The following is a 144,179-nucleotide window of genomic DNA, read 5'->3' on the forward strand; positions in this document are numbered from 1 at the left end:
GTTCAGAGGCAATTACCATTTTCCATACTCTCTAGTCAGACAGAAAGGTTTAATTTAAGGAGTGTGATTATACAAAACAATGTTATTGACGGAGTGGAGGTGGGCGACAGTCACACTAAGAGCAGAAGTGATATGCCTCTACTGCCAAGGCTTGCACATTGGTTTTCATGTGTATATCATGGTATATCAGCATGTGTAGAACATGGTATATCAACAGCCATGAAGATCACTGATTTCATGGATGCAAATAACATGGCTAAGTTCTCTTAAGTTAAGTTCTCATACGTGAGATGAGAAAGGAAGAGTCGGGGGATATTATAAGTTAGGGTCTGTCTCTGTCATTTACAAACTTTGCTAAGTTATTTAAGCCTTGTATGCACTCATTCCTCTCTATAAATATCACCTCTCCACAACCACCCTATGAGCAGTAAGTTCATACTGGAAAAATATGTAAAGTAGTAGCTGATGCATTGGAAGATCTGTACAGTGCTTTATATAAGTGTGTTGAAATCAGAGACAGTGAACGCTAACGTATGTGTATGGACATGTATGCATATGTCTGTACATGTATATTGAAGTCAAAGGATGACTCCAGGTATTGTTCCTCAGGAACCATCCACCTTGTTTTTTAAAATAGGGTTCCTCACTGACCTGAAGCTCATAGAGGGAGCTCTGCTCAGTGGCCACAGGACCCTGGCCATCTTCCTCTCTCTAACAACCTGGGGTTGAGATTATAAACACAGACCACTACACCTTGATTTTTACGTGGTTCTGAGGACTGACTTTTCCTCATGCATGTACAGCAAGTACATTCTTCTATATGGAAGACATGGTGACATGAACAACAACAACAAAAATATATAAATAAATATATTATTAAACCTTCTGTTGCTATAACGAAATACCTTAGGCTGACAATTTACAAAGAAAAGTGTTTCATATTGTGAAAGCTAAAACGTATGTCACTGACTCTTGTAAAGATACTTTGGATTCATTACATCATGGCATCATGAAAGAGATCTGTGCTCGAGGGGAGATGGTAATGTGTATGTGTGTGTATATCATCTTATTTCTGTCTTTCCATAAAAGGGCCTCCATCCTGATGACTTTATCAAATCTCAATGGACTGCCAAGGATCTCACCATAACCAATTTCTCTTTATACCCTGTTAATGCCTCACAATGAGGATTAAACTTCACTGAAATTTCTGATGAGCCAAACCATATTCAAGCCCTGGCAATTGACCATTAAGCACACTGAAAGAGTGTGGTAGAAATGTGAGCACAATGTAGAACCCAGTAAGTCCTAACGCGTTCTTTTAGTATGTTCATGGAACTCAAATAGTCCGTTGACTGTAGATAAAAGTCCTTGCATTAAATTGAAATTATAAGTACAGTCAAAATATGCTAACACAATGGACTGTAATGCAAATTCCAACAATGTCACCAACTAAAATACGGTATTGCGTATTGGGATATTAAAACCTAGGGTAGACTGCCACAACTGAAAGCTCTGAGGTTCTAAACCTCCATCTGAATTCAGAGATAGAACTTTCAAAGAAGTAAGTACAAAGGAAGTCACTGAGAATCGTTAACCTGACCTCTGTCCTTAGCAGAAAAGCACTTAAGACACAGATAACATGAGCAAAGACCATGCGAGAAAGCATACTCAGGATGTTTTAGGGTATGAAGGCACACCATGACCACAGTAACTCTTATAAAAGAAAACATTTAATTGGGGCTGGGCTTGCTTATAGTTCAGAGGTTCAGTCCATTATCATCACAACAGGATGCAAGGCAGCATGCTATGCACACATGGTGCTGGAGCAGAGAGTCCTTAAAATCTTGATACAAGGCAACAGGAAATAAACTGAGACACTGGGCATGGCTTGAGCATATATGAGACCTCAAAGCCGGCCTCCACAGTGACACACTTCCTCCCATGAAGCCATATCTACTCCAACAAAGCCACACCTCCTAACAATGCCACTCCCTTTGGGGGCCATTTTCTTTCAAACCACCACAAAGGAGAAGACCACCTGCAATCCAGGGCAAGGTCTCAGAGCTATCTCACGGACCCAGGAAACTTGAACCTCCAGCACTCAAAACCATGCGAAGACGAGTGCCTGTGGTGCAAACCTCTCTCCCAGCAGGTCCAGACAATTAGTACATAGAGTAGCAGAGACAATGGGCACAGACGCTGCATTTTTGGAATAACAGCAAATGAGGTGAAGACCTTTGCCTTGTACTTGATGTCAGGCTATCAGAAAAAAGTGAATTCTACCAAATGCTATCATGAATTCTACTTCAAAACTTTCTTTTAAAAAGCCACATCCTTTGAAGTACCGGAAATATCATAGCATGATACTTATGAGTACCCCAGTGAGCTAGTAATAAATACAGACCTTTTTGTAACCAGATGTCCTACAACTGTATAAGGGAAATTTTTTATAGGCCAGAGTTCACAAGCATGATTAACATAGATGTAGGTACTTATGTATGGGAGAAACTGCAGCTGGCCTATGTCAAAATACTAGTCACGGTGGGCCAGAAGCAGAAGCTGTGTGTTCCCTACACAATGTTTGTGCAGTTGCCATACGTAAGGGAAGGCAGGGGTAGTATAGACGAAACACCAGTGTTAACAGGACATTGATTCAGGGCATCGAGCTCAGTTCTCTGAGTAAGCCTTGTTGCTTTTCCTGTCTGAGAGCGCATCTTGAAAGTAAGCCTTTCGCGTTGCAGAGCTAACAGGGAAAAAGAGGAAGAAGACGAGAGGGGAATGGAGAGAAATTGGCCCCCGATGCCCCATTATAGGCAAGAGCCTCCTGTGAAGACTAGAGATCCAGGGCAGGCTGTCTGAACGAGTGCTACAATTCAACAGATCCACAAAATGCTTGTGTTAGAAAGTGAGCGGCGACATTCCCCCTGATTCATGAAACATATTTCATTTTAAGTAGTTAGTGGACGTTGATGGATGAGCTTGCAATGCTCACCTTAAATTCTCCTCCATAAAAAAACCAATTCAGAAACTAGCTTGCTTTTACTTTTTAATATTATTCTTAGAAAGAATACAACATCCAGCATCCAGGGAAGATATGAAATTAATGACTTATTCTCAAGAGTCTGGGAAGGTTCCCATTTGTCCTGCCTGGGTCATTACCTCAGCTTGGCCCATCTAAACCTGACTTATCTGACAGCTGGGGGAAGAGAGAGAGAGAGAGAGAGAGAGAGAGAGAGAGAGAGAGAGAGAGAGAGAGAGAGAAGGGAGGGGGGGGGGGGGGGAGGGAGGGAGGGAGGGAGGGAGGGAAGGAGGAAGGGAGGGAGACAGAAAGAAAAGATAATGATTTTTTTCCTCTGACCAGACCAGAAAAAGTGAAGCACCAAAGAAATAAAAAGAGGCACTGTAGCAAAGACACATACAAAGAACATCCTATCTCCCAAGTTACCTAAACACAGTGCATTGCATCATGGAACTGTTGTCCCTGTTTTCTTTCAAGCTTGGACCCAAGTTTTTATTTACACGTATCATTTCATTGTCTTTTAAATAACCAGATAAAAGTTGAGAAGCCATTGGCTATTGATGGCAGCTGGGAGAGGGAGAGTCATTCTGTGGGCTTGTCGCCAGGGTGCCCAGGCTCCAGTAGATGGCGCCACACTCAAGTGTATCCAGGCTAAATGGACACAGTGAGGATGTGTGTGTGTGTGTGTGTGTGTGTGTGTGTGTGTGTGTGTGTGTGTGTGTGTGTGTGTGTGTGTGTGTGTGTAAGAGAGAGACAGAGACAGAGAATAAGATAGGATAAAGATGAGTTGGGTTTTCCTAAAGGAGTTGGATGGAGTAGGGGCAGTCAGGGTGGGTATGGTCACAATACACTACATCATATGAAACTCTGAAAAATAAATAAAAAAGAATATTTCCGTGCCAAGTCCATTTTCTCACTGTTAGAAGCCTTCTCCCATGCCTAGTCCTGTTCTTCTCAGTCTCCATTCCCACCGACTAAAGGTCACATCCTCCCTCTCTGTTAGGGACTTCCATGAGAATGTTGCCACGAAGGATACTTACTCTATCACTTGAACACAACCCATTTTTCTCTAAGACTATAGCGACTCCCTGGTGGTTGCTTTGGGACGAGGTTTCTCTGACTCCGAGAGCGCGAACAGAAAAATGGAAATGACTCCTGGCGCCACACTGTTCAAACCCTTGCCGCTCTGCCTGCCAGCTGTGTATTTCCAGGGCGCCAGGGCTCGGTGTCTTCCTCTGGGAAAACCAGAAAGCAGTAACTCTGTTGGGTCGCTGTGAGTTTATGCTGAGATTATACAGTTGTTTGGCACTGTTAGCGTATCATGAGCAAGTCTCTGGAACTTCCCGCCGGGCTCAGCTACGGCTGAGGTGCCTTAACCATGGAAACAGACACTCACTGGAGCAGAAACAGGAAAGAGAACGATGTCCAGCCTGGATGCATTTGATCTGCGTCACTTTCCAGACAGGAAGGCCCCGTCACTGCGGAAGTCACTGTCCTTATCAGTACATGTTTTAATGATATCACAGTGGCGACCCTTTACTATTGATGTCCCTTTCTTTCATCTGTAGCTTCATACGAAGTTCTCAAATTAGCTATCTCTTTAAAAAAAAAACTGCATTAAATTTAGTTATATTTTATTTTTTAGACCAAATTGACAATTTTCCATTATTTAGGATCACCATAGAGAAAGCAATCAAACTTCAGCATTGTTTTTTCCTTATGCCTTAACCACAAACCACACCACAAACCATCCCAGAAGGCAAAGAAACTGGTTGGTTGTCACAAAAGAAGTAGAAAATTATGACTGAAATGTATGTAGTAAGGAATGTTCTCTTAGGAGTTGTAAGTTCCACATTTGACAGCCGTAAGCCAGATCTCTCTGGAGAGTGAATGTAAAATGAGAAAAGCCACACACACTTTCTCAATTCATTTAGAAAATGTCAGGTCAGCTGTCTGTGGTACAGCAGATGGCTAAGCCTACCCCTACTTAATTCTCAATCACCAAGAAACGCTAAACACAACCTATGAAGCCCCTCGATAAGGAAACGTTCCCTTTGATGGGTGGGGACAGACAGGGAGAACACTGAAAAGGACTGCTGGAAAGGGGGGTTATTTGAGGGTCAGGTAAAAACCTCTTGCAGGGAATCTTCCAGAAACCTACTAGGAAGAGGCTAGCTTAGACACCCCCCCCCCCCCCCCCCAGCAAAAGCAAATACGTCACCTGAACTGGCCCTCTTCTGTGATCGTATTGGTGCCTAGCCCCAGTTGTCATCAGAGAGACTTCATCCAGAAACTGACGGAAACAGACGCAGACCCACAGCCAGACATCAGGCAGAGTTCAGAGAACCCTGCTTAAGAAGGAGAGAGGCTTATAGGAGCCAGAGCGGTCAAGGACACCACAAGCAAACTCACAGAATCAACAAACCTGGGCTCATAGGGGCTCCCAGAGGCTGAACTGACAACCAGGGAGCCTGCACGGGACTGACCTAGGCCCTCTGCACATATGTTAACAGTTGTGTAGCTTGGTCCTCTTGTGGAACTCCTAACGGTGGGAACAGGGACTGTCTCCGATTTTTTTTAAAGGCTTTTAGAACCTTTCTGCTCAATCCAGGTCACCTTGCCCGGCCTTAACACATGGGGAGGTACTGAATCTTATTGCAACTTGATATGCCATGTTTTGTTGACACTCATGGCAGACCTGCCCTTTCCTAAACTGAAACACAGGAAATATAAATTGGAAGGTAGGAACAGAGGGGGGATGGGAGAAGGGGAGACTGAGGCAGGATGTAAAATAAATATGTTAAAAAAAAAAAAGAAAACATCACTTGAAGATGCTCAATAAGAAAATGTGAAATCAAATACCAGGATCAAGTTATATCTCCACTGAGACGTTTTATTTCTCTCCTCTCTGGCCCACAGAGGTCCTGACTAATTAGGAAACAGTATTCTCGTGTTATGCTGAATTAGTCTAGGGACAATGCTCCTACTTCTCTGGCCCAGCTCTTTTCGTTTTTATGATCATGAGGAAGCATGTATAGATAAAGGTCACTGTTTTCATCACTGTGGTGCACACGCACGTCACCAGGCCTAGGAACATTGGTGGTGCTGTGCGACTGTGTTGCTAACAAATGCCAGAGATGACAACTGATGGGGAGAACGGCTTTATTTTAGGTACTGGCTCCGTTGCTTTTGTCCTTACAGCAGGGTAGCATAGCAAGATAGGGATGCTGAAGCAAGCTGGCACATTATGATGGCTGAGAAACAGAGGAGGCTGGGTCCCACTATCCCCTTTAAGTACCGCCCCGCCCCATGACATACAGCCTTCTCCTAGGCCCCACAGACCAGACCGGAAGCTCCTGCCAGTTCTCCATATCACCCTCAGGGGACTAAACCTCCCCTAACATTTGGCCTGGGGAGGATACACTACATCCCATCTGTAGAAGACAACCATCAATCACCATTCTCTACCCCAGACTCTTATTTTCCCAAGCTAATAGTTTAAGCAATAACTCCCTAGTAACCCCTTCCCTATTCCCCTAACAGTCCCCATCCAACGTTCCTTCTCTCATTTAACAGGTCAAGGTATTCATGAGATAGTTGTACTTTTATGACTTGCTTGTTTTATCCAACACAACTTTTAAAGCATCATTCAAAAAAGGAGGAGATAAGACTTTTTGATAATACTTGCTTGCCTGCCACTCACACGAAAATTCAAATAGCTACTTACTGTACATTTCTGCCAATCTTGGGGTGAATTTAGGCATGGTATACACTATATAACTGCAGTCTTAGCACTGTGGAGGTGAAACAGAGGGACGGATTGCCTGTGAGTTCAAGGGCAGCCTACACTTCATAACCGTGATCCTGACTCATAAACGGAACTCCAGAGAATAAATATTTGTTGGCTCATGTGAAAACGAGACAGGGTGGGACTGCATAGGAATAAAATTACACAGAACTTTGCTCTACTTAGTTATCACAATCAACTTAACAGAGCCCAAAGCTTTGGAGGAGTGGGGAGTGTCTCAGTTGGGAGGCTGCCCAGATTGAATTGACCTGTGGCCTTGTCTCCAAGGAATTGTCTTCATTTAGATATCATAGGTTCCATCCCACTATGGGCAGCGCCATCCCTGGGCAGATAATCCTGAGATGTGCTAAGTTTAACTGAGCAGTAAACAAGCAAACAAGCAAGCCCCATTCCTCTGTGGTTTTGGCTCCGGGTTCATGATTTGAGTTCCTGCCTTGGCTTCCTTTGACAATGGATCTGTAAATTTAAAGAAAGCATCTCCTCCCCAAGTTGCTTCTGGTCATGGCATCTATCAGAGCCATCGAAAGCAACCTGGAGCAAATACCTGCCTCAAAATTATTGTAATTTAATGCCCAGATCTAAGTTACAGGGCATTTGCGACATGAGATGCAAAGGTCAGAGGGGATCAGACTTTAGTGGAGAAACGGTTGTACAGCATCTCTCGGAGTATTGTATTTCAGGAAAACAGAACGAGGAAGAATCTGAGACAAGGAAAGGAGGTCAGAGCAGATGGAAGAGGAAAGAGGAGCCCTCCAAGTTGTGGGTCACCTAGCATGCCTGTCTCCTCCCCTCCCCAACCACACACTATGCCCCATCCCCTAGACACACCAATCATGCTTGCCCTGTCGACTGGAGTATCTGACCTCTGGATGTCTAACCAGAATTTGCTTCAGACACTGTCTACGTCTCTGAGAAATGGTCCTATCGCTAAGTCCTTTCACTCAGTAGCTGGGTGACAGTTTCCTGATGGTCCCTGGCCATGATGCTGGGAAGTGGCTTTTGTTTATAGTCACTTCCTGTTTTCATGACCGTCTCTAACACAATTCTCAGCATAAACTAAGGTGAATAAGTGCACAGTAAAGCAAAATGTGGGATGGCTAAGTTACCTCTGTGTGGATTTGACTTAGAGTGAATCTGGGGCTTTGCTATGCACAGAGCACCAAGCTCTTCCTTTGTTTGATCCTCTTAGCAATAAATAAATCTTCTAGAATGTATTGCTATTAGTTGTGGTGAGAGCAGAATATAATAATGACTTTCAATAGATCACACTATTCTCAAAAATATCATGGTGAGTAGAAGAATGCGTATAGATTTACACAGCCTGCTTCTATTCAAATGACATTCCGGGGGAAGTACAACAGGAAGCTGGACAAGTCCCTGAGGCAGGAAGTAGGTAGATAAAATAGCATGAGGAGATGCTGGGGAGGTGAGCAGTGGTGTGCAGGCACAGCGGACAAGAAAGGACGACTCAGCAGCACTCAGAACTGAGCAGCAGTCCCCCCAAATCTTCGTCTGTCATTTGAAAAGTAAGTATGCATTTTTCAAGCCAGAATGGTATTTTGCCCCCTCAGGAATCCAAGAGGACTTTAGAACTCTGCACCCACGTACCGCTATATACCTCCAGAGGTTAACATTTATACAGATGCTCAGACATTTCCATGTAGCCTTTAAAACAAACACTCTGAGACGGGGTTCATCTTAATTGACACTTATCAGGCATTGTAGAATTCTTAGCAACACGCCTGGCCTCGGTCTGCTCGATGGGGTAATAAACAGCCTCACCCTTCCTCCCCAACTGTAATAACCAAAAATGTTTGGGTGTTGCCCAACCTCCCCTCAGAGGGAGGGAGCAAGTGCCCTAGATTAAGAATCATGATTTTAGACTAAAATTTGGGAGTATTTTGTAGTTAGAGGTGCCAAACTGTACTGTATGCTTTAAAGGAAATTAGAGAATTTTCTAGGACAGTAGGTAGGAAGGAGAGAGGGGTAAGAGATTGATTCTGACTTTTATGCTGACTTTGGAACCCCAGGCCTTCCCAGATATAATGACTATAGAAACAATGTATGTGAACATCTGTCCTCCTATTCTGAAGCCCTTATCTCGTTAAGTAGTCACAAGACGAGAATCAAGAAGATGCTAATGCAATATGGAAGTTGGTTGGATTTAAAAGGTGAGGAAGAGGAAATACCTGTGTCTCGAATTGCTGTGATCATGAAGTATTAGTGCTGAAGTTAAATGGGGATTTTTGTTGCTCTTTACCTGGGGGTGAAGAGTGCATAAGATACTCTGCCCTTGATATTTAGTATCAAACCATTTCTTTGTTCCAGATTAAGAAAAAATAAAATTATTGCATCCTAATTGTTATAATTCATGGTGAAAGAACAAAAAATTCTTGTGGGTTTTTTTTTTTTTAAGAAATCACTGAGAAGATATATTCCTGCATGGGAAGAGAGGAACTGACAGGGAAAGCTTTGGTGGAATAGTACTAGATGCCAATTCTTCCTTAAGTATGGCTTTGCCATAATATTTAAATAGTAGCTTGATTATCAACAGTGTCTTGTTGAAGCCCCTAGGAATAGCCAAGTTAGCATCTGCTACCAACACCTATATCACAAAATACTCAGTTTAAAAACATGCCTTACCCAAAGAGAGGACTGGCTTTCATGGTTGGCTTTTTGGCAGGAAGGAGCAAGGCTCCTGGCGCCTGTCTAATAACACTATTTTTTGGGGTAGAGCCTGATCACAGTGAATTTTACAATTAGCCAACCGTACGTCAGAGTAACCATGTAGTCATCAGCCACTTGAGAAAAACAAACTACCCAGCTTATGGTGAGGCTCTGAGCTACACAGTAACAAGTCAACCTGGAGACAAAACTCAACCACATGAGGCATCGGCCCCACACTTAACGATGCCCACACAGTGAAGCCGCAGTGAGAAAACACTGCAGGCCACAGATCAAGTGACCAGTACTGGTTCACACTGTTCCACATGGATTTCTCCAGGTCCAGGTGAGTAGTAATTCTCACAGAGGCTAGTGGAGGGTGCCCAAACCCTTACAGATGCTCCCCGGTGTGCAACAAGAAACATTACAGCTTTTAGTGGAATATTCTCAATCCATGCAGCAAATTGTCAGAGCGAGTTAGACTTAAAATTGGTGGCAAGAGGAAGACGGTCTTCTACAGGCCTCCACCTTCAAGTTTTCAAACGGCAAGTCCTATAGGAACTTAGTGTTGCTCATATGAGAAACACTTGGAGATCTGGCAAACGCAGTCACATAAAATGTGATGGGAAGACCCACGCTGCTGAGAAGGGACAGATGGGAAAGAGGGGGGAGAGGCCTTTATAAGCTATTTGAGAAAGAAAGGCAGTGCCCTTGGGCTTAAAGAAAATGTAGGGCTGGGGCAGACTGAAAAAAAAAGAGAGGTACTTCTACCAATAAATGATGAACTATAGCAGCACCGTGGTGGGGAAAATGTGGCCCAAGAGAACAGTTAGGCAGCTCAAAAGAGAAGGTGGAAACAGGTGCTGTGGTTGCCTCCCCAACCGCCGTATCACACCCGTGATTAATCTCAGCCGTCAGGGTAATTCCAAACCCCTTTCTCAGTGACTCGCTTAGCAGTGGGCACGTTACCCAATTCTAGCCAATGAGATATGAAGGTGTGGGGACAGGCAAAGTGTTTGAGGAATTCAGTGCCGCCACAAAAGGATAAAAGCTGCCACAAAAGGATAAAAGCTGCCACAAAAGGATAAAAGCTGTAAGTACGAGCCAGGAGAGTAGACAACGTAAAGAGTATATGAGAAAGATCTGGTGAGAAAACATAGACTGGAATGAAGGCTAGAAAATCGGGAGGCTAGTCCAGCAGTGGTGGACACGCCTTTAATCCCAGCGTGGGGGGGGGGGGTAGAAACAGGCGGACGGACCTCTGTGAGTTCAAGGCTAGCCTGATCTACAGAGTGAGTTCTAAAACAGCCATGGCTACATAGATAAGAGAGAGAGACAGAGACAGAGACAGAAGAAAAGCTGGAGGCAGAGTACAGATAATGTCATCACTGCAGTCCAGGCAGGGAGGGGTTACAAGGCCCTGCATGTGAGCAGCAGCTGTGCACAGCTGTGAAGTCATGACAATTAGATTTCCTATGCCGATTAGAGTTCAAAACTGTACCTTAAATTCACGTGACAGTTAGCACTTGTTTTCTTAAGCCTAAAGGCAAGGACTCTTGCAGCAGTTATTTAACAAGCAGTATGCGAAATATTGTTAAGACTGGAGCGAGGACTTAAAAGGATCATTGAGAACATGGGCTCCTGTTGGCCTTTTATACTTGTTCTTGGTTTTGGTCACACAGAAAAGATAAGAAGTTTTTGTTTTTATTTGGGGATAGAAGCTAAGTTTAGTCTGCGCATTTGAATCAAAGAATACCAAGTAATCATGTTGTGTTTTTAAAGCCCTTAGTTATTGAGTGTACATTTTTCTTCCCTAAACCTCTGAGATTCTGAGTCAGGGAAACTCTCCGAGTAGCTAGAATTATCTTCCCTCTTCAAAACCGGCTTGTTTCTTCTTGTGTGTTGATGTTAAGACTATGGTAACAAATTATAAGGAGATTAATTTTCTAAGAAATCAAAGATCGTTAGTGCTACAGTTGATTATGTGTCCTCCCCAAATCTCACTCACCAGCCCATAGGGCTGCCGGAGCAGGCAATATCTTTAGAGGCCTAGAAGCCAGTCACTGGGGATGTCACCCTTGAAGGGGACCCCTGAATCCTGACCCCCTTCTGTCTCCCAGCCATTATGAAATGGACAGTCTCCTCACCACTTGTCCCCCACCATACAAACATGTACCAACAACAAAGGCCCAAGAGCTAAGACCTGCAAGACAAGGACGACAAGTCCAAGCACACTCCCCGCCCCCACCGTTTGCAAAACTGATTACCTCAGGTAGTCTGTCACCCTGGTGGGAAGGTGACCCAGTGACACTTCACTGAGTGACTCTCAGGAGGGCTGAGTTTGTTTTTAACTCACTGAGTAATACTGTTTCTCAGGAGTTTGCGGTTCCGTGTTAGGTGACTAATTTACCCCCTCCTCACAGCAGTGGCAACCTTCTAGTTTGTACCATAAAGTCACATTCGTGGGTTGGGTTTCTTTTTTTCCTCCTTATAATCACAGCCACAATACTGGTTCCTCATGTTCAACATTATATTAAGTCACCCTATAATAGGGGAGGGCAGAGGGGGAAAGAAAGGAGCTGTAAGAGGTGGGGAGGGAAGACCAGCAAGGAACAGCTTCAACCAAACAAGGCTAATGATCTGAATTCAATTCCCAGATGCCATCATGGAAGCAGAGAACCAAATCCTAAGAGTTGTCCTCTGACATCTTCACATATACCATGATATGCATGCAGAAGCATAGGTACCTGAACACACAAACACACAGAGATACAGAAACACACACAAATTTGACTTTTTTATTGAAAAAAAAAATGTTTTTCATCCAATATATTCTGATCATGCTTTTTCTCCTCCCCCAGGTCTTCCCAGATCCTGCCTACCTCCTCATTCACCCACTTCCACACTTTTTCTCTCTCTCTTGGTTTTTCAAGACAGGTTTTCTCTGTGTTGGCTGTCCTTGAACTCACTCTCTAGGCAAGGCTGACCTTGAACTCGTGAGATCAGCCTGCCTCTGCCTGCCAAATACTGGGATTAAAGATAGGGACCACCACCACTAGGCCACACCCTTTTTCAAACAAAAGACCCAAACAGATAAAGAGAAACAGCACACATACAAGCCCCCCCCCAAAAAAAACTGAAACCAAAATACAGAAACAAAAAGCCAGAAAAACAAAACATGCCTAACCAAAGCAGTCTGAGACACAAAGTGTACAAAATACAAAAGCATCACCGATTTTATTTAGAGGTCCTACTGCTGGGCATGGGGCCCACCCTGAAGTACAGTTAACATACCCAGTGAGACTCTATTGAAGAAAACTAATTAGGTATCAATGATAACCAAGTTTTTTGGTTAGAGGTCAGAGCCCATGGGCGCACATACCCCACACACACACATTAGATTCTTTAAAATGAAGTCATCCCGTAATTAATTGCACATTTCACCATGTGTCAACTGTCGGGTTTCTCACAAGTTTCTAACGACTCCACTTTCATACAACTTGTTGGGACTGCGATCTTTTTTTATATCACACTGTGCCTTACTATCACTTTGACAGCTCCTTAAATCATACACAAACCCCGACTTCAAGTTCTCTCTCGGTGAAAGGACTATACACCCAGTCGATAAAAATCAAAGTTAAAAAAGCAATCTCTCCCCAAAAGCAGTCCCAGCCCTTGAAAAATCTCTTGGGGCTGTTTGGTCTTTGGCTTTAATTTACTTGGGCTTTGTTTTGTTTTGTTTATAAGGAAGAAGTTGGTAGCATTCATAAAATATTTTCGCATGTGTGGGACATGAGATAAGCTTGCAGTATTCGTCCACTGAATGAAGGCAGAAATTAAGATACAAATGCGCTTGACTATGAGACAGAGTGAAATCCCTGGCCCAACCCTGATGGTTCCCAGCCCCAACCCTTGAGGGCTCATTGTGTTTCATTCCCCACTGAGCATTTCCCAGGGGACAGAAATGGCCTCAGGAGGACGACTCGCTATGGCAACACACTGGCAGCCTCCTTGACTCCAGAAACAAAATGAAGCTCTCCATAAAAGCAGTGCCCTCAAATCCCTTTAATATCTGTTCAAGATAAAAGCATATACCCCAAGCTTAGGTTTATTCACAACTTGTCCCCGTGAGCCTCTCTGCTGACATGTGCATAGGAAAACACTTACACATAGAAAATCCCCAACAGATATATGGGGATATATGTATTCCTGCTCTCCACGAATGAGTCCGTGCACGTCCTATATGCATACACAACCTAAATATTCTTCCATCACTCTTTCGTTGGGGTTTATGGCTCACTTACATACTGCCACGGAACTCAGAGAGTTGGCAAAACCTGAAAATATCAGCAATAGTACTCTAAACCCCACATAAAAATAACCGCCAACATTCTGTGCAGGAACAACTATGCTAAGGTTAAAAATCATCCTTGTAAAGATTTATCAATGCGAGGCTAGTCTCATCCAGGAGCTGCAGAATCCCTCTACCTGGCACCAGCTTTCAGGCGTACAGTACCCACAATGCATTGCTCTTGTCAGAGAGCTGGAAGCCTGAGCAGAGACAATGTGGAGGCTGGATACTTCTAGAAACAGACTGCTCTATTCAAATCCACTGCCTCCCCCATGTTAATTTCCATAAATCATCTATGAGTCTGGGTCTTAGATTGCTTAACTCTTAAAAGAAAATAAAAATATACAGTTAAAACTTCAAAGATGGTGGTGAAAGTGTTAAGTTGTAAAAAGTTATATAAATGTAAGAAATAATATAGTTTCTACTTATCACCTCTCTAAAAAGTAAACTAAAAGATAATTATTACAAAAGAACATATACTCTGTACAATTTAAAATGTTTTTCATGTTTCAGACTGTGCAACATGCAGGTTAATCACCTCGATTCCAAGTCCCAACTCTGCAGGGCACACCCTGGATTAATTGACACCTGTTCCTTCCTGTGGACTCTGTAGCAACTGAAATGTATTTGGGAGGAGGATGGTATGGGGTGGATAGATTATTATAGGTATCCATATTTGTATACACATATGTACACACACGCATGCACGTACACACACACACACACACACACACACACACACACACACACACACACACCCATCCCAGAGGTTGAAGTGAACTGGACAGCCCTGCTGAAGTTAGGAGGCAGGGAGTCTCCTGAGGTCACAGTATTCTCTTCTGCCCCTAGGGGGCCCCAGACAGTCCTTTGAACTCCCAGGCACAGCAGAAGGCCTGAGCAACTAGTTGCTTCAGCTGTGGTGAAGGGTGTAAGAGTTACACTCTGAAAGCTCTCGGGCCCTGCAACCCAGTCTAAACTCCTTCGTGGCCAGGAGCCACAGCTGTCCTTCATGGATTAAGTTATAGACGATGATTTACACAAATATTTTTTTAAAGCTTCAAAATTTATTGCTGTACATTTCCTCATAGCATTCACTATGGAAATAGTGCAAATATTTATTTTGAACTCTTATAGCATTTGAAAGATCACAAAGCTTTTGATATCTTTTGCAAACATTTATGAAGATCTATATTAAACTTGTATTATTTTTAAAATTTAAACATTATAACATTCAAAGAGATTATATAATGCTTTGTAAAGAAAAAAATTTTTGGAAGCCATTGGGCACTCTGTCTTGATAAAAACTTGTTTTCTACCTGCATGAGTCTTTTATTCACACACAAACTCAGTCAACAAATCCTTACTGACAAGCGCATTCCAGGCATTGTCCAAGGCCCTGGGGGGGCTTAAGATGGAAAGACACCAGCTCCGCTTTTACTTTGATTACAGATCATACTAGAGACAGACATGCATAACATTTTTTACAATACAATAAAGTGCCTCCGCGGAGGTATTTACAAAATACAGTGAGAACTCAGACAAGAAGAAGAGCATCTGCCTGGAAAAATGGGGGCAACAGCAGGACGAGGTCGCCACTGAGCTTACACTTCTCCGTGAGCAGGAACTTGCCGTGTTAGACAGGTAGGCAGGAGTAACAGGGGTACAGACACTGAGGCCCAGCAGAACTTCAAGGGAGACGCGATGTGGCTTTTCTTGAAGGGAAAGGCAGTGGGGACAGCTGCAGGGCGGGGCTGACTACGTGCAATAGGCTAAGGGCTGGGGCTGTACCAGAAAACAGCCTTGCTCTCCTCGAGCTTACATTCTACTAAAGAGACACAGAATCAACAAATCAAACTGGTTTCAGAATTCTCTACAGAGAAATGGGGTACTGAAAACAGAGCTACGAAGACAGGGTTACCGACAAACACCTCTTGAAAGTAACGGGGAGGACGGTGGGTGACAGCATTCTCCCGAGTGTGCCGCTAAGTGCCAGGCGCTGTACCAAGCACCTGGCCAACAGCATCTGGCGGAATCCTCACAACTCTATGAGGTAGGTATTGTTATTCCTGTATCACCGAGGGAAGAACTCAAGGAGACTGAGGGCCCTGACAGGCTCCCTAACTGCAAAGTTCCTGCTCTGACACCTGAACCTGCATTTAAAGGCATGAGGAACTCTAAGCAGGGAAGGGACGTGATCACCTCTGCTTCTTTGGAGACTATCTCTGGAGACAAAAGCGGGGGAATAGAGAGAAGAAGGGACAGGGAACAGCTGGAAAAGGGGAAAGCTATTCAAAAGTCCAAAGGGAGGGAAGAAGGTTCCTGTGAACTTAGTGGTTGTGGAGGGAAGGATGGGAGGGGTGTGGCTACCTCAGCACTTGTAACAGGACTAAGATGCTGCAAGCAGGGGAATGAGCAATATCCAGCATCGTCCCTGTATCTCTGTCTTGTCCAGCTGAAGTTGATTTTGAGCCAAGTTGAAGAATCCAAGATGATGGCGGGTTGTGATAAAATGATGAATTTAATTTCAGACAAGTCCTGTGGGTATACTGGAAACATCTCAGCCTCATGCGATGGTCACTAAGACACAGCTTTATAATGGCTTTTACACTTTGTGTCTACCTGAGTGAAGGACACAGGGAATAACTACTGAAGCTTTGTGGTATGGTCACTGTCAGTTTGCTTCAAAAGTCTCTTTACAGAAGTTTGCATGGTGGGTTAGATTCTGTTGTAAAAAGAATATATGATTGCCAAAACGTGATCTCAAGACGTAGCTGTATGTAAAGAGTTGGGGTTTGGGGTAGGGGAAGAACAGCTTTTGGAAAGCCATTCCAATAGTAACACTAGCTCTTTAAGAAATGTCAGTGTTAACTCCAACATTCTTAGCCTGAGTCACTCTGATGGCCGCCAGCTGGGATCCTCTGGCTACAATCCTCCCAGAGCTGGCAAGTCTGCCATTCATCTACCAGCAGGGATGTTTCCAGAAAATGGGGGCCTAAGGCTCACACATATAAATTTGGTAACCAGAAATTCCAAGAAGTATTGTTACAGTTTGGCAATAAAGTTCCAAAACCAGAGCAGCCCAAACACCCAGTTGGAAAGCTTGGGCAATCCTGCTGCTCCATTCTCCCCTGGGGTAATAAAGGGTGCAGGTGACACAGGAGCACAGGTGGTCACACCTTGACTACATTACTTCAGGTCTAATTTTATTGTTTTTTGGTGATGGTGGTTTTTTGGTGCTGGGATCTGAACGTAGGGACTCATGTATGCTTAACATGAGTGCTCGTTTAAAGTGAACATAAATACACAAATACATCAACTATCCCTATAAAGCAACATTATTGTGCCTCCATTTTTCACAATTTCCTTATAGCCACTCCCTCTTGTCTTTGGCTCAGATCAATTTAAGTATGTTTTAATTTAAAAACTCACTGAATAATTTAATGCCAGTTTTAATAAATAAATATCAAGCTATTTCAGTGGTAATAAAGTCAGGCTTCAAACAAAAGAAAATAATTAATACTTTGGTCAGATACTGATTAGTAAAGCTTCACACTCCGGCTCATTGCGCAAGGATCTCAAGTGCTCTGCAGACTCAGGAAGCTATCGGGCAGCACCCATGGGGCCTGGTATTGCTAACTTGTGTCACACGAAGAACGAGCCTTACTTTTGTAGCACTATTCAAAGTCCTAGTCACAGGCAAGAGAAGAAAAGAAGAAAACTGGATGGCAGGAGACAATGTGAAGCTTCTGGCAAGACAATCCCTACAGAGAGAAGTCTGTAGGCGCACTGCAATACACCAGCTCCATTTCCAAGCTAAGGCGAGGGTCTAAGTTGAGCATGGATCAGGAGTGCTATCCGGGGCTATTATAGTGTGTATTCTTTAACAGAAAAAGTTCCAATCAGTCTGTGAATATAATCATTTATTTGTCTTTACAGTGATGATGGAAGAATGTACAGGTATCTTCTTTCAATAAAGTATAAAAATCTGCTTATATACAGTGAAGTCATAATAATCTTTAATTGGGAACGTATCTGGTTCTCCTGATTGGTTTATATTAAAACTGTGGGGGAACAAATATCTCTCGTAAGTGCTGCATTTCCAGTAGATTGCACCTGGCATCAGAAGCTCCACTTCATTTTAAGGGTCCTGCGTGCTATTATAAAAGACTAATTTTAAGTCCTAGGACTCAAAATAAACATCATTTGGAATAATAGATATATACATCAAAAATACATCTAAAAAGGCATTGGTTAGTGCTATTAAAAAGCTCTATGTGCTCAGGTACACTGTTTTCTTACAGGCGGAACCCGGTGGAAATGTTTTCAATCCGTTTCTAGCAATTTGCTCTTGGGGACGGTCAGTTGAAAGTTACCTATGGAGACAGAAGAACAAAGATTTCTTAGGTGAAAGGTCAGTAAGACTCACTGAGAATCCCATCTGTACAGTCCTGAGACTGAGCTCCAGGAATGGATGGGGATGGCTGGAGACCGGAAGTCACCGAATCCTTTATACTCTACTATGTCATCCTGGTGACTTTATACCCAGTTCACTGCCATACATATTACTGCTTATACAATGTTTCTGGTCTACAATTAGCAAAACCAGCATAGAAAGGAAACTTACAGGGCACATAAATAAAACATCCTAGCAGATATCAGCCAAACCCAAACATATTTCTGAGAAAATTCTACCTAATAATGATTTCTTGTGCTTCCAAGTGGTTGACTTGACTTTACAGCATTTGTGGCCGTACCTGAGATGACTGTGCAGCTGCAAACTCACAGCTGCATGTTTCAGCCATGCTTGTCACTGTCTCCTTCCCACAATCGCTCCTAAAACGTCTGATAACCTGGGGACCTATCTATAAGTACACATGTAAGTAATACAGAAGATCCCGGCATGTTGCTTAACTAAATAAATAACCTAAGTAAACAAATGTGTGTCATTCTTGCATATACAGAATATTAGGGAGAGCGCCAACATGAGAAGGCTAGCATGCCCAGGAAACCAAATCTTAGAAGACTTCATCTGTTATGAGCCAAGTGAAGCTAGCCAGCCTTGCCTGTTATCTAGCTGTCTCCACAGTGTCTTCCTAGCCTCAGCGAGTAAATAAATAGTTTAAAACACGACTGAACCAGATTCTCCTTGTAAGGACATAAAACATTTAAAACTGGACTAAACTGGATCTAAACTAAGCTTCTGGTCAGGAAATGACGTGACTGATGTTTGCTGTCCTGGACATGTAAACAGCAGATATTATATTATATATTGGTTGCAGTGATCACAGTACTGGACACTATTAAAATAAGGAGAGGCACTCAAAGAAAGTACTAACAATTACACCCATCTTTTCTCAGCTCCCTATCTGTGCTCCTCTGGCGAACAGGACTTCCAGGCAGCTGCTCCAGTGGAAGCCTGATTCTCTCCACTGCTGTCTCAAGCTCACTTCCAATCAACCACCAATCAGGCTGATTCTACCACCAAATACGTATCTCAAATCTACCCTTCCCTGCTTGTGTCTCCTATCACCTTCAGAAAGCTACCACTGTTCCTCACTGGACGACCATAGCAACATCTCAACTGGTCTTCTTGCCTCCAAGTTTTCTCTACTCCAAGCCAAATAAGCAAATATGATCATACCTTCTGCAAGAAGTCCTGACTGACTCACAGGCCTTCCTGATTAGACCTGCTGCCCACACATTGCCCTCCCCCACTCTCTACATTCCAACCTCTCATCTTCTCTCTGAAGAAACAAACCTTCTCTCTGTTAACCCTCTAAGCAAGCCACTTTCCACCTATGTTCCTCAAGACTCAATTCCACTCGTCCTTTATTATCAAGGTAAAAGATCCTTCCTCAGAGTAACTTTGCCGAGCCTTGGCATCGTGTTCTGCTCTGCCATCTCTCCCTCTGAGACTTGGGTTCAGAGGGAACAAGTCATTGGCATAGGATGGCAAGAATTAAAACAGATCTTGCCAAAACACAAGTGAGGGCTGGAAAGCAAGATCAACGCCACAGAGTGTGAGCACTCAACAAAACAGAGCCTACATTTGCATCTTTAAGGAAAATTCATGTTATACTTGTCACCGTTCTGCCTGTTCTGTACCTAACGTGTGGTATGAAGGATCTACCTAACGGGGAAGATTTTGCTCATCTTATTGCTATAATTCTAAGGAGAGCATGCCATCCCTTTGTAGGCCAGTGGGGCCAGCCATTCCTCTGAACCCAAGAGTCCCTTCCTCTTTCCTCTGCTTTCTCTCAGAACATCATCGGCATTTTTTCACCACTGATCAAAACCATATGAAGTACACCAAAGATCCCTTGTAGGTAGCTATGTGGCAAGAATGTCCTCAGAGAATCAGGACAGATGTAATAACTTATGGGTCCTTAAATACAGAGGGGGACACATGAAGGACCCATGAGGGGAACAAACTACATTAGAGTGTTGAGCAAACTACGAAGGGAAACGGCCGCCGGTCTCTGCGCCTGTGTTTGCTGACCTGATCATATTCTTAAGCGTCATCTCCACTGTCCATATCGATGTCTACCTCCTCCGTGTCAGCAGCCCGGGACAGGATGTCCGCCATCAGTGCTTCTTCCAATTTCTTGCGTACTTGTTGGACTCGCTCTTCCTGTTTCCTTTTCAAAATCAGAAGGAAATGAAACTGAAAATTTGGAAAGTAATAAAATGAAACTACCCTGAGCACCCCCGAAATCACTTAGAAAAGCACAATTGCTTAGACTCCCAAATCTACCTCTACACATACAAACCAAACACTGCAAGTTTCTCCAAAAAAAAAAAAAAAAAAAAAAAAAATTAAAGAACAACTAGCTGTCCAAGGGTGGTGATCTCTTGTCTCAAGAGAGTCTGGAAGGACCAGGTGAACTTCAGTGGCCTTTTCCTCAACTCACAAATTTCAAGTGTGTGAAGATTTGTTGGAGTGATGAGTTAAAAATAAGTAGAAATAACTTGGAAGCAAAGACATGAGAAGACGATAACACAGAAAAGAAAAGGAGAACAACTTCTTAGGCGAAGCATCAACAGAGACGTGCCAGAGGCACAGCAGGCCGGGCTTGCTCTGGCACTCTATGGCTGAGTCAGGAGAGAGCAGTACTGGGAAGCCAGGTCCACACAGAAGAGTCAGGCCCACTGAAGGCTATGACTGGGGACAGAGACAATCAAGAGATGAGCCTAGTAGACCAAGACTATTATCATGACCTTCCCTAGTCTGGTGACAGCAAGGTGATCTCAAAGTGACAATACCTGCACATCATAAAGAAGGTCCTAAACCATTAGAAGAAAAACAAAACCCAGGATAAGAGGTTATTAGAATGCTCTGTGAAGTACGAGGGGCAGGGAATGATGCAGTTTACTGGGAAAGTAAGGAAACAGAAATCCAGAAGCAAGCAAGGAAGCCGGAGTGAAAAATAAGGAGGCAGAGGAAGCAGTGAGTGGGCTCGCTCCACGGACAGCAGGTCGTGCCCTCCTGTGTGAGGAGCCCAGGAATGGTCGGATGGATGCAGAGCAGGAGAAGAAGCTGCAGTAACAAGGAAAAGCAGGGACTGTACTGGGGTGGGGAACCAGTGGTTTCCTCCAATAAGGCAGACAGACGGCAGCAGTGTGCAAACCTGGTAGAGCCGACAGGGAGAGGACTCCATCAAATCTGTGAGATTAGCCAGCGGTGCAATCCCTTCAAATCTGTGAGATTAGCCAGCGGTGCAATCCCTTCGGGTCTAAGGCCCAGGACTGAATGGCAGGCACTGCACCAAGGTAAGGGGTGATAGGCACCTTCCAGCTGGGAAAATGCTCTACGTTTCTTTATGAAAACAACCAGCACAAAGGGTTCCTAAGAACAGACTTCCAGTTCCCGAGTGAAGCTTTAGATCGGGCAAGCAGGAGGAAGGCAGTACGGTCAATCTGACCTCTGTAGTTTCTTCACATCAAATGAAACTGGAGTTCAGCAAATGCTCGTGTAACGGAGCAGGCTCCAGAAGAAAAAAATTGTTCATTTCTTAACATAGTTTGTCTCCTCTCTGGCCCAGTAACTTGTAATTTATGCCAAATGACATATAAGTCACATTGGCAGTCTCATCCCTAAAGCCGGAACAGGAGAGATGCCAGAATGATGTATCAAGGAAGACGGGGTGGGGCACACTGCATCTTGTAAAGAAGGCTATCTCGAGCTCTAATGTCTGTCACTGAGTTTATTTTACTTGAACCATGACAACAAACAGGCTTGCTGTCGGGGTAGGCAGAATCCTATGACGTTCTCTAGGAATCTCCCAAATCCCATATGTACTCCTTGGGCAATTTCTCCCAGTACAGGTGGGGAATGTTTGTTGACATGGTGAGATATCACTCTATAGTTGGTTACTAATCACAGAATCATTAATTAATCATGAGAAAGCTGAATCTAGTGAACCCAACCCAATACAAAGTGTCCTGAAAGAAAACTGTGAGGGTACAGAGAAGCCACATACTGGGGAACTGCAGGCACCTTCAACAGCACAGAGCAGCCCTTTCCAGCAGTCAACAAGCAAACAGAAGTCTCAGCCCCGGAGCACACTGTGAATTTCATATCAAGTGTCTGAACTTAACAAAAGACCCCATGCTCCAGAAGGGAAGATGGTCCGGACATCCCTGATTTCAACCTAGTGGGGCTGAGCAGAGCACAGGCTGTGCAACCACAAAAGTGTAAGCTTGTAAAGTACTGAAGCTATGACTCACAAGAATGTTACTAAGTATCAGAAAACAATTATACCTACGACTGAAAATATAGTCAAGTATGCTGAAGAGGTATACTCAATGCTGAGATTCTTAACCAAGTGCTCACACAGAAAGCAGACACTACAACTAGAGTAACAGAGAGGATTAGCAGGCTCTCGTGCAAGAGTGAGCTCTTTAGTTACAACTTCGCAGAACAAATGCCTGCCAGATGCACAAACGCCCACCGGATGCAGTGAGAGGAAGAGCAGCAATTCTGCTCATGGTCTCTTCTGAAGCTGTGCCAATTCAACAAGGAAAGCTGCTTAACAAATAATTCCTGTTCCACCAGTTAGAGCAAATGATTTGTTAGACAATTAACCCAAATCCAAGCCTGATTTTAAGATTCCTCTACTATGAAAAGGTCTAATCTTGAAGCCATTCGTATTCCCAGTACCCCAGTCCAAACCCATAACAACTCGGTGAAAATCCTGATCACTATCTCTGTGTTCATACAAAAAAGGAAAAAAAAAAACTGTTTCCCAGATAATTATCTTCCTCAAAGTCACAATGATCCATAGAGCAACCTCATCTCTTGCTTTTTTATATTTTCTTTTTTAAAAATCTTCAAAAGTAAAGTTGATTGCAATTTCAGAAAACCAAAGAATATGAATACAAACTTGAATTTTTTCTTTCTTTTCAAAAAAGATTATTTTAAAGTCAAGGGATTGTTTTCCAATTATAGGCTCATACATTTAGGGACATTTCCATATCAACCTTTATACATTTACATGGAAACAAATACAAACAGAAAACTATTTCAAATTGGATGATTCCAAACTGCCATCTGCTGGTTTTGTTGAGGAATGACAGTCCAGGAAAACTGACTTCACATAGAAACAGTGAAGCACACGTACACACTGTACAATACAATATACTGAGGCATCACTATCATCACTACAAAGTGATGGTACAAAACCCCAAAGTCTCAGAAAGTAACTTCCTCATGATCTCATTATTCAGTATGTTACTTCTCTGAAATAATAGCTGGCTTATACTTCAGGGTGCTGCCAGTCCAAATCAGGTTTTCTTTTACTGATGTTGCTAAACACCTGCTTTGTGGCCCAGTCCTAAAAAGACTGACAGATATTTATAGCGGTAACTATGTCCTCTCTTCATCCTGACTCTGTTTACCTCTTTGCTGTGTCTTTATCATTTGCTTCCCATCCTGCTCTACTATATGAGTATGTATATGTATATATGCATGTGTATGTGTGGGTGCATGTGTGTGTGCTTGTGGGGGGGGAGGTGCTTGTGTGGGTGTGTGCATGGATGGGTGTATGTCTCAGGAACAATTTGAATCTTCACATGTAACAATAAAGCAGTTATAAACAAACCTCTAAACTGAGCTTGAATGAAAAAAATATACTCATGATAACTAAATTGAACTTTAAAATGCCGTAAGGCAGCAGGCTCCCACCTGCTTTAAAGAAAGGCCGGTTTGCAGACAAACCAATGCATAAAGAATCATAAAGGCATGGCGGAAAAAGTAAATGGTGTGCTTTGGGAATAGAACACCTGCCTTGAATGCTAGAGGCCTGGGTTTCAATTTCAAGCACTGTAAGAGGCAAATCAAAACTAAAAAGAACGGACATAACAGGCCTGATGATGGATGAAAGGGCTCGTTAGAGCAGAGTTCCAGAGGCAAGGCTGTCAAGCTGCTGCCTGGAGAGTGTGACTCATCTGGTGATGACACACATCCTTGTGATGGTCACTCTCATTCAAAGCCTATTTTCAAGAATATTTTTCTTACAAAGATCTTTATCACATTCCATTCATTTCCGAGAAGCTCTGTCTTGGTCAGGATTTCAACTGCTGTGATGAAACATCATGACCAAAAGCAACTTGGGGAGAAAAGAGTTTATTTATACACTTCCATACCACAGTTCATCCCTGAGGGAAGTCAGCTGATGAGGAGGCCATGGAGGGTGCTGCTTACAGGCTTGCTTCTCATGGCTTACTCAGCCTGATTTCTTATAGAACATAGGACCTCCAGGGATGGCACCGCCCACAGTGAGCTGAGCCCTCTCACATCAGTAGCTGCCCCACAGGGCTGCCCACAGCGTGGTCTTACAAAGGCATTTTCTGAACTGAGATATCCTCCTTTCAGATGACTCTAGCTTGTGTTAAGTCAGCATAAAGCTAGCCAACACACTCTGTGAAACCCAAAGCATGATATCTGATAGATTCATACCTTATTCTTTTTTCAATCTAAAAGGCTTGGTACCAAAAGAAATATCCCCCCCCTTTTTGGGGGAGGGGGATTTGCATACACAGAGAGATATCTTGGGTATGGGACCTAAGCCTGAACACAAAATTCACTTATATTTCACATGGAGTTTATACACCTCAAAAGTCTGAGATGTTGAACTTGGTTTTAAGTTTTGAATACAGGATGATCAGCTGTACCCACTGAGACACTGAGCGTAAGGCTTTGCTAAAATTTATCTGGCGGCAAAACTGAGGTATTTAAAGTTAAGTTACAGTGCCTTACCTAATGTCTTCATCTGTGACAATGAAAGCTTTGCAGAGGGGTTGGGATGTGTTAAGCCATACAGCAGGGTTCTTTTCCACAGCCGCAGAGATTTGTCCTGTGATCGGTGCAGAGCTTGTGTGCAAAGCACTGGCCACAGCAGACAGAAGGGTCTCGTCATTGCTACCCGGACCGACTCCTGCAATGCGAGGGCAACACTGCTGAAAGGAAAGCATCCCTGTGCCCGTGGGCCCGCCACTGCCTCCCAGAACCAGTATTCTTATGCTCATGGACGGTCATACAGGTAAACCTGACACCCGACAGTGCAACCAAGAACAATACTTACCCATTTAACAGCTACTATGCACCAAATGATTGACATTAAACAACGACAAAACAGTTAAGCACTTTAAACAAAACTTCAACTTTAAAACACATTTCCGAAGGCCCTAAACTTCGGAAAAGTTCTGTGCATTTTCTCAAGAAGGGTCAACTATTTAAATACCTTTAAACCCCTATAAAAGCACTATGCTATATTCAAGCATCCCTATTAACATAGCCTAGATCAATTTCTTCCTCTAGCTTTAATATCAGTTTCCAAAAGGATCTCTATTCTTATTGTTATCCTGAGACTTCAGGGAATGTCAATGCAAGCATGGCATGCCCAAACTTAATCGGTTTTTTTCAGATGACCAAAAAAAGTTCAGATTCCTAGAAATAACTGCATACCTTCATGCTTTTAGGAACCTCTCCACAGCAAAATTTAAGTAAATAATTTAAAGCAATAATTCCTACAAAATACAAGAATGAGATAATAGCACAACTATACATTTGGAAGTCTTTTGAGAAATCTACACTAAGTCAAGACTGAGGACTGAAATTCTGGTCCTTGAAAAATAATGCAACTCTTAAATGAGGCATAACCATACGAAATGACAAGTAAACTGGCCACTGAGGCCCCTACCCCAGAATCCACTAGGCAACATCAAGGACCAAAGTGTACATTCCTACTGCAACTTACAGCAGCAGTTTGTAGAGACGTAGGAGGTCTTGCAGTAGTTCTTTTAGTGTAAGAAGATAAGAAAAAGAAAGTGTTGGGGTGGAATGCTGCTACTTGGGAAGCAGGAGACTTGGGGAACCCTTTGTTCATCTGTAGTTAAGGCCAAACATTTCACACAGAAGAAAAAGAAATCCCAGCTGACATAGTAATACAGAAGCATCCCGATGACACGTTAGTCTAGCACAAGAGGAATGTCATCCAGCAAAGCACATGTCCCCCAAAGCGAAGGCCTACTGGTTCAGGCCAATTATAGATGCACACTACCTAATTACAGTGCCTGTACACAGTAGGCACCTAATAAATATCTATTCAACTAAACTTGGATGATACCTTGAAGGCCTTTGGGTAGCTCCATGGTTTTTATAATTTGTTCTGTTACATCTGATGCACTAAGTCCTTGCAGTCTCTTCTCCCAGAAAAGCTGTAAGGCAAAATTCCACCATTAGACACGGAGACATTGATGCTGCTCAACAGCACAGTGTAAGTCATTCCAGTTTTCTGATTTTTTTCCTTACAGCATGCTAACTGAAACTTCAAACAAGAACTCTTTCAGCACATTCTAACTCCTTCTGATGAAATTACTCAAAAAGAGTTGTTTTAATTATGCAAACTCAACTGTTACAATATTACAAGTTATTGTGCATTATAAGCTATACATAATTCTCATAAGGTATCTTCAAAAGAATGTCATAATTTGAATTTTTGAAAATTAATTTATCATAAAATGTCAATGTTAAAATTTACCAGAAAAAGAAAACAAATAACAATATCCAACATCTTTATGGAAACATGATTTTTCTAAAGCATTTAAATGTAGTCTTTTAATATACTTAAGGGGAAAAATACTATACTTATTGTTAATATAAAATTTCCCAATACCTCAACACCAGTCATGAATGACTTTCCCCCTGTCGCACAGGTACCTGAGTCACCAAACCACTCAGTGGTCCCAGAAGACTGTTCTGCCCTTAGTGAGCACTCCCTGCCCCAGGGAGTCCACATACTTCCCAGACACTGAATGTGTCCATCCACGTAGTCTCTGAGTTCCTATCACATACTATGCTTGTCTTAAGATGCATAATCAGCAATGGTTCTTATCCTCCTTCTTTTAAAATCTAGACCATATTTACTGCAGACAAGGAGAAACAAAGAATTCTATAGGACTCCCTTCCTTTAATCATAGATAAGAGCACATATTGCATGGTTGCTACTGAAAAACAATTTCTGTAATGAGAAACAATGGAGGCAACAGAATTAAGGTTGTGAAAGACACATGAGCCCATGTGGAAATTCCAGATCCACCTCCTGCGAGGTGGACAGCGCTGGCCATGTTTTACTTCTTCAAAAGCTTTCATTCCCTTTTACAAACGTGGAAACGATGGCTATCACACAAGATTGCTGTGGAGAGTCAGTGAAGTAATATATGTCAAGCACCTATAATACAGTAGTCATAAAACTTACTATATTTACTTTGAACAAGATTTAGCTACTTTGAGGGCCTTGGGAAACTTAATAAATAAAGTATCAGCCACCTGTCAGATAAACCAGAAGATATGGTAGTATAATTCTCCTTATGGCAGAATACTAATATGCTGTATTTATAATCAAAACTAGCAGCAAGAGTAGACTCCAACAGACAGTCCTAAAGACCTTTCATGTACACTTATATAGTCATGTATCTTACATCTTCCCACAAGTAATACTCATAGTAGAAAACTTAGCCAATTAAGCAGTCAGTCAATACTTGGGAGATGTAAGTATATTAATCAAGAATTCAGTGAAAGTATGATGATTATCATAAATGTCCCAAGAAATCCTTTCCCCATTCTATTTACACCTTGGTATGAAAATGTTTTTAATAACACAGTTTTTAATACCAGTTATTCTTTTTAATAAATAAAATAAAATCTAGTTAAATTTCTAATTAATATATGCTGAATTTAGAACTGGAAGATCATTGTCAATAAGTGTTTTTCCTATAATTATGAGGACCTGAGTTCAATCCCCAGAATCCAAGTGAAAAGTCCAAGCATGCTGGCATAGGACTGTAATCCTAGCACGGGGGAGGGAGAGAGGCAGATCCTGGGGATCGCTGCCCCATCAGTCAGCGTAGGCCAAACGAAGAGACAGGCCATTAAGAGAATATGTCTCAAAGGAGGTGGATGGCACTCATGAGGATAAGAGCTGAAGTTGCCTTCTGTGTGTGTGTGTGTGTCTCATACACACACATAAATATGTGTGTAGAACCCAAAGATACATATGTGTCTATTATGTACACACTGTTTTGCCAGTTCATATTCAATGGTCAACTCACTACAGAAAACTGCCTATGTACTAGATATGTGCAAACTCTTTCCCTTGCAATGACTCTCTAAACACTACAGTATAATAACGATCAACTCACATTCACATCATAGTAACCTAGGTATAAGCTAAGGCATAGAGGAGGCTGTGCAAGGCTAATGTGCTGGTATTATACCGTCTTACACTGTATAATACTGTCATATACACAGAAGACTTGGGCATCCTGTGGATTCAGATATTAGAAGGTGGTCCTAGGACCAATCTCCTGTGGAAGAAATGACTCTATAACGTAATTTGTAAAAATAAAACAGCAGTACCAAAAAAAAAAAAGTATAGGGACTATAGGTGGTTATGATTCCTAGTATTTTACACCTAAAATTCTAATTCCAGATATTAAAAGATAATTTTTGAATTTATCAATCTTAATTTTAAACTTCTTGTCAATCATAAAGAAAATTATACAAAAAGCTAGAAGAAAATAAAGTATTGGACTGGAACATGGGTACATGTGTCTAGTTTCTATCAGACTGTAAGAGTGAGGCAGCAGCTCAGCAAACTGCATGATCTATTTTCACCACCCTCAGTCAGTTTATAACTCTTAATCCTTGGGGAGAGTAGGGAGGGAAAGTCGTCTTCTGCCTAAATCAGTGGTTCTCAGCTTCCCTAACACTGCAACACTGTAATACAGACAGCCTCTCATGTTGTGGTGACCTCCAACCATGAAAATTTTTGTTGCTACTTCATAACTATAATTTTTCTACTTTTAGTAATCATAATGAAAATATCTGCTAAGCAGGACATCTGATATGTGACCCCAGTGAAAGGGCTGTTCAACCCCAAAAGGGGTCATGACCCACAGGTTGAGAACAGCTGGCCTAAATGTTTCTCAAGGTCTTCATGAACTTGAGATGTTTACTAGGAATAGATTATGTTCCTCTGAAGTATTCCTCAGTCAGTCCACGTCCAACAACAGTAATATTCAAACTGGAAGTCTTTCCACATCTGCGAGGTGGCCTAGTTTCCTTTCTGTGCTGTGATAAAATACCCCGACAAAAGAAATTTGAAGAGAGAGAGGGTTTATTCAGCCTACAATTTCAGGTTACCATCCTTCATTTTATAGGAAGTCAAGGCAGAAACTTGAGCCATTACTCATTCAATGAAGAACAGAGAGTTCATGCATGTGGACCTCTAGGGTTCCACTTACTTGCTTGGTTTTTGGTTTGGTCTGGTTTTGCTTTTGCTTTTCAAGACAGGGTTTCTCGTATACAGCGCTGGCTGTCCTGGAACTTGCTTGGTAGAACTCTGGCCTCAAATTCACTGAGATCTGCCTGCCTCTGCCTCCCAAGTGCTGGAATTAAAGGAGTGCGCTACCATTGCACAGCTGCCTTCTCCACTCTTACTATAGTTCAGAACCCTCAAGCCAAAGGAATGGTACTGCCCACAGTGAGCTACACACATGTCAATTATTGTCATCAGGACGATCCTCCACAAATAGCTACACAAAGATAATCTGGACAACCAGACATTAGATAACACTCTTGGAAACTCTCTTCCCCAGGGATTCTAGATTGTTTCAAGTTCACAAAACTATCACAGAGTTCCCACTTCACCATAACTGCCTAGACTCTCTCAGTACATTTTGTAAACACTAACATTGTAACTAATTCTACCATGAAAATCTGATTTTAATCTTGCTGCCTGCTCTGATACCTAATGCTCAATAAATATAATACTTAAGAGAAACACTGATTTAATAATTGGATCAAGTCCCAAAATCAATACACTATCACCTTGGGTTATTAAGAACCTTTCTAATCCTTACCAACAAAATCCCTATGTGCCTCTAAATTCTTCTTGTCACACTCCAGAACACTAGAAAAATCAGATAGCTCCCAAGTGAACATCACTTTTTATTGCCCATGGTCTCAGCAACGGTCTGTCAAGTAAACTACCTGACTGTGGGAAAAATATCAGGTGGGATTAAACATTACTTGTGTATAAGCACCAAGCACCTAAAACGTTGGCAATGGACAATGCTGGAAGAGCATCCTGGTCAGTACGAGGCTAACGCCTCACTGCTCCTTCTCTAGGGTCTTGGTTTAGTCCGTACATCAGAGCATTATCTGGCACAACTGCCGACACTTTATCTACCGTGGCCTCCCAAAGAGGCAAATAGGATGGTGTGTCACCAAAGCCATTTCTTTTATGAGACAAACCATCAAATATGTCAACTGTAAGTAAAACTAATCCCAAACATAGCATCTTTGTTTTTTAACTGCTGAGGTTTAATTTGGACTTTGGGAATATATTAATTTGTCTTTTGAAATGCATCATTATACCTGTCACCATCCTGAGAGCATTAACTCACTCTGTGAACACATCTATACTCTGAGAAAGTCAGGTGCATGGTAAGGCGCTGAGTCCTGAGTGGATGAGTGTTGCTGACATGAACAGGGCCGACATGCTAACCTCAACATTAGAGAACTGGGGAAGAAGAGGTAGCTCTAGAAAATGTACAGGAATATTCTATAAGTACACAGAAATGGAAAATAATGTCTACCAAAAGAAGTAGCTTAAGCAGTAACCAGCATTCCTTAGTTTTACACAGAGTAGCCAAAGCGGGTTATCTGAACTATATATACTGAAGCCTGACTCGCAGAAACTCTACAGGACTGTGTTTCAGCAATCAATTGTTGGTTTTGGTTTTTTTTTTTTATAGGACTGTTAGGTGATTCTGACGTAGGCATAAGAAGCCTAGTTTAAGCTGTGGCGAGAGAACTGCATTATCCACAGAGGGGTGGTATCCTGCCATCACCACAACTGCACATGTTAGCTCCAACTCTGCTTGAAGATAGAAGGTATGGATTATCCTCTATACCTCAGAGTCTAGATGACAATAGTGGTCTCCTCCCATTTTATTTCACTGTAGGAAGATATGTTAAAATTTTACTGGTTGTCTAAGGAAAGGGCTCGCCCAAAGTTCAGCTGTGCAGCACAACTATCCTCAGCCACAGGACCTCAGTGGCATAGGGGGAGCAGCTACAGCTGACAACCACCACTTAGCGACCCACAAGCCCAGCCCTATGGCAAATGCTTTATTACAGGAATTTAGTCACTCTTTGCTGTATCATTTTGGAAAATATAAATTCACATTTATAGACAAAGAAACTGAGGCTTGGAGGGACTGAACACGAAGTGAACCATGCAGCTAGAATCACCCCAGGTTCCGATAACTAAACATCCTGCTCCAGACAACAAGAGCAGGAACAGCACTCATGCTCTCCACAGGACCACACAGCAAGGCCTTGGACTACTCTATGTGACTTCAAAGATGAATGACAGGTTTATACCTGTTAGGAAAGCTACTGAGTTAGTCTGAAACCACTTAAAGTACAACATCCATTTAAGGAACCTACATGCAAACACTCTGCAAGTCGTGTCTGACGTCCACCTTCTCCTTATACAGAATAAAGAGGCACAGGTAAGTAAGGCCTTTAGCTAAAACTGGTGTAGAGTCTTGGGGAGACAGAAAACTGTTCTTTGGCTAGGTCACATGATTTTCTTAAGTATTATTTACAGTCTCTGCGAATAAGCTTTCTTATGCCCAGTTACAAATGTCAATCATCTAAGTCAACAAAATTTTCAAAGGATGGAAATTTCAAAATAAGACATTCCCTCTAAGAAAGCAGCCCCAGGAACACGGCGCTGACGAAGCATATGAATAAGTATTTCGTGAGAGAAAAAGGGTGGCTCACTACGAACATGTATCCAAGGGCTTCCATTTTATTCTGTAAGAATAATACTGTTCTAGATTACCTATACCAATGCCTATTTGTCATAACCATAGGGGAAAGAATGTATACCAAATATACCATCATTATTTACATCTACAATTTGGAAAGCATCAGTGTCTATCTGTATAGTCTTTAAAAATCCACTTGGCATAAAAACACCTTCCATATTTACTCAGGACCTCATCTTGACAGTCAGCTGGGAAGATACAAATATCTAACATCGAAGACCAACCTATATTCTAAGACTTGGTTTGTCAATTCCTTTATAAATTTGGCAACCATCCTTCTATGAGTATCAGTTTCATTCCCTATAAAATGTAACAATAAAAACAATCTCAAATGGTTATAGCTACTGAATGTGGTTTCCTAAACACCTGAGCAAATCAAGGACACAGCAACTACCAGGTCACTAGTACGCCTGCTAGAAAATGTGGATCAAAAATTAAGTTTAGTAATTTAATAAAAAGTAGAAAGTAGAAAGAAAAGAGACAAAAGAATCAATCTTGAAGGGCATTAAAAATTGAGCCTGAGCACATGCATGAGAATCTGTCCTTCTCCCCCAACTTTCCTGCTGGGGATTTCTGCTACTTCAAGTATCTTTAGATTCTTCTTCCTCTCCCTCTCATTCATGCAGACTTCTTCCCATTGGGCTCGGTGTTCTTGGGAATACTTGAGAAGCAGTACCTACTACCTAATATGCAAAGCTACTACAAATTGGAAACACAAAACCCCTTACTTTAAAAGGGTTAAGACTTCCAAGGCACAAAGAGCACAACCTCAAACCAGGCACAGGGCTCTTTCATCTAATAAGGAGCTCTTCCCAATCCAGGGCCTTCAACAGCTGCACTCGGAGCTGGTAGGTTAGTGGTATGGGGCAGCAGGGGACAGGACGGAAGAGAAAGGAGAAACCTGTGCAGGGCGGCAGTATTTGGGGACATGCTGTAACATAATTTCATCCTGTAAAATTTTCAAAAGAACAACAGAAAATCATTCTGCCTGAACTATACAGTAAAAGTTCCCCACCTCCAAGTTCCTGATGAAAATAACCCAAGGAGTTTTTCGCACTGTAGCATCATGTTGGAAGGAACAGTGCAAAGGGGCCACTGTCAAGACTCTGCACAGTGGAGCCAAGTGAGCACGAAAGGGAAAGCCTAGAACACATGTGTTGAGCAGAGACATATTTAGGTTGTTGGGAATGGGATGGTGCCATGGGTCCTGAAGGGTGTAGACCACCAAGAAGCTAAAGCTCCACGGGAACTGTCTCAGCACCCGGACTTGACAAACCCTGCTTCAGACACTGTGGCTGGTGGTAGCTTGGCTTTGCAAACTTCTTGCTACTGCAGCACAGGTGCTGGTTGTCACTGTGACCTTCTAAGACCCACCAAGCAGCCTATCAATTTTCTGAACAAAATGAAGCCTACAAGAAACTCAAAATCCTGTTCTACTTCAAGTCCAGTGGACAGCATGGGCAGCTTTTAATTAAGAGATCCCCAAACTGTAATTTCTTATTATATTTAGTCTGTCTATTTCTACACTGTGATGATGGTAAACTCTCAGAGAAACCTCAGGAGAGCTAAGCTTGTGTCCAGAACAGCAGGCAAGAGAGAAGCAAGGAGCAGACAGTTTCTGTGCTGAAGTCATCAACAAGTTTGGAAAGCGAAGCCCTCCCTAGCCACAAGGGTCTAAAGCAGAAGGGCTTCCCAGCCTGGCTTTCTGACAATTCCAGAGCATCTTTAGCAGCCTTTGGGTGTCTGACACACCATGCCATTTCTAACAATCCAAAAAATGTCAGAACCTTTCCAGGCATCCAGGTGCCAGAGAGGAAGAGAAAGAAACAAATTGGCTTAGGATGCAAAGTTCTGATCAACAGAGAGAGACAGAGAGGCTGGACATTTACCACTAGGGGACCCAGATCTCAGAACTGATAGCTAGAGCAGCTAAACCCTCGACTCTGAGGGGATCCCCGCTCCATCTCGTCCTTTCTGGGCCTGTCACACCCGCCTAACCAGCTGAGCAGGCTGCATCTTTGTGCACTGCCAAACAACTAAGCAATGACCAGGAAGCCAGCCGGCACGAGTAAGACAACACAGAATGCAAGTGACAAGCTTGATGGTATTTTGTGGACTTTTGTTTTATTTTGCTTTGACAGCTTTTCTCCTATTAGTCTTTTGTCCATTTGTTTAGATTTTGTTTTTGTTTTGTTTTTGTTTCCTGGTTTGTTTGTTTGTTTGTTTGTTTGGAGAGAGAAGGAAGAACATCATGTTAGACTGGTAGGGAGATGGTGAGGATCTGAGGGGAATTGGAGGAGGGAAAGACATGATCAAAATATAGTGCATGAAAAACATTAATAAAAATATTTTTAAAGTTGAAATTCAGTTAAATTCTAACTAAAACTACTGCTATACACAGCAATTATTAATTATTACCACTTATTAATAACTCAAACATATTGGATAAGTCATGTTCTGTGGGCTATTCTGTGGTACTAGAACCATTCCAAGATTGTTGATTTTGGAAGATGTGGAGTTCCAAATGTCTGAACCATCTACAGACATGACATACATCGGAATGTAAACACATGCACAGAATTAAGAAGAAGCATGCAGCAGTCTGACGCAGACAACAACTGGAAAGGCGAGACTCCTACCAGAGTGACTTCTGGTGCTCAAGGACAGACACAGCAACAGAGCAGAGCAGCAGAGCCACTAGTGGACACGATGCTTTACGTAAATCCTAGTGCACAGCTATCAGTAGCCTCGAGCTTGCTAAAAACCCACAGCAAAAGCATTTCCTCAAACTCAGCAATGCAGAAGAAAAAAATGTATTTTGACCCTCACAAATCATCATGGAATGCAGTTTCCCTTTTGTAATATAGTCTCCATTGGAAAAAGAATAAACAACACTCAGAAGCGTGTTGAGTTCAGGAGTGAAACTACACAGAAGCTTTTTACTACCTCGAAACTCTACCTCTTTCTGTTTATTTTCAACACCATGAGCTCCATATTTACACCTAAGCCAATGGGCCCCTGAAACTCGATCCCATGGCCGACTAGAAGCGCCAGACACTGAGCCTCTGCAAAGTCCTCACACCTCAGGTGTCCCCTCCAGAGCAAACAGTGTCCAGCTGCCTTGCTGAGCTAGCTCCACACCCAGGCTCCTGGTCTCTCCTGTCTCCTCCTTGGCTGCCTTACCCAATTCCCATATTTGCTCTCATCTCCCTTCCTCTTCTTGGGTTTCTTTCTTTAAAAGAACAGGCTCACTTGAACTCTGACCACCTAAAGCACATCCTGGTTCATGCTGCTCCTCTCTCAAAGCACCTCTTTACTCCCAGAAGAGAAGGCCGTCCTACTTCCTGACCTGCCATTCCTTCGTTTCCTTCTCTTGAGACTCTGCCCCCCTACCTGCTATCATATTAGCCTGCTTAAGAGCACACAATTTTCTAATTCCAATTTTGTCTCAAGACTCTCTGCCCAACTCCACTGTCACCTGTATCCGCTGTCAGGGGAGTCTACCTTTAGGATGGTTCTCTGTTGGCCCCAGCATGCTCTACTATGATTAAGTAGCATATTAAAACACCTAAAAGTCAGTACCAAAGGAAAAAAGGACTGTAAGTAGTCTTCCAACAAAATACTCAAATGCATAGGAAATGGTGTAACTTTTAAAGCATGCAGGAAGAAAAGTGCTAACCCTTTATCACACAAAAGAAATGAGATGCTTTAGAATCTCATTTTTTAATAACTCTAAGCTGCAGTCTTTAACTTGGTCAAGAGTAGCAAGATAGCAAAGCTGGCATACAAACACCCGTGGGTGTCCAATCAAAGCACGGTGGATGACAGAAAGAATGCTAGCTTGGCAGCTAAATGTTTAATCCTGGTCCAGCGCTAAACACATGTATTATTATCTTAGAAAGAGTCTCTCTTAGATGTATTTTCACTAGTTCACTATGAACACTAGTAATTGTGACTTGTGTCATAGGTTTTCACATTCAGTTGTAGAGTACTCTCTAGGAGTACACATGTAGTTCGGAGGTAGAATGTGAATTTGAATTTACAAAACTCTGTGTTTGACTCTGAATTCCACCTAACAAAATAAAGGAGGGAGAAAAAAAATAAAAAGGTACTGTCATATAATTATAAACTAAAGCAGAACCCAGAAAATGTGCACTTTACATCCACCAACTTTTGAAAAGTTAAACACATAAGATACTAGGTTACAATTATACAGGCAATGATGTTTCTGACTAGAAGGAATTCATTGTTCAATGTTTAAACTGATCTGTTTAAAGTCAGTTCCACTTAACATCTGAGCTGCCTGGTTATAGCCAGCAAAGGCAACTTAAATACCATGACATGTAGAAATCAAAGGACAAACATAAGCCACTCTATATTTTCTCAAGATGTGTCCTAGAAAGAAGGGACTAGATAATGATGAGAAACTTATCACACAAACAAGGTAAAGCTTGATTTATGTGGTTGCAAAAAAAAAAAAAAACATAATGTGATCTCATGTTAAGGCTAAATAAAAAATAACAATTTGGTCTAAAGAAAGATCAAGAACAAACAGAAAGGAAATTGCACGGCTGATGAAAAATGAAGGAATAGAAACTAGCTGCTATAGTGGTTTCTTTACATTTTGCTGACTACTCTCTAATCTACACATAGCACGATATATTCACCAAATGTCTGAAAGACTAAGATCATCCTAAGATGCCTATGAAATGAGACCACCATCCACCGCGCTAACATTTCAGGTGCTACTCCCACTAAGTTTAATCCACGACATGGGAGGAAAGAGAAGAAGAGCGGAAGAAAGAAAGATACGTAAAGATCATTTTGAACCAAAATAGTAAAACTCCAAAACTTGCACTGCCATATATCAAGAGGTTTGTGACGCTAGTAATTATGGTACTGCAGCCTCAGGAAGGAACAGACAAAGAAGAGAATAGAGCAGATAGCCCGAAATAGATCCATCTGTACAAACATATCAAACGAACAGAACAAAGGAATCCAAGGGCTGGGAGATGGCTCAGTCAGTAAATGCTTGCCAGGAAAGCAATGACTTGATTTAGATCCCCATGCAAAAATCCTAGGCATGATGAATAAACAAGGAAGTTCAAATGCTGCCTTTCACTTACGTGAGCATTTCATCTACAACAAAAATGACAAAGCAGAGCAATGGAAAAATATTAAAAAAAAAAAAAGTGCTGTGTCAGTTGGATGTCCTTAAAGTAAGAAGCAAATCTACCTTAAGTCAAACACAAAGTCAAGATTGGTGAACAGAGAACTAAATGTAAAGCAAGCTCTCAGAAGATAACCCACGGGGTCACGCCGATAACCTACAAGTGAACCAATAGTTAAGAAGAGAAAGAAGTGATTGAGGTTTAACAAACACACACTGTGTAACTGCTACCAGGTCAAAAGAAAGGGCATCATCAGCACCCAGGTCTCTGTGCCCTCCTAGCCTCAGCCACCTCTCAAGGTCCTTAAAGCTATGAGCACATATTTCTCAAAAGACGATATTAGAAGAGTAAAGCAGTTAGCCGGGCGGTGGTGGTGCATGCCTTTAATCCCAGCACAGAGGCAGAGGCTGGTGGATTTCTATGAGTTCAAGGCCAGTATGGTCTACAAGAGCTAGCTAGTTCTAGGATAGGCTCCAAAGCTACAGAGAAACCCTGTCTCGAAAAACCAAAAAAAAAAAAAAAAAAAAAAAAAAAAAGAAGAGTAAAGCAGTAACCTAGAAATACAAGTAAACATTAGGATTTATATCAAAACATATATAAGAACTCTTTTAACCAATGGGAAAACATAATCCATAATACTAACAAATAAAAACTTGCAAAGGTATCAATGAGACGTCTCAGTGGGTAAAGGAATGTTCTGCCAAGCTAATAGTGACCTTAGTTCAATCCCCACACTCACACAATGGAAGGAGAGCTCTGAGTCTGGCACTGCCCTTTGACCCCCACAGCAATCAGATGGCATGACCCTCACACACACAAAGAATAAAGTAATAAACAAATGAGAAGCCTTGAAGAGGTACTACATCAGAAGAGATTATATACATGATCAAACCATAAACTGGTTATTAGCCACTACTTATCAAAAAAAATGCACGCATGTAAGATCCATAAGAGACCACTGAGTACACACTGAAACATTTACAATTCCTAGAACTAACGACACTGAGTGCCAACAAAGACTTGAAGTGCAAGTTATATTTCTGATGGACATGCAGGTATGTACAACCACTGAGCAAACTGAACATATACTCTATGACCCAACAGCTCTACTCTGGGTCTAAACCCACAATTAAAAACCACAGCAGAGTATTCACTTGAAGCAGTATTAAGAAACAGCAGTTTTTATAAAAAAAGGAAAAGGAAAAGATAGAATCTAAGATGAACAAATAAAACAAGCCAATACAGAAAAAAAAAACAGCAATAATCAAATGAAAGCATCCTTATAATTAAAATGCTAAGAAAGTTAGGAGTAAAGATTTGATCCAAGGAAAAAGAAGAGCAAATGACAACAAAAAAAATCATGTAAAACAAAAAACATGATCATCAAAATATAAGCTGTGAAGGCCTAGAAATTAAAAATCAAAAGAATAGTTCACAAAATAAACAACAAAATAAAGAATATAAAAGCAAAAACACAGGCAAATTAGAGGAAAATTCTGAGAAGCCAACTTTCACATAGAAAGATAAGAACTTGGGAGATTCAAGAGAGAAGGAAATTCTGAAAGATAAGATATAAGAAATGTCCCCAACAAAAGGCAGGAATCACCTGTCTCCTAATCAGGCCCAGATTGAATGAAAAAACCTTAGAAACACACAGGGATATTTTCCTTTGTTCTACTTTTGAAGATAGAGTCTTTTCACACAGCCCAAACTGGCCTTGGAGTTTCTATATTCCTGCATTAGTCTCCTGAGTGCTGAGATTACAGGCACGCACCCCATGCTTGCCTATCTCCGTCTCTCCACCTTTTAAATAAAACACGTGTGTGTGTGTGTACATATACTTACTTTTTGAGTGAATCCCTTAAAATCCGCATATAAAAAGTTAGAAGAGCACGCAAGCTATAAAAGCAAGTGCAATCTCTCCACCAGAAATCTTGAAGTTGGGGGATTATGAGGCAAAGCCCTTAGAAAGCTGAGAAAATGATTTTTTTCCAATCTAAGCTCTCATTAGCAGAAAAAATGAGTGTATCCGAATAAAGTCATTTCTAATATGCACGTTTTCAAAGACTTCATTTCCCATCATATTTCCCTAGCAACCTTCTGTTTTGTTTTGTTTGTTTGTTTGTTTTTGAGACAAGGTTTCTCTGTAACTTTGGAGCCTGTCCTGGAACTAGCTCTTGTAGCCCAGGCTGGCCTCAAATGAACAGAAATCTGCCTGCCTCTGTCTTTGGAGTGCTGGGATTAAAGGCATGCGCCACCACCACCCGGCTTCCTTAGCAACTTTCTTAGGCTTGATTGCAAACTTGAGAAGCATCCTAAGATAAAGATAGAAATGCAGAAACAAACTTGGGCACCAAAGCTCAGCAGAAGACAGCCCAGGGCTCCAGCTGCACAGCAGATCCCAGGACTAACCCAGCTGCAGCATAACAAAGACAACTCTGAAAACCCAACAAGAAACAGAGAGTTACTGACAGGCATGTGGCAGAAGTTCTGAAGATTACCATTATGTAGAAAGACTAGCCTACTACTGTGAAGGTTACAAAACCCGAATTACATGGCTTGCCCCACCTATGAATGTTTTTGGTCCTAAGAAGGTAAACCATGACTATTCAACCAGTTCCTAGAGCTGTGATACAGTCATGTTGGGAGCACAGCAGCAGAGAGAGGGAAGGAACTGCATCATCTGCCACCAGAGGAACTCAAACAAAAGCACCAAGAATTAACTGTAAAAGCACCACCTGTAAGTGCTTTAATTCTAAACACAGAGGTAGCTCTAAAGGGAAGGATGGGAACTGAAAACACAGGCTCTGTCTAGAATGTTTTCCCAACATTCCTCTACTTTAATTTTTGTAATTGAATGTGCATGGGTATATGCCTACATGCATGTTTATGCACCACTTCTATGCCTAGTGCCCTCTGAGTACCGAAGAGAGCACTGGATCCCCTGGGACTAGTTACTGGTGGTTACGAGCTGCTGAGTGGGTACTGAGAATAGAATGCTGTTCCTCTGAAGGGGCAGCAAGTGCTCCTAAGCACTAACCCATCTCTCCAGCCTTACTTTTAAAGACCATGCACTCTCTCGCTCCTGTTGCTCATCCCATTTACTCACAACATGGTAAACTATGTAAGTATTCATCTACCTAACTCTGTCACACCAGATAGTCAGCCTCAGGACAGCAGGGACCTGTCTTGTCCACTGCAATATCCTTGTTGTTTAGAAAAATGCCTAGCACAAGTTAATGTCTAAAAAAATGAACAAGCTAGGGGCATTTGGGAAGCGGGACTCTCTATTGAGAAAGTGCCTCCATAAGATTGGGCTATGAGCAAGTCTGTCAAGCATTTTCTTGTTTAATGATTAATGTAGGAAGGTGCAGCTCCCTGTGAGTGGTGCCATCCCTGGGCACGTGATCTTGAGTTATACAAGAAAGCAGCCTGAGCAAGCCATGAGGAAAAACCATGAGAAACAAGCCAATAAGCAGCGTCCTCCATGGCCTCTGCATCAGCTCCTGCCTCCTGCCTTGATTTCCTGCCCTGACTTCCTTCATGATCAACTGTGATGTGGAAGTACAAGCTGAAATATACAAACCCTTTCCTCCCCAAATTACTTTTGGTCATTAAGGTCATGGTGTTTTATCACAGGAAAAAAAAACCTAACTAAGATAAGTATGAGGAATAAACTGAAAGAATAAGACGGAAAGCAGAGGCGAGATAAACAGTAACTATGTAGTATAGGAATAAAGAAGGGATCATTTCCTGTTGGTTTACCATCACCGCAGAACCACAGCACACAGCAAGTAATGGCCTGTGACATTCCTACTCCATGTCTCAATAACCGTTGGTCTCTGTTCTCCATGACACCTTGGTGTTTGGGTTTGTTTGCTGGTTTCTTTTAAGTGGGACAATGAAAGTGGACAGATGTACTTTAGTACTAAAAAGTTCTCCTTTTGTTTGCTGCTGTTTTGTGGCTCTAGTTTTAGTTCTTTGAGACTATGTAGTCCTGGCTGTCCTGGAACTCACATGTAGACCAGGCTGGCTTTAAACTCAGAGATCCCCCTGCCTCTGCCTTGAAGGAGTGTGTCACCAAGCTTAGCCAAGAGGTTCTTTTTCCAAATCCCTAAATTCCTGATTTCCATCTCAGCCGTTCAAACTTCCATTTTCTTGCTGAGAAGCAGAAGACGCTGTCTTCCAGCGGGAAAGTGGGCCGTGCCTTCAGCTGTGCTGTGAAGGTCTACTGAAATGTCTCTGCAAACACAATTGGTGTGTTCAGTTTTGTTGTAAACTGACTCACCAAGCAATGAACTACTGAAGCTTCCTGGTGTGTGCCGATAAGAGTGATAAAATAAAACTTACAAAGAATTTTTTTAAAGGGGAGTGTTAGGGTGAGGCCAGCGAGGCTAACTGGATGGTTGGGGGGATCTAAGAGTAAGTAGCAGGACACACACAGGCCTCTGGCGTCCCAGGACAAGATGAACAGTGGTGTTTTAATGAAATCCTGCACAAACAGGAACTAGCTGGTTTGACAGGACAGAGTTAAACAAGTTGACTCAGAGGGGCTTATGACACTTCGATATGGACAGAGCCAAACAATTGAAGCTCTGGGAAAAGACAGATCTGGAAATCCTTAGCACGGGAGGTGGGAACTGTGGGGAAATCGATGGTGGTTACTCACACGGGAGGACGCCCCAAATGCCTAGGAGTTCAACAGTCAAAACAGGAGAAAGGAGGGGAGGAAATGAAACAGACAAATACCAACGCATGCACACACAGGGTAACGGGGGAGAAGGCAAAGACAGAAACAGTAACAGCCTAATACTAGAGCAGAACAGGAAGCAATTTAAAGAGAATATTTTATCCTTTTAACAAACAACTTCAGTAAGCATAGTAAGAGCAGTTTTAGTGGCAGAGCAAGAATAAAAGCTTTGTTTTAGAGTTGCAAAAACTAAGTAGGTATAATGCAAATATACAGACAACACACAGAAATTTGGCCAAAGAAAAGGAGAATAAATAATAAAAGTGCATACGCGGTAAAGTGAACGTTTTTCCTGAACAACTTGAATACATTTAAATGCTTTGGAATAGAAGCCAGTTTATATGGTAGAAAAGACAGGAGTCTGAAACGGAACACATTTGTAAGTAGCATGTCACAGAAGACAAAATGAAACTGAGCTCCTTAACTTACTAATGAATAGTCTTTTAACTTGTTACAACTGAGTGAAGATCAATTTGATGGCAGGTACCAAAATCATAAACTCATGCTAATTACATTTCTGAGAACTTAGCCCAGGAAATCATTGTAACATATAGAAGAGACTTAATATGTAACCAAAAATTCTCCATGGGCTGGAGAGATGGCTCAGCGATTAAGAGCATTGCCTGCTCTTCCAAAGGTCCTGAGTTCAATTCCCAGCAACCACATGGTGGCTCACAACCATCTGTAATGAGGTCTGGTGCCCTCTTCTGGCCTGCAGGCATACATGTAGACAGAATATTGTATACAAAATAAATAAATATTTAAAAAAAATTCTTCAGACACTATCTTACACTGATGAGTAGCTAGGGAAGCCATAGGCAAGTGTGACTTACAATTGTTAGCACAACGTACAGTCTAGTTAACAAATGACAGGAACATATCAAATGAAACAATTATGAGTGTAGGGTTACATGGAACTCTTTAAAGCGCAAAGACATCTATCACCATTATGCTTTTCAAAAGGCACTAAAATACTAAAAGAAAGTATTTTAAATGTTTAAAAATGTTTTGACTAGGAAAAAGAAATTATGAGTAATTTTTTCTTTGTCTATTCCAAATTTCTTTTTCTTATAGAAAACAAGCAACAATGTAGTTTAAACTTCTAAAGGTCGGCATTTAAGGAATCCTCAGCAACATGAACTGCTTTCAGTTTCTATTATTCCCAATTAAAACCCTCATTTCTAACTTTTCGACTTGGTCTTTGCCTATTTCCCAAAGCAGTTTTACAAAAGCTGCTCTCCCCAGTGCAGCATCCCCTTGCTCTGCTGGCTGTCCTTCTAAATCTTCAGCCCTCTAGCATTTCCAAAGCTCACCCCAAATTTCCCAGCCACAGTAGCCCTGCTCTTCCTGACACCCACAGCACCAGTCTACTTATTTATCTAGCACTCTGAGACATCTTCCCAGAATTCCTTAGAGGAACACTTGAAACTCATATTCTCTGCCCAAGCAGCCAACTTTCCTATCTGGAGGAGACAAAAGGAATATAATATATTTAAAGGGCTCAGTCATAAAGCCATTCTAGAAGGAACTGTTGACGCTACAGAGGAGAAGACGGCTTGAATGCCCGCAATGAAGGGTCATATCTGGATTATAACAACTAAACACACACTGGATCGCCTCATAAACCTTTCATATGCAATTGTACATGTACTTGGTTTTAAATTTCTTTCATCTGGGAGTTTTGTCTAATATAATTTAACCCCTTATTCTAACAGAAGAGGCAGGCAGACTCCCAGGAGTGAGGAAGGGAAAGCTACATAACATTTCAAAGAAGGACTAGAAGAACAAAAGACAAAAGAGACTGAGTAGGATACTCAAGTGTACATCTTCACTTGCTTCAAATATTAACTCCTAAAGAAAACCATGATTACTCTTTAAGAAAAACAATGTTCAGAGACAGTCAATAACACTAAAGGTGGGTCAGCCCTGATAATTTCACAATTATTTCAAAAGGAAATAAAAACTCAAAAAAGAAACTTCAATTTCTTTTTTGTTCAAAGAAACACATGAGACCAGAAAGCATCAAAGGTAAGAGTATTAAAGAAAAAAAGACTCAAAACAGTGAGTTGCCCACATATTAAAGAAGTAAACAGAAAAGACAACCTTAATAAAATTACAATTCAATTAAATTTTTTAAAAGAACATGAATGTGTCTTATATATCTAGATGTCTGAGAGAACCCTTCTGTCCATCTTCTCCACCTATGATATGATAAATGTGCAGCTACTACATACAAAAATGACTGCCACTTACCCCATTATAACCAGGGTCAATACCTCCCATTTCTACTTTACAATCTTAATTTATGCACAAATAACTACTTTGTTTTCTATTAAATTCTGTTTTAATGCATTCTTTAAATACACTAGCTTGCATATTTAAAGACAAAGCATTTAAAGAGTCAATGCATATAAATTCATAGTTTATATGGACAATTATATAATGACCTCAGCATAAAATACTTCTGCTGATTTTTCTTCTTCTCACCTATTACTCCACACCTACTGAGATTAAAGCCAAAAATTAACATACACAAACCTTATTATTCTAGGCCTAAAATTCAGTGCTCATACCACTAACTTAAATACCTTAAAAGGGAATGATATATTTAAAGAAAAAAATATATGTTCCCTATGGGAACTTAAGAAACACAAATCTCATTCATTCACTGTCTAATAAAAATAGCTTTGCCAAGTTGAGTAATGGGTAATTTATATTGCTGACCTATTTTACTGGATCCAAATGAGTAGCAAAATTAGAATTATTTTTGTCTTCATACATTTTTGTCAACTATCTACCCAACAATGGTGAAGTAGTCATACAGATACCAAAATATAATTAAAACCAGCATTGTTTTATTAACAAACCTGTTTCTAAACTAGACTTTTAAGATGACACAACTTTAAAATTCCCTCTTTACTATCTTCACATTGGTGACACCACACTCAAATGTCACTTCAACTACTACGTTGAAGAAATGAAGAAGAAAAGATAACTGTCTTGGTGTAACCAAAAAATCCTAAAGATTAGGTTATTCTCAAGTTACATGAGAATACCAAGCAAAACATTCAGGTATGCAGAAGTAACCTGCTAAATTATTACAATACCACCTGCCTACACTAGCTCAAAGAAAGAACCTTCAAAAGATCTCTGTTAGAATGATGCTAAAATTCTCTGACAAGAGATGGGGGAAAGGAACACACACTTGTCATGAGAGTAATTCTATAAACCATAATAAAAGAGAGAAAACTCAACGCTATTCAACAAAGCAAAGAAGGAGAGATACCATTCTGTTCATTTCAGCTTTAAGTTTCTCCATTACTGATCTCCATAGACAGCTAACCATCCTGCACAACACAGGCACCACAACTTTTACAGTGTAAAGCTGGGCTCAGGACCAGTCAAATCACTGCTAAAATGACCAGAATTTGTCAATCAACTGATCTTTAAATAAAGCACACAGGTTTATAGTGTAAGGTCTGGCAAAGAAAAAATAAGAATAAGCCAGGCAGTGGTGGCACACACCTTTAATCCCAGCACTTGGGAGACAGAGGCAGGTGGATCTCTTTGAGTTCAATGCCAGCCTGATCTACAGGAGCTAGTGCCAGGACAGGCTCAAAAGCTACAGAGAAACTCCCGTCTTGAAAAACCAAAAAGAGAAAAGAGAGAGAGGAGAGAGAGAGAGAGAGAGAGAGAGAGAGAGAGAGAGAGAGAGAGAGAGAGAGAAAGAAAAAAAGAATAAAAATCTATTAAATAATACCTGTTCTCATAGGACAACTCAAATTTCCACTCTATCATTAAAGGTTACATTCTACCTCTGTCTTTTGGGATTTGGGAAGCATTTTGATCAGTTATAAACATCAAAACTTTCAAATAATAAAAATTTAGTAAGGAAACAATTTTAAGTTACCAAAAAGCCAAAGGACAGATATTCAAGACTGCATACCTTATCTACAAAAGAATACAACCAGAGTATAGCTTGATAAGACAGGCAGAGTTCAAGATGGCAGAATCCCTTTCTTGTTGAACTGAACTGAAAACACTAAAACCACCATCCATTTTGTTTTTATCCTGCACATGGTAGTAAAACAGAAGGGAAAGCCTCACACAGAAAGCTGAATGGCCCAAAGAAAACCTATGTGTTGACAAGAACCTAATGGCACATGCAGGTACGCATCTTTTATACTTGATGTGATACACTTACATGGCCCCTGTTGAATCTCTTGGGGACCAACAGTAAAGCAAGTTTAGAACTTCAAATCTTGAGACATCTATAGCAAGATGCTGATCCAATGTGGCTCCAAACATCTTCTGTTTTCCTGGCTCACCTGAAGAGGAAAAAACACTACAGAGGATGTGGGAACTGAATTTCTTTCTGTAGTTTTTTCTAGAGCAACTGTCTGAGATATTTGGCCCTGTCCTTGTGAAATCTGGAGATGAAACACTTGAAGGACTAGTGAAAAATAATTTCAAATGAAAAGATGGAGTGGAGAATATTTGAGCAAAAGCTACTCATTGTAGGCCAATCAGTGTTTCTAACCCACTAAGTGGGAGGAAATAGAAAAAAGAGAAAATGCAGTGTTTCTCCTCCACCTCCTCCCCCAGTTGTGACTGAAATTCATGGAGCACCTAACTTCTGACCACATGAGGGAGGCTGAGCATTTGGTTCAGTCTCATCCCTGGCTGTGCGACCTTGTTAAGCCGCAGGGAGGCCTTTTAGATAATACCCTTGTCTAAGAAAAGTTTCTGGTGGATATAAGTTGAAGAAATAATGAAAGAGAAAAATGCACTGAACTTATATAAAAATGAAAATCACAGTGATATACCCATACTGGCAAATTATATCTGATTCTGTTTTTCAAAAGATTTTGGACAGATTCCTTGAAATTAGAAACCAGAAACAAAGGGGAGAAGAAGCAATTTCCAAACAATAGAAAATGTTTTCAAGCCAAACACAACACGAGCTGCATGATTCATCTTTCTAGGAAACACTATTCCTAGAAAAATCACCTTTAAAAAGCTAAGATTAGTACAACCAAGTCTAGGAATATTATAACACAGAGAGCATTAAAACTGTTGCCAATAATATTGGTTAGATTCACTTTAATTAACTTCTAGAGTATTTTATTAAATCTTATATTATTCTGGTTATTCTCTATAGACAAAAAGCTTTTTCAAATGTATTCTAATATAATCAGAATTTATTTGAATTATGCTTGATAAAAATACCAGAATTTTCTGGAAAATATGATTAGCGGACAAATTAGCCCCTTACCTGACGTGGTTGTTCATTCATCCGTTGTGGGTCTGACTTCACTTTATTGTTGGGGTGGTTTGTGACTTTGGTGACTGGTTGCTTGAAAATTGATGCAGTTTGTCTAATTGGCAATGTTGTGTTCAAGTCTGGTTTACCCTGTAAATAGAAATGTTTTCATTAATACAATATGTAAAGAAAATTGTATCAATACCTTTTTAAACTCAACATCCATAATTTTAAAAAAATATATAACAATTATTCCAACTCTTGGTCTGTGTCAGTACTTTTTTGTTTGTTTGTTTGATTAATTTTCGAGACAGGGTTTCTCTATAGCTCTGGAGCCTGTTCTGGAACTAGCTCTTGTAGACCAGGCTGGCCTTGAACTCACAGAGATCCACCTACCTCTATCTCCGGAGTGCTGGGATTAAAGGAATGCACTTTGAATATTTTAAAGGTACACTTAAAGAAAAATACTTATTTTATGATGTGGGATTCCCCTTTGTATGCTGTGAATACCACTGGTTAATAAAGATGCTGCTTTGGGCCTATTGTAGCACAGAATAGGGCAAAGTAGAATTCCAACCAGATAGAGGAGAGAGTAGGCGGAGTCAGAGAGAGGCCATGTAGCCGCTGCAGAAGACAGATGCCAGACACCGGATGGAAACTTACCTTCCACAACCTTGTGGCGATATAAAGATTAATAGAAATGGGTTAATTTAAGATATAAGAGTTAGCCAGAAATATGCCTAAGATAGTAGGCCAAGCAGTGTTTTAATTAATACAGTTTCTGTGTGGTTATTTTGGGTTTGGATGGCCAGGAAGCAAACAAGCAGCCTCCGCCAACAATTTTGTCTGTGTATGAGCCTGTGTGTATGTATGTGAACCATGTACATGCAGGAGCATGAAAAGGTCAGAAGCAATGTTAGGATGCCCTGGAATTGGAGTCACAAACAGTTATGAGCCCCTGTGTGGGTGCTGAGAACTCAACTCGGGTCCTCTGAAAGAGCAATATGGGTTCTTATCTGCTGAGTCATCCCTCCAGTTCCTCTAAAAGTTCATTTTAAGCCCTTTATTATGTATTTTTTTCATAATTAGGTATACTTTTAATTCTTTGTATAATATTAATTATCTAATTAGCAGAATACTAAGGACATTAATATATCTGAGAAAGAATAAGAACTTTAAAATAGCAATCAGGATAACAGTTATTTCTATATTCTAAGACTAGGACAAATACTAGCCTTAAATATTTAAGCATTAAAACCTAACTTGATTGACTAGCAATGAGACCAGACTTAACATAAAAAAATAACATTAAATTATTGATTCCAGTAAACAGAATTCATTCTAGAAAATGTTGATAAAATAAGACATGGCCAAATTAAAACATCAAAATTTAAGCACTGCTAATAAAAATGGAAATTTCACATGTGATCTCATACAACTGGGTGCAAACAAGCAAAGGTTCCCAGAAAGTGCATTAGCTTGCCCTCTGTACATGCAATTGGTGCATGTATATGAAAACCAACAGACTGCATTACCAACTTGGGTCTGACCACAATGTGAGACCTACCCACTTACATATGTGGAAGTCTAAAAAAAGTCTGGCGGAAGTATTCTGCATAAGGAATAACTGTCCTGTATTCCTGGTTAGTTTACTGAAACCATCTCTCACTACGTATGCCAGGCTTGAACAGAAACTCATTACAGAGCTCAGGCTGCTGTGACAAGCACGCAGCCAGCCTGACAGCCAGTCCTTAGTTCTGTTATGTGGCACACTTCTTGCTTTTGGGAAGACTTAAAATAAAAGCTTTGGAAAGCCATGTGACAGGTTATTCAAATTTGGATCATCCAGTAAATAAAATGTCAGACATGTTTTCGTAAGGTCAAACTGTAAAACAGAACTGCTCTTAACTTCATTTGCAAAACCCAATGAAATGATAACAAAAAGGACGGGACAAAAATTGTTGCTATTTTGATACTGACAAAGATGTAAAAAGTTGATGTCAAGAGTCCTCCTCTCTTTACCTTACTTTTATAGACTAGATGTCTCACTGAGCCTGACGCTTACCAATTTGACTAGACCGACTGGCCAGAAAGAGCCAGGGATCCTCCTGTCTGCCTCTCTAGCACTGGAGTTACAGGTGGGGAACAGGCTTGGTGCATTTTTGTAGGGTCTAGGGATGTGCATTTTTTAAAACTTCTGAAGTAATTCTGGGGTACATACAGGGAATCAAGCATTTCTGGCCAACAACATTTAGAACACCAAGGTCCTAAACAACAAAGTCATCCAACCTAAGGCCAATGTTCAGTCTTCAGAAATCCTAACCTAATTCTTAAGGATGACAACCTGCTGTCATTAAGATTATCAAATACATCACTAAACAATATCATGTTTGGTTAACATTTATGTTCTTTAAGAAAAAACATGCTTTGCTGGTACTAGATCAAATACAGCATGAGCAGATACAGAAGTAACTGCGACTGTTTGTATACACAAGCATATCCAAGTCGAGACTCATTCTAGAAAGGATAAAGCTGGGCCTACTCTTCACTATAACGAACTATGAATCTTAAATCCACAAAGACTGAAAGTATGGAATATTTGAAATTAGCAGTGTTAAAAATGCTAAGGTTGGCAGAATAGAGGTGGCACACACATTTAAACCGAGCACTCAAGAGGCAGGGGCAGTCAGATCTCTCTGAGTATGAGACCAGCCTGGTCTACAGAGTGAGTTCCAGGACACCGTTACAAAAAAAAAAAAAAAAAAACCCTAACAACCAAACAAAGGAAACAAACGCTAAGGTTGGTGAGTGAGTGAGTGTGTGTGTGTGTGTGTATGCTCTTGGACCAATAAAGAAAAATTAGAAGAACCTGCTAAAAAAATGTAAGATACATTGTTAGGTTCTACTGTCTAATTGAGATGGTTCACTCTGTTCTATCTTAAAGAACCCTAGCCTAATTCCTAAGGAAGACAACTGCACAGAGTAAGGCACTAAGAATGTACCTCATCATTCTTCTCTTGACTTCTCAAACATTTTTAAACACTTCTTTTGACTGACTAACATTTTTGACAATTTTGTATTTAAAACATTCTCTTGAGCAATCTGCAAAGTAGACTGACCAGCTTCCCAGAAGCTTACAGAACCAGTAAACTGCATTACCAGTCTCCCCTAAGTACTGCCAGAGTCACTTAATTCATGACCACCTGTTACCCAAGTTGTCCTAAACCACTGACACTCTGCCATAAGCTTTGACATTAAGAACAATCACCTTGGCTTGAAGCATGATTACAGCTGCTCACAAAATCAAAATCATCTCTTTAAATATAAAAAAGTAAAGTTCCTTTACATTACAAACTAAGCCAGCAAATTCACTGCAACATTGTGAACAGCCTAGCTCACAAACTTTAAAATTCTAAAAAGATGTCCCATTTCAATCTAGAAGTAATTGTGGTACTAAATAACACAACCAGCAAGCAGATTTCTTTTTTCTTTTACATTCAATGACCTTCCACAAAAGCCTGTAATGTAAGACTTAGGCAATAGCTGGGCAGTGGTGGCACACGCCTTTAATCCCAGCACTTAGGAGGCAGAGGCAGGTAGTTCTCTGTCAGTTGGAGGCCAGCCTGGTCTCCAAAGAGATTTTCAGAACAACCAGTGTTGTTACACAGAGAAACCGTCTCGAAAACAAAAACAACAAAAAGAGAAGTATGCAATAAAGGTGACTGTGGAGGGGATGGAACAATGGGGTCTCCATATCATGGAACACTTTAGTGAGCCACCCTGGTTACAGAGCGTGAGTGATGAAGAGGACTTCATAAACCAGTATCTCCTACTGTTCACAGCCTGACCCCCTTAGGACTGTAAGAATACATGCAGCTCACCGCACTGTGAAGATGACATCAGTTTGTACTTTACCTAATGTAGGTAATTACAAATGCAACTATCACAAGTTATCCTTAGTTACATTGTAACAAACTGATCGATTGCTATCAGCCCATACATGAGCCAACACGTCAGCAGCCTACATTTCATATACTCCTTTTCAATCAAATCTTCCATTTTAAAGTTATTTCCAATTTCATACTTGAACTTTACTGATATTTTATCAGTATTAGTATTAATAAACAATCAGTGTTTTATCCATATTGATACAGATATTTAGTGGGGTTTTTCCACTTCCCATTATCACATAAAGTTCTTAATTATGTTAAAAAAATAAACTCTCTGGTTTACCAAAGATGGTGTTTTATAATTTTAACATAATTACTAAACATGAATGATAACTTCAGATATGAAATACAGTTCAAAAGAAAGGGGTGGGGGATCTTCTGTTCCTCTTGCTATGGAAATAGATTCTTGCTATATTGCCTAAGATGGCCTCCCAACTCCTGCCCCACCTTCCCCAGTAACTGGATTATAGGCACACACAACCATGCCTGACCATACGTATTACAAAACAGCTTCATGTTCTTCGGTAAGTCTTACTAATTGCGAGCATCACTTCTGTTCTTATTCCCTTTTCAATAGATGAGGTGGCAGGGAAAAGTCACCTTATGTGACTCAGACCTTCCTGAAATTGCTTTTAAAAGAGTTTGTGCTATAATATCAGTGAACCAAAAAAAAAAAAAAACCCTTTAATAATCAGTAGACAGATACACAAAGTTCCCTGCATTTTATTAAAAGAACAGGATTTTATTTGTAGAAGAAGCTATCAAGACATTCACTTCTCAATATTCACTTCAAATATTCATTTCTCACCTCAATATTTTCAACTGCCCCTCTATGGAAAGTGCACCATTTAGAGCCACTGTAACACCGCAAACAAGGGAGCTGCCCTGGGTTTGACCTCCAACACCACGTCTTCAGACAGATATCATGTAAAACTTATATATCATATAGCACAGTGACTGAACTCTAAATATCACCTTCCTTGGCTAGATTTATTATTATTAAAGATTTGTTTCGTGTGTGCGAGTGTATTTGCCTGAATGTATATACATGCATCACATGGGTATAGTGTCCACAAAGGCCTGAGAGATCAGGTCTCCTTGTTGGTGCTGGGAACTGAACCCTGGTCCACTGCAAGGGCAAGAGGTTCTCTTAAACTTGGCGCCAACTCCAGCCTTGTCCGTTTTTTTAGAAAAGCTATATAAAAGACACTGCAGATTCTATAACCAAAGCATTGAGATTTTACTTTCCAATTGTTAATTTTTCACTTTTAAAAACTCACCTTATTGTAGGGTGAAAATTTTTGCTCTACTTACCCAATACACATATACAACTGACATTGCAAAGTATCATTCACGTACCATTTAAATCCTGTAGCTGTTAATACATGATCCAGAGAGATATTTATATCCCAGTTGGGAAACAAAGATTCAGTACCACTAAGGTCAATTTCCTTATCGGTTAATGAGGATAATTACTACAGAAAATTCATATACAGATCAAATAGAACGGTATGTGATGGCACCAATGCAGTTTCTAACACCGTCAGCGTCCACCAGGACCTCCGCACAGCACTCTGCACCATTCCTGGGCCGGCATAAAGCCCCAGTAGACTCGTCTGGTTCTCCACCCTCAGCTGGGTACCTCTCCACTCACTCAACTCCAGCATCTTGACCTTCTTTCTGCCCTTACATACTGGGGCATCTTTTCTTAACAATTTAGCACTGGCTCTTTCCTTTGTACAGAATATTTTCCTCTCAACTTCTGAAGAATGGCCACTTGTCACCCAGAGCTCAGTCTGAAAATTACCAGCAGAGAAACCTGTTCTCATCATTCAACCTAAAATATCACCCAGTCACCTTTGCATTACTTAGCTCACTGCATAGAGTTAGTATTTTACGAGTGACTTACCATCTCACTCAAATATAACCAACTGAGACTTCCTCTACAGTATTTCCAAACTGAGACTCATGCTTGCCCAGACTTTGAAAATTGCATACAATAAGCTAATTAGAGGCAAAATGCCACCACACGTTTGGTCCTACTGTACAGCTCCAGTCTAAGTAGTCGTTTTCTGTCGTGAACCTGAAAGTACTAAAGGAAAATGATAATTAAATGTAACCTATAAGATCTGCTGCAAAATTGTTATGAAAAGGAGCATTGTCTGTTCCAATTTAAAATATAAAAGAAATAATCCCTAGACTCATTCTATCACTGAGCTACATGTTAACCTCTTGTTAATTTTTTAAATCATTTGCATTATTATTGTGAGGGGGTGCTTGTGCCATGGCACATGAGTGGAGGTCAGAAAAGAACCAGTTCTCTCCTTTCATGCTTATATAAGTTACAGAGATCTAACTCAGGTCACTGGGCTTACAGAGATAGCAAGTACTCACCCTCTGAGCCATCTCAGGCCCTCCCGGGCCCCTCCAAACAGTGTGTTAAGGACCAGGAAGCAGGTTTCTGCTCTCCCTACTTTCTCTTGCCCCACCTTACTAACTAGTAATCTTTTTCGCAACCCATTTTTGCTGATTCCATCAACCTTAGCCAAACTCCACAGCTTCTCAGGGCTGGATCCCTGCCTGTGTCTGGGACTCACCAGTCTCATTACTGGGAATATTACGTGTGCCAGTGACTTTCCAGCTTACCTTTGTTCTAGCAGTGTGCCCACTACACACGGCATCTGCATCTAAGTATTCCAGGAACCTCAAACTGACATTATCAGTTCACTTCTATCCAGCCTTATTCATTCTTCCCCTAGGGTGCTTTCAGTACCCACTCCACCTAAAATGCAAGGGTTCACCTCAAGTCTTCTGTTGGTCTCTACATCCAATCTGCTAGCAAATCCCATTAATAATTCCATTGTGTTCAGCACCACACGGCTCCCAAGTCTTGGCCATTCCTCACTAGACAAAACTATTTCCTCACTTCCACTTTTCTCCATTTCATATCAAATGAACAGCGCTCAATATTCAATATGGACCCACACTTAATATAAACACTAGTAACTCCTAGCAAAGACTTCCCTGTCTTACTAATCTATCACCTGTGGAGTATTCATTCAGTCTCTATACTCCTACAGGCACGAAGACACTCAAACCAGCAAGAAATATAGAGCACAAGGGTCTTTGGAAGAGACTTCAGTCACTTTCTCTATAGGTCAGTGTTGGGGACTGTGGACCACCGGACCCTTAATTTTCTGTAAACAACTTGTTTTCCTCTGCTCTGAACAGCCTGTAGCTGCTCTGAGCGCGAGACCCTGATGGCAGTGGAGTGGGTTCTGATGGGTCTGCAGCAAAAGATCCAGAGAGCTGGGGCGTGGCCAGAGCCCTGTATAAGCTGGCCCTGAGTACAATAAAGTGGGCATTCTTATATCAAGGATGACCCGTGTCCCCATCTGTCTGTGTATGTTTTTAAATTTTCAGCCTAGTTCCCATAGCGTGTAACGAGTAGAGCACGGAAGAGAACTGGTGGAGTTTTACAGGTCAGGAGACATTCTCTTTGTATTCAACTAGAGTGGAAATCCTAGGAATATTGAAGCTAAAGGGTAGTTCTTACCACAATATTTGTATGGTGATACTAAGTATGGTTATGATGATGAATTGACCATAGAACTCTCAGACATTTACTCAATAACTGTGAAGTTCATAATCAAGCAAATGGTTATTCTGAACCACATCAAATGGCCTGGCCCCTCTTTTCCCCCTAACACCTTGCTCTCCTTCCTTCTTTAACACAAACAAACCAATGGATACGTTTTTCAGGTACAGATCCTTTTGAAATTCTGATGGAGATAAAATTTCTGTAGCAGAAACACTCCCCTCCCCCAAAAAAATTATGGCATTCAATCCAAAGGATCCTGGAAGTTTCTAAGGCATGCATCCTCAAGCTACAATCCTCCATCCTCGTTCTACTTCCTTCCAAGCTGTCTTTCAATATTTAGAAAAGGCCATTCTAACCATTTTATAGGGAGGTTAAAACATGCACATATAATAACATACAAACATAGTATGTTTATATTTGCATATGACCTAAAAGAACATACAAAAAGGAAGAACAACAAAAACAAACTGATGTCCTCCGGGGAGCAGGACAGAGCCAGGAGCTGAGACACATCAGCAGGAGGGCAACGCTCTGCACTGGCTAGCCTTTCACTATTTACCCACGCTATTTCAGCTAACAATAAATCCAAAGTATAAAACTTTCAAAGATCTGGCTAAAACCTGCTTTCTAACCCTTCCAGTCCCTGGAAACTGGCTCTATCAAGGTCACCAGGTCCATTCCAATCTGTAATACTACACTTTCCTGACTTTGTTCTTACCTTTGGGAAAGTTCTTGTCACTTTTCCACAGGATTTTTATTCATCTCATTTGCATTCTGCAATATGAAAACGTACCTTTCCTATTTGTCTAAACACTGGGCACAATAAACGACAAATGACAAACTAGAGAAGGAATCTTCACATGATGAATTTATGAGAGCCCAAGAAACATAGCTACTGTAACTCCATCAGCTTCATCCCAACCCACAGGTTCTCCCTTGTCACCAACCATCCCATGGATAACTTCACACACGCATGCACATAACAAAATACCCTGGGCTAAGGCAACTTAAAAGGGGTTAATTTAGCTAACAATCTTATTTACTGGAGAACCTGAAAGATGGTGCCAGCACCCTGGTGTGAGCCTCAGGCCATCACAACAGGTCAGCACCCAGGTGTGGGCCTCTGGCCATCGTAACAGGTCAGAGTAGCAGTCCACAAGCATAAGGAGTTTGTACAAACAGAAGCAAGTGGACAGGGAAGGGCTAGGCTTGGGAACAACTCACTGCAATACGAATGCCTACAAAATCTACAATGTTCCAGAACCCTGGCATTAATCCACTATAAAAGTGGAACCCTATTACTTAAACTTTCCACCCTCAGAATCACAGTACCGAAGGCCAAGTCTCCAGACAAGAACCTCTAGGAGACAAACTATGATCAGAATACAGCAGTGACCAAAGCCACAATTTTAGAAAGTGTTGATTCTCTCTCCCTGTGACCAGCAGGCACCTAAACCTACTGATTTCTTGATTCTCCTCTTTCTATACCTCAGGTCAAGGCATTAATTTAGGTCCATTAATTTTTTGGACTAAAACGGCCCAATTAGCTTGCCTACGTCCAGCTTCAGGCCTTTCCAATCGATCCTCCAGACTGCACACAAGTCTAAACTGAAGTGCAACTACCCACTAACTTATAAGCTGTTTTAAACCTTACAGCTGCTGCCCTGAGCTACACTACTGAGATATAAACTCTATGTCTGATAACTTTGTGAGGATAACTGAAGCAAGTGTCTTCTCCGTGTGTCTGGGGATCTAGGGTACGGTCATACAGTCCCAAGCCTATGCCTATAAATCACAATAACTTACTAACTACTCTTACTACCCAAGATAATTCACGAGGAATTCAAGACGGTGGATCTGACACAGAATTGACCACTCCAAAATAAATAAATAAACAGGAAGCTTCTATTTCTATTTCCTCAAAGTACCAAGTCTGAGAAAGCAGAAGAAGGCAGTGAAAGAACTGTGACCTTCCAAGGTAGTGGCATGCTGTTAAGTTAAACTTGGAAATGGGCTTGTCCCAAACAGTAATTATTGTAAAGAATATGCAAAATTTATCATAGGTCATATTAACACCGGGTTATTTGCACTTCATTTCTAAAACATTTATATTACAGCACTAAACAACGAAACAAAGAATTTAATCTAATGTAGAACTGAACAGAAGCAAGCTCCTTAAGTTCCCTAAATATGTTTTGCATTCACAATCTAATGTAGCGCATCCCAGCATAAATCCAACTAAATTTTAGAAATGATCTTGTCTTAAATTTTTAATATTTTCTCTATCTTCCCTCTCCTTGCCGCGCATGTGCACACACACACACACACACACACACACATCCTCTTCTCCCACCTCTATGTGGGTCCTGGAAATGGAACTCAGATCGTCAGACTTGGCAGCAGGGTCTACCTGCTCAGCCCTCTCACTCACCCAAAATTACCACCTTGTCACCATTGTCTCCTTAAAATGTTCAAAGCCAACTCTGAAACCCTGAGGTATCTTTGAAAGTGTGTGTGTGTGTGTGTGTGTGTGTGTGTGTGTGTGTGTGCGTGCGCGCAGACATGTAAAGCTAAGATTTCGTCTTTTCATTCTAAACTGTGTTGTCCAACAGGGTAAGCACGAAGCACATGTGTGGCTATAGCTAACAATTACACCCCAGCACACTCCACTGTGAGAACACTGCCATCATTTCACCACACGCCAGTTGGTCACTTTCACACTACTGTGAGCTAGCTACCTGCCCCCCATTAGCTCCAGAGACATCTTCAGTAATCTACTTGGTATTTCAATTATTTTATCACCTTCAGAGATGGGGGTGCCTACAGATAATTATAGCAGTGCAAGAAAAATCAATAAAGAACAAGAAACCAAGAATGCAATCAATTTGGGGGGGGGGTTGGTTAAGAAAATAATTGAGAAAAGCAGAGACAAGTACAAGAGCTGCAGTGTGTGTGAACCCAGAGTCAATGCCCATTCCATCCTACTTGCCCGCTGGAACACAATTAAACCCACTCTGCAAAGGTCCTCCAAGCAGTCTCTCCAATCACACTTGAAAATACCCATTAGCAATAAGCTCTTTAATATAGAAGACATATGTCAAGATCACAGTTTATGGTTGGTCAATCCTGTTTAAAACCTTACTTCACTGACTATATCCCCAATTTTAATTTTTTTAACTTAAAAAAATGAGTAATATACTTTAGCCAAGCTAAATCTCATATAGAGACTCCTGTTAGCTACATTTCCCAGTAGCTTTCTTTATACAACTAAAAACAACAGCATTCAGCTAACTACACCACAAATCTGTTTTCTGACTATAATGATAGTGCTACTCCCAAAGGGAGTCTGCTTTTCAAATTGTAACAACTCCCACTGTAGTTACCTAAAACTCAGATCAAGGCAAAACCAGGCACCACAAACTTCACACAGAATGTCAGAAAACAATGAAAATGAAAGGCACCTCAAACATGTGTTACACGAATTTATTAAATAACATTTATTACCACTATAAACTTCTAGAATCAGGTGGCTAGTGAATCAAACATCAAGTGTTTATTTAACAGGCTATTATGTGCAAGGTTTGGGGCTACTGTACAAACAAAACCAACCAGAGTCCCTGCTCCCAGAGAGCTCACAGTCTAGCTGAAGCACAGGCACAAATGCAAGGGCCAAGCACAGCAGTCACCAGGGAGGAAGGGACAGGATTCCCAGAGATGCAGGCAATGGAGCAGAGCCTCAGCTGAGGAGTTCGCCAGATGGAGGGGGAGGGGAAGCACATTCCAAGCAGAGGGAGCTGCACAGAAGCAAGCAGGTCCTGAAAGCGCATGCCATGCTGCGGTGATGAGCGTCCAGAGCAGCTAGAGCAGAGAGATGCACACAAACTAGAGACGAATTAGCATTTGGTTTTTAATGAACCACAACTGTCAGGAAGTAAAGCTTTAAATTGCATTAAATGAGGCTAAAATGTGACTCTGGGAACAAGAGGAAAATTTATAAGTATTCTCGTCATTTCATAAACAGTTAGGTCCTTCTGTGCTAGAGTTTAAAGGGGCGGTTTTAGAAAATCTTAATTGTCGTGTATACACACGTACACTAGTGTGTGTATATGCTTGAGAAAAGGAAAAGGGCTTGCGTCAGAAAGCTTCCTAAACTGAACACTATGCGAAGCAGGGTAGCGTGCTGCTCAGAAAGCTGGCTGCAGTTTAGGGAAGGAAAGGACAATTTAGGAGGGGGGAAAAGGAAATAGCAGAGGTCAATATTTTGCTAAATGTTTTTATGTAAACCCCCACTTCATTCTCCTATAACGCTATGGGAGTTTTATTACCCTCTCCAAAAGGTCTCAGGCCTTCAGAGGCTTCAACCTCAGAAAGTTGTTTATCTGTATCAGATATTACAATATGATAGATTGTATCAGCTAACAGAGCACAGCCAGCTCACCAAGCCCATGCCTGCCGGAGTGCAATGTCTGGTTCCTGTCTGAATGCTGCACTCCTGAGGGTCCGGCAGGGTTACATCAGTCAAATCCTATGTATGAAATGACTCTTTCAGTCTATTTTACAAGACTGTCCTGAAAAAGTGGAGATGGTGACGCACAGACACAGGCTCCTAAAATACATAGGAATGAAAACCTTTAACAACTGATAACAAAGTCATTAAAACCACTGGTTTAGGCACCGGTAGTGGTGATGTGCTCCTCAGCTCCTGACTCAGCACTAAGGGTGGTCACTACTTAGAGGAACCATGTAATGAGTTGTCTGTGGGTCATACATGGCCAGTTGTTCTTGAAAGATTAGAACCTTTTTTTTAAGACACTAAAGCTTTAATCAAATTAAATTAATATATCCAAATATGGCTTGTTTATATTGCTATATAATAATCAACCAAGCAGTTCCAGAGAATTAAGGGCTAGGGAAACAAATCTCTGAGGATGAAAACAGTAATGTCTGAGTCGACATCGCCAACATCAAAGTCAGAGTCACACTGCCCTCCTGATGTGGTAATGTTGCCTCTTTTTAAGAAACAGAAGAAATATGCTTTTTAAAAACCACGATGTATAGTACAGGCTGGTAGTCTATCGACACAATGAAACGTTGTTTTCTACTGTGTACAATCACACTTTCTCTGTTCAAGCACTTCCAAATACAGAAAAATACATCCCACTTGTAAGTTTTAAAATACTCTGTAGTGGGGAGAGAAACTCAGACAACGGAGAGCTCGATGGCACAGGAAACACGTCTGGAGAGCTTGGGAAGTGCACATCTATGCTAGAGTACAGTCACCAACCTTGTTCTGATTCAGAGGATCATTCCGTAGTCTCTGCTTGTTCTTCTGTAATTTACTAGGCATCATCTTGCCAGTTCTGAAGTCAAAACTGCTGAGGTCAACGGCATTTCCCAGATACCTTGCCAGCTGAGGTTTACTTCTGAACTTCTTACCACTCGGACTAGAAGAAAAAAAAAGTTTATTTGTACAAAAGGAAATATTAATAGCCTCTATATAGCCTTTTTAAAATACATTCCTACATAACCTTTTTTAATAGTAATTTCTGTTCCTGATTGTTACAAATTACAATTACATGTGTTGGGTTTCATTTTGGAATTACTACAAGTCTTGAAGAAACTTCTTAACTTTCTGCAGAAAGAGAAAGCGTATCATTCAATACAGCTCTCCCTGGTGCACGCTAGAGCACACTACACATGCTGCTACAGATTACACAGCTAACTGCCTGAGAGCTGAGCACAGCCCATGCAGCACACTCCCTACAAGAGTCTGCATTCCCACCAACTTCTTTCCAAACTGTCTTTTGAAAACACTGGTTTATGCACAATGTCAAGAGCTCAGAAACTGTTAAAGTCAGTAGCTAGTTTAAAACATGAATTTGGACTCCACATAATCTGGCATAAACTTATAGTATCTATAATAGAAAAAAGGAAATTATGATGTGTAAATGCTTCTACTAAAACTACAACTAAAAAGAAAAACAAGAACATCTGTGAACCTATTTATAAAATTGACATGACTTTTGTTTGACAAACTGTCTAAAATAAGCATATCAAATGAGCAGGTTATATTTAGGGATATAAATGTATATATGCATGCAATAATAACTAATGAAAAAAGAAGCCATGGATTTGAAGGAGAGCTGAGAGGAATATATGGAAGGATTTGGAAGGAGGAAAGGGGAGATATGTTGCAGTTATATTATAATCTCAAAAGTAAAACTTTAAAAAGCACAGAGATCTAAAGAGAAAAAAAAATTAAGTAAATTAGGCCTATCAAAAATAATTTCTTTTTAGCCAGGTGTGATGGCACAGGTCTGGCCTGTAATCCCAGCACTTAAGATGGAGGCAAAACGTCAGCTTCAACTACAAGGGTACTTCTAGTCTAGCCAGGGCTATGAGACCCTGCCTCAAAAAAACCAATAAATAAGTAATTTACTTCTTATAAACAAGAACTGCCAAAGATGGAAAACTGTAAAAGTGCCAGAACTGCAGAGAACAGACTCCCTAAAATGGAGTTCTGTGTCATTAATCTGTAAGAAATTGCTTTTTAGGGACAATATCCCTAAAGTCTTATCTAAAAACTTTTATAAACCAAATAGCTAGAACAAACTGTGACTGTTTCTGCAGAAGAAACCCCTTAGAACTTCAGAAAGCATCTCACAGAGGCTGGCATGCCACACCTAGAATTTAACCTTGCACTAACTAGTCAAAATAAGTAAAACATAATTCAACAAACAAAGAACTTTAAAACACTGAGGAACAAAACAATACAACATTACGCTGGACTGAACTAACTTCAGGCTCAGGTCTAAAGACAAAGCATGTCACCTGTCACATTGCATGATATTCTGTCAACACAGACTCCGGATGGCTGGAAGACCTATTAACCTTTGTTGTTCACAATCCCATGACTTAAGTACTCTTGGAACACAATTCAAAGTTTACAAAATTCAACTAACGATGAAGATTACAACCAATACCAACCAGCCCATAAGAGTAAGTAAAGTAGCTAAAACCAAAATCCAGTCTGGGAAAGAAGATATGATCACACACAGACTATCTCAAATCCAACTGCATTTTACACTGGAAAATAGGCATAGCACCACAAGCGAAGCCATCAGGGTACTTTCAACACTGCCTCAAGCTCGATCATCACTATCAACCACATGCTTCCAATCTTTGCCAGTGGCATCACTGCCCATGTAGCATCTACTCCTCCAAGCTGGATGAACACTAACAACCTTCATCTCCCATATTCCTCCGCCACCCATCCAGCACCAAATTCAAATTCTCAGATTCCCCAGTGGTGACAAAATGCCTTCCCCTCCTTTAGTACATCATCAAAAGAACTCAATCAAATTTACTGTTTACAGACTTTATCCTGTCGACGTTGGTATCCTAAATTACAACCTCAGTTACTGAAGTATGCCATGTACTTTTGATTCCAAAGGTATAATCTATCTATCTTTCCAGATGGGATGAACCTGTCAATGAGATATTATGTCCTTCAAGCCCACCTAAATCGTCATGCGCCTTGTTATTCTCCAGTCCAAACGAAAAACAATTGCAGTCCTCTGAAATTTTATTTCATTACAATTCCTGTATGTTTCCTTGATTCCAATATATTTCCAACAATCAAATATTATAAACCCCTTTTGATAAACTCTCAAAAGTCATTATACAAAGGCAACCATTGAACAAAGTAACTGAGAGCAAGAAACCTATCAATTGAGTAAGAAGGAATGTAGTTTTCTTTTGCAGGCATGCTGGGATGAATCATATACTTAAAATTAAAAATAAAAAAATCACCTTTAGTCAGTTTTACTACATAAATCTTACTAAATCACTCAAATTAATCTGAAAAATTATAATTATTGTATTTATCAGCCATTTATATGATTATGGTTTTAATTAAGCTAGAATACCCATGAAGCCCTTGTTATCAAATAGTCATCTTTAACACGTAGTGAATAAGGGAATGGGGGGGGTGGGAGAGAGAAAGAGAGAAGGAAGCTAAGCCAGTAATGCACGCTGTGATCTCAGCTACCTAGAGGCTGAAGCAAGAGAGAGTCCAAGCCCAGCCTGGTGGCTTTAAGAAGGAAAGAGGGATATAGCTCAGTAGCAGGATGCTCACCTAGCATCTACAAGGCCCTAGGTTCAGTATCTCCAGTATATAAAAAAGAACAAGAAAATATCTTTCCACAAAATAAAATGACAATCCTTAATCGAATATCCGCCTAAAGATCCTTTTAATGCAATAAAAACTTAAGCTCCAGTGTGGATCTTCTTTCAGCTGACTTATTTTCAGAACTTGAAAATATTCAGGCAGTATAACCTTTACCAAAAAGATAAGCACCACACTGCTTAGCATGTGGCTGAGACAAACAGAAAGTCATTTCGGGAAGAACCAATGAATTTCAAAGTTGAATGTGCAAGAGGTGTTTCCTTGTGTGTTAAAAGTCACGTTAAAAATATGCCAGTACCTCAGTGTCAAGGCTTCCACAGAGCAAAACTCACTAAGGAGGTTACTCTGGACACTTCTCCTCAGACTCCAGAGATCTAAATACCCATGGACAGGACTCACTATCAAGACTATTCTGGGTTGCAAACACAGTTCAGGGGTACAGAGCTGGCCCAGCAAGCACAAGGCCCAGGATGAAACTCTCACATACTTATAATCCAAGAAGGGTAAAATGCAGAAATTTACAAGATTAGCAATATCAAGTGGTGCCTCCCAAATTCTGCTTCACTCCTGTCATACAGACAGGACTCTGCAGGGCATCTGGCAGATTGTGCCATGCAGAAACTCAGGACAAGCCACTGTCCTTTCAGTAACAAGCTTCAAGAAAGTAAACCTGCCTACCCCAGGGAATTTGAACACCAGGGACCTTGCTGTAGGAGACAGGGACAGGCAATAGGAGGACAAGGCCCAAGAGAACAGGTAAGTAGGAAATGTGTTCATGAGATTCACACCAGCTGCACAGCAGCACTGAGCCTGAGTGCCCGCTGAGCACAGACAGGGACTACATTCCCATCACCCTCTAAGATGACTGCTCCCCGTCCGCATCACAGAAATACTAGGACTTGCAAAGTGACTAAGCTTTTATTCTAAGATGTCAATTACTTATTCTAGAAATATCAATTCATAACTTAAGTTTACAGTATTTTTTTAACACTAGTAGATAGATTAGTCATTTTCAGTTTGCTCTGACCAAAGTAATGAATACTATCTCAGTTTCAACCACAGAGAAAATTTCCCTGTTAACCTACCCCATTCCTGAACTAACTTGCAATCATGCACTTAATTTATGTTATCCACTATTTAATTAAAAATCAAACTATGAGTCGAATCTCAGTTCATATGAAGACATTTCATCGCTTGAACCCAGCCTCCTTTAATTTCTGTCAAACTGCTTAAAGTGACTGTTAAACATAACTCCATGCTAAAGATTCTTAAATATAACTACCCAGAAGAAACTTTATGTAAAAGAAAATCTAGAAACTGTACCTGAGATACCAGAATGCTTAGTGCCATCTGCATTTCTGTCACATTGTGAACCCACCTGGAACCGTCATCTCCTGAGCAGACAACTGTATTCTACTGTGCCACCCTGTCTCCACAGACCTGCAGTGTGCAACTGAACCCATCCTCTGAAGCCCCTCTGCTAACAGCAGGACACATGCTGATGACAAGTGAGCTACAGCGTTAGTAGCTGTTACAAAGACCGCACAACCCTATCTTCAAGGCCGTTTCTGACAGATGAGCTGTGGGCATGGAGTCACTCCAGTGGAATGACACACAGCAGACTGTAAGGGACAGGGCCTCTCCGAAGGCAGAGGGCTAGTACGCTGATGAAGAACACACTCAGAACCACAGGACTACCCACCACGATCAAGAACTTTCTAAGGAATTAAGGAAAACCCTCACACACACAAAACTTCTATATACTTGAACACTGGAAAAGATTAACCAAAACTTCAAGCTTTTAAAAGAATACTTTTATGTTTTTAAATGTATGGGCATTTTGACTGCACTGCAGAGGAGTACCACATGTCTGCAGTGCCCTTGTCGCTCCTGGAACTGTAGCTACAGACAGCTGGGTGTCACCATGTGGGAGCTGGGAAGGAAACTGGGCTCTAGAGGAGCAGCCAGAGCTCTTAACCACTGAGCATCTCTCTAACCCTTAAACTTTCTAAGTTGTTTCTTTACCCCACCCCTTTAATTTGTTCAAATTTGAGTAAACATTCAAAGCAAAAGATTTCTGTAACATTAAAAACAACTCCCCAAGGAACCAAATTTTATCTGAAGCTAAAATGTAAACCTTGAATTATCTTTTGTACTTAAGTATAAATCCTAATTGTCAGAAAATTGCCAAATAGTTTTTTTTAAAAATGCATACTCCTGCTTCCAAAAACAGTGTGCAGTGACAGGAAGACTGACTCAGCTATTCCTCACAGCTCCCCCGCACCCCTGCACACGCACTCATCCCTAAAATGAACACTCAGAAGCCCCTGCACAACATGCCCCAGTAGTTTGCTATCGACTTTCATATTATTCTCCATGTCTGATCGGTTACTAACCAACTTTGAACCCATCCTGCACATGGCTACAGTCAACATGGTCTTAACCACATGACAGACTATCTGCTAGCTTCTGCATTCTAAAGTATCCCAATGTCCATCCTAAAGCAGGACACTTGAACCATAGCTACTCTTTAAAAGCCTTCAACGTAAACTTAGTTTTTAGAATATATAAGTACATAATTTTATATTTTATGTAAGTTTAAAATAAATTGAAAATATAAAACTAATAGTGTTCAGTGGATTTTCCCCATTAGCCCTGCATCTGAGGCTCTGTAACCTGGCTCCTTCAACCTTTCAACCCTACTTTCCACTTCTCTTACCCCATGACCTTTGCTCCAACCATGTTGGTTAATTCATTTTGTCAAGATTGAGCTGAATGCTCCCATCTTTTACCTGGTCTATAATGCAACACTCCAAACTCCAAGATCTCCTCTGGAGACTCCTATTTTTAGGAACCTAACGTCCTCTGTCTGCCATGAAGACCCCACAGCCCTCACAGTGAATGTGTTTCCCTCCTCTGAACCCATGGAGAGAGCACCACTGTGGCAGGAGTAACCGTGATGTGACTGCTGACTTTTCTTCTCGTTTTGCAATACTGAACTATGTGTGGTTATAAAATTTCCATGTTTCAGTCTTACGGCCACAAGCAACTTACTGAAGTTCTTTATGAATGAAATTATATTGTATTAAATTTGCTTCAAATATTGAAGGTTGGGTCAGGGGTAATAACCTGGAATAGGGCCTTCCCAGCCACAGTGAACTGTAGCCTCTGGAACTGTGAGCAAAAAGAAACGTAATGGTCTCTCCTTACCGAATGTGTTGCCTATTTGGTTACCTGAGCAAGAACAGTATTAATCCTTGTGTCAAATATTCTGAGGTTCGTGTGACAAGCAGACCCACTGATAAGTGGACAAACAAGAGCATGGGGGAACACTGTGGCTTGTTCCCAGTGCACCACTGTTGGGTCCAGGAGGTGGAGAACCATGCCCAGATCTAATCTTACACCCAGCTGCCTCCTCTGGAGACTCCTACTTCTATTCAGATCGTTTGTGATTTTTATGGACCTCAGCAACACCTGAGTTCAAGAAAGTGAAGCCAGCCAAGAAGGATAGTGTGTGCCTGCAATTCTAGCATTTGGGGGGCACGGAGATAGGACTGCCACAACTTCAAAGACAGCATGGGATTATATGCCTAGTACCAGGACCAACGAGTGCTGCACAGAGGGGGAGAGGAGATGGCGAGAGAGAACAAGTTCCTAACAAACCCTATGAAGAGGAAAGTATTTCAGAAACACAAACCAGTATGTGTTGCACAAAAAGCCAAATCCTGGAAATGAAGGATCACAAGCCCAATAAGAAAATTACTGCTTTATGGGTTCAAATGTGGCAATGAATTTTTTTCAGAAACTGTACCAGTGGACCAAGTAGTTTAACAAACCACACCCTTTTTGAAAACATGCTCTGGATGATAATATATGAACCGCCACAGCACTATCTCAGTAATCCTGACAGAAGGCGTAATTACAGTGCTTAACTGGCAACCAGAGGTGCTTCTATTACACAGTTTCAAGACGCAGCCAAAACATATTCCACCAAAACCTGAGGCTTTCCCTGTGCATTAATAAGTGTGGGCACACCCTCAGTAAATAGGCATGGCTTAGTTCAAATTAATCTCCCCAGGAGCAGGCTAATTCGGGGGTCAGTAATGTTAGAGTCTGTGTGAACAGCTGGGTGACGGTGTTCACATTACCAGCAGGGTTCCCACTCAACCTACCATTAGCAGACATTCTGAACTCCTGGTTTAAGGCAGGTACCACATGGACACCAATATGTAAAACTAAGGTGGAAAAGTAGTGTGAGCTGAGTTTCACTAGTCCGTCACACAACTAAAGAAACTCATGCGGTACAAGCTTCACGCTCACAGCAGGCAACAGAGTAACATCTCACAAGCAGACAACAAACCACAGACAACACTCTTTTAGCCCTAGATAAGCACAACAGTCCAAAGCTCCGGCTGGTGTGTGTGTGTGTGTGTGTGTGTGTTTAATACTTGGTGTATATGTGGTGGCCAGGGTGTAGTGGTGGCAAGGAGGCGGCGGCTAGAGGACACCCTCTAAGATCAGTCACGTTCCACCAGGTGGGTTCCAGGGATCAAACTCAGTCATCAGCTTGACAGCAAGAACCTGTGGCTGCCAAACCATCTCACCAGCTTCTAATGTTGTGCTTCTAGAAACAAGAGTCTCATTACATTAACCAGGCTGGATCCAATCTCCTGGCTCAAGTGATCCTGTCCCCTCAACTTCCTGAGTAGCTGACACTACAGGCGTGCGCAACCACACCCAGTTTGACTTTTGAATTTCTTTTCCAGCTATGTATCCAAAGAAAAATAAAAACGCAAGCTTTTCTATAATGCAAAGTTCATTTGAATAAATACATCATTCCAAAACCAAACAAACCATATCGCAACACAAGTTCCGTAAGCGATGAAATACAAATTCTACAATGTCCAACTGAGAATGGATTCAACCTCAGATACAAAAGACTCTGTGGAATAGAACTGTCTCTGAGACACCAGCAGTAGTTGACAAAGCCTGTGCAGCCTGCCTACTAGAAAAGGTAACAGTAAAACAAACCCTAAGCAAAGAAGAACTGGAAGCAGCATTAAATGAAACAAATGTATCTATCTAACAGCAGCAGCCTTTTAATTTGTTTTGTTTTTCAAGACAGGGTTTCTCTGTGTAAGCCTGGCTGTTAGGCAGGGAATTTGCTCTGTAGACCAGGTTAGGAACTCTGCCTGCCTCACCTCCTGAGTTCTGAAATTAAAGGCGTGGGCCACTACAGCCAGCTAGCAGCTACTGTTTTATTTTTAGCAACATCATAGCACTGCACTGAGCAGTGATGGACAAACTGAAAGCCACACAATCACCTTCATACTTGAAGCTTTCTGAACGCCAGGCCTGCTGGTACAGAACTGTGATCCCAGCAACCCCCGGGGGGGGGGGGGGGGGGGGTGGGAAGGAGCACCCCCGGCCCGAGGNGGGGGGGGGGGGGGGGGTTGGGGGGGGGGGGGCTGTGCAAGAGCATCACCAGCTCCAGGCAAATTCAAGTCCAGCTGGAAAACTCAGTGAGGCACTTGCCACAAAATTTTCAGAGGGGGTAGGGGAACAGGATGTAACTCAGTTTATAGTATTCGCCCAGCGAGTGCAAGGAATAGATTCAATCCCCAGCACTAAAAATAAGTTGTCTCAAACAAAAGTGAATGAGTTGGAACGCAACACTTTTTTTTTTAACTTCAAGTGCTGAAAAGAGTAAGCTAATCATTCCTGCATCTGAGCATCCGGCAAGAATGTGTTCAGGGTCTGGCGATGCTCCTCAGTGGCAGAACACTTGTCTGTAGATGGACCAGGTCCTGGGTTTGACCAACACCACCAAGGAGAAAGGGAAAACAATATGCTCATATCTATGCATACATTAGCAGTAACTACACTCATGTATTTTGATGCATGCTTGTACACAACTTTTTAACCCCTTAAACACTGTTCACATATATGAATTGGAACTACTATACCCAAGCATATTTCCCCCGCGCCAGTTGAATGACCAATAGGAAAATTTTCACGTTATTCCAGCTTCTGAACGACTAAGAGCTAGTTCTCAAACACTCAAATATATTACCCTGCCTGAAAACCGTTCCACCCTGGGTCCTCCAAGCTACTGAATATAACATGTTTGTACTCAATAAGTGGGAAGGTGTGGAGGAACATTTAGTTTGTTCATAATCCCACTGGTATCAGTGGCCACTGACCCTTTCCTGAGCTTGCCACCCATCACAAATGAAGGGCGTCAGCAGTGTAACCACAGTACTGCAAGATGACATTCAAGTGAAAACCCCTGAAGCACTTCGGCTCTATTTCTCAGCTGTACTGGCTCGCACTGGGGGGAAGCTCATTACTACAGCACCGCAGCACCTCTGGCCTTCCCTCACAAGGCCAACAGCACCCTCTCCCCAGGAGAGATCCAGAAACGTCTCCAGACACTGCCCCATGTTCACTGGGGGAACAAATGTTGGTCTGGGAGTCTGACAACTTCCGTTGTCAAAGGGCTAGGACGGACTGCCACGCCAAAGCATTCCACACAAATGCCGACTTCTACGTGAGACCTCCCTGGATCCTACAAAGTTAACTGAAACTTTCTTCGGGTAGATGGCTCATTCTTCCACACGGGCACGATTAAACGCACTTCTGATGATGAATCTGGGACATGCTGGGACAGGCGCCAACAGTGACTGGGTTTTAGAGTTTCGTTGAATTACACCTTCTTTTAACCCTTTCGTGGCCTAACTAACCATCCTTTCCATTAACCCTTCGTTCGCAAACCATTTTTCCCGGAAGTCTTCTGCAGAACGTTCCTTCCTCACCTTTCAGACACTTGTGCCCCTCACTCCACTGAGGTCTAACCTCTGCCAAGGCCTCAGCACCCCCTCCCCATACCAGCTCACCCGGTCCTTGTCATATACCTTCAGGACTCTGCTCTAATCCTGCAACCCCTGCCCAGGCCAGATCGTGACCCCTGACCCCTACCTGACCCTGCACCCCCACCCCACCCCCACACCCTCAGAGAGATACCTGAAGTAGTAGACATCGCTCTTGCCAGCACTGAGCCCTGATTTTCGGATCACTTCCTCCTTCTTCCATCCGGGGGGGAGGGCCGGGCAGTCCATCCTCTTCCCGCTTTCCGTGGCCCGGGGTCCCCTGGGCCCCGGCCCCGCGCTCCCCGACGGGAAAGGGACAGGTTCCCGCCGGGGGGCGACGCCGCCACCGCTGCCGACGCCGCAGCCGCCCGCGCCGCCGTCGCCGCCAAGGCCGCTGCCGCCACTCTGGGGACGGCCGCGGCCACGGCCCCGGCCCCGGCCACGGCCCCGACCCCGGCCACGGCCACGGCCACGGCCACAGACGCCGCCGCCCCGGGCCGCCTGCTTCCACCGCCCCCGGCCACGGCCGCCGCCCCGAGCGCCTTCCCTGCGCACGCCGCTCACCGGGGACGGAGCGAGCGCGCTGCCCTGGCCCCCCTGCTCTATGGCGGAGTCGCCGCCAGCGCCGCTGCCGCCCGCCGCGCTCTCCCCCTCCTCCTGCTCCGGGCAGCAGCGGCCTCCCCCCGGGTGCGCGCGCATCCAGCCCCCTCCCCAGCCGGCTCTGCGCTTCTTCCGTAACCGAGCCCTTGGAATCCCGGAGACCCGCCCCGCCCGCAGCGCGGCGCGCGGGGGACGCGCGCAAGCATCATAGAGCGGGCGCGCACAGAGCGGCCCTCCCGCCCGGGGCGTGGCCCCGGCCGCGCCTCTTAGGTCCTCCAAGCTCCAGGGCCGGTCTTGTTGTCGTCTCCGCCTCCTCGGAGCCACGCCCCCCGCGCCCACCGGCTCCGCCCCCGCCGCGCCCTTCCGGCCCAACCCCCACTGGACGCGCGCGCCGGGTGCTGGAGCTTGGTCGGGTGGAATCGCGCTGGCCAGTGTCCTGGGTGACCCGGGTACTTTGTTTCAAGTAGGGTTAAACTGTAGCCGTCGTGTGCGCTTACCTGGGTTTGCTCCCTCAAGTAAGGCGTAAACAAACAAAACAGATCTCATTTTGTATTTTCAAACTCAGCTGTTCTGGGAATACCATAGCCTCCTGTCCACTGTGGTTTCCCCAAGGACTTCTGATTGAACGAATGAAGCCGTTCCCCCCACGAAACGGTTGTCAGTGCCCTCCAGCGCTTGGGGTCAGGGCCACTACTTCTCCTAGGACGTTTTCAGGGTATAGGAAGGGGGAAAATACTCTGTTCAGTGGTAAGGGTTTGGCTTCTAGATTCTCCGTAGAATACCTAAAATCCTTGAGTTCATCTAGAATTATCTCATGTCGGGGGTCTTTTCTTGATTTAAACCCTTTGTCTCATAAGAATATCCGTGGCCTCTTCACTTGGTAATTATATCTTTATGTGGAAATAAATTTAACCCACAAAACTACACCTTCAGGAATCTGGGTGTAACTCATCTAAGTCAGCAAACTCATTATTCTGGAGTAATTTTAAAGGATAATGGAACTTTAGAGAATGATTTATGTTTTACTCATATTTGAGAGGTGGATCTTGCTGTGTTGTCCAGACTGGCCTTAAATTCTTGGAATCAAATGATCCTCCAGCCACAGCCCCCCACGTAGTTAGACCTGCAGTGGCATATGCCACTCCAAGCCAGGCTTAAAGAATTTTAGGTTTTTATAACTGTCTATTCTTTCCAGAGATGTGCTATTGAAATCCAGGATGATACGCTATGAAATACTTAGAAGACTGAAATATACCATGTCAGACTGGATAAAGTTGGGTTTCTGAACATAGAGAACCTAAACTTAAGACCAATTTTAACATATAGAAACGAGTATTTAATGTAACGTAATAGAATATTAAAACTGGTTGTCTAGCATGCAAACAGTAACTCATACACACAAACCTCACTTAGAGCCCAATCATAAACTTCTAATGTAGTTTATTACAGATAAACTAAATAATAACTCCCTGTAGGTAAACTATCTAGAAATATAGCCAGCAAGAGTTGGATTGTCACAGAGAGGTCAGTCCTGGAACTATGTGCTTTCGAAGTCATTGGTCAGGGTGGAAACTGAAGGAGACAGCCAAGCTAGGCTTACAGCTCAGCGCTGTGTTAAACAAGTGTATATGAGGCCCTGGGTTTACCCCAGCACTGCAAAGAAACGAGCAAAATCTCTTTGGAAGCAGTAGTGAGACCATAAATGGGAAAATATATACTTCTGGAAACTTTTACATTTCCATTTTGTGCCTATATCATGCCTATAAATGCATTTTAATGGAGTAAGTCACATTAATTTAAGGTCATTATTTTAACTTCTACCAGAATCAATTTACTCAATTCCTGCAAATACCATTTAATGTTCCTCTAGTAAGAAAAATGCATTTAGAAATTTATGAAGCTTTATTGTCACATGTGACTTTTCCTACTATAATCCCATCAAGTCTTTTTAAAGGTCCCCTTAAGACTTGTGGGGGAGGGGTCTTGAGCTAGTTGGAAGAACTATAAAGGTACATAAGATCTAAGAATGTTTCAGAATTGGATTAATGCAGGGTTGGGAGCTATGAAACCTTTTACAATCCAGTTGGTATGAACCAGGGGCCCAAGATGTTGGCCATTCACTTACGTAGTGACCAAAGGCAAGAGTTTTCTGAAACACTGAAACATAGACTTTCTTATCTCGGAGGAATAAAACTTAAAGACGTGGGCTCTCATAAGACTGTGCAAAGCAGTTTCAACTTTATTGAGAAGATTGATAGAAAAGTGATCAATTAAGTGAGAGAAATCTCCATGAGAAGGAGGGGCTTCCAAGAGAAGAAAAAAGCCATGGAACTCCTTTGTCGGGAGGTTTTCATAGGGCATTGGCAGAATCTGGACAAAGACTGAGAGAATCTCTACCGAAATTGGTTAATCTGTGCTATCATGGGCTGAGAAAATGTAAGAATCGCAAGCTGTATGCATGCCGTGCCTGCCCAGCCAGGAAGATGGTCACGAGCTGTTCACGTGGTGCTTACCCAGTTAGAGGTGGCTGACCCTCTCCTCTGTCCATCTCTTACTCCAACTTTGTTAGTTATTGACTGATAACTCTTAGTCACTTGGACAGTGTTACTATCGCCTGACCTTGCAGGTGTCTCGCCAGTGCTGTTAATGAAACTAAGCTTCCCCTGTCCCCACAACTACGTGACCAGCCTATAGTTTACTTGTGGCAGAGAGCTAGCTCTATCACGGCCACCAAGATGTAGCTTCAGTCTTTCTTGGCTGTGTCATATTCAGTTCCTTCTCTACAGGGTAGTCCGCAGTTTCTGAGGTGGAAGTCTTTTGTTAGAAGCAATCCGTAAAATGTAGTCTATTACAGTTAGCTGCGTAACAAGCCAGGACGTAAGAGAAACCAATGGCGGCATACATACGCCTCTCGAGGGTGTGAGAGATGTCTTAGTCTGTTTCCAGTGCTCTGATAGAAGACCATGACCAAACGCAAGTTGGAGAGGAAAAAAGGTTTATTTGGCTCACATATTCCGAGTTACAATATTGACAGAAGCCGAGACAGGAACCCAAGGTGTGAACCTTAAGGCAGAAGTGAAACAGGCCTTGGAAGAAGCTGTTTACTGCCTTACTTCTTACAGCGTGCTCAGCCTGCTTTCTTAGACCACCCGGGACCACCTGCCCAGGGGTGGCATTACCCCAGCCCCCCCCCCCGCAGTGGGCTGTGCCCTCCCTGCTCAATTATTAATCAATAAAACGGCCCACCGGCTTGCATACAGAAAAGTCTGTTGGCGACATTGTCTCAGTAGCCGTTCCCTCTCCTCAAATGGCTCAAACTTGTATCAAGTTGACTAGAAACTAGCAGGACAGGTCCAAGTGGGAGGGGACAGCTGGTCGGCCTTCCCTGGCCTAGAGCCCCTTGTCCCCCTTATCTGTCTAGTCTGGTTGTTTCACACCCAAGTCTAAGACTTCTTCCTCAGGGTTTCAGCCTTCACCATGTTGATCTTTAGTCTTCCTTCTCACCCCAGCCTCTGCTCTCCATAGAACAAGTGTGAGGAGCCTGCAGTTTTCACGGCAGGACCTTATGTGCCACCAACATCATTACGACTGTCATTTACCACCCAATACAGAGAGCTAGCTCCCATACTAGGGTCATCAGTCCAAATCACAGGCTGATGCTGTTAAAAGATATGCTAAAAAAAAAATGCCACAGTTTAGGGGTAAATTATAAATTAGCCAAATATAAAGCAAAGTACTCCAAGAAGAAATCTATACCTGATTCCAAATAAAAATAAAAATGTGTGTGCATATAATTTTAGAGACTGTTAGGAGGAGTCAAATAACCTGAAGTCAAATGAGCAGACACACAGATACAGATATTTAAATTCAGGGACAGTTGTGGAGTAGAGTCTATTTTATGACATTCATCCTGTACCATTTATAGGGAAAGATGGACAGTTTGAGTCAAAGCTGTTGGAGAAGGGACTACATAAAAAAAATTTTTTAAAGTAACTGTCATACATCGAAATGTTTATAAACTAAATTTGAGGTCTGTTTTTAATGAAATAAAATATGTGTTACATATTTCCCAGGGCAATTAACTATTTTTATTATTCCTAGTCCATAGCATGGCAGGTGTGCTACCCACTCTTGAGAGTACACGCTTTAAAACGATCCAGTGCACGCAACAGGTACCTGAGGAGCCCTTCACAGGTGTCAGGAAGGCCTAGCACCAGACTCTAGGGAGACCGTAGTGAAACTAAGAACCGTGAAATGTGTGAGCCGATGAGAGAAAAAGTTAAATGATCCCAATAAAGCCCAGCACGTGGGTGAGGGCCGCACCTTATGGCCGAGTTGCGGCCCCAGGAATAAAAGTGGGGAGTTTATGCGGATGTGGAGACCTGGCGTGGTAAGGACGGTTTCTGTGAACAAAGTGGGGGTTATAGAGAAATGGGATGGGGGTGTCGCAGACCGGTTCTGCTAGATGAAAAGTGCAGCTCCGAGCGGCAGAGGTGTGCAGGTGAAGAAACCAGGGAAAGCAGGGAGGGTTTAGACAGTCTAGCAAACCAGGCTCTGAGCTCGGGATCCAGCGACAGCTTCTGCGCTTTCTCCTGAGACGCCGAGACCCTGGGAGAACCAGTTGCAGGCAGGAACTCTGTCTTGTTGAGATGTAATCTCTGACGCAACGTTACCACTCTACCCAATGTTCCCTCTTCAGCCCCTGTTTCCTTTTTCAGTTGTTTGAGACAGACTTTTACAATACTGACTGGGACCCCTGGGCTCAAGCGTTTCTGTCCTCAGAGATCTTGGGGTGGCTTGCGTTGATAACAGGTGTTCAGCATTTGTCTCTGCCAGACCTGATTTCAGGTGGATCATGTGTCAGAACATTCTGGTGTGTTGCAGGCCAGATAATGGTTCAAAACCACAGTTTGGTATATCAAGTGTTGCCTCGTGGTCCTTACACCTAACGATCCACTTTCGTCTCCTGGCAGTGTGTACTTTTATACTCTTGTGCGTTAGCCACGAGCACTCACTTACGGATAATGTTACAGGCAGCCGAAATTTTAGATATGTAAGTCATTTCATAAATGATTTTTCCGCGGTTCAAAATTCACCCCTTCTTGTTCTCACTCGCTTCTCAGATAATTAACTCCTCTTAGTTGGAGTTGTTCAGCGAGAAATTGCTCTGTAGTCATTCCAAGAGGATGGCTGTTTTAAAAAAGATAACTTTATTTATGCCATGGGTACTTGAAAGTGTCATCAGGCCTTTGACAGGCCTCGCCGGCAGCGTTTTGTTTTCGTTGGAAATTAGGTGAACAGTAGTTGTGCCAACGCAGTGAATCATAGGCTGCTAATGAGAGCTGGAGGCCGTCTCTTTGGTCTCTTTGGTCGCTCTCCCCCTCTTATGCAAAGCCTTACAAATTCTAGTCCTTGGCCTCTGCGCTCAGGAGGCAGCAGTGGGAAAGGGGCGATGATGTTCTCAACGGACACAGACACACTCGTTGGCAAAAGTAAGACTGCTTTCAGTATTCTAGTTCTTCTTTGGTTATTTTATTACTCTGGAAGACCCCATCGAGAGTGTCTGCTAGTCAGTGAAGAGCACAGGCCTCCCTTCCTAACAGTGAGGTTTTGATTCCTGAACTCGTTCTATTTTTTTTTCAAAATAAAATATAACAACAGCGTATTTTTAATTAGGTGTTTTTTTTTTTTTTTTGCTATTGGCTTAACCTCCTCTTGGTAAACAAAGAGAACATTTTTGAGAGAGCGGATAGTCTTTCAGGGTGACAGCTGGTGTTTTAGTTCTTGCCTGTCCACCTGGGGAGTGGAAAGCAGAAGTCGTTAAAACTCTATTGTTTGACGAATGGGCCAGATTTCATACATAATCTTGGGTCCATGTTTTTTTTTTTTTTCCCCTAATATAAACCAGCAAAATCTTTGACATTGAAAGAAAAGCAAAAATCTCAAAATTTGGTCACAGCCTCACAATGGTGGTAGACTTCTTTGATAAGTGATGTAGAAGGCATTTTCCCAGGATTATGAAAAGTGCATTGGCTTCCCAATATTCTAAATATAAAACAGTACATGTATTTTAGGTATTGGGCGACTTTACTATTAGATTCTTCTTCTAGCCCCAGAGGAAGTTACTGGTTTCTTGATTGGGAGAGCTTCTTTGGTGGGAGACTTGTTGGTCACAGTTACTTGCCTCCAGGCATCATTTGTTGTCGCATCTTCTTCTGCACCCCCGGGGTGGAAGAGGAGAACACCTTTTCGGTTCCTATCTGTGGCAGACACATTAATGAGCTTGATTACATCACAGCAACTGTCCTCTTCTCTGCCTTCCAGGAGAGCCCCATGATCATTGTTTTTACAAATGAAATACACAGTAGACTCGGTTTTCCAACTCTCTATCAAAACATTTAAAAATTTTTTAAGTATACACACACACACACACACACACGCATACACAAACACACACACATACACTGGGCTGCACGTACGTCTGGGTGAGGGTGTTGAGTCCCCCGGGACTGAGCTACAGATAGCTATGAGTCATAATGTGGGTGCTGGGAACTGAACCCAGGTCCTCAGGTAGAACAATCAGTGCCCTTTACTGCTTGCTGAGCCATCTCTTCAGCCCCTGAAAATATTTTCAACATGAATTTTTCTTTTCAATAATAATGTCACCTTTTAAAGCCATAATATACAATCACAATAGACCTATTTAGCAGTAACCACCCTGTTTCACTGTGATGAGGAAGCCTACTTGTTCATTTCCTGGCCATCCAGACTCCCAAAATAATCATACAGAAATTTGTATTAATTGTAATATTGTTTGACCAATAGCTTAAGTGTATTTCTGGCTAACTCATATCTTAAATTAACCCATTTCAATTCATCTGTGTATTGCCATGTGGCTGTGGCTTACCAGCAAGGTTCTGGTGCATTTGTCTCCTGTGGGTGGTTACATGGCTTCTCACTGACTCTGCCTACTCTCTCTATATAACTTTTCCAGTCTGGCTATATTCTGTTAAGCCATTGGCCAAAAGCAGCTTCTTTATTCATTAACCAATAAAAGCAACACATGTATAGAAGGACCTCCACACCATCACTGCCCAAGTTTAATCTAATTGTCAAGAAGCCAGGATACTCTGGGTGATGTTGACAGAAGGAACAGATGCCACATAAAATGTGAATGATAAAGTTTTGCCAGAGTACACAGAACATAAGCTCTGCTATTTTCCCCCAGACACAGGTAGCCGGAACTCCCTGCCATCTGTAAGACAGTACCTACGCTGGTGATAACTGTTATCGACATGTAAATGATTTGGCTTCTGCTGAGAAGAATCCTCCATAACAGAAAACTGCCTTAATTCGATTAACATTTATGTGATTTGTCTTGTACTTTATATAACTTTTTTTCAGACTTTACATAAGTAATAAGGGCCATAAACAACAAAAAATAATGTCACATACTTAAACAACATGAGAATAATCATCTGACAGAATTAAGGAAAGGGGTCCTCAATAATTTATTATTTTTCCTTATAAAAGTAATGTTTTTTTCAAATTTGAGAAAAAAGACAATTACAAATCCTTCACATTTGATGAGTTCTAAGAAATTGTCTCTTGTGATCTTTATATTTTGATTTTTTTTCTTTTTCTCTTTTGAGATTAGAATATGAAATTATTTCCCCTTTCCCTTTCCTTTCTCCCATATGGTCCTTGCTCTCTCTCAAGTTCATGACCTTTTATTCTTTTTTTTTTTCAAATTTAACTTTCTATTGATTCTTTGTAATTTCACATCATGCATCTCAATTCCACTCTCATCTCCCAGTCCCTTCCCATCCACCCTCTACCCTTGCAATACCCCTTCCCCAGTATAAAACAATAAAATTTAAAAGAAAAGAAAAAAATCTCATTGTGGAAACTGTAGAAGGACACCATAAGTCACACAGTCCTTTCGTCTTTATATTGTTACCTGCACTGAGCCCTTGGCCCAGTTTGAGCCCTCCCACCCTCATGCCCTCAGGGCCTGTTGGCCTGTGCCCCTGCCAACTGGGTCAGCTTTGCCGTGCTGCCCAGGTGAGGTGCAGGACCCACTCACTCTCTCCAGAGATGCAGCCCGCGAGGGGTGGGACCAGTTCTCCCTGGGTTGGAGCCAGTGAGGAAGAGATCCACCTCTGTGCAGCCCTATCCTCTTGGCCTTCAGTAGTCACAGGAGCCAAGGACATCAACACAGACCATGGCTACAACAGGGTCACAGGTGCAGACGTGGCCCTTGGCAGCAGCTCAGGCCTAAACAGCACCATCGCCCTGGGTGTCAAGTAGGCCACCCACCTCAGCCTTCTCCTCATCCTCACTGTTGCCATGTCTTCATAATATGGTTCATCAGGTGCCAGGTATGCCCACATTTTCACTCCTAAGCTTGGGTCATACTGTAGCTGTCTCTGCCCCTTCCACACATTTTCCTTGGTCACGTCACTCTGTGGTGGTTTGAATGGAAAGGACTCCAGTGAACTCACGTGTTTGAATGCTTGGTGCCCAATCGGAAGAATTTCCTGGGAAGGATTATAAAGTATGACCTTGTTGGAGATATGCCACAATGGGTGGGTCTGGGGGCTTTAAAAGACCATTCTACTCCCAGTGTATCATCTTTTACTCCCACTTGCAGTTCAAGATATGAGCTCTCAGCTGCTGCCCCAGCCACCAGCTGCCTTCTACACCCACTCCTCCATCATGGATACTAATCGCTAAAACCATAAGCCCCAAATAAACTCTTTCTTCCATAAGTGGCCTTTGGTCGTGGTGTTTTAGCAGAGCAATAGGAACGTAACTAAAGAACGCCTCACTAAACCTGGCAGGAACTGACTCAAGCCTTCTGATAAACTCAAGGATTAGGCAGCACTGATTAGATGGTCCAGTTCTAGGTTCCCCATAGCCGGGTCCCACCCCCACTCAATGAGTACCATCCAAGTCTCCAAGGATGCTAGGACACTGTCTAAAGTCTCTTTCTCCCTCTTAACTGTAGTTATAGTGTCTAGAATAATCAAAGAGCAAATGGGCTAGGGAAGCACATCAGAAAGAAAGATAAGAAGGGAACGAAGTACAAAGGTACTTTCTTTTCTGAATTCGCCATTCCCTCTCTCTTCGTTGCTCCAAGTCACTAGGAGCATGAAGAAGAGAAAGAGCACAGAGCAAGAATGGAAAGGCATTTCCACAACAGTCAGTCACCTATGGGAGCTGAAAAGTGTCCCTTTGAAGGTTACATTTCCAAATCTGGTATTAAAGGATGTTTGCATGAGAAGTCTGGAAAATATTCAGATGGGATAAGACTGAGAATAACCAAATATAATTTGAAACATGAACCTCTTATGATCATCATGACAAATTAGGTGGAGGTAAAGGAAGGCAGATCTCTGAGTTCAAGGCCAGCTTGGTCTACAGAGAGAGCTCTAGGACAGCCAGGGCTACAAAGGAACCCTGTCTCAAAAAAAAAAAGACAACAACAAAAAGTCCAACAACAAAATCATGACAATGTGAAATTGTTCATTGTCAAAATAAATAAACAAACAAACAAACAAATAATATTTTAGGGCTGGTGAGATAGTTTAGCATGTAAAGGTGCCTGCAGACAAGTCTGATGACCTGAGTTCAAGCCCCACGTCCCACATGGTGGAAGAACAGAACCAACTCCCAAAACTTGTCTTCTGTTCTACACACACACACACACACACACACACACACACCACTCAGTACACACAAACATAGACATGCACACCAATCAAATGTAACAAAAGAAGACATTTGAATTGAGATTAGATTATATTAAATCCTTCGAGCAGACCAGTATTTAGCTGGGAAGCGGGACTAGAAAATCATGGACCACATTTGGAGGAAGAAAAAAAGAGGATAAATGGCACATTTGCTTCTAGGAAGACTTAGTTAAGTAAGGAAATTTGACTGTCTATTTCGATGATGTGGCAGGAAATGATATAAAAAAGCTCTTAGAGTTTTTGTGGGGGGAATCAGTGATAATTACAAAGAACACTAGGAAACAAAATAAAGGGCATCATTAACTTCAGGCGAAAGGAAAATAACTATAATCATGGTCATAATTTTAGAGTATTCTACAATACATGGTAATATTTGAATGTTTTAACCAAAAAGTAGGAAGGCAAACTCAACAACAAAAACCCCAGCTGAAGAAGCAGTCATTGCTGCCCCTAGAGAGTGGGCACAGGGTTGGGCCAGGAAGCATATATTTTCCTTAGACTTAGTGAAGATGTGACTTGCTAAAAGCATGAGCATCGAGTATTTTTACTAAAAGTACAATAATTGGGTGGTGTGTATGGAGACACCTGCCTAATATCCCAGAATGCAGGCAGGCAGGGAAGGCAGGAGGATCAAGAGGATAAAGATTCTTGATCTGTCTCAAAAAGAGAGAGAGAAAGAGAAGGGGGTGGATAGTGTGACTTATCTTGGAGTACTCTCGTTCACAACCGCACAAAATAAAGATAATTGCCATTTTCCCAAGTGCCTATTATATGACCGTCCTTGGACTGGATGCTTTTCATGCATTGTTTTTAATTCTCACCTCAATGTATAGAAGACATCATTTTTCTCAGGTTACAGATAAAGACACGAAGGTAACCAGATGTTAAATCACCGCCGAGAGACCGCACAACTGCTAATGACAAAGCTGGAGAGAAGCCGCATGGGTCCATCTGGTTTGGAAACCTGAGCCCTTTGGATTACACATCCCCACGAAATACAGCCTTCCTCTGTTTCTATGTAATTTCATGTTTTGCACATGTTAACGGTTTATTTCCTGTATGGGCTCTATGAACTTGTTAGGTCCTGATTTCAGCGTTTTTTGTTTTTGTTTTTGTTTTTTTTTTTGGGGTGGTGACTTAGAACATCCTTAGAGTCCCTGGTGTGTCATTTTGAAGGATCGTAGTTTCGGGAATAATGCTCAGCCATAACTGTGAACTGCAGACTTTTTGTTGTTGTTGTTCATTTGTTTGTTTTCTTAGTACTGGCTGTGTGCTGGTGGTTGTCAAGTTTGATAGCACAATGATTAGGGGAGGAAAAGCAATGCTTGTAGGCTCCATGTTAAAAAAAATTAGCAAAACCACCACAGTTAAAAGGGGCAAAGCTTGCTTATTCTGACCCTCATCCTCCCCGAAGCCACTCTTTTCATAGCTCACCAGGGAGTAGCTATGTCAACAGGGGAAAGTCATGAGGATAATAATGGATGAAAAGATTAATGACCACACATTTTATGGGAAATACTTCTACAGACACATATATGCAGAAGTGTTTCCAAAATACATCTAAACATGCAGTTTTCTATGGAAAGTACCTGTATTCAAAAATACATTTTTCCCCTGAGAAAGGGTTTCTCTGTGTAGCCCTAGCTGTTTTGGAATTCACTCTGTAAACCAGGCTGGCTTCAAACTCACAGAGAGGCACCTGCCTCTGCCTCCCGAGTGCTAAGATTAAAAGCATGCGCCCCCCCCCCCCCATTGCCTGCCTTGAATATACTTTTGGCTGTCAGATAACAATAAAAATAAGGTAAGTCATGGTTTCAAAAAGATAAATAAAAAGATGGGACTGGCAGCTCAGGTCTGGGAACCCAACTACTCAGGAAGCTGAAGGAGGAGGTGGCAAGCTCAAGGACCGTCTGTGCCATTTAGTGAGACCGTCTCACAGACAGAGATAGAAAGAAGGCTGGGATATGTATCAGTGGAATAGCACTTGCCTAGCACGCACACGGCCCTAGCTTCAGTCTGCAGCACGGGAAAAAGAACTGACATTTTTAAACATACAAACTTAAAGAAATGATAAAGTCAGGAACACTAAGAATAATCTACCTTCTAATGACTGTAAAGCCAACTATAGCCTTTAACTCTAGCTGTGAAAATGCATAAAACTGCTTTAGCTTGTGTAATCATCACAGTGACAACCTACTGACTTTGTCATATCTCACTAGTGAAAGATAACTTAAAAGGGACTGGGGGAAGATGGCTCACTCCATAAAATGTCAGATGAACATGAGGACTTGAGGTCAGATTCCCAGCACCCACATAAAAAGCCAGATGTGTTAACACACATCTGCAATCCCAGGATCAAGGAAACAGAGACAGGCGATCCCAGGACCTCACCAGATATCCATTTTTTTAATTTAAATATCTGTTAAAATTTTACCCACGTTCCTGCCAAGTTGAAGAGTTCGTTTCAAATCAATATCTGGAAAAGACTTGGTCCTCAGAAAATCTATTTCCTCCTGTTAAAAATTTGGCTAAGGAGCTAGCCAATTACTTCGGTCTCTAACAAATCAAGGCCACCAAAAGAAATCGTTCCGTGCAGGTTGATCCCATCACCTCTTTTGTTAAATGTTCTGAGCCAGTCAGCTTCTGTGGCTGTGGCAAAATGCTTTGTCTACATCTACCATTGGAATATTTATGGTGGTGTGTGGGTTCAGTCTGTGGTCAGCTGACCTGTGACAAGACAATGCAGCATGGCAGGAGGCTGGAGTAGACAATTCACCTAGCTTGGGCAGCTGGTCTAAGCACCAGTGTCTCCTTCCTAGCCACGCTTCCAATGAACTAACTTCCTCCTTCAAGGTCCCGTCTCCTGCCTCTACCTCCGGATAGCATCAGGGGCCACTGGAAACATGGGACCCAAGCCTTCAGCACATGAGCCTTCAGGGGTCATTTTAGATCCAAATGACAGATGTCACCTCTGCATTTGTATCTTTCCTCTTAGGACACATGTTGGTTGTTAAAAGGTTCAGTTGCAATTTGATGCCAGGTTTAATACTTGCTATGTTTGATACCTGAGGCGGGTCTGTGAGTGCGAGACCTGGACCAGGAGTTACTGAAGGCCTTGCTGCAAATGAAAAATGGGCTATTGTGTGTCTTATTTTGCCTATTTAACGGCAATACATCTCTCTAAATGTATCAACAAGTGAAAGTATATCTAGTGGAAATCCAATGAAAACCTGTCTAGAATGTCCGATTTAAAAGCAATAGAGGGTAATTTAAAACATTCAAACTCTTGGCTCGGTCATTTTCAGGGTATGTTTTTGGTCTTGATGATGGAGAGCCCCTCACTTTAGGTTTTCAATAACTATGTCTAAGTTGAGATATAAGTATAATTGATTATTAAAACTTACATTATTTGATAAAATAAATGAAAATTGGAGTCACATCCAACGCATTATGGCTATTTCCATTTCACGCTGCTGTGAGAGGAGCCGAGGCACTTTGCAGACATGCTCCTCCTTAGCATTTCAATAATTAAAAGGAATTCTGTTCTACTCCAAAGGCAAGGCATTCACTTTTTCTGTCTCTCCATCTCCTTCATTTTTTTTTTAAATCATAAGACGAGGCGAGCCTGCAATCAAAGACTGTGTGTGGTTAATGGCATTGGGCATTGCTTTTAGCAGGCTTTGCTGAGCTGCCTCAGGGGGAGAGTGGGAGACTGTGCTTCCAGGTTCTAATCAGTGAACAGGCAGGTGTGTTCTCTCTCCCACAGGTCCCAACAGGCCCCTAAATTCTCAGAACCAGCTTCTTGCTTGCTCTTGGGTGGAAAAGTCCAAACTTTTTCTCCTCAATCACAGAGGGCAAAACCGTGAGGGACGTTAAGGAAAAGAAGTCTTAGGAGAAATTTTCTCTTTCCTCCAAACTGACTTTGGTTGCCTGTAAAGTTGTGTTCAAAAACCTCTTCTACTTCTATGGATCTATTTCTGACTTAGTGGAATTTGGAGGGGGATTTGAACTTTGAGCTTGGAAAGGAAAAGAAAAAAAAAAGTGACTGACTCACGTGACCACATAGCTGGCTTCTGCTCCCTCTAAGCAGGGTGGAGCTTTGTCCTTCCCTCTCCAGAGATAGCTTCAGGACGGAACTCCGCCCACTCCACTCCTAAGCTTGAGGGTTGTGAGGCCTTGTGAAACGCTTCGTTTTCCAAGCCTTAGCTGAGACCTGCAAGAAGCAGGAGAAAGTTAAGTCAACGGGACAGTGGATTTCAAGATAAAAAGCGCTGATTCGAAGGCTTTGAGTAGAGTTACAATCTGATAACACCTTGCTCGCTCCCTCAGAAATATTCTCTGAATGATTAATGAAAGTGGCTCCGGACAAGGAGGCGAGGCCTTACCGCAGCACGCCTTCAAAACGAACAGATCTGGATTGCTGGAAGAGCAGACACCTCTACTTTCATTTATTGAAGTTAAAAAAAAAAAAAAAAAAAGAAGAAGAACATGGGGGGGGACAGACGACTCAAAGGTTAAGAGCAATTGTTGCTCTTGCAGAGGAACCCAGTTCAGTTCCTAGCACCCTTGTCAGGGGCTCACAGCTATCAGTAACTGCCATTACAAGGGGATCTGGCTTCTTCTTCTGCCCTCCAAGGGGACCTGCATCCATAGCATTCAAACACATAAATTCCAAAAACAAACAAACAAATAAAGAGAGGGAATCTTTAAAAATATACAGTAGTTCATTGACATGGGTTTTCCACTCAAGTTTGGATCTTTCCTCTGATCTATAATCTTAGCTATGTAGACCTGCTAACCACAGTACTGTCCAGAAATATAACAGCCATACTCAATGAAGGATTCTCATATTAAATTCACATCGAGAGAAAATGCCATTAGCCAAGATGAAAATATTTAAATATTCTCATTTAAAATCATATGCCTTCAAATCACATTCATTAGCCTTCATGATCATCAAGTGTCTATCAAAAGCTCCATTATAAACTAACACAGACATTCTCCTCCTGTTCAAACATTCACAATCACAGATAAGAATTCATTATCTCCCTTGGAATGGAGAGGAATCCCCCCCCACACACACACATAACATTTATAAAAGACACCAGAATAACCCTGGGGTACTGGGTTATGAAGGTTTGAGCTGGGATTCGGGAGGCCTCTACATTTCTTGAGTCCTAAGATGATTGCTCTTATCTTTTTTTCATCACAGCCTTTTCTTCTGAAAACAAAGTAACTCACCCTCAGATAATTCACGTGAACAACAACAGCTTTAATTCAACAGGTACGTGGTGGGGATCTGAATATCAGAACAATTCAAAACCCTGTTTGCCTTTGTCAGTTCTGAGACTCACAAACCCTTTGGTTCTTTAGGAGAGGCGTTTGAATGAGTGGGTTTAACCCAGCGACCAAGAGGACATTCTTCTGATGCCTCCTGCTGCCCACAGGTTCGCCTGTGCTCTTTCCTCAGAAAGCCTCACTTTCCAGTAATTACAAGCCGGATTCAGATCAGCATTCAGTTGGATTGTAGGTTGCAGAATTCCATTAATAACTTGCTGCACTTTTTAAAAAATGTTTTAATTAAATCAGCTGAAAAATCAAACAATTATTGGCAGTTTGTGGGCCATTTCTTGACCTTAAAATAGGGGCTTATCTTTAGACGCTTAGATCCTGGAGGGTAAAGTGTTTGAAAGTTCAAGCATCTCACTAGATAAGTGGGATTTCTTGGTACCTTTCAAATAGCATCAACTACTGTCCTCCGTCTTCTTATTCATGTGCATTCCTTTAAACTGTCTCCTCTCTCTAAAGCTTCATATTTACTTGAAGTCGTCTGCACAGTTGGCGCTTGTGGCTGTGTTTTCACAACAGCGAACCATGATATGGGAAGGAAACCTTGAGTAACCTGAGCCACGCACTCTGTCTAGGAAGACAGTTTGCTGAGGTTAAGAAAGCCTTGGACTAAGAACCAGGAAACCTTGTCCCACCAAACAGTTCAGCCACCATGAGCAAGTTACTCAACTTTCCTGGTTTTTAGTTACCCTGTCAGTAGAATTACCCAGTAGGACCAGATAATCCCATGATCCCTTTCTCACCGTGGATACTTAGGCTTCTACTGTTTCAAAATACTTTCACATTTCTTACAAAGCCTTACACAAACATCATTTTAGCTTCACAAGTGTTCCCTGTGGAGACAAGGTAGAACTTGAGCGGCCTGAGAGATAACTGGGGTATGTCATTTTAGACGTGGTGACTCAGGGGAGGTTAGGTGATTGGCAGACATTATAGCAGAGCGGAAAGTGACCTCAGGTCTTCTGCTAAATTCTCTGTCCCCCACAAAGAAGCATAGAGGAGGAAGCACCATTGTTTGGAAGAGCGAGTTACATGCGGGGATCACTTCTGTGACAAATGTTTCTTTTAGTGTCTCAGAGCATACAGAACTCAAAGTATGAGTAAAACTAAAAGTAAGTAGCCGAAACAAGAGCAATGGCTGGCCTACGCACTCCACTGTAATATGGGTAAGAGAGTAACCAAGCAGGACTGAAAATAATACGCGACCCCTTGTGGGTAGGTTTGAAGACACACTGTGCCAAAAATCTGTCATTCAGGTATGGGTCCTGACTTTAGTATTTATTTGCTCATTTTATTGCTGTAATAAGACACCACGGTCAATGCAACTTATAGAAGCATTTTTTTTTTATTGAGTTTCCAGTTTCAGAGGGTGAGTCCATGACCACTATGGCAGGGAGCATGTAGGCAGGCAGGCAGGCAGGCAGGTATGGTGCTGGAGCAGAAGCTGAGAGCTTACGTGTTGAGACAACAACAACAAGGCGGGGTGGGGGGGTAGGAGGTGGGTGATAATTAGCGATGTCCTGGCCTTTTACCTGGGAACGGCATGGGCTTTTGAACATCAAAAGCTTACCCCCAGCGACAGACCGTACATCCTAATCTTTCCCAAATAGTTCCACCACCTGGGGACCAAGCATTGAAACATGTGCACCAATTGGGGTTATTCGCACTCAAACCTCTACAGGTTTTTGTTTGTTTGTTTGTTTTTATCAGAAATGTGGAGATAGGTGCAGGGAAGCTGAAAGAACAAAGCTCTGAGGAAAAGAGAAGACGCAGGGAGTAGGGGCTAAAAGGGAGAAGGCAGGGGCTAAAAACATTAGAGAAATAGCACACAGCAAACAAATGACTGTGAATTATATTATAAAATATATGACTAGTAAAGGCTAGCCTGTCCATATCTGGAGCACAATGAAAGAACTGCATGCTCCAAACAGTGACATGGTATAGGAAATGCCGACAGGTAAAGATATAATGCATGAACTCAATTCCTAAGTAGTCCAGAAAAGAACTGTGGAGAGAGAGAGAGAGGATATTAGATAGATTCTTTTGCGAGTCTTACAACTTGTCCAGAGGTCTGAATTATTTGAAAGTTGAATGTAAAATTTAAAAAAAAATTATTGGGATAGGAGCAGAGTCATTGACCAGGTAGACAGTGCCGCCAGTTCTTAGCAGAGCCGAGAAAGATATCATAACACATTCTATACACTCCCTGAAATCTGCAGGCTCTACTTTCAACACACACACACACACACACACACACACACACACACGCGCGCGCGCAGGCGCGCGTTAACTTCCTGGTGCTGGGTTTTGAACCATTTGCATCTCCCACTGAACTACATCCCAACGTCCCTTTTTTCTTCTTCTTTTCTCCTCCTGCCTCTGCCTTCTAAGCCTGGTATTTCAGGTGTGTGTCATCACACCCCACCCAGCTTCCAGAGTACCATGTGAGCAGGAGATTCTGAAGATGAATGTTTATCCCTCTTTAAGTAGTAGTAAAGAGAAAAAAAATAACATTCTTTAATTGTTTTACTGTTTTGTGCAGTCGTGTATGTGTGCTCATGAGTATGCAGGTGCACCTACGTGAGTCTGTGTGTGTGAGTATTGTGCAGATGCACGTGTGTGTGCGTGCGTGTGTGAGCCAGAGGACGATTGACCGGTACTCCTATTAGGGAAGTTCTTTCTTATACCTGTATTCTGTGAAGTATTGCCTATGTTTTCTTCTTTTTGAGTGTTTTAGGTTTTATGTTTAAGTCTTTGATCTGCCTGTTTCTGTGTCTCCAGAGTTGAAACTATCAGCAGGTGCTTTTTAAAATACGGGTTCTGGGGATCCTGTTCAGATCTCTGTGCTCACATTGCATGTGATTACCAATCGAGCTACTGCCTCAGCCCCTAGAGACTATTCCTGTAAGGAAAGCATCTACGGTAGAAGACTTACCAATGCTGGGTCTCAGTCCGTTCTGCTGGGAGCATGAAGAAATACAGGCATGGTAGAATTCTCCCTTCTTAAGTGAGCCTATCAATAAATCCAAGAATTGTCCTATTTGCTGGTTCACAAATGTAAAACTAGATTTATTTCCTATTTTCATAAAGACATTGTAGCCAAAACTTCAATTGTAGTAGCAAGCTTTTTCCATTGTCACTAAATACACCCCCAGAGTTTAAAATGCAATCTTGGTTTGTCTTGTGCCAGCTTGCACTGTGAATGTTAATAAGGCCAGGTACTGAATGTCTCTTTGATGCGGTGAGACAGGTTCTACCCAATTCGCTTCTGACACCTCGGGGCTCACGGATAAACTCTGGAGATTAAAAGAAAGAAAAAACTCAGGGCCACTTTTAGAAGCCTCCCCTGCAGTTTTTTTTTTTTTTTTTTCAAGCAGTGACCTGTTTAATTATTAGCCGTAGGCCGGCCCTCTTCACCACAATTCCTAAATGATAATGGACACCTTCTCTGACAAGAAACTATCAGAGGAGGTTCAAACCCGCCTGGGAAAACGGAAAACGGCTTGTTGTGTGCTTCCCGCCTGTAGCAGTGTACAGGAGACGAATCTGAGAGCGAAGTCTTCACCTTGGCTTTTGCTGTTACTAACCTAGGCGTTTGTTTATTGTGAACGCCATCCCCAGCGTGAGCGCTCACAGTGCACCCACATGAATTAAGTCCACTGCTGGCTACGACAGGCACTGAGCCCAGCTGACTTAAAATTCCTGCAGAGTGATCAGGACGAGGAGGAAAGAACCTAGCATTTCCTGAGCACGTACTGACGGACGGCGTCGTCGAAGGCCTCTGTCGCTTCAGAGTGATTCATCTGGGGTGGGGGTGGGGGCGCAATGGTCTGAACAAAGTCCAATTCGTAGGGTCTGGGAGGAGTTCTGAGACTCTGCGTTTTTACCGTGTTTCAGAGCGTGCCGTCTTTTGATCTTCCTGTCACATGTTGTGAGGCAAGAGCCAGAGGCTTCGTACGTAATTGTGGCAGTGAATCAGAAAGTTTGCTGTTAACATCTTTCGAAACACAGAAAGCGGAGAGGCTAGATAATTGTCCAGTGGAGAAATGGGAAGATTTTCTAACAGCAAAGTTCATATTCTTCCCAATTCCCAAATAACATCTCGCAGAAGAGACTTCATTTTAATCTGATTTTTGAACTTTGAGATCAAGGTCAGGGAGATGGTTTAGGGGGAAAAGCACGTGCCATTGCAAGAGCGAGAATCTGAGTTTGAACCCCTCCCCCAGAACCCACATAAGCAGGACACGGAAACTTGTAAGTAACCCCAACGCTTGCAAAGCAAGATGGAGGGAGGAGCCTGGAGAATCCCCAGAGGCTCCTAGGCTAGCTGGGTTAGCACCGGCAACAAGAAACTGCCTCAAACACCGACACAGGAAGTTGTTCTCTGACCTCACCCGCACACTGTAGCATACTTGTGCCTGCACTCCCACACACAAACACGCATACACGTATACACACACAAAGACTCCGGTAAGTCAGGTACGCTTCTGTGGCTATCTAAGTTTCAGATTCTCAGCCTGGGTGTGGATCTCAGAGGTGGAAAACATACAACCCGCTGGTATTGGTTCCCAGCCCGGCAATAATTATTACTAAATAAATAATAAGCAAAGAAATGTTATAAAGTTCACTTTCCTCAATCTCCCCCTCTTAGCTAAGCACGAATTTCTCGCTGAGGTGCCTACAAAATGGGATTTTTGACTGGTAATTGGTTGAGCGTTTTCAAAAAGTAACCGCTTAGATCACACTGTAGTTTTGCCTCCTCAAGTAGGCAATGTGTTTTGTGGTTTTATCAAAGAGGTTTGTCCTCTCAGGCAAAGAGGATCTTAGAACCCTTTAATGCAGTTCGGCCGCGCTAAGTGGAGTTGCTGGAGCCGCACGGGATGAAATGCTCTGGTTTCTCAATGCCAGGGATAGGTTTAAACCTGCATCTTACAGCAGGGTGCCGAACTGCGGTGTCTAATTACGGCACTTTCAACTGTGAGATGAAAGCAACAACACCGTATCCCCCGCCACACACGCGCGCGCGCGCGCACGAACACATGCACGCACACACACACACGCACACATACACGCGCACACACGAATAATACACTTTTTACTGGGTAAGTGGTCTTTATCCACGAATCCAACTGTACAGCATCCATACAGAAAAATGAGAGCTCAATGGCAAAATATTTCCCATATCTGAAGTCAATAAACGTTTTAACAGGAATGCATCATGAGGTTGCTGTAAAGGTAATTACCTACTTTTTTTTTTTCTTCCAATCAAGGAGTATACCCGTGAATTCCTCACTGTAGTTTTGAGTGGTAAATAAAGGCCCATGGGAGCAGATATTTTCCAGAAAACACTGAGTGACTTTTTTTTAGATCACCAAATCTTTTCTGGCTTTGAAGAAGCACACTTGGTGTTCTGAAATAGAATACACTGTTAAACACGTCTCTGCGACATCAGTATATTTAATTCTGGTAAAATTACTAATTAATTGGCTGAATATATTTTGTCATTTATTAATAGAACCCAACAATTCAATTGATGTTTAAAAGGCCTCAGACTTTCATCTGTATATACATATATATAAATTTGTATATGACTTTTCATATTTAAATTAAGTTGTTAAGAATTTTTAAAAACTATATGCTGAGATCTCGCTATGACACAATTCACAAAGGGTGGGACCTGTTATAGCCAGGTCAATTTCTACAAAGAATCTAACTACACAGACGCTTAGAGAAACCAGCCTAGTTAGGAGAGAGAACACAGAGGGTACCAGTGTGTACTGTTCTGACAAAGGGCCTGAGTGCTTTTGGTGACTGTCACTCTGTTCCAGAGCTTTCTGAAGTCTCTGGTCTCCATGGACACTTGCATTTTCATGCATATACCTACACACACACACACACATGCACATATATACACACATACATACACACTTATGCACATATACACACACACATACACACATGCACATATATCAACACATGCACACATATGTACACATATACGCACACATACACACATACATACACACTCATATACATTATTTAAAAAATAAAATCTTGAATGTAGGCACACATGAACCACAGCATTCAAACAGAGGTCAGAGGACAACCTCAAGCATTGCTCATTTTCCACAGATGGTTTAAGTGTTATATTAAGAGGAAACTAATAGGAAAGCATGTGGTATTTGGCAAAATCCCTGTATGTTTGTTTCTCTGTTGGATAACAGTGGTCATATGACATTAATTTTTTTTTTTGAGACAGAGTCTCACTATGTCACCTTGGCCGTCCTAGAATGCTGGTCTTGAACCTGAAACTTTGAGATCTGCTTGCATCTGTCTCTTGAGTGCTGGGACCAAAGGTGTGCTCCACTACACCTGGCTCCTCCTTTTATTATTGGTTTATTTATTTAATTTGTATGTGTCTTGGTGTTTTGTCTACATGTGTGTCTGTGTGAGGGTGTGGGAATCCCTTTAGACTCAGTGAAAGACCTTCAGAAAACAAGGCCCAGAGCAGTAGAGGAAGACAGCCATGTCTACCTTGGGTCTCAGCATGTGCATGCATGGGTGAGCACACCTGCACACCTGCACACACACACACAAATTATATAGGGGGTGGGGAGACAGGGAGAATAAAGTGTTGAGACCTGGGAAACTTAACTGTTTTTAAATGTTGTGGTCATCATTCTATGTATATGTTTACTAACATAAAAAAAGGCAAAAATTTTTATGTACTTTTGAATACTGCCAGCAGCATATGTGTGTTTCTTTTTTTTTTTTTTTTTTTTTTTTTTTTTTTTTTTTTTTTTTGGTAAAGGTTAAAGAGTGTAGTTTATTTAGGTTCTGAGTCTTGTGATTACCGTCTGTTAAAGCAAACACCTTCTGCTTTTGGTGGTGGTTATGGTAGTGCTTTGTTGTAGTGTCTTGCTTTGTAGCTCAGTCTGACTTGGAACCCCAAACCTCTTATCCCCCTGTCGTGGCATCCTAACTCTTAGGGATAGAAATATGCACTACCACACTTAGCAAAAGAAAACTTTTATTTTAGGGTATGCTTAGAGAAGAGCTACAATTATCTAGATGCTAGATGCTAGAATTATCATAAAACTTGATCATCCTTTTTCAGTTTGTTAGCATCTTATATCACTGTAGTCTATACTTAAAACTAAAAAGCCATCATAAACACATTTTAAAAACTATAAACCTAAGATTTTTTTGGATTTTTCCATTAATGCCCCCTGTCTGCTCCAGAATCTAACTTAGAATGTATTTGTTTTCAATATTCACCTTGGAATGAATGTTAGGTAATTTCTTTGATCTCTTCTTATGATTTGATTGAAGTTAGGATTTTTGTTCAGAATTCCACAGAAGCAATGCTGAGCTATGCTCTCCTGAGTACCCCTTTCATGGTAAGGTGTTCACATGATCACTCGTTGAAGATGGTGTCTGTGGGCTCCCTTTCATGGTGTGGTGACCACATGGTTATTTGGTGACGATGGTGCCCATGGGCTTTCCCATGTGGTGTTTCACTGTCCTTTCTTCCTGGCCTTTATTTTCTGGCATACAGTCACTACAAATAGTCAGCAAAAGAGGGCAGATAGGAGTCAGTTCCTGAAGCAGGACTTAGCTACATCTATTGCTTAGAATTCTTATGGAAGAAAGATTTGTCTCAGGAGACCTTCTAAAGGTTAGTTCCAGAACATCCAGGTCTACATAGAGAGACATTGTCTCAAAAAAAAAAAAAAAAACCAAACCTATGAAAGAATGATGATATGACATTATCCAGGTGTCTAATTCCTTTATTTTTGTAAAAACAAAACTACCCATTGCACATGTTTTTGGTGGGTTCTGATATTGTACAAAACGTATGAGGCATCACATAAAACAGTTTCTTTTCTAGTAGGAGAAAGAGGTTAAAAACAAGGCAACAATAAAAGTCAAGGTATCAAGGTGTATATATATATATATATATATATATATATATATATATGTGTGTGTGTGTGTGTGTGTGTCTGTGTGTGTGTGTCTGTGTGTGTGTGTCAGTATAAATACAGTAAATCAAACTGCAGTGTGTGAGAGATTATGATAACTCTGGGGGAGATCTGAGAGATCCCAACTTCACAAGGTGAGTCTGAGATGCTGATTTCTAAAAGAATTTAGAAAAAAACAAGCTGACTGTGTGAAACTCTAGGGAGGTCTAGAGGCAGGAAATGGTCCTGATGTGGTTATTTGAGGTGTCAATTCCACAGGGCCATGTAGAACCCAGATATTTGGTTAAGCATTGTTCTGGGCATATTCTTAGGTTTGTTTCTAGATGAGATTAACGTTCGAATCAGTAGACCAAGCAATCACTGATTACCCCCCCCCCCCCCGGGACGATGGGTGATTTGGTTATATTCTCCTTACTGGGCGTGAACACCTGACAAGAACTAACTTTAGAAGTTGCTTATTAAAGTGACTTACTTTGTTTCATCGCTTGAGGAGAGCTAGGCCATTGAGAAGGGGAAGACATAATGATAAGGATGTGCAGCCCCTGACTGTATCCTGAGGGACAATAATGAGGCTGAAGGATGCCAGCTAGAACCAGGTCCTAACTACAATCCACAGTGTCTGCCTTACCCGGCACCCGCTTCCTCCAGTCAGGCCCCACTCCCTAATGGTTCCCCGACTGTTGGAACAGTGTCACCACTTGAAAACCATTGATTTAAACATGCGAGCCTGTGGGTTCACACTCCAGCAAGGGACACAATGTAATCTACTGAAGACCTCCACGTAACCAGAAGGCCGAGCGTGGACCATTTGCTACCTTGCTGTCCCTCTGAACTGCGCATTGGTCTTCTACCTTTGCGGGTGAGGATGCGCATTACGTCACCAGCTCTCCTGATTTGCTGGTTTTCTGGTTCAGAGTAGTACGAAGGTACAGGCTGTGGTGATATTTTGTTTTAACAAATAAAGCTTGAAGATCAGAGTGCAGAACTAAGATACTAGTTAGCCATAGAGGCCAGGCAATGGTGGCACACACCTTTAGTCCCAGCACTTAGCAAACAGTGGCAGATGGATCTCTGTGAGTTCAAAGCCACCCTGGGCTACACGAGATTGAATCAGTCTAAAAGAGAAGCAGAGTCAAGTGATGGTGGCTCACCCCTTTAGTCCCAGCACTTAGGGAGGTGGAGACAAGATGGGTTATGACGGGGCAGAGAGAGGAATATAAAGTGGGGAGAGACAGGAGCAGAGGATTCAGTCTGAGGACTTGTAGAGGATTCTTCTTAGCGCTTTTTTATATTTTCCAGTCCCTATAAAATATTCATGCCTAAAATAAATAAATCAATACAAATAAGTAACTATGCCTGAAATTTGAAGAGACCTGTTAGGTTACATAAAATGTAACATTTAAGAATGTGTATCTGGCCTGTGACAACTTGATAGCACATCAGGTAGTTCTTTCCTCAAGGACTAAACCTCGACGACTGTTTAAAACGATTACCAACGGAGCTGTACTGTGATGATCCTGCCTCCTTCCCTTCTCAACCAAAACGACCAAACCAGGTCCTTCCAGCACGAGCTCCACCCAGCGTGCACCCTTCTGAGCACCATCAAACTCGTCAAAATGATTCTGCAGGCTTTTCACCAGATCCTGACAGAACCTCAAAGAAAGGCCAGAGCAACATTTGACTAGGCGGAAACCAAAACCAAAAAGCAAGAACCCAGTGTCTCAGGCTGTTTCTTGGCCGGGAGCCCATGGTCCTCAGTGCACGCTTTCAGATTCCGCTGAGAAAGCCCGAGACTGCCAACCACAGCGGCAGAGTGCAGAGGGACACGGGTGGGGTTTTCTCTAGGACAGCTCAAGCTTGCATCAGGTGGAGAGCCTGGGATAACAGCTGCCCAGGAAGAATGTAGGGAATGCCCATTGTTCCGCAGTTACCTTAGCACAATTACAGCCTGCTTCCAGTCACTCAGTCTTCTGTGATTTGGGTTTTGGGCTTCTCTGTGATTTCAATTGTTCCAGACTTGTTATTCTTTCACCCCCAGGGCAACTAACAAGCTCTGCGAATGAGTGCTTATTTTTCTTAAATGTCTTTCTTAGCTGGGAAAAATTATTTTAGCTAAAGTGTATTAATTCCCACAGGGGGAAAAAAAGCAATACTTGTTCCCTCTTTATATCCCCTTGTCTCTAAAAATGCCCTATGTACAACTATTGAGTAAATATAGAAAATATATCCAGTTTATAATTAAAAGCACAGGACTGAAATGGGCAACTTGGCCAGAGGGACGCTAATCTGAACTGAATGGCTGGGAGCAATGTGGCCTGGGTACTACTAAAGTCCTCGTCTCGGCCCAGTGGACACTTTGGAAAAATTAATTCTATGTGGTACAGGCTGCAGTGGGTTTCAGGGTGTTCAGCTCTAAGATATGACCTGCACCTACTAGATGCCAGTGGGCATGGCAGAATTCCAGAATTGCATCGTCAACGTCAAATAAGCTATACAAAACAGAATCACTTTCATCTGATAAGTGCTGTGCTTGGCAAAAGCCTTACATGATCAAGTTCTTTGGGCCTGTGCCAATTCACACTGACCGTGTGGCCCTGTGGTCAACGTGCTGGTTAATTCGTGTCAACTCGACACAGACTGTAGAGCCTTGTTGCGAGGAGGAACCCTAATTTAGAAATTGACTCCATCAGATTGGCCTCTGGCCATGGCTGTGGGGCAGGCGGTCCTGGTTGTGTAAGAAAGCAAGCTAAGGACACCATGGGAAGCAAGATAGAAATCAACACTCCTCCATGGTCTCTTCTTCAGTTTCTTCTTTGAACTCCTGCCTGCCCTGGCTCCCCTAGATAATGCACGGTGATGTGGAAGTGCAAGCCAGATAAACCCTTTCCTCCCCGAGTTGCTCTTGGTCAGCATTTTGTCACAGCCAGAGCAGCCCATCGTAATGTGTTGTTCTAACCAGCTCAGCCAGCAAGCAGCATGAAGCAGGGACACACAGAGATGTTCTTCAGTTCTCCGTGTCGTCTAGGTTTCCTCCTCAGTCCCGAGTGGCCAGCTTGATAAGCAAGGAGTGAATCGGTCACTGACAGGTAAAATGCCCGATACTTCGGTAAAATAAATGTTTATGTTTGCATGTTTATTGCTTTTAATAACGATAAATTTATAGCATTGACTATTGGTGCTTAGAAATGTCCTAAGAACTATTTTTTTGTTTTGTTTTGTTTTTGATTTTCACGACAGGGTTTCTCCGTAGCTTTTTGGTTCCTGTCCTGGAACTAGCTCTTGTAGACCAGGCTGGCCTCGAACTCACAGAGATCCGCCTGCCTCTGCCTCCTAAGTGCTGGGATTAAAGGCGGGCGCCACCACCGCCCGGCTAAGCACTATTTTTTTAAAGAACAGATGTAGTCTTATGTTGTCCTAAGTGGAGGGATCTTCTTGCCTCAGCCTTAAGAACAGCTGGTTCCTCGGGTGCAAGTCGTCGTGGCTGTCTGCTCTCTTTTCTGATCCACTAGAAATGCCCTCTAATCTCACAAGCCTCCATGAATACTGTTTCAATCACAATTTTATTGTTTTCCCACTTGATACTCAAATATACCTACAATCCAATCCCAAGGTATATATTCCTTAATATTATCCTAGACAATAATCTATTAATTAAAACTAAGTGACTTACAGAATAAAAATGTTTCTTCTCTAAAATAGTTCTCAACAAAGCAACATACGTTATTTTACTTTGTTACCTTTTTGTTGCTGTAATAGAAACATAGCCGGGAGCAGCCTGAGGAGGAAGGTGTTTATTTCATCTTACCTTTCCTAGTGACAGCCCATCACTGCGGGGAAGTCAGGGGAGGAGCTCAAAACAGGAACCCGGAGGCAGGAAAGTAGGGCAATGGATGCTGCTGGCTTTTTCCTTCGGGCTTGTTTCTCTTCTTTTCTTACAGCACCTAGAGAGATCCTCAGCCTAGGGATAGCACCACTGGGCTGGGCTGCTGTGGAACAATCTTTGAACACTATAAATATGTATTACTCTCATTGTTAAGAAAAAAATTGATTGGCCAATGACTAGGCAGGATAAGGTTAGGCAAAAGAATTGGACTAAGAGAATTCTGGGAGGAAGAAGGACAGAGTCAGAGGCGATGCCATGAGACTCAGAGAGAGCAGGATGGAAGGTGTGTATATTAGGTAAAATGAGCCTCGGGCAGCACACAGATCAATAGAAATGGGTTAATTTAAGTTGTAAGAGCTAGTTAGAACCAACCTTAAGCTATTGTCAGAGCATGTGTAATTAATATTAAGTCTCTGTGTGGTTATTTGGGGAGTGAGCGGCAGGACAGAGCTGGTTGGTGGCCTAGACAGAAAAGTCCACCAATGCTGGGTATTTCTCATATCAATCATCAGTCAAGAAAATGCACCCCAAGCTTGCCCCACAGGCCAATCGGGTGTGGCCATTTTCTCATTTGAAATTACCCAAATGACCCTAGCTTGTGTCAAGATGCTTCAAACTATCCAGCACAGCCTGTTAATATGTTTGAGGGACATTTATTCTTTCCACTCCAGAGAACTTGCTGTGTGGTCACCATGGAAAATAGCTAGAGGACACTGATGTCTTCTATGAAGAAGAATAACTTATTTTTTCTTGGGGAGAACTCTGAAAAGTGGATCTGCCATTGCTAGATTCATATCCTCAAACAAAGACCCTTTTCTTCCCCCATCCCTCACCCCCTTGTTTGCATAGAGAGGATTTCATGTAGCCCGGTCTGACTTAAAACTCTTCTGCTGCTGAGGACGACCCTTGAACTCTGGATTCTCTTGCTTCCACCTCCCAAATGCTGGGACTACACGGTTGAGGCATCACACACAGCCTCTCCTCCCCTATTTCATCTTTGATAAAATGAGAATGATTGTATCTACTCTCAAGAGTTATTAATTTTGAGCTGAAGAGATGGCTTTAGTGGTTAAGATCACTGGCTGCTCTACAGAGAACACAGGTTTAATCCCCAGCACCTACACGCCAGCTCACAACTGTCAGTAACTCCAATTTTAAGGGATCCAACACCCTCACACCAATGCACATAAAATATTTTTTTAAAGAGCTAATAATATTATACTGTGGAATAACCTGTTTTAAGTTGTCAGCTATTTCTGACCTTCAAGAGAGTTACCGATATCATTTTGTAGATGCCACTTCTATCCCCCCCCTCACACACAAGCGCTGGTTAACTAATATGTAGAGTTCAGTTACAGAATGAAAATGCATTCTTGTTTAAAAAATTCATTAACTATATGGGGGCCCTATGTGATTCATGGGGCTTGTTATGCTTGCTTATTAGCATTTCCAAGGATCCACTTGTCCATCTTCCCACTAAATTAAAAGCCACTCAGCAAGTCTGACCATGGACAGGGAAATGGATGCAGCTTACTAATAACCTGTGTGTGCTGATTTTCAACGCTGGCTCATTTAACTCAAGCAACGTGTTGAATGGTAGTGAGCCTAGGACTCCTTTGAAAGGGCCATGTTCATCTGCCAGGCTATTTCAGGGCTTTGCATCATTCTCAATCTAGAATAATTGGAAGGAAAAAAAAAAACCTAGTTGTTTACAAGTAATTAGAGCCTTGAGTTTTAGTCCAAGAGCCACTCATGGCCAAAGAGGAGCTTAATTCCAAGGTTCTGTTTTAAGATCTGCCAAATAGAATTCACTGAAGAAGCAGCATGTTCTTTTTTTTTATTGTCTTTTTGAAACTAAAATCTAATTACAACATTTCCTCCTTTCCCTTTCCTTCCTCCAACTCTTCCCATCCATTCCTGCCCTGTTCTCGCTCACATTCATGACCTTTGGGCTATGGAATAATCCTATGTGTGCTGTGAATATGTATTACTCTCATTGGTTAATAAAAGCTGACAGGTCAGTAGCTGGGCAGGAAGTGAGACAGGAAAGTCAAACTGAGAATGATGGGAAGAAGGGCGGAGTCAGGAGAGATGACAGCCAGCTGCCCAGGAAGCAAGACATGCTAGAGGACAGATGAAGCCATGAGTCAGGTGGCAACACAGAGATGAATAGAAATGGATTAATTTAAGTGTAAGAGTTAGCCAGTAACAAGCCTGAGCTATCAACTGAGCATTTATAATTCATATTCAGCTTCTGAGTCGGTTGAGAACAAGGAGTTGGGACAGGAAACTTACATGTTTAAATTTGTCTGCTTATACCTCTGCTTTTGTTTTACACACACACACACGCACACACACACATGCACACACACGTACATGTCTCATGTCTACATGGTTATGCATCTTAAATATATAAATACAACCTTCCCAGTCTGCATAATGTTAGCTATATGTGTATGATTTTAGGGCTGACTACTTTCTTGGCAAGAGTAGTTCTACTCTCAGCATTCCTTTTCTGCCTGTAGTTCTTTGTGTGGAGTTGAGGTCCCATGAGCTTTTCCCCTTCCATGTTAGTATGTCTATTGGTGTCATAATTTTTCAGGTCTTGCTTAGGCAGCCAAGTTGATCACACTTCATGGGTATTGATTCTCTGACATTTCTAGATGCTATCTCACAGCAAACTTCCTGTTTCTTTTGTTCTTACAACCTCCCTACCTTCATTTCTGCTATGATCTCTGAGCCTGAGCCTTAGGTGCAGTATTTGTATTACGGATGTATCAGTTGAGGCTGGGTACCACATGGTCATGTGTTCTCAGCATTTGGAACGGTTGTGGTTTTCTGTAAAGGTTTACATCTTTTGCAAGGAGACGTGTCTCTGATGAGGGATGAGACCTATATTTATCTGTGGATATAAGGGTAAATATTTAGAATGTAGTGGGGAATTATGCTGATTTAGTAAAGTGTCCATTGTAGGTTTTCCTCCAAGATCCATGACTTCTTGGGTAGTTGACTAGGTTTCCAATACCAGGTGTAATTTCTATTTTGTTGAATGGGTCTTAAGTCCAATTAGAGCGCTGTTGGTTACAGCTCTGGTATGTGTGCTACCATACCCTTAGGGATATCATGAATGCTTGGGCATTATTTTATTTTGAAGGCAGTATAGCTGGGTAATATATTGTATAGTTCCTCCACTTAGAAACTTTCATGGAACAGTATGCTTCTTAAGAAGGGATTTTGATCGTGTGTAGATTTTTTGAGAATTGCTCTAGAGGTCTAAGAATTAAATATGCAAAGGTGATTTGGAAAGAAATGTATTGGAAGAAACACACACACACACACACACACACACACACTGTGTTGTTTGCTACCCTGTATGGATACATCAGCACTTTTTAAATGGGCTTTTTTTTTCACGACCCTCACTTTGTATTTGATGAGAAACAGAATCACAGATGAGTAAGGTGACCCATGCCTGTAATCTCAGAAGTTCTCAGGTTAAGGAAAGAGGATTGAGAGTTCAAGGCCAATCTGAGCTAGGTAATAGAGAAGAGAGGTGGGAGGAGAGTAGAAGGAACGAGAATTATAAAAAAATACATGTTTACACATATGTACTAATTATTCACATAACAACTTTGCTGTAAGAGACAAAATAACTTATTCTGAACCAAATGTAAGTGACCACACATTGTGTTGAAATTTCCTTCAAGTTAGAACATTCTATCCCTGAGGCAGCTTGACATCTCTCTTGAGTCATCACCCCTGTTGGGGTGGAACACGGGTGATGTAGTTGTCTTTGAGCTTTCCGTGCTCCTGTAGGTAAGTCCTCACCACAGTTCTGAAAGAAAAACTCAATAAACTCATTAGCTCACCTAGGTGAACTTTGACGGTGACGGTGTAGCGGCTTTGTTCGATCAGTTTCCTGTCCAGGGTGAGTAGCCTTGTGTCCCCGTCTCCCCAGGAACTGTTACACAACACTAGGAACATGGATTTTAAATTAGCCCAAATGACCCGTTGCAAAATAGAAGTGGTTGTTTGAACTTTTTTTAGCCAAAGGAAAAGGACAGTTATAACCAAGACAGTAAACAAAACACATTCATGTTAGTATCAGGTGACCAGGATAGTGAGTCCAGCAAACCTTTCCAGGAGTTTTCAGATTTTACAGCCTTGACAGAGGTTTAGTGATTTGCTAAATTTAATATGTATTCAAGCTAAGACACAAAGACTAAAGGCAAATGGCTATTTAGGATCCCCAAACAGCCTGAGGTTCTTTCGTCTTTTGATGGTGCTGAGTAGGTTTTCACAAACTCTGGGAAGAAGGAACTTCCATCAGACCTGCCAGTAGGCAAGTCTGTGTGTCATTCCCTTGATTAATGATTGACGTGGGAGGACCCATGAGGGGCGGGGTGGAGGCAGTGCTGCCCCTGAGGAGGTGGTTCTGGGTGGTTTGAGAAAGCAGGCTGAGTGTAAGTCAGATAAACCCTTTCCTCCCTGTGTAGCTTTTGGTCATGGTGTTTATCAACGTAATAGGAAGCAAGCTGTGGCATTTCCTCTCTACAATCAGTAGGTTCTACTGGACCAGAATAGGGAGAAATGTATTGGAAGATGCACACATACACAAATATCAACATACAGGCACATATGCGCCCCATGAGAAGGCACCACTGAGCTCCGAATGTGCCAGGAGCTTTAGAGACATCAGAACATTAAACTGTGTTGCTTTATCTCCATTTATGGAATCGAGAGTGTGTTTACCCGTTTTGTTTTACAGTGCGGGTTCTAAGCACTTACACGATATACTGTTACACTGCCAGCAAAATCAGACTCTGGAATGGTGACTTTAACCCAAAGCAAGTGTGTCAAAACCCTAGTCTTACCTGTTCATACCCTGTTCATACATAAACCATTCAAGGGTTCAATGCATCAGAGCCTCTTTAAATAAAACAAACAAAACACAACAAACATTCACATCCATCCTTGTTCATCATGTCCTTTACCTGGTTACTGTTAGGAATATTTCCTAACGCGAGCTCCCTGCCGACGCAAAAAATTCCCAATCAAGCCAAATTAAGAAATATCCAGGTTTAATGGGAGTTCTGCGCTTTCGGATGGCCCGGAAGAGGAAACCGGGAGGAAGGAAAAGGGACCTCGTGTTCCTCTTTTGGGAGATCACTTAAATACCCTGGGGAAAAAAGTGGTCCTGACCCTACCCCCAGGGGTCAGGTCCTAGCCTGCTGGGATTTGGAGTCCAGACCAGGCCTGGGGGCTGGGGTAGATGCGAGGGGCTGGGGCCTACGCTCCCAACTTGACAGTTACCTCGATCTTAATATAACTTATACCCTTTCCCCAACCCCATAGACACAAATCACTCAAGTTTAGGGGTTACCCGTTTGCCAACAAATCATCTGACAGAATATACTTTAAAAATTAAAAAGTTTGGTATGAGCCCAACACTGAAGACTTCAGGGAAAACTGAATCAATAAAAGAAAAAGAATGGAGATAGAGAGATGTTCCAGAAGTGGGAGTACTTGCTGCTCTTCCACAGAACCCAGGATCCCAGAAACAAGGGGCTAATAACCGCCGGTTAACTCCAGTTCTAGGGGCTAAAACGCTCTTTTCCGGGCACTTGCCCTCACACGGCATATGGTATCACATACGCGTTAATAAATAAAATTAAAAATATTAGAGAGACGGGGTGGGGAGAAAGAAAAAGAAAAGGTCATTTGGGTTCTTCCTCGCCCACTTTAACCACCTCGACTGCGCTGCAGCGCTCCGCCCTTTCTCCCGCTCTCTGCCACTCAGGCCGTTCCGCTCGAGTGCGCAGGCGTGAGGCCGGAGGCTGGGCCCTGGTTTCCTAGGAGACCGTGCAGCAGCTGCTCTGCGGTTGGCCCCCGCTGAAGATGGGGGTGGAGGCCGAGGAGGAAGGCGGTCCCGTGGAGGAAGAGGACGCTGCTCGCGCCATGGAGCCCTTGGACGCGGGGGCGGCGGGCAGCTCGCGGGGTGTGCGCCTCCCCGGTGATGGCGGGAAAGGAAGGGAAGGCTGGAGGGGAAGGGCGGGCGCCCGGGGCGGTCGTTGGGGCGCGGCCTCCCGGTCCCGCTCGGGCTTGGCGAGTATGGGCACTCCGCGCCGGCTCCTGCACGCTTGGGCGACCCTGCATTCCTGCACACGTGGGTGGGGTGCACCTGCCCTCCCGAGGGGACCCCTGATGCTTCCGGCGGCTCCAAGTCGGAGACTAGGAGGACCTTGTCCTTTTAGGCGTAGAGACCTGGCCTCAGTCCAGGTAGGAAAGGCTGGCCCCGGATCTAGCAAAAACGGTCTGGAGTCCCTTGGGGACCCACTTCCACCCCAGCTTGTGGCCCGGCCTTGTGGCGCCAGGTCCAGCGCTGGATTTCCGTTCTCTGACATCCCCACGCCCCCAACCCCAGAGAACAGAGAAGTTGTGGCGTACATGTTATATCAATATCTCTAATATCTCCTTGGTCCATATATCAAAATGTCAAAATTAAAGTCAGTACACAACCAGTGCCCATTTACAGAGGGACACACTATATTCAGAACATGTCAGTTTTCCTACAAAGGTGCTTTTCCTAGCCCCCGGTTGCATTTACGCTGCTTTGTTCATAACTGAAGAGAATCGCCCCTGTTGCCTCCTTTACTACCCATAACATAAACTACTATTTACTCACTGGCCCAGGGGCTTCAGGTGCAGCCCTGACCCTAGATTTTAAAATAAGATGCTTAGTTTTTCAACTCAGTGATTAACTATTTGTTGTCTGTTACGCCTCAGGCACTGTTCTAGGCACTGGGGACTGGAGAACAGGAAATCTTACTCTCATGGGAACTAAATTTAGTGTCCTGGAACCCACAGGTTACGTTGTGCCTGTTTGATTTTTTTTTTTTAACATGCCTCTTTAAGTAATTCTCCAGTTGGTTGAAAATAACATTGCTACAATGTCTTTTCCTCTACTGCTTAAAACTTTCTAAAAAAAAAAAAAAACCCAAAAATTTAACGATAGTTCTAGCTTTTGTGCCCTTCATTATTGATCATGAATTTTCCCCCTCCAAGTAACGACTCTGAAGGGGGAAACTGTGGTACCTGGAGACATGATAGATAGTTAAACAGGACTGAAGAACGTTTTGTTGGTGGTGCTTCATGTCTGTATGATTTATAGATACAAAAGAGTTGGCATTGGACCCATCATAAAGTCCAAGAGTGAAAGAAACCACTGTACCTTCTTTCCCAGCTAAAACGTGTTAAGGATGTGTTAGCTGTGCACTGGTGATAAGCACCCTGAGTGTGTTTGTTTCCCTGTGTGTTGTTGTGCAGCGGTTTTCGATCAAGGGGTGCCAACACGGATCTCCTCAGCCAGAGTCATAGTACACGTGGATCTGGATTGCTTCTATGCCCAAGTAGAAATGATCTCCAATCCAGAATTAAAGGACAAACCTTTAGGTAATCCACATTGATCGTATCTTTGTTGAGTGATGATAAAATTAGCTCAAGTATGATTTATTTTTCTGATTTATTAACCGTCTTAAGACAGTTCTTGGAGTTCATTTTTGCGAACTTGGTTGGCAGCCATATTGGCTTTGCCTACCAAGAATGAATGTACCAAGTCTCGGCCCTTTAATAAGCCTGACATTAGCATAGGTAGCACATATTCTGGTTTCTACCAGAATCAGCTCTTAGTAGATGTAGTAGCTCACTTCTGTAGGCACGTACCTTAAGTAAGGAAACAGCATTCTCTCATGCATATAGGGAGGATATTTTAGTATAAGCATAAAGGGCAGTGTTTGTTTCTTTGCTCCTTCCATCTTGTGCCTGGTTCGGTTTTTTTAAGTTACCATCCATCCCATGGATTCCCTGAAGATCAAAGGAATGACTGGGTTTTAGTTCTCTAAGACAAGGCTAAGTCTTTAAACTTTCCCAAGTCAAGGATTTAAGTAAGGGGATCAGTTCTTTTTTTTTTTTTTTTTTCCTTCTGAAATCATTTCTTGTGAGCACAAGATGCCTAGTAGTTCCTTTGTTCTAAGAGGTATTGTGATTAAGATGTAGATACAGTGGAGGAGAGTCAGTGCTCGGTCAGCTTTTATTTATAAATGGGCAACCAGGTCAGGCCAAGACATGCTGTGGGGAGCCTTCTTAGCTAAGGAGTTCGCCAGTCCAGCCTCTTTCATATAGCTCACTGAGACTGTCAGGCCTTGTCAGATAGATGAAAAACATATCTGCAAAACTAATTTTGATTTGTCTTAAAATGTCAGATTTAAAAATAGGCAGAAAGAATGGATACAGATTTATTTCTTTTCGATGTGTTCATTCTACTTATTACAGATGGATATGACTTAAAGTAGCATGAAACAATCAACTTGTGTAAAAAGAGAAAAGCAAATAATTTTAGCAATCTTAAATACCTGGCAGTTTTTAACAGTGTATTCTCTAGGTAGTCATACTGTCAATTTTAAAAGGAAACCTAAAGTAATTCCTCATGGCAAAACTACAAATTATTATGAGCTATCTATAGTTCATTGCTCAGGTACTTAATGGGACAAGATCTCTCATGATGGCTGTAGTTTGGCTCTCAGAATATTCCTTATATTCATTGGCAGTTTGCTCAGAAGATAAATGAGTTTTTCTAGCAGCAACCAGTATTTAATTGTTATTTGTTATTTTCATTGGGCTTATTGTTTGGTAAGCATACCCAAGAATATTATATGACACTATAAATCAATTGGGCTTTGAGTTGTCTGGAAAGAATCCTTGAATGATTTAATTTATGTGTTATTTCTGGAAATTCTTTAGAGTATATTGATGTAACAATAATTCAGATTTGAGAAACACAGCTTCCCTTTTGTGTATGAGTAACTGCCCATATTCTTATATGTAATTTCTGCTACATTATTAAGTGTTTTCTTAATATAATTTCTTTCTTCTTCAACTAGAAAAAAACTAAAGATAAAAGTTAAGATATGTGAGAACAAGATTGGTATTTTATGATTTGTAAGTGGGAGATAGCTCTATGTTACAGTCCTGGCTGTCCTTGAACTCACGGAGATTCACCTGCCTCTGCCTCCTGAGTACTGGGATTAAAGGCATGCGCACCACCACTACCCAGCGAGTTTATTTTTCTTAACTCATATGTCTTTTTGTTCTTGTCAAAACTCATCACGAGCCGGGCAGGGTGGTACAATTCTGTAACCTTGGCACTTGCAAAGGGAGGCAGAGGACAATTTCAAGTTAGAGGGCAGCTTGGGTTACATGGAGCGTTCAGGCCACTGTGGAGGTGGGGAAGTGGCAAAGCCCCAAAAGCTGGAACGTAGTGGTGGGTGGTGGAGTGCTTGACCAGCATGCGTGTGTGCACAAGGCTGTGGGCTTGAGCCTCATTGCTGCTAACCACCATAGCAGCAGACCGTTCCCGCCTACACTGTCACAGCATGAAACTAGGAAACTGTAGTTTAAAGACTAAAGTCTATTTAGTTTCCTCGGGTGATGCTTGTTTTTCATAGGTGTTCAGCAGAAATACTTGGTGGTTACTTGCAACTATGAAGCCAGGAAACTTGGAGTTAAGAAGCTTATGAGTGTCAGAGATGCAAAAGAAAAGTGTCCCCAGCTGGTCCTCGTGAATGGAGAAGATTTGAGCCGCTACAGAGAGATGTCATATAAAGTCACAGGTACAAATTAGTCACTGAATATTTTAGCATGTAGGATGATTATTCTTTATACAAATATTGCTAATAAAGTGGCCATATAGCTAGTTCCTTTTTTCCTAACACTTTAAAAAGGCCTTTTTCACTGCAAAAATCAACTTTAGGACTGTCAACTGGAGTTCCATCCCTGGCACCCACGTGGCAGAAGGAGAGACCTGATTTCGACAAGTTGCCCTCTGACCTCCACACATGTGCCCCTCTGCCCCTGCCAAATGAATAAAAGTAATAAAAAATTTTAATTATATCAAAAGGTAGCTTCATGTGCCCTCAAGCAATTAAATTTAACACAAAATTTTAATTATGTAAGAAGGTGGCTTTCACTGTTATAACTGTGGAGAAAATGAATAGTTGAGTGTAATTTAAATTTGGTCATGAATACGATTTATGTAAGTAACAGAAATTATGTAAATGGAGTTTTAAAATCTAAAATGAAAATAAATACTGTGAAGAAAGGTATTTTGTGGATGTGAAGTTTATGTGTGTGTACATGTACATGTGAGTGTGTGCCAAAGGTCAACATTAGTGTCTTCTGCTGTCCAAACTTTAAAAAATATATTTGGTATATATGTATGCCAAGTAACTACTGTACTTTTCACCATCTAGATAGAAAAAGTTGTAATTACTGATTAGTTTTAAGTCTCATTTCAGAATGTATAGTCCTTTTGAATTCTGACCCTTGGGTTGGTTAAAATGTTTAACCAACATTTTAATGGCTAAATCTTTCCTTGATGCTCGGCATTTGAATCCTGGAAGGTTCTGCCACTTCAGCGCCTTCATTCTGAGGAAATGTCCTGAGGATAGGATTCATCAAACTACTTCGTTGTAGTGTATTTTCAAAATAAGTTTCAAATGTTATTTTTTGCGTACTGCAAATGCTTGTGAAAAATATAGCTAAAATACCTGGTTATACTTTTCTAAGATTAAATTTATTCCTTGACATCCACTTAAAGATTTTAACTACCTCTGAGCATGGATTTTTTTTAAAGTATAGTACAGATTTTAAAAAAAGTTACAGATATGGAAGATTGAATTAGATGTATTACTGTGAGTATCTTGGGAATATTATTTCTGGATTTTTTTTCTTTGAATATTGCCTCTACCTAAAAGTCTGTTAACTGAGGATGTTGTCAAAGACTGTGGAGCTGGGCTGGTAAGATGGCTTAGCAGTTAAGAACACTGGATGCTTGTTCCAGAGGATTTGGGTTCAATTCTTGGCACCCACATCGGGGCTCACAACCATCTATAACTCTAGTCCTACAAGGTCCAATGCCCGCCTCTGGCCTCTGCAGGTACCAGGCATAAACATGGTACACAAATGTACATGCGGGCAAAACATGCATATATAAAGTAAAAATTTAAGTAAAAAATTAAAAGGGTGTAAAGCTGTTTTACATATGTATCATACATATGGAATACACATTTTTATATGCTGTATTTGGTATTTTAATCTTTAATAGTGAATTCTATGCTAGTTGTAACTTAATTATATCTGTTCTCCAATATTATTTCAATTTAGAATTGTTGGAGGAATTTAGTCCAGTTGTTGAGAGACTTGGATTTGATGAAAATTTTGTGGATCTAACGGAAATGGTTGAGAAAAGACTCCAGCAGCTTCCAAGAGATGAGATTCCGTCCGTGACCGTGTCGGGCCATGTTTACAATAACCAGGGTGAGTGCTTCCCACTCCTCTCAGTGACAGTGGTAACACATATCCCATAGTCGGAGAGGTTGCTGATCGAGTGTGGCTTTTTTGGAGGCAGAGTCATGCTTAGTGCGGTAGAGTCATGTTTAGTGTCTAAGGCGGCCAAAATGAGGTCTTGCTGGTCCACATTGAGGCTTGAGGATCGTCCAGTGTTACATAGGGATGTGCCGCAAGTAGCTTCTGTGTCTCTGAGGGAGTTATCGTCCCATTCTTTCCCGCCTGTGTCTAAGGTCATCCTAAGTTACAGAAGTTGGCTTATCTTTTTGTTTTTTAATCATTTTTAATTCTCCTGAATTTTGAGGTAGGTTAAATGTGCTGTTGATGTATATTTTCCTTGATCCCTCCTGTTCCTTTGAGGCCCTAAAAGTCCCCTGTTGGATCCTAGCTGAATCTTGTCCAGGTTTTTTTCTAGTCACAGACCAATCTTGCCGTGTGAGGTGACTTCTCTAGGCTTCAGGTTAATCAGTTCCAGTGACCATTAGCAGCTGCTAGCAGGACCCATCTTCACGTTCCAAGGTGTGGAGGACCGATGCTTTTCCTGGGACACTCGCATCTGTAAATAAGTTGCAGTGATGCCCGTGAACATCTGCCTGGGCTTCTGGACACCCATGGCCGCAGGAGAATTCATGTGGCAGACAAGCTCTTCGTGTAAGAGCGGCCTGCCCCAGCTGGTCCTGCTTCTCAGCATACACCTTCCTATGCCCGTGTGAAGTGCCCATACAGTCTCCAGAGGAGAAATGGGTAGAACCACTGTTTCGAGGAGACCAGAAGTTTCTCCTGTGTCTTTTGTACCTGTGTTCTTTGGTCAGTCACCAAGGTGGAAAGCAAGAAAGATTCCAGATAGATCTTTGTGCAGCTCCCCCCCTCCCCCCGGTTTCATTCAAAAGAGTTGAATAAAAATCAGGACATTTTTACTCAACAATGAAACAAAAACATTTCCAGAATATTTGATTTCAGTCAATATTTTAAAATCAAAATGGCTTTTTTTTTACAATTTGATTTTTTTTAAAACTATTTTGTTTATATTTTACATACCATTTCCAGTCCCCTCTCTGTACAGCTTTTAAAGCGGACACAGACCTTATTGTTGAGAACAAATGCATCAGTGTATAGAGATCTAGATTTTATATTTCATGTGAAAGGTGCCTAAGTGTCATGACCTTTTCTTCCTCTATATAAGTTCTTTATTGAAACGGTCTCACTGTGTAGCCTGCTGGCCTGGAACTGCTTTGTTGACCAGGATAGCTCTGAACTCAGAGATCAGCTTGCCTCTGCCTCCCAAGTGCCTGGCTCCACATAGTTTTAAAACCAGTTTCTTTCAAACGAGTTTATCAGTTGGCAGAATCATGATGTGGGCAGTCTTGTCTGTCATAGACAAGCCAGTTTTCATTGTGGCACGTTTATTTTATCTTGCCTCTGTGGACTCTGCGCTTGCTCTGAGCTAGGCTGATCGGTGAGCCATTGGGGAGTAAGTTGCAGGCTCTGTTACACTTCCTAAGGGTAAAGATGGGTCCATAAAACTCTATTGTTCCACACCAAAGAAAATGTGTTCTTTTCTTTGAGAAGAAATATATTCTCCACAGCGCCCTAAGCAGATCTCCTAAGCTGTGAGCCAGTCAGAAATGGTTTCATTAGGGTGTTTTGGTAGTGTATGAATACATTCTTATTTCTACTTATTTATTGGTAAATGTGAAGCTTTATGCATGTCAGCTCAACTGGAACTTCTTAGGAGCTGTGTTTTCATAGTCTGTTAGTGATTAAGCACTTCGAGCATGTGCTCATTATCATCGACCCTAGGTATTTGATCACTTTATAGAAAGCTATGAAGAACTAAAGAAACAGGTGGAAGAGTGGTGGAGGAGGGGTGGACACAAACAAAATCCTGGGCTTGTTTGTGGAAAAGGGAATGACCATTTTGTGGTAATAACATTGTCCTTATAGCTGTAAACCTGCATAACATCACCCACGTGAGACTGGCGGTGGGATCGCAGATTGCGGCAGAGATGCGCGAAGCCATGTTTAGCCAGCTGGAGCTCACTGGCTGCGCTGGAGTGGCTCCCAATAAGCTACTGGCCAAGTTAGTTTCCGGTGTGTTTAAACCAAATCAGCAAACAGTCTTACTGCCTGAAAGCTGTCAAGATCTCATTCACAATTTGAACCACATAAAGGAGATACCCGGTAAGATGAAAGCACTTGAGGAGTGTGTATCGGCGTCGCTATAATGTCTTTAATTGAAGCGTGCATTCAGTTCCTAGAGGCACACACTTGACTTTTGGAGAAAACAAAACAAAAACAAAAAACTGGGGAAATGTGTGTGAAGATATATGTGAAAGTACTTTTCCACATACAGTTCTGAGTGGTACCCTGGAGCCATATGGTCCTGCCTACACTTACGGTCTCTGCACATTTCACAGGGTGCGGAGTTTATTGTTTGCAATGTCACTTTGTAGTAGGTCTTTCTCATCAGACTTTCTTTGGACCATCAGTCCCCAAATATTGACATGGAGACTTATTATTAATTATGAAAGCTTAGCCTTAGCTTAGGCTTGTTTCTAACCAGTTCTTAGAACTTAGATTAACATTAACCTGTTTCTGTTAATGAACATTCTCTTGGTAATGGTTCTTTACCTCTCCATTCTGTACATCTGACTCCCCGGGATCTCCACAAGCTGAGGTTCATCCCCAGTACCTCTCTCTGCCCGGAAGTCCTGCCTATCTGCTGCTTAGCTATTGGCTGTTTAGCTTTTTATTAAACCAATCACAGTGACATATCATCACACAGTATAAAAAATATCCCACAATATGTCTTTGTGGACCTTGTATAAAATATTAATGCCACAGTGAATTTCTGAAAACTTCTAGGCTAAGCTTTTCATTTAAACAGTATTTTGGTGTGCGCGTGTGTACCGAGAGGGGAACCTCGAGTATGTTTGCCATCACTTCATATTTTTGGGACAGTGTCTCTCACTGAACCTGAGCTTGTGGATTGGTGAGATCCTGCTGTCACCACCTTCTGACTTCTGGGGTTGTGGGTCTGCACCAGAGCTCCTGACATTTTCTGTGGACGTTGTGGTGTGAACCGAGGTCCTAGTGTTTGAGCCACAAGCGCTTTACTGACTGAACGGTCTTCCGGTCCCTGGGGTCCTCATTTAAAGACAAGTGACCTACAGTAGTCATGGACAGGCAGCCATAAGGATGTTAAAGGTCATTCTTGTAGGGATTTAGAAATGGGGGAAAATGAGACGACAGAAAACTTCACCAATTAAATGGGGCAACTTCCCTTTTAGACAAATGTTGGTGTGATTTAATTTGTTTTCTGGCTTGGCTTACTTTCTTCAGTACAGTATAACTGGAAGCTTTGAGTCTTTGTTCTGAAGAACCGTGTTAGATTGTAATCAGTTGAGATCTCTATACTCAGATAAAACATTCTTGCTTGGATTGAGTTTTTAGTTAATGTATTGTGTAGCCTAGGCTGGCCTGGAACTTGCTGTGGCCGAAGATGGCCTTGAATTACTGACCCTCCCACCCCATGTCCTGAGTTCTGCAACTGGCTTCAGGCAGTGCTGGAGATAAAACCCAGGCCTTCCTGGAAACTAGCCAAGCACTCTGCCAGCTGACACCCCCCCATTATCCTCCCCCCCATCAGTGTTTCCCACAGTCTCTTACCTTTGCTTGACTCTAACGTCAGTCTTTAATTGCTGGAAAGTGAGCTGTCTCTCCATTGTAACAATCCCCCCACATGCCTGCTTCCTGCAGCTTTCTGCTGTGACTGTGCAGGGAGGCCAGGTAACTGCAGGAGTATTATTTTCAGATGACGTGTAGAAGAAAACATTTCATAGCTTAGTTCTCTTATGCATAAAATATGACTAATTTAATGGAGTTTGGTTAGCAGCAAAGGTTCTGCTTGGTTCTTTCCTCCTTTCAGTTTGTTCTGGATGGCAAATCCTACTAAGCATGATTGTGGGTTTGTGTGTGGTGTGCCTTTAGGAAGGTGCTTGGCACTTCTAATTGCTGCAGTGCAGGCTTCTTTGTGTATGTGAATTATAACTTATTTTTGAGTTTTCCACACTATCACATCACAGGTTATCAAAAGTATGTTTTATCCAGACAGGACACACTGGCTGGCTCTCAGACAGTACTTGATATTAGAAGGGCTTCAAAGAAGTTTGTGGAACTCACGAGTCCTAGGTGGAAGAAAAGGAATATATTTTGTAATGGGGTTTGATCTTAGTAAAGTAGTAAGAACTTATATGGTGGAAACATTTTTAGTGATTAGGGTAGCTTTCTTTTCAGAAACAGCGCTGTTGTAACACGACACATTTCGGTTGTTCAGGTATTGGCTATAAAACCGCCAAACGTCTTGAAGTGCTGGGAATCAATAGTGTGCACGATCTCCAGACCTTTCCAATCAAAATGTTAGAGATGGAATTAGGAATCTCAGCTGCTCAGCGCATCCAGAAGCTCAGTTTTGGAGAGGACAGTTCCCCTGTCACACCCTCAGGCCCCCCTCAGGTATGTGAGCATGGCGTTTATTATGGGGTGCTGGCTGTGGTGCCATTTAAGATAAAGATGTCTGCAGGCTGCAGTATTCACTGCTCTCATTTGTGTTGCTGCTTGTACGTGATCGCTTCCCCATAAGAAGGTGATTTATATAGCTTTGGAGCCTGTCCTGGAACTCACTCTGTAGACCAGGCTGGCCCCGAACTCATAGAGCTCCACCTGCTTCTGCCTCCCTAGTGCTGGGATTAAAGGCGTGCGCCACCACCACCTGGTGCCTGTTAGTAGTTTTAAATCAAGTTATCTATTTTCTTTTTACTAGTGTCCTCAAATCCAGACACACACACACACACACACACACACACACACACACACACACACACAAACATATGAAGAAACATTTTACTCTTTTAAAACATCACTGTTTTCAGAACAGTCCAGCGATTTGGGAAATGGGGAAGGTTAAATTATTCAATTAGTGTGTTTTTTTTCCCCTCGTATGTGCCAGGTACTTTAGAACATGATCCCATTTTTAAAAATCTATTTATTTATTTATTTATTTATTTATTTATTTATTTATTTATTTATTTATTATGTATACAGTAGTCTGTTTGCATGTATGTCTGCAGGCCAGAAGAGGGCACCAGACCTCATTACAGATGGTTGTGAGCCACCATGTGGTTGCTGGGAATTGAACTCAGAACCTTTGGAAGAACAGGCAATGCTCTTAACCACTAAGCCATCTCTCCAGCCCCCATGCTCCACATATTTAGTGCATTTAATTTTCATCATAAACCTCAGAGATAGACTGCCATTTATTTATATCATCCTGCCTGCCTGCCTTGCTTCCTCTTTTCCTCCTTAAGGCCTCGGTACTGTACCTTCCAAAGGTTAAATAACTTACCCAGTGTAGACTCAGATTAAGTTTTAGGGCCATAGGAGCCTTGCCATAGACATATAAAGAGACTGGAGGGAGTTGGCCCTTGTACCTTTAAGTTTCCTGACTTGTGCACAATAACTGCACACACCGAGAGTTAATGAAGGGGGCTGGAGAGATGGCTCAGAGGTCCAGAGTTCAATTCCCAGCAACCGTATGGTGGCTCACAACTTTCTGTAATGCGATCTGGTGCCCTCTTCTGGCCTGCAGGCATACTTGCAGGAATAACTCTGTATACATCGTACATAAATAAATCTTTTTAAAGAGTTAATGGAAAAGAACCACATATTGAGCTATGCATTAAGATAAGGTGTTAAGGATGTGTTTATTTGGCACAAGCACTGTGTTTGAGTTTCTATTAAAGTATACTCATTTGTCCTTTGGTAGTCCTTTAGTGAAGAAGATACATTTAAAAAGTGTTCCTCAGAAGCTGAAGCTAAAACTAAGATTGAAGAACTACTCTCCAGCTTTTTGAACAGGTATTTTTCATTTGGCCTGCCATCCTTTATATTCACCCTGTATGCACCGCATGGCAAAGTCTACCTCACGCTCTGTGTTGGGTTTTACAGGTAAATGTGTTCAGGATAGAGGGTTTGTCATTAGCGTTCTCCCATCAGGTATTCTGAATTACAGTTACCTACTTCCTTTAGTCTTCACTCAACAACATGAAGGGCATGTTGATATTAAGCTAAAGTACTTACCTGAATGGTTTCTTAGGTGTTTCTAAATTCCTAGGTTTGCAGTCTTGAGGTGAGAAGGACATTTAAAACCTCCCTGTAACTATTCACAGCCTCTGCTCCCATCACTTGCTTTTCAGTTGAAAGAGGAAAATGCAGGAAAGAGTAATTCTGCCACAGCTCTAACCGTCCTTATGTAGGGATGGGCCTCAGGTTCATGATGGCTCAGAACAGGAAGACGCTGAAACGGCAGTGCTAGAGAAAGCAGAAGAAACCTCCCCCTGTCTCAGACTGCTGGACTGCTCGAGTCAAAGGAAGGGGTGGCTAACTGTGGTGGTGCCTTGAAGACTCAATCTTGATATGTGTGTTCAGAGACTCTGGCCTGAGAGTTAATAGTAATGTGTCCAGTGGGATCTAAGTATACAGGAAAAAAAAGAAAAAAAGAAAGGTAACGTAAGCTGAGGAAGAAATGTTTCCCGGCGCTTCTTGTTATCTTTGAAATGCACACTTCTCATTTCTCACAAGGAAGTATAATCTCCCATTACATCATGTCGATAGAAGTCTCTAAAATGGTTTAGAACACGTGTGCTTCTGGAATGATCACAGGAAAAGTAGTCGTATGCAGATGAAAGACAGCAGGCCATCTGAAGTGGCCTTCGTTTTGCTGTCACGCAGCTCGCCTCATGCCTGGAGCAGAGCCATGCAGCTCACTGTCGGCTGAGGGCTCTGAGGCTGTGCATGACTCAGCTCCAGGGGTGTGACTCATTCTTTTCTGGGGAGAGTGCTGCCGAAACTGGGTCATCACTTCACCTCAGCTCATGCGGACTCTGAAGTGTGTGGCTGTGCAGAACGGCCCTGCATAGAAAAACCACAGGAAGTATGTGCTGTATATAAATTCTCCGCCTTGCAAACTCAGTCATGAAGAGAGCGGGTACTCCAGACCTCTGAGACACCAGGTGTTTAGCATCTGTCCATGCCTCTGCTTGCCAGTGCCACCCAACACCACACTGCAGCACCTTGTTTTTGCGATAGAGGTGTAATGGAATTTATCTTAATTATAGCCATTCTCAATGAGGTAAGATGAAATGGCAAAGGAGTTTTAATTTACTTTTCCCTGATTGCCAAGGCTGTTGAAACTTTTTTTTCTTAAGGAGAAACATTTAATTTTGCTTCTTGTCTTAAGGGAGGGAAACAGTCCTCCCAAGTGTGGAAGACATGGAGGCCGGAGTAGGAGGTGGCCCATTCTGTCGGTTGCAGTTAGGGAGCAGAGATGATATATCTATTAGTGAGGTTGTTTTCTTGATGTTTTGGCTTTTAAGTTCTTTATATATTCTGGTTATTTGTCCTCTATTGGATCTATAGCTGGCAAACATTCTTATTGATTTAATGTGTTTGTTTTAAACTAGTTTTGGACTATAAAATAATAGTTCACTCCATTTCTGACAGCACTTAATTCTGAGTGACTCTCCCATTTTAAATGTCAGAGCTTTGCTGCATTGACTTTGAGATACTTATTTGGGTGTTCTTGAACATCTATTGCTTATTATGTACCATTTCCTATGGTACTTACAGTTACTAAAGTTGCTGGTACTCAAGCCTGACGTTCCCGGCTCACAGGGAGACACAGCTGAAACCTGCTTGCCAGTGAACATAGTATCTCTGGGGCTTAAGGAACCAGCTTGCCTTTGCTTTGAAGAAAAGAACGACAGTACTCCTCTCGAGGCATGCAGTGGACAGCTTAAACTTCCTTTCCCTTGAAGATTTTATCCAGATTTTCCAGACAGGATTCCAGGGAGGAATGTCTGCTGGAAGTTACTTAAAGACTTCTCGGTCAACACCCAAGTGCAGCCCAACACTTCAATAAAGAAGAGTTCCATCATCTTAAAGACATGTTAATGCATGCTATAATTCTGGTTTTCCATTTATATTTTTAGAGTGTGCCATGATGGAAGGAAGCCCCATACAATAAGATTAGTCATCCGTCGGTATTCTCTGAAACACTGTAACCGCGAGAGTCGTCAGTGCCCGATTCCCTCCCATGTCATTCAGAAGCTGGGGACAGGTATGGGCTAGTTTTCTAAGACTGTGATTGGCATACTGACCGCTTCAAAAAGTAAACTTTGAATTTGAAACACACTATATAAAAGTATTTTCATGTGATTTTCAAAAATTACTTTAATTTTACCAGGCATTAACTTTAAAAAATGTTTTAATAGATAATAAAAGTAAATTCTCAGTTATTCACTCAGTAAATACTTAACTAAAAATATATCCCAACTTCAAAGGGTACAAAACTAAAATAATTGTGTAGAATACATTTAGTAAATATTGTTAAATTTCCAATGACCCCAATTTAGATTTTAGTTTCTTAATATAAGTCATGTAAATATTGTTATGATTTGAATTCATATTAGGATGCAGTTGCTTATTATATCCTTCAACATCTACTTAGGAAATTATGATGCGGTGACTCCTCTGGTTGACATCCTTATGAAACTCTTCCGAAATATGGTGAACGTGAAGCTGCCATTTCACCTGACTCTTCTCAGTGTGTGCTTCTGCAACCTGAAAGCACTGAGTGCCGCTAAGAAGGGGCCCATGGATTTCTATTTAACATCGTCCCAGTCAACCACGGCCCACTCCGGCAAGCGCAGTTTTGTGAGTATGCCCTTACTTCACCGCTGTGGCTCAAAACGCCCTGCACATTTGTATTTAGTGCTATTTGGAGATTCTTTGTGGTGTCACTGTTTGGACGATCTACCTGTTTGTAGTTCCTATTACAGGATGGCCGCTGGCCTGAAATATATCGTAATCTAAGAGGCAGGGTAAGCATCAGAATAAAGGAGACAAGCAGTCTGGTGCTTCTGTTCGGGAAGTGTCAACACATTTTCTAGAGGAATATAAGAATATTGTGAATTGTCTTATAGATATAAACATCTATAAGAAATTAATTACTATTGCGTTAAGATTGGGATAGTATAATTGTTCAGCTGTAATTGAGTGTGTGGACATTTTATGATGCATAAAATTGGAAGGGAAATTCAAATGCAAAAAATGAGGGCTAGAGAGATAGCTCTGAGGTTTAAGCAGGGGCTGCTCCCCAGTTCAAGTCCCAGCCCACATAGTGGCTCATAATCACCTGTAGCATGAGATTTGGTGCCCTCTTCTGGCCTGCAGGGACACATGCAGGCAGAAAATGTATGCATAATAAAACCATTTGCACGCCACACACGTGATCGCACACACACACACACACACACACACACACACCTCGGAGCTATCTCTCCAGCCCTCAAATATATTTTTTTAAGCATAACAGTACACCTATATAAAACTTAAATACTCTCAAGTTTGCACAATTTTTCTTAAAATTTTTGCATTTGAATTTCCTTCCAGTTTTTTGCATCATAAAATGTCCACACACTCAATTACAGCTGAACAATTATTATACTATCCCAGTCTTAACGCAATAGTATTATTGTATCATTTAGTTTATAGAATTGGCTGTTGAACCACATGATTGTTGAGGTCCTTTCCTTATGCATATTTTGTCTCCTACTCAGTGCTAACTAGCAAGGAAAATATGAATACCATGATAAACGACACAGTCGTGTAACTCACTGCTACCTGGCACTGGCAACAAAAGACTGAAGGTGTTGAGCAGGTTGAAATCGCTTGTAAGTCGCTAGCTGCAGGGATGCATCAGCATCAGTGATATTTCAGGCGTGTAGACTCCTAAATTCTGCTGTTCTCCTTGTGTTCCAGAAAGTTAAAGACACCCACAATGACGACGTTTACAAAGAAAAAGAGGCAAACTCGGAGCGTCTACCAAGTAGAAGAATTGAGAGTTCAAGAGCCGGGGAGTCTCCATCAGATGCTCCGCGTGTTTCTAAAGACAGAGACACGAGTGACTTTCCCCTCCCGGCACTTCCTGAGGGTGTTGACCATGAAGTCTTTAAGCAACTTCCAGCAGACATTCAAGAAGAAATCCTGTCTGTGAAATCTGGAGAAAATCTTCAAGGGAAAGGAAGTTTAAGCTGTCCACTGCATGCCTCGAGAGGAGTACTGTCTTTCTTCTCTTCAAAGCAAAGGCAAGCTGGTTCCTTAAGCCCCAGAGATACTATGTTCACTGGCAAGCAGGTTTCAGCTGTGTCTCCCTGTGAGCAAGGAACGTCAGGCTTGAGTACCAGCACCTCCCACCCACCCTGTGGAAAGGATTGTTCCTATTATATAGATAATCGCTTAAAAGATGAGCGCACGAGCCAAGGACCTAGAGAGTCTCAAGGATTCCACTTTTCCAATACAAATCCCGCTGTTTCAGTTTTTCATTCATTTCCAAATTTGCAGAGTGAACAACTTTTCTCCAAACACCGCCCGGCAGACAGCCCCAGGCAGACAGTTGCCACCACCTCTCATCAAGGACTAGGAGAGAACAGAGAGCAAGATTCCGCTGATGACAGAATGTCTTTCCCACCTGACATTGATCCTCAGGTTTTCTATGAGCTACCAGAAGAGGTCCAGAGGGAACTGATGGAGGAGTGGAAGAAGGCAGGAGCCGATTTCCAATCTGTACACAAATAAGCATGTTCAGGAAGAGGCCCAGGAAGCAAGGGAGGCATCGTTCTCAGATTAGTTTTCCATAAGCTCTTCTTAATTAAACACTAATGTTCGATGATGCAGAAATCCTAGTATAAGATGTTCCAGACAAAGCAGGAATGGGTGCAAGAAGTAAGTTCTAGTGTAAAGGGGAAAAATATCCATAATGTGATAAAAATGCTATCTTCCTGTTATTTCTACAGCTGTTTTATACCATTTTCAAATAAAAAAATATCATGTTCAACAGTAGACTATTACCGTAGGTTGTGGGACAGATGCTTTACGCCTGCAAGCAAACTGCACTCATCACAGCATCTCAATGCTATAGGAAAGAACAGGATTTCGTTTTTTGTTTTTGTGTGTGTTAACTGTGCTGTGTCTCAAAGTCAGTCCATAACATCCAAATAGTAAATAATTGTGTCAGTTTCAAAAGGCAAATCTTTGGCCAGATTACTACGTATAATTTAAAAGTTGGCTTGATTTTTGATTTTGAAATAATGTCCTACTGTATAACCCAGACCAGCCTCAATTTTGTGATCCTTCTGCCTCAGACCGTGGGTTTTTGAGACTACATCTGTGTGCACAAATCAACTTTTGAAGAATTTACTTTGTGTGTTCAGTGTGTGTGTATGTGTGTGTGTGTGTGTTTGTATGCATATGTGTTTGTGTGTGTGTCTGTGTGTGAGTTCATGAAAGCCAGAAAGGGGCATGCAATCCCTTTAGGTTGGAGTTGCATGTTTCTTTGTGAGCTACTAACTATTGGAACTGGAGTCTGAACTCTAGTCCTCTGATAGAGCTGTAGACACTCTTAACCACTAAGCCATTTCTCCATCCCCATCATTGGCTTTTAAAATAGCAATTATTGATTTTTCACAGTTAGAGCATACCACAGTGCATTTGCTAAATACTGAATGAGTGAACATTGTGGCCTATTAACCTTAGGGATTGTAGGTGAGAGAGGATTATATGTTGTAGAGCAGTGGTTCTCAACCTACCTAATACTGTGACCTTTATTATGGTCCCTCATGCTGTGGTGACCCCAACCATAAAATTATTTTTGTTGCTATTCATAACTAATTTTGCTAATTTATAAATTATAATGTAAGTATCTGTGTTTTTCAGTGGTCTAGCTAACCCCTGTGAAAGTCTCTTAACACACAAAGGGGTTGCAATGATCCACATGTTGAGAGCCTCTGTGTGGAGGATAGTGGTAGAAGGAACATTATTTGCAATTATTAAGGTAAACATGGACATTAGGGATGCAAGGCGGTGGGCCTGTTAACACTGTTAACAAAGTCTATTTCCTTGTAGGCGATCTATAGGGTCTAGATGGATAATGATCTTTTGTTGTTTTCATATCCTGTATATTTGGACATGATACTAGATACATCAAAAACAGAGATTATTACTAAGTTATGGGTATTCTTTTTTCTCCCATGATTATTTTACTTATCTCTTTCCTGGCCAAATTAAAAACTAGATTTATGATTGAAGATCCTAAATTTTAAGGCTGTTTCTGGAATACCAAAGTGTCTGCCAGCACTGGTTTAGAGGAGTCCTTTCAAAAGTTATAATTTTTACAAATACAGTCTAGAACAGTGGTTCTCAACTTGTGGGTCTCAGCTTCTATCTAATCTCTCTTCATCGCCTAATTCAGGCAGGTACTAATTTGCCCGGTAGTTTGAGATTGGCTAAAACTATTTACCTATCTGTACTCAAGAATCCGAAGGTGTTCCCCAACAACTATTCAGAACAAATACAGTCTTAGCTCATCGAAGGAGTAGCGTTTCACTTTTTGCCAATTTATTTTTTATTTGTTGCTTTTTTTAAAAACTAGATTATTAAGTAGTGTGTAGGTGTCTTTCGGCATGTATGTGTATGTACCATGTGCAAACCTCGGACCTGTGGGGTTCAGAATAGGGTGCCAGATCCTCTGGAGCTGAAGGTAAAGGTGGTCGGCTGCAAGAGCAACAAGAGTTGTTAGTGGCTAAGACATCGCTCCAGCCCATCATTTTATTTTGATTTGGTATGTGGGGTAGGTAGTTGACGAACATGCAAGGTCTAGAGGGATATGATTCCATACGATGGGGAGGTATAGAGATGGGGGCAGGAAGCCGAGAGACCTCATCTTCAAATGCAAACAGAATCACAAGTGAGGTGAGGCTATGAACTCTAAAAGACATAATTCCAGCAGCAAGGCCATGCATCCTTAACATTCTCAAACAGTGGCAGCAGCAGGTGTCTAAGTGTTCAAATGCCTGAGCCCATCAGAGGCATTTCTAACTCAAACCACCACAGTCGGGATCTCTGTGCACATCTTAACCCCAGCTTCTAACATCCTGCAGAGACAGGATGCTTGCTGCAGCTTGCTGCCTTCTTGCCTAGCTAAGAAGTTCAGAAGGTCAAGGAGAGACTCTGCCTCAAAGGAATGGGCAGAGAGTATTAGAGGCACCTGATGCCCTCTTGTGGCCTCCTTGCACAGATAACACACACCTTGAACACACATGCCCATGTATTCACAGACATGCACATAAAATCTTAAAAAAATGTATTGTGTGCCGGGCGATGGTGGCGCACGCTTTTAATCCCAGCACTCAGGAGGCAGAGGCAGGCGGATCTCTGTGAGTTCGAGGCCAGCCTAGCCTACAAGAGTTAGTTCCAGGACAGGAACCAAAAAGCTACAGAGAAACCCTGTCTCAAAAAAAAAAAAAAAAAAAAAGTATTGTGAATGAAGCATGTGTAACCTTGGCTCGGAACAGATTCAAAACACCACGTGTGACCTGTTCCAGTGCGGAAGTGGCTGTATGAACTCTTGTAGTCACAGAACAAAAGAAGCTCACAAACCAGTGTTCAGAAATCACTTGGGAGCTCATTAAGTTCATTGGCTCCAAAGCCTGGGAGATTGCTCAGTTTCAGAAACTGCAACATTCTTCGCCTTTTGATTGGATCAGAGGCCTGCTGAGTTTAGGAATGTATTGGGAGATATTCTTTAGACATGAGATAGTTAGACTCAAAAGCTAGGTAATTGGCTATTAAAGGCCTAGGATAATCCAAGACATTTTTGGCTCTCAGCTTTAATGTTGATATTCTAGTCAGTTATGATCAGGTGGTCTGCAGGGTTTTCACTATGGTTTTCCCAAGAACATCAATCCACTAGTTAGATTATTGTAGCATGAAAAATAAAAACCCAGAGACAGATATTGAGGTTCAACCTGAAGATCAGAAAAGCAAAGCAGCTAGCCAACTAACTTTCACCACTACCTCAGACTGAAGATGGATGAGATCCTGTCTCGAATCCTGAAGACTCCACACCCCACACTCTACACTCTATACTCCACTGAGTTCCTGTCTCTTCCCCCATATACTCCTCTCTCTGCCCAGCCATATCATTCCCGTCTCCACCTCCCTAGTGCTGGGATTAAAGGCCTGGAATCCCAGTGCTTCGAGCTCTATTTCTCTTGTATAGCCCAGGGTGGCCTTGAACTCACAGAGATCCAGCGCCCCTGTCTCCTGAATCCTGGGATTAAAGGTGTGCGCCACCACTCCCTGGCTTGTTTGGGGTCTGGAGAAATGGGAGCCAGCTACCCAAGAAGAGAGATGCTAGCAAGCCACTGACATAACAGGATGCCAGAACACCTAAGGTAAACTCCTTGGCAATGTGGCAGTACACAGATTATTAAAAATGGGTTAATTTATAAGTGAGAACTAGCCACTAATAAGCTTAAGCCATCAGCCAAGCAATTATAACTAATATTAGCCTCTGAGTGATTATTTCATAAGCGACTGCAGGAACCGATGGGTGGGAGAGAAACCGGTCCAGCGAGACCAGGTGAGACAGAAAAAAAGACATTTGGTTACAGACCACAGTTGAGAATGAATAGTTTTTATTTTAAATTATGGGGGCTATTACTTGGTCATATCTCATGGGACAATTGTGTGAGTCCTATATCTGGGCATCTTGTTTTGTTAGCAGGTACAATTCACCACACAACTACACTCCAGATTGGCCGTTTGAGTAGGGCACATGGGCCATTCATTAGTGGTTAGGCCTCAAATAATTACATAAGGCATAAGTTACTGTAGTTGGGTGCCAAGTAGACGTGGCCTGATTGATAGTGTAAGGAAAATCTCTTCTATACCTTCCCCTTAGCCCTTTGTACTTTTAATGTCTTATAATTTTTTTTGAGACAGGCTCTCTACATAGCCCCCTCTGTCCTGAAACTTTGTTATAGACAAGGCTATAGACACATAGGCTGGGGGTCCATTTCCTGGCTCTTGTGAGTGTAGTGCAGCAAGAAAGAGGGATAGAGCAAGAAAGAGGCCTAGAACTCAAGAGATCTTCCTGCTGCTTCTTCCTGAGTGCCGGGATTACAGGTGTCCACCATCATGATCAGTTAATTTCTGTTATTTCCTTAATGTCAGCATACAAATTAAAGGATTTCCTCTTGACATAATAGTCTGCCTTGTTCCCACTTCTTCCATAACCCACTCTCTCCTTTGTGCTCCCCCCAAGCTGACTCCCTTCTTCTCCTAGTGAGTTCACCTGTTTACTTACCGTGTGCGCTCCATTACCCTCTTTATCTTCACATTCTCCCACCTTCAGAAAGATTTCTCCTGTCTCTTTCCCATTTGACAACATATACGCAAATATGCACACAAACATATTTATATTTTTAAACGTAGTTTGCATAAACAAAGGAAATGTGATATTTGTCTGAACTTTGTTCATTTTGCTTAATGATTTCCAGGTACATCAATTTTCTTGTAAATAGCATGATTTTGTTGTTCTTTATGACTGTATAAAATTCTATTGTGCATTGATACCACATTTCTTTTTGTATTCATCCGTTGCTGGACACATAGGCTGGGGGTCCATTTCCTGGCTCTTGTGAGTGTAGTGCAGCAAGAAAGAGGGATAGACAGCTGTCTCTGTGGTCTGTTGACAGAGAGCCTTCCAGGATACACCTACAGGCAGTGTTGCTGGATTATATGGCAGTTTTATCTTTTGTTGTTTTGGAGAAACTCTCTACTGATCTCCATAGTGGCTATAACACTTTACTTACCAACAGCGATGTGTAAGGGCTCCTTTCCACCACGCATGTGTCACGGTACCTCCAACTTTGTTCTTTCTTCTAAAAATTATTTTGGCTGTTTGGCTATATGTGTTTACATATCAATTTGAGGACTGTCTCTCTAGTGTGAAGAATGTGATCGGCATTCTGATGTGATGCTTTTGATCTGTAAATCAGTCCCAGAAGTACAATAATGTAGTCATTTTCACAACATTAATTCTGAAAAATCAATGCACACCGAGGTCTTTCTGTTTTGTAGTGACTGTCATAAGTAGTTAGAAGCTTTTGGGGCATTTGTGTGGGTTGAATTTGAATAGGTAAGAGGTCCATAGCAAACTATGTTGATATGCAATCAATTTTGTAATACCGTTCAGCCTTCTTAGGTCTGACCATTTGGGATCAAGATCTAGAGGCACTCAGGAACTAGGGTATAGTTGTGCAGGCTGGCAAGTCACTGAGTCAATCTCTAGTCAGCCAAGAGCTGATTGTTAGAGTGAAAGGCCTTTGCTTTCATTTTTAACTCATGTCCATGGCGACCCCTCCATTTTTCATTAAACTTTATATAGTGTAGCTCCTTGTATCCTTGCTTAGGTTGATTCTTAGGTGTTTTGGTTTGAAGGAAGCTGTTGTGAATGAGATATTTTTCCTGAGTCCTTTCATGGCAAGCTCACTGTTGAGCAGAAAATACACTGTTTTATGTGTTGGTTTTTGCATCTTGATACTTTGCTGAAAAAGCTACCCAGTTTAAGACTTTTCGCAGAGGTCTTTTCAATATTGGGCCATCTCCTTCGGAAGCAAAGGAATGTTGATGTCTTCCCATTTGTATGCCTTTTACTCCCTTCTCTTTTCTTATTGTTCTACATAAAAATTCAGTCACTGTATTGGGCAAGAATGACACCAATTCTCTTGTTTTGGTCTAAATTTTAGAAATGTTTTTCTTTTCTTAGGAATTATTAGCTACACGTTCATCATTTTTGCCTTTGTTGTGCTCAGGTATAGTTTATTCCATTCCTTCTGGGCTTTTTTTTTTAAAATGAAGTCTCGTTAAACTTTGTCAAATGACTTTTTAAAAAAAATCAATTAAGATATGGATATGGTTTCTACCCTTAACTCAATTTATGTGCTGAATTGAATCTATGGATTTATATACAGTAAAGCAACATTCTTAGAACAAAACCATGATCCCATTACTGTGTTTTTGAATCCAGGTTGTGATGATTTTATTGAAAATTGTTGTATATACTTCACATTAGAAATTTATAGATCTGGAGTTTCTTTCTTTGTTGTGCCATCATCCTGTTTAGGTATCAGGGTAGAGCTGGCTTCGTATTGACTTGCTGGTATTCCTTTCTTTTTTTTTGTTCTATGAAACAGTGTGAGGAGCTTTTGTGTTAGATTTTTCAAAGATTTGCTAGAATTCACCATTTGGTGCCGGCCCTTTCTTTGTTGGGAGAGTTTTTAATTACTGCTTCAATCATGTGTCCTTTACTTTAGATTTATTAAAAGGAAGAAAATTCAGCAAGTGCCTGATTTATCGAGACGAAACCCAGTAGTTTCATAATAGCAAAGACAACATATTTGAGATGTTCATTAGAACAGTCTGTCTGGTTGGTAGAATGTAGACCGCCAGGTGGCTTTTTGGGAGGAGTTACTGCGGGGAATGGCGGTGCTGGTGACTGAGCCTAGGGCCTCTTGCATGGCAAATAAGCACTCTACCACTGAACTAGGTACAGCTCCAGGCCTCAGGTCATTTGATTTGATGTTATACTTTACCCTCGTAATGAAAAGAATTTGGAGGCACATACTTGCAGTATCCCTGTTTACTGAGATACGTGTTTTGGCCTTGGTGTTCAACTAAGTTCGGTATTTAGTTTTGGGTGGTTGAGTGATCCTACTTCAGCATCGTTAGTGGTATCCTAGGAAACTGTGCGTGCAATCATCGTGTATTCACTAAAGCTTCCCACAATGTCTTCTCAATGATTCCAGTCTCATTGGCAAACGATGATGTCCATTCGGTACTTTAGTATATGTGATTAATATTTGGTGAGTATTTACTTCTCATTAGATTCCACCCACATAGAAACAATTTTTGTTGCAAAATATTGAAATGGTGAATGTAAAATAATTTTATGTAAAAATAAGAGCTTTCAAAGAATTAGAATTGATAGGTAATATCAAAACATTCAGAAAATGCATTATATGGTTCATTTTATAACGGGAACAAAGTTTTTTTTATGGATATGGGAAAGTAATCGCACAAAGGTTGGTATCTAGAAATGCTGGGCTGCCCCAAGAAAATAAAGAAAATATATTTAGGCTTCTCAGTAACAAGGGTTTGAGGGAAATTGTTAGTAAAAGTTGTAATAATGTTAAGGAAGCTGCTGGAAAACAGACCAAACCTTTGGTTTGGGCCTAAGCTATCTACAAGCAAAATGTGAAGCGCGCCCCCTGGTGGTGTTTAACTGCATAGGATTAATGAATCAAATTTTTGTTTGCTTTTTTAAGATAGATGCTCCTTTCCCCAGCTTTATTGTTAGTGTCGGCCATCGTCTTTGTCGTTCTCATAGTCGTCTTCTCCTTCTCCTCCTCCTTCTTTCACTTTTTTGTTGAAATTTTTTTCCATATGCTGTATTCTGGTTATAGCTTCCCTGCCCTTATCTCCTTCCAGATCTTTCCCACCCAGCCTTAAACTGTGGATTCCAGTCTACGTGGAGTCACAGGACTGACGTTGTGTGGGCGTCACTAATTTGGCAATAGTGAAAGGCTTCTGAATGTGCAATCACTGAAAATCCCAGCTCAGACAGGAAAAGCATTCGAGGTGTCTCTGACTGTGATGGCCTGTGAAGACCACCACGGCCTTGCTCTGAAGACGGCACAGCAGAGTGTAATGCTCACATTGATTTCCTCATTCAGCTCTGTGCTGTTTCATCTTGACCCTCTGAAGGTTCTAGTTTTCTTGTGGTTTATTCCACTGTGCTCAGACAGAACACAAGGAATTACTCACTTTTCATATAAGATTTGCTCTATGTAGACGTGTGTGTGTGTTTGGAGAGTTTCATGAGCTGCATATTCTCAAGTATTTGTAGGAAATGCTTTGCAGATATCTTTAAGTTTACTTGGTTTATTATGGCATTTAATTCGGGGACTCCCCCATTTTGTGTGTCCTCAGAATAACAAAAGGATCTCATATTTCATCCAGTATACTAGTATCTATGCCTTTTGACTGCAGAATCGAGACCACTGAAGAGTTGTTGAGAAATGTGTGTATCATTGCCCTGATTTTGGTGATGTTGTGGTATTTGGCGTTTCCTTATTCCTCCCTTCTCTAACTATTATTGAAGAGTGGTTTGTCCATCCCCACTGGTATGCTTGTCTTCCTTTTCAGTCTCAAGATTTAGTCTGGTGGACCTGGGTGGAGGCCGAGAGGTCCCAGTGGTCGCTTCTTCAGTGGACCAGCCTTGAGCTGATGAAGGGTGAGGGTGGCTTTGGGAACGAGAGCCCGTGGAATAGTGCACTCCCTTCTAACCATCTGAAGGGAGGAATGGAGACTGTGTGCTCAGGAAGGTCCAGCCCCATCACTGCCCAGGCCAGCATAGCAGGAAGACTCGGCCCTGCCTGCTGCTTCAATGAGGACAGCATTCCAGAGAGCCCTGCCAATCAGTCTAGTGAGCCCAGGATCCCACCGATGCTCCATATCCCTCATCTCCTGGGGCGTTAGAAATAACCTGGTACCCCTGGACAGTGCAAGTTTCTCTGGAAGACCAAGGGTGAGCAAAAAAATCACATAATTCAAACATTCAATGATCTAACACCAAGTGAACAAATCCCAAAACAAAAGCCCAAGTTACAAGAAAAACCAGCAAATGAATTTTAAATTTTAAAAAAAGGAAATAAACTCTTGAAAGAGTACTGAGTATCCAGACAGCTGGATGAAATAAGGGTGTTGGTCCTAATTGGACTTCAGGCCACACTTATAAGAAGGATTTTGTACCTGGTAGTATAACCTTAGTCAACCAACTGTGATTGGTGATATTATGGACCCAAGAAGAAAACTTACTGCTGCCAATTTCCTAAACGAATAGAATTTCCAACTACGTTCTAAATAACTATAGTTATTTCTACAGACAAATGTAGCTCTTGATCCCATCAAAGAAGCTCCTGTTTCAGTAGAACACAACTATGGCAGACATTTATAGCTGGTCAAAGTGCAGAGAACTGGCTGTGGAATGCCCACCTCCAGCTAAGACATCGAAACTCACACATAAGCTTTAGGAAATGAGTCAGAAGAAAGGCTGGAATGATTCTATGAATCAGAAGGCCCGCATGTGTTCTAGGAGCTAATATCTTCCATTATGACAGAGAGCTGTAGTCACAAAATCTTAATATCGTCACCTAAACAAGACCTCCACAATTAGTTAACATCCCACAGTTGTGGGGGAAATCTCACAAAAGATTTATATCATCACCTTTAGATGAAGAGTACTATGCAATTAATAGTTACTAAGAGATGGAGAATAAGTGTTCTCTAGAGACAGGCACCCTGATAGGTTATCCAACCCCATGTGGTCACCCCTAAATACATGTATGTATGAGCAACACCAAATGCTCTCACCAATTGTATTTACATATACATATCATTATACATATGGAATTGGAAGGGGAATGTGGAAATAGAAATTATGTTAATGTTGTACTTGTGTTTGGAATTATCAAAAATAATAAATATTTTAAAAACTCAAAAAAAAAAGGGTGTTGGCATTTTCTGAATGTGTGCCAACACTTGATTCTATTGTTACTTTTAAGGTTTCCTGCCATGCTGGGAAGTGTGCTGACACCTGTTTGAATGTTAAATGAATTTACCTAGTGGCTAATGTTGTGGAATATATATTTTTTTGAGTCTGTTTTCAATCACATATCTTTCTCAGTGTTTTTAGCTGCTTTTTAACAGAATTGCCTTTATAGTTCCTATTTGGAAAGCTTCCTGTCTATTTTAGGGGAGGGTTCTTTGTCAGATGGGCCCTTTAAGAAGGTAGCATTGCCAGGCAGTGGTGGTGCATGCCTTTAATCCCAGCACTTGGAAGGCAGAGGCAGACGGATCTCTGTGAGTTTGAGGGCAGCCTGGTCTACAAGAGATAGTTCCAGGACAGGCTCCAAAGCTACAGAGAAACCCTGTCTTGGAAAAACAAAAAGCAGCATCGCTGTTAGCTGTAATTAGCATAGGAGCCGGGCCAGAGGAGCTCTTTCTCTACCCTGGCCCTTGCTGGTACCTTCTTGGAAGTGGCCAATGATTTATGTATGTATGTCCCATTTGCAGTGGGAGCGTGAGCTTGTCTCTCCAGGTGGCACAGATGACATCACAGGACGAAGGACATGGAAATAGAATGGTTCTAGCTCTGTGGCTCTCAACCTTGTGGGTCCCCCAGTGGAAACAGAGGCTCAGATCAGCATCACTAGTCATGTACTGGAACGGAACGCTTCCTGTTTTCTGGTGCCAACGACGGAATCCAGGGGCATCCAGGATCATTAGGTGTTTGGCAATTAATCTGCCCTTAAGATGCACTCTGAGCTCCCTAGTGGGCTTCTTTTCTATCCTTATGTTCAAACCTCCATAATTTTCAATTAAGCAGTAAGTGGAGGAAAAGTAATTTAAAATATACTTTCCATCTTTTTTTGAGATAAGGTCTTTCTGTGCAGCTCAGGCTGGTCTCACTGTGCTAGCCCATCTCAGTCTCTCCAGTGCCAGGGTTACAGGTGTTTGCCACCATCCCCAGATGAATACTTAATTTCTAATTAATGCTGGCTGCTGACTGTATTTGTTTTTTTTTTTTTTTGCTTGGTTTTGTTTTTGTTATTCCAAGACAGGGTTTCTCTGTGTAAGAGCTCTGGCTGTCCTGGAACTCACTCTGTAGACCAGGTTAACCTCCAACTCAGAGATCTGCCTGCCTCTGTCTCTTGAGTGTGGGATTAAAGGTGTGTGCCCCCATTGCCCAGCCTGTGTGTTTGTTTATGATCTGAATATGGAGTATATTCAGGTGGGCAAAGTGTATTAATAGCACATTATTTAATGTCATGTGAGATGAAAAACTGTATTTAATGGGGTTTTCTTGTAAAATGAAGTTCTTATTTTGACAAAATGTTTCAAGAACTCTGTACAAAACTGGTGTCTAGAGACGTACAAGAGATGCGTGCATGTTGACTTACAAGTAACCTGCAGTAACAAACTACACATGCCAGCAGTTCATGCGGTGGGAAATCTCTTTGGTTTAATGGCAGATGGCTTTATTTACTGATGGGTGTAACTGATGGGTGCCCATTGTGATGTCCGCGTATGGATGGAATTTTATGTGCCTTTATCCCATCTTTTGCATTGAGGAAGAAGCTCAGTAAGTTGGAAGGCATAGATTTTTCAATTATCGATGGAAGCAGTTTTCCTCTCATTTCTGTCTGGACAAAAATCACTAGCTTGGAATACGCTGGGTTTCTGTAAACAAACAGAGTTACAAAAGATAAAGCATTCATACTTGATCCTATGAAGTGACAGGTTTAGAGAGAGCAGAAGTCTCAAGTTTATTCTTTTTGACTCTTTTTATCATGCATATAACAAGAGAGTTAACCTAAAGGGGGAAGGGACAGGGACCTGAGGTCACATCCTTATAAAATAAAAGTTCTATTAAAATATTAAGTAGTCAGAATATATATTAAAACCTTAGCTGTAGTTACCCTTTCTTTTGCTATTTATTCAATCCTCAAAATGCACGCCTTTTCTTTTCTCTGAGCATCTGTTCTACTCCTGTTTATGTAGCATTTTCAACTTTATGTAGCACTTTTATACATGTAAATTGTTTACTTAATAAGAAATACAATATCTGCCTCTATTAAAAATAAAAAACAGTGAAATGAAAATTATATACATTCGTTCCTGCATATATATATAGTTTTTCACTGAGACATATTTATATTTTCCCTTTTATTAAACATACATTATTTTCTCATATAATATAATCTGAATACAGTTTCCCCTCCCTCTCCTCCTCCCAGTCATCACTACTTTCCCTCCCCTCCAGATCTACTCCCTTTCTGTCTCTCATTAGGAAAGAACAGGTTTCTAGAAGATAACAACAAACCATAACAAAATAAATACAACAAGATAAAATGAAAACCATCATATACAAGTTGGCCAAGCCAACATCATGTTTATAGTTATATAATTACTTTTATTAATTTCCCTGTTCTCCGAGGCAGAGTTTGACCTTGCATCTCAGCCTGGCCTTGAACTCATCTTGGCAATCCTCCAGCTTTCACTGCCCAAGTTCTAGGGCTACAGGCTTAAATGCCCAAGCCCAGCTACACACATGCAGTTTTAATCCTTAGATACTATGGTCACAGTAAACACATCTAAAAACTTTTAATTCATACTGTTTTATAAAAAAATAAGGTGATTTGAAAAATTCAAAGCTACACAACTATTCCATTAGCAAATTACCCTGTGAGAGGAAATATTCTAGATGCAAATTCAAGGGGAAAAGTGGTGCTCAGAAGGCGTTAACCAGCACAGCAGGGAAGGCTTTATGATAGGAGCAACACGATGGTGGACTCGAGTGGTTATGGCATATAGGTTCTATCGGATTAATTTATCTGAGCTACAGATCTATGTAAATACAGCAATATTTAGGATATTTTAGAATATTCACCTTTTCTTTATGTAAAATTCTATGTCAACTTAAAAATATGGAGGCAGAATTTCACAGTACTATTTTAAGAGCACAGTCAGTGATCACAGGAGTATCACCACATCTACATCTACATCTCCCTACGAAGAGTAGAGGATTTCTGTCAGCCCCAGAGCTCGACTGGAGTTTACAGTGGGATCACACACATCTGCTGTTTGTGTGAGTGATTCAGAATGGACAGTGTTGGACAAGTGTTCTGCACAGCTCAATTCCAAATGCCCTATCTACAACATTAGACTGCGTAGGAAGAAAAGACGAAGAACCATAGTTTCTTTCTCCCTTCTGTGAGAACGCGACTAAGATTATGCCAGTGGGAGGGGGCAAAGTCTGACCCTACACGCGTTAGCTAGACCACCAGAGATCCTGCCAAGTGTCAGTTCTCCTCACTGGGAGCAGCAGTTTATTAATTTTGTTCTGCTAGAAGCATAAGATATTGGTCACAAATTTAAAACTAACCAAGAAGTGGAAGGCCCCACGTTATTGTTCCTGTTCTGACTATGTGCGGTATTAACTCTGTCCACTTACATTTAAAAATAGATTTTCAGTAGAAAAAGCATTGAGGAATACAGTACTAAAACTACAAATACATTGTCTCTTATTATGAATTTATATTTTTCCATCAATTTTTTATGTTCACTTTATATGTATATGTCAATATTGTGATTTAATAATAACAGCATAATTTAAAAATAATGGATTCGTGAGGTGATTTGTACGCATGTATATACTCCAATTCAATGAAATGTATAATTTTATTAAATCTATTTTAGATTACCATTTTGTCCTTTGGTTGACCACCTGTCATCAGTACCTCATTCCTGATTTTGGCAGTTTTTATATGAATATTCCTGCTGGATATTTCATTCTATAGAAATATTTAAGCAGGTGATCGTGTAAATAATTTACTCAAGATAAAATATTTATGACTCATAAATGTGTATTGTAATTTCAGGGAATTTTATTTTATTTTTTAATTTAAATTTTAATGTTGTTTTAGAATTGTTCATGAAAATACAGCAGTACTGTATCTACATCATTTCTACCTCTCCCTATCCAGCTCTTCCTATATCCTTAATATCAAATTTGTGACCTCTTCCTCAATTATTGTTTTACACACACACACACACACACACACACACACACACACACTAAGCCTTCCTCAATTATTGTTTTATACACACACACACCCGACTAAGTCTACTTAGTGCTCCTCATATATTCATATCTTTAAAAGATTCCTTAGTTGATGCTGGAGAAATATAAACATCATGGAAGGTTTATCTGTGGCAAAATATTTGTGTATATGGTTATGCCCAGAGACTGAAAATACATTTTATAGTAAATTATCTGTTCTTATGTTTAAGACAAAAATATAAAGTTATTTTTTAAAGTTGCTTTTAGGGGCAGTTTTTTCCCCTCTCAACACAGTATGTTGGTACAAATTTCTATTGATGAGCTAGGAATCCTGAAGTACATCCTAAGATGAAGAGAGAAGGCCTGCTAAAGTAAACACGTATAAATGACACTTACTCTTTGAGAGGTGAGCACACATAGCCAGAAGGATGATTATAGCCACGGATATAATGCGGAGATGGAGGATATCCTGGGAAGTCCACACTGTTAGCTGTGATTAAAGAAACTGAAATGAGACCCAATTCACAGGGACAAAGATTATTTCTAGAAGCGTAATTTTAAAGTCTATAATAGCATTTGACTTCATTGCTAACACTAGTTTTATAGTGTACATGTATTGGTAGTGCTGGTATCCCTAAAGATGCTGGTATGTTTTATACAAAAAAAGCTCTTTAAAAGCATCATTTAGATGCTGGGCGATGGTGGCGCACACCTTTAATCCCAGCACTCGGGAGGCAGAGGCAGGTGGATCTCTGTGAGTTCGAGACCAGCCTGGTCTACAGAGCTAGTTCCAGGACAGGCTCCAAAGCCACAGAGAAACCCTGTCTCGAAAAACAAAAACAAAAACAAACAAACAAACAAACAAACAAACAAAGCATCATTTAGGGGGGCTGGAGAGATGGCTCAGAGGTTAAGAGCATTGCCTGCTCTTCCAAAGGTCCTTAGTTCAATTCCCAGCAACCACATTGTGGCTCACAACCTCTGTAATGAGGTCTGGTGCCCTCTTCTGGCCTGCAGGTATACATGGAAGGAATGCTGTATACATAATAAATAAATAAATATTTAAAAAAATAAATAAAAGCATCATTTAGTTCCTTTTTGAGGTTTGAAACAAAAGAACAAAGCATAAAAGAGATTGTTTTATTGGGGCTCATTGATTTTTGTTAATACTTTTATTTTCCATGAAATATCTGAAGTACTCAGACACTTCAAATGCTTTCTTCTGTTAATCTCATGTACTAATTTCAAGTAATGAAAACTTAGTAGAATTTGCCTTAGTAATTAATTATACAGAGAATATGCGTATTGTAGTGAAAAGAGGGAAGTGATTCAAAATAAATTTACGGTGATTACTTATTTTTAAATAGTTTAAAAATTATATAACTTTTGCTATGGCCAGAGCACAGGAATTGTCCTGATTTGTTTTCACAAGTCTGCGCACAATGCAAAGCACAGCTCAGGGCAGAGGAGCGGGCGGCGTGGCCAATGAATTCCCACTTATAGTTCGCTCTCTGAACAGAGCCCATTATACTGGGATGACGGGATGCCAGAGGGACACAAAGTATTTTCCACTTAAAACATGGAGCTATGCTTGTCGTTCTTCTCTTTTGTGAAATCTGCTACCGTTTCCCAAACAGTATGAGTCTTTGGTGGGCAGGTACTGTGGCAGTGAGCATTTATTTTGAAGACCTGAAAGACTAGAGCTGTAAGTTCAGGAGCTTATGATTCAGGTAAATCAATATTGTTTATGCTCAATATCTGGAAACTTGAGTTGTAACCTTAGTGAGACTCTACAGACAAAATATGTAGCCCCAAGCAAGGCACAGAGAAAAGCCTTAAAGGACTACGAAGAAAGCTGGCCAGTCACTGAACATGTATTCAGCAGAAATGTCTTGCGAAACGTGCGCTTTGCTGCTGCACAAACTGAATGGATATTCCTAGTCACTAGTTTACACGCATACACTGCTTTGTCTATTTATTATTTTTCGAAACAGGGTCAATGTGTAGTCTCTATATGGCTTCATATTCACTATACAAACAAGGGTATCCTCAAATTCATACAGCTTCACCTGCCTCTGCCTCCTAAGTGCAGAGGTTAAAAGCATGCTCCACCATGCGTTTTTAAAATTATCTTCTTACTCTGCTATGCTGGGATGGAGCCTGGGGCCTCCATGTCATGGTGGCTATGACAGCACCATGACACTGAGCTAAAACTGTAGCTGTTATTTTACCTGCCCTCTAACTATTAATAGAGGCTAGAAATGACTTATTTTCAAGACATGGGAAATTACAGACCTAAGTCTAGAAAAGGCAAATTTTCATATAATAGGTAGTGAAAACATTTTATCTGCTAAACTTTGAAACCAATGATTAAACTATGTATACTTTGAGGACCTTCATCTTTAATGATCTGCTATAAGATCTGAAAAGCAGGCTTTGAGTCAGAGGGATGAGAAGTTTTGTTTGTGAAACAGACTACCGGAGTCATCCCATTTTAAGTGTTGGGAAGTGATAACACAGCGTCACTGTCTATTCCTGAGGATCTTACAGGAGAGGAAATGTCCTTACAGAAATTACAGGATTAAATCAAATTCAAGAGGAAAACTGGGATCTTTGCTGCTACTCTGCCAAAGTTTTTCTCTCTCTTCTCTCCCCTCTCTCTCCCTCCTCTCTCTCTCCTCTCTTTCTCTTCTCTCTCCCTCCTCTTTCTCTCTCCCTACCCAGGGTTTCTCTGTGTAGCTTTGGAACCTGTCCTGGAACTCACTCAGTAGAACAGGCTGGCTGTGAACTCATGGAGATCTGCCTGCCTCGGTCTCCTGAGTGCTGGGATTAAAGGCGTGTGCCACCACTGTATGGCTAAGTAACTTTCATTGTATATGATCTTAAGCTTGCAGAGTCCACACCCTTGTGTTGTGAAAAGGTTTTGTGCCAGTAACACAAGTTAGCAAATAATGAAACATTTATATTTCATAGTCACGTCATTGCAGAGCAGAGTAGGGTTATATTAAAACTTACATCTCCTAGAAGAGATATAGGCACATTTAAGGAAAGACCCACCCAACAATATTCAGTATTATCCTATTTTATACTCAGTAGTGTAACAATTATTATATATGCCCATTTTAAACAAGTATAAAATTATATACAAAAAAGCGAGTTTTGTTTCATAGTATTAAAAATGCATGCATTGAAATTTTAGCTACAGTCTCTGTCTGTATTGATTCCTCAAGTTCACACTGCAAAAGTCCAGGAACAACTTATCTAAGCAGCACTTCTTGGGTTAGGTAAAATACCTCACCTGTGTACATGACCAAATAAATAAACAAACAAACATAAAAAGATTGGAACTACATTTCTTCTAAACCATTAGTACCAACAAAGGCAAAACATTTTTAACGACACACAGTAATTTTAAAACATGGGCAAACGTTTGAACTTACTACTGATAATGTCGATATTCCCTTCATAGTGCTTGATGCAGACTACGTCGACAAAGTCTCTAGGGGAAATTGAGCCCATGGCAAAACTTTGTGTCATGACATGGCATATAAATGTGTCCTGCAACAAATCAAACCATAAAGATGGCAAAAGTTGCTTAATGTTAGTGTAATGTTAGTGGTTTGTTGTTCCCCAAGAACTTCATCATGTATGTTTAGTCTGCCTTTAGGGAAAAAAAAGGTTTAAGATGAAGTGTTAAGGCGGTCTCACCATATCAACCTGCAATTTTAGTGTTAGGGTACACTGAGTCACAATTACACGTGCACAACATTCCACAAGGAATCCAAAGAACATTTGTTCTATTTGTAGATGAGAAGACATGGCCCAAAAATGAAATCCTATGTATGGCTAGAAAGCTGGTCAGAATTAGAGCCAAGATTGATCGATCGATCTATCTATCTATCTATCTATCTATCTATCTATCTATCTATCTATCTATCTTTCTCTCTCTTTCTTTCTTTTTCTGCCCTCCTTCCCTCCGCGCTCTCTTTCCTTCCTTCCTTCCTTCCTTCCTTCCTTCCTTCCTTCCTTCCTTCCTCCCTCCCTCCCTCCCTCCCTCCCTCCCTTCCTTCCTTCCTTCCTTTTTCTTCTCCCCCCCCTCCCTTTTTTTTTTTTTTTTATTGAGACAGGGTTTCACTGTGTAGCTCTGACTGTCCTGGAACTCACTAAGTAGACCAGGTTGGCCTCAAACTCACAGAGATTCACCTGCCTTTGCCTCCCAAGTGCTGAGATTAAAGGCATGCACCACCACCATCCGACTGGTCTTCTGATTTCTGTAGAGCACTATTTTGTCCCTCTGTGGGGTTGGTAAATATTTTGAAACATACATTCATTTGGCACGTTATGGCATAAGACCTAAAATTTATGATCAGTGTTTGAAACCACTGGTGAAACTGGATTCAGGATGGCTTAGCTGCAAATCCCTCCAACTCTTGGCCTGCATATGAGACCTCCCAGAATCCTCCAGCCAGCTCACTGCAAGGACCCACAGTCACTACTTATCCCCTCCAGTGATTTCAGCTCTCTGTTGGCCTGGATTGCTCATGCCAGGAAGGGAGTTCTTGAGAGAGCAATGTAAAGACACACCAAAATCCAACTTAGTGAACCAATGAATTTTATTAGGGGTACTTACAGGAATGTGAGTGGGAGTTACTTACTCAAAGACAGCTGCGCTACAAAGCCCACCCTAGCATGGGGAACAGTGTGGCACAATTAATAAAAACCCAGAGACAGATATTGGTGTTCAACGTGAAGGTCAGAAAAGAAAAACAGCCAGCCACTGGCTCTTACCTCGGTCCGAAATGGCGATCCTGCCTCCTGGAAACCTTAGAATGAGACTGCATTGAGAGCTGTTTCCTGACATCTTATAGTCCTCTCTAGTGCTGGGATGAAAGGCATGTACCACTACCACCCAGTTTCTATGGCAAACTAGTGTGGCTACTGGGATTAAAGGTATCACCACTGCCTGGTCTGTAAGGCTGACCAGTGTGGTTGTTTTTCTGATCTTCAGGCAAGCTTTATTTATTAAAATACAAGTAAAATATCACTGTAGAACAGTTCATAAAAGCCAGAAACCTGGAGCTCACTGCACTTCCTGCAGGCAGTTCAGGGTCTGAGAGTGTCCATTCCAGGTGGCTCTGTTTGTCTGAGCCTCTTCCAGGCAGCTCAGTCTGTTTCTTCTAGGCAGCTGGGCAGCTCTCTGCTTCTTTCTGGCTGCTTGACTTCTCTGAGTGACTCAGCAGTCTTTACTACTCACATACTCATGAAGAAGAAGGAGCCTAGGAAATTTGGTCAGTTTCAGGGACTTCCTGAAGCTATTTTAGTTGCTTACTTCCTGTCTTAACGGAGCTTCCCTTAAGGATGGAATGTTTAACTTGCCAGAAAGAAGCACTTTAAGTATATAGTTCTATAGTTACTAAAACTTGTTTAGTTCTCACACATGATAGAACTCATTTTGGTTCTTCCTCCTTCAGTACGTTCTACTGACTCCATCTCTAGGCTGCGTCTTCTATCCTTTGTGTTTCCTTTGCTCCATTTTGCTATTGCCCTAGCATAAAACACTGTAAGATCCTATTTAGATTGCTCTGATAGCTTCCTGACTGTTCTAATTTCATCTTTCCCCTTCAGTTATGATGGAAAGTTTTATTGGGCATCTTCATTTAATTTACCATCTGTGGTCTTTGAGAACCTACTCTTCTGGACTTTAATAATTCCACTGAAATGCCAACTATTATCCTCATAGAACGACATTTGTGTGTGACTCAGTCTTTCTCACTGCTTTGAATACACTTTTTTTTTTTTTTCTGTTTTTAGTACTTTAACTACAATACTACATGGAGTGTTTCTTTTTTTGGATCTGTTTGGTGTTCCATAAGCCTCTTGTATCTGGATAGCCACACTTTCCTTAGATTTAGAAATTTTTCTTCTATGATATCAATTGAAAATATTTTCTAGGCCTTTGGCATGGAATTCTCCTACTGTGCCCATAATTTGAAAGAGATTTCAAATGTTCCATTCACACTCAAATGTCATTTCTTAGCTGAGTGATTCATTTTTTCTACCTTATCCTTAAGCTTTGTTAGTCTATTTTCTAAAGGATAATTCTATTGGTTAGTTTTTTTTTTAGTGTTTTTAATTTGATTTGAGTTTTCATTTTCACTTCATAGTTTTATGGGTTTTCTTTAATGTTTCTATGTCCTTATTGAAGTTTGTTTCCATTATCCTTAATTGACATTGTTATTTTATTAACCTGTTTGCTTTGTTTTCTTGGAATTCACTGGAGAGTTATTTTTTGTCTTCAAATTCTTTCGAGTATTTGTGTCCTTATTTCTTTGAATGTTTTATATGTTCTCATTAGGGACTATTACTATAGGATTGATGATATTCAGACAAGATATTTTATTTTGTTTTTCACATTGCTTGCCTATTTACATTGGAATTTTAACAAATTTTAAAATATGGAACACTTCCTGAGTTTGTACGTCATGCTTGCACAGAAGCCATAGCAGTTTCTCTGTATGGCTTTAATATAGGAGCTGCCATAAGATGTTCCTTCATTAGTTTATACTTTGTCTTGAGTCTTTCACAAATGGCTGATTTGCTTTTTTGGTGTGTGTGTGTGTTTACAAGCAGTGCATGTGTGGAGGGTAGAAGACAACTTTAATTGAAGCAAGATGTCTTTGTTGTTTGCTGGCCCATGAGTTCTGAGACTTCTTCTGCCTTCACATCTCATCTCCCCACGGGAGTGCAGGGGTTACAGTTGCTACTCTGACCTTTTTTTTAATTTAAATTTATTTTTTTAACATATGTTCTTCATGCTAACTCACCAGTCCTGGTCTTTGATTTTAAACAGTGCCTACTGTTTCTTTATCAGTCCCTATGGTGAAGAACCACATTATACCTGTTTTCTAGAGTCATATTCATAGATTAAATTCTGCTAGGACACTTGTAGTTGTATTACTGATGAAAGGAGAATCTCCAGTTCCAGGCCAGTATAGGCAGTGTAGGCACTGGGAACATATGGGTTTCTTAAAAACCAAAACCACTGCAACAAACCCCAAAAACTATGGCTGGAGAGATGGCTCAGCACACCTTGTTCTTTTAGGTGAACACAAGAGAGCTCACAGCCAGTAGTAACTGCAGCTCCACGGGGTCTCTAGGCCTCTGGCCTCTGAGCACCTGCACTCAGATATATATACCATGCTCTCTCCCCACCCAATATAGATTCTGATTCCTCATCAACAAGACATGTTTACATTTGTTTCCTTATAATAGAGGGGAATAGCTAAGTTTAATTCCCTTATAACAAAAAGTACATATCAACAAGAGACTGGAAGATTGGAAATGTGATAATTATTTACAAACAGTACAAAGCTAATTGGAATTAAAGTCCCGACTAATAAAAATAGCTATTTTAAGCCTTTTATAACATTCCAGCTAGGTGTAGTGGTTCATGCTTATAATTCTATCACTCGAAAACTAGAGGTGGAGAGCAGCCTGGGCAAGTAGGTCAGATCTGATCTCAAACTGGATTTTAATAGAAGTCGTGGCATATGTGTTCAGTGATGCTGTGTTTGCTTGGCATGCAAGTGGCCCTGGGTTCAGTCCCCCATACTGTAATTAAAAACAGCTAATTCATATCTATAAGATATACATTTAATAATTTACACTAGTTAAAATATAGTAATACAGTAGGCTTTATTCACTATTAAATAGTACATTACCGAATCAATCTTGTGTACCACATTGTATCCTTTCAGTGATTTATCCCAAGTAATTCTGTTTTCAGGTTGGTAGAGGAAATTGGAGACCTTAGCTGTTGACTCTCGAATTACGCCTTCAATACGATATCTATGTCATCAAAGTAAAGAAAAATTTAAGAAATTGACTTTAATCTGGAGATAGAGTGCAACTGAGATTAAAGAGAGCAAACCACAGTTAGGAAACTGTGAAACTGAGTATCTGCTGTCTAAAACACCCAGGACCAAAAATGCTTGTTATTTTGATTTCTTTTTAAATTTATTATATTTTCTATGTAATAGATAAATATAATTTATTAGTATTTATATTATTTTTGGGTTTTTGCATATCTATAATGAGGTATCTTGGGGATGAGCTCTGTCTCAGACCAAAATTCATTTGTACTTTAGCTTCTTTACATTATGTATTCTAAAGGGAACTTTATATAATAATTTAAATAATTTTATTTAATACAGTGTATTGAATGTAAATTAGCACAGTTTATTTAAATAAGCATTGCAGCAATTATTTCAATGTTTACTTTTCTAGCCCGGCCTGATGGCGCAGGCCTGTCATCTCAGCTACTTGGGAGGCTGAGCAGGCAGGAGGATCATAATGCATCATTTTTGTCTGGGAAACAAGGTGACTTCAAGATCAGACCAGGTAACTTAGTGAGACCCTATCTCAAAATGTACAAAGAGCTATGGCTCAGTGGTAGAGAACTTTCCCAGCGTGGGTTAGGACGCTGGATTCAAATCCACTTTAGCAGAAGGTTGCCAGCTGAGTACAATCAGAGTAAGATGGCCACGCCCTTAACGCTTTTACTCATTTCTTCCAAAGAAGGAGAACAGATGTTTTAAGGTAAAACCTTTAAGTTTCCAAAGAATTAAAATTTACTCAGAGAGCGTGAAGAGAACAAAAATGTCATTACTAGAGAGGAGAGTAGTCACGTGTGTGGAAAACTGCTACCCTCAACTTTTGCTTTGTATTCACAGAGGCCCGGCCGAGCTACGGACCCTGGCTTTTATGGAGCTCAGAAAGTCTCGAAGTTAAGCTTGCCTCAGCCTCCCGAATGCCAAAGCTACAATTACAGGCATGTGCCATTGTATCTGGCTGGCTTCCATCATTTGCTCAGACAGGAATTCTTTAGATGACTTCCTTGTATACTTGACTTTTTCTTTAAAAGCTTAGGTGTTTCCTAATTTCCTCTCTGAGGTATTCTGAAATTCCTTATTGTAAGGTTTACTTCCTCCATGTCAAAAATATTTTTTTATTTTTTATTTTATCTTATTTTTTGGTTTTTCAAGACAGGGTTTCTTTGCATAGCTCTTCTGTCTGCTTTGTAGACCAGGCTGGCCTCGAACTCACAGAGATCTGCCTGTCTGTGCTTCCCAAGTGCTGGGATTAAAGATGTGCAAGACCACTGCCTGACCTTTCAGAATTTTTTTTTTAACATTTATTTATCTATGTACTTTATGTATATGGGTGTTTTGTTTGCTTGTTCATATGCACATCAGGAACTGAACTCAGGACCTCTAGAAGAGCAGCCAGTGCTCTTAACTGGTGAGCCATCCCTCTAGAGGCTACTATTTGAGAGAAAGAAAGTGAGAGAGCGAGTGAGAGAGAGCGAGGGGGGAGAGACAGACAGACAGACAGACAGACAGCAAGAGCACTCAGTTTTAAGCCCGGGAGAAATAAACCCAAAAAAATCACCATGTAATGCAACAATGTCAGACACTAAACAGTTAAAATTTATGCACAAATTTTGTTTACACACGGCCACAGTTGTCCTTTACTTAACTAATGTCTCAGTAAACTCTAATGATAGTGACCAGCTATACCTAACAACACCGAATTAGCCCTCTCATAAAGCAGTCCTTCCAGAAATGTAATTACTGATGATGACTAACAGTAGCTGGTCACCAAGTGCAAACTGTTTAAGTGCACTTCTGTGGATCTATTGTCTACCCTTCTGTACTGCATCCTGCTGGACGGTGAGACTTTTCATCCAAGGCCCCACTGGAAAGCATGGTCAGTATGGACACACGAGAAAGCACGGGAATATGGAGAGTAGAGGGGAACGCGGTGCCAAAGCTCTTTTTGGGAGACTTGGAAGTCTGTTTTACAATTATTTATGATAGTATTATTAGATGACATCGAACTGTTGTCATTACTGATTCTTTTCCTTGTGATATATAGATAACAGAGTTTAAATGTTACTTTTCAAATTATCTTATTATCACTATGTAAATGAAGTTTTATAATGTGTGTGTGCCTGTATGAGTGTGTGTACACCATATGTATGCAGACGCCCACAGAGGCAGAGAACATGGAATTCCTTAGAACTGAGTAAAAGGTATGTGTGAGCTACCGATGTGGGTGCTCGAAACTGTGTGTTGATCCTCTGGTGTTCTTAATGACTATGGCATCTCGCCCACTTGGTTTAGGAAATAAACCATAATAAATGCTATACTAAATTTGGGCTTTTCATTTTGGTCACAGCAACTTTAGCCATTACTTTTGTTGTTATACCATTTTTAAATTCGTTTAAATTTGACTGATGTTAGTTATAAGATATATAAATAACTCGGGTGTCTTCCCCAGGGTTTAAGAAAGGATTAAATATATTGATAATAATCATCAGCATAGATGTATTGATAGTGATCATAACATAGATGTATTGATAGCGATCATAGCATAGATGTATTGATAGCGCTCATCACTATAAGGTATTGATAGCGATCATCACCATAACAGTATGAAGTAACTTCTAGGAGAAGAACACAGC

The 144,179-nt window shown here is 41.6% G+C and overlaps 3 protein-coding genes and 1 long non-coding RNA gene across 12 annotated transcripts in view; 1 reads left to right on the top strand and 3 right to left on the bottom strand.

Annotated features, from left to right (window-relative positions):
* Nucleotides 1–17,745: 17,745 nt before the first annotated feature.
* Mbd2 (methyl-CpG binding domain protein 2) lies at nt 17,746–70,848 on the bottom strand. The gene is made up of 7 exons (XM_050121707.1): nt 70,191–70,848; nt 60,264–60,423; nt 47,441–47,578; nt 26,469–26,559; nt 25,100–25,277; nt 20,342–20,480; nt 17,746–18,215 (listed from the first exon to the last, which is right to left on the bottom strand). Exons 1-6 carry the CDS (start codon nt 70,733–70,735, stop codon nt 20,354–20,356), a joined length of 1,239 nt encoding a protein of 412 aa, XP_049977664.1. The 5' UTR covers nt 70,736–70,848; the 3' UTR covers nt 17,746–18,215; nt 20,342–20,353.
* A 2,214-nt stretch (nt 70,849–73,062) lies between these two features.
* On the bottom strand, nt 73,063–89,544 carry LOC126488324 (uncharacterized). 7 transcript variants are annotated; one of them, XR_007588647.1, is made up of 5 exons: nt 88,676–89,544; nt 84,446–84,604; nt 83,796–84,016; nt 78,956–79,101; nt 73,063–76,896 (listed from the first exon to the last, which is right to left on the bottom strand). It is a non-coding gene; the product is annotated as an uncharacterized lncRNA (long non-coding RNA). The 7 variants fall into 7 exon arrangements; XR_007588645.1 differs by having other exon boundaries at nt 78,956–79,176; XR_007588650.1 differs by lacking the exon at nt 78,956–79,101 and adding an exon at nt 81,213–81,317.
* A 6,972-nt stretch (nt 89,545–96,516) lies between these two features.
* Nucleotides 96,517–119,962, top strand: Poli (DNA polymerase iota). 3 transcript variants are annotated; one of them, XM_050121742.1, is made up of 10 exons: nt 103,464–103,603; nt 104,932–105,057; nt 107,109–107,273; nt 108,826–108,978; nt 110,953–111,189; nt 113,345–113,523; nt 114,833–114,924; nt 117,057–117,184; nt 117,575–117,780; nt 118,888–119,962. In XM_050121742.1, exons 1-10 carry the CDS (start codon nt 103,504–103,506, stop codon nt 119,701–119,703), a joined length of 2,202 nt encoding a protein of 733 aa, XP_049977699.1. In that variant the 5' UTR covers nt 103,464–103,503; the 3' UTR covers nt 119,704–119,962. The 3 variants fall into 3 exon arrangements, with proteins under 3 accessions (XP_049977701.1, XP_049977699.1, XP_049977700.1); XM_050121743.1 differs by lacking the exon at nt 103,464–103,603 and adding an exon at nt 103,626–103,884; XM_050121744.1 differs by lacking the exons at nt 103,464–103,603; nt 104,932–105,057 and adding an exon at nt 96,517–96,808.
* Nucleotides 119,963–130,750: 10,788 nt separating this feature from the next.
* Stard6 (StAR related lipid transfer domain containing 6) overlaps nt 130,751–144,179 on the bottom strand; it is a 22,012-nt gene continuing 8,583 nt past the window's right edge. The window contains exons 6-9 of the mRNA XM_050121740.1: nt 141,376–141,502; nt 137,095–137,212; nt 134,051–134,144; nt 130,751–131,271 (exon numbers count right to left, since the gene is read on the bottom strand). Of these exons, the coding sequence (XP_049977697.1) occupies nt 131,070–131,271; nt 134,051–134,144; nt 137,095–137,212; nt 141,376–141,502 (541 nt within the window). The 3' untranslated portion in view covers nt 130,751–131,069. The remainder of the gene's footprint in view (nt 131,272–134,050; nt 134,145–137,094; nt 137,213–141,375; nt 141,503–144,179) is intronic.

This window comes from Alexandromys fortis, unplaced genomic scaffold (assembly GCF_014885135.2).
Source record: "Alexandromys fortis isolate MF-2015 unplaced genomic scaffold, M_Fortis_MF-2015_v1.1 scaffold_202, whole genome shotgun sequence".
NCBI lineage: Eukaryota > Metazoa > Chordata > Mammalia > Rodentia > Cricetidae > Alexandromys > Alexandromys fortis.

Coding starts and splice junctions, on each gene's coding strand:
- Mbd2 (XM_050121707.1), bottom strand. CDS start 70,735: ATGCGCGCGCACCCGGGGGGAGGCCGCTGCTGCCCGGAGCAGGAGGAG. Junction 25,278..26,468: donor GCTACCCAAAGGCCTTCAAG/GTATCATCCAAG, acceptor CTCGCATTGCAG/GAGTCGGTCCGGGTAGCAAT. Junction 20,481..25,099: donor GTCACAGATGAAGACATTAG/GTAAGGCACTGT, acceptor GATTTTGAAAAG/GAAACAGGAAGAGCGAGTCC.
- Poli (XM_050121742.1), top strand. CDS start 103,504: ATGGGGGTGGAGGCCGAGGAGGAAGGCGGTCCCGTGGAGGAAGAGGAC. Junction 113,524..114,832: donor CACCCTCAGGCCCCCCTCAG/GTATGTGAGCAT, acceptor GTCCTTTGGTAG/TCCTTTAGTGAAGAAGATAC. Junction 117,781..118,887: donor ACTCCGGCAAGCGCAGTTTT/GTGAGTATGCCC, acceptor CTTGTGTTCCAG/AAAGTTAAAGACACCCACAA.